We start from the raw sequence: 144,179 nt of genomic DNA on the forward strand, positions 1-144,179 counted from the left end.
TGTAGACATGGTTTGATTAGGATTTAACTATTATTTATGTAAGTATGGTAAGTATTACTTGTGTACGTATATAGCTATTGTGAGACTATTGTTCCATAGTAAGAAGTTCATCAAGCAAAGCAGGTGTGGAGGAATCATCTACAATTTTTACCTTTGAAAATTAGGAGCCTTCAAGTTTTTCTACTTAGTGAATACAAGCAAAATTTATTTAATAACCCAAAATTAATTATAGTAAGTATTACTTGTGTACATATAGCTATTGTGAGGCTATTGTTCAAAGCAAGAAGTTCATCAAGCAAAATAGGTGTGGAGGAATATTTTATAATTTTTACCTTTGAAAATTAGGAGCCTTCAAGCTTTTCTACTCAGTGAATAAAAACAAAAGTTATTTAATAACCCAAACCTCCCCCCACACCCCGTCCCCATCCCCGCATGTCCCCTTCCTCCCCTCTCTCTAAGAAAACAAAATGTTGACTCAAGATCAAGGCAAACCATACCAAAGAGAAATTTCTCTCACACAACCCAAACGCCCCCACCCCCACCCCTCGTCCGTGCGCTATCCCCTTCCACCCCTGTCTCTAAGAATCAAGATCAAGGTTAACCATACCAAAGAGAAATTTCTCCAACATAACCCTACGAAAGCCCTTTTCATGGGACTCTAAAAATCAAAGTTTTCCAACAAAAAAGGAATTAGAAGAAAATTTGTATGATTTTTGTTTCTTGAAAATAAAGGTAGTGCCAAATTTCAATGAGGGGGAAAAAATAAATTGGAAGAGAGGTTCATAATAATATTGTAATACCACACCTGATGGTGTTAGTGTTTGCAGGGTAGTGCTAAAAAAAACAGCATTCTAGTGTTTTTGTATCGGCCAGAATTAAGAAAAGCCAGATGAGGTTTTACATAGCCCTTATTTTAATAAGGAATGATTATATATATATATTAGTTATAAAATGAGATAGATTAAAGGAATTCTTTTCCTCAAGGCAAGGTCAAACTTTAGCGAGGATTTTTGAACTTCAGTCTGGTGTGAAAAATGCACAAAGGCTATGTAGGCTTTTTTAAAGGGGTGTCCTTTTGCCAAAGGAAAAGCATAAAAATTTGGAATTTGGAATGGAGGAAGACGAATTCACCTAAACCGAAAAGGAGAGGGGGAGGGAGGCCTCATGAATTTTTTTTAATAGGGGGTGCGGGCCTAGGCCGATGTGAGGCTTGGCATTATGTGATTCCTATGTTAAGGATTTTTATAAAGCCTATTTGAAGGTAAGGATAAGTCCTTCTTATAAGGTCTTTCCTTCCTCATACTTTTCCAATGGTTAAGATGTGTTTCCACATCTTAAATTTTGGTCTTGCTGAGGAGAGATTTCTTGGTTTAGGCAAAACTTTTGGGGGATTTCATGGGATCTAATAGGGAGGAAATCCTATGTATTTTTTATAATTTATGTTTAGGGAGGAAATTCAATGTATTGGCTTATATTTGTTTTTTTTAAGATGTAATGTAGACATGGTCTGATTAGCATTTAACTATTATTTGTGTAAGTATAGTAAGTATTACTTGTGTACGTATAGCTATTGTGAGGCTATTGCTCAGAGTAAGAACTTCATCAAGCAAAACAAGTGTGGAGGAATATTCTACAATTTTTACCTTTGAAAATTAGGAGCCTTCAAGCTTTTCTACTCAGTGAATACAAACAAAAGTTATTTAATAACCTAAAATTAAGTATAGTAAGTATTACTTGTGTACGTATAGCTTGTGTACGACATAGCTATTGTGAGGCTATTGTTCACAATAAGAAGTTCATCAAAAGCAAAATAGGTGTGGAGGAATATTCTACAACTTTTACCTTTGAAAATTAGGAGCCTTCAAGCTTTTCTACTTAGTGAATACAAACAAAAGTTATTTAATAACCCAACCCTCCCCACTCTCCGTCCCCATCCTTGCGCCGTCCCCTTCCCCTAGCGAAAATTGTCCTTGAGTGTAATTTTCACGGCTCAAATTGAGAAATTTCTCTCACACAACCCAAACCCCCCCACCGTCCCCTTCCACCCCTCTCTAAGAATACAAAATGTTGACTCAAGATCAAGGCAAACCATACCAAAGAGAAATTTCTCTAACATAACCCTACAAAAGCCCTTTCAATGGGACTCTAAAAATCAAAGTTTTCCAACAAAAAAGTAATTAGAAGAAAATGTGTATCATTTTTGTTTCTTGAAAATAATGGCAGTGCCGAATTTCAACGAGGGGGGGGGGATAAATTGGAAGAGGGGTTCATAATCCCACACTGATGGCGTCGGTGGGAGCCGAGGGGGGTGAGAGGCAGTGCTTGAAAAAAATAGCATTCTAGAGTATTTGTACCGGCTAGAATTAAGAAAAACCAAATGAGGTGGTAAGTAGCCCTTACTTTAAGGAATGGTTTTTTATATAGTTTAGTTATAAAACGGGATAGATTTAAGGAATGGTTTTTTTTTAGATTTAAGAGTTGTCTTTATTTTGATTGGTTGAAAAATATGTTTTTTTTGGAGCACCTCTATTATTGTAATCCCAAGGTGGTGGCAGTGATCCAATGATGTCATCTTGTTGACCCTAGCATCTTACAAACAAGCTTTAACGGTGAATAGTAGGTAAAGGTGTGTACATTTAAGTCATCCCTACCACCAACACAACAACACACAGAGAGTGTGTGTCTGTGTTCTTCCTTCACATTTGGAAGTGTTACACAACATTTTCTTCTAAGGTCCCAGCGTCTCATATTTAAGTCATCCCTACCACCAACACAACCACACACAGAGAGTGTGTGTGTGTGTGTGTGTCTGTGTTGTTCTTCCTTTGGAAGTGTTACACAACATTTTCTTCTAAGGTCCCAGCTTGTCATATATGGCCGCATCCTGGCCGCGCTCTCCTCCCAGTGCTCCAAAACCGCCCTCGCCGCCCGACCCCTCCCGCATCTCCCGCACCTCTCAGCTGTTCTGGCACACCCGCAACGACGACGACGGCGCTGTGGAACGGCTGCTGCAGGAGGACCCGCAGCTGATCTCCGCCCAGGACTACGACTGCCGCACGGCCCTCCACGTCGCCGCCTTCTTCAACCGCCCCAAAGTCGCTGAGCTCCTCCTCCGCCATCACGCCCCAGTCAACGCTCAGGACCGCTGGGGGAATTCGGTCAGCACACACACCTTCATTTCCTTTGGAAATTGCGTGCTCTTGGAATCTAATATCAGATCTCTGATTTTGAGTGCCGCCCCCCTCCTCCATCGCCTCTTCCCATCGTTTTGTTTTGTTGTTTGCATATTTTTTTTTTTGATTTTTTTTTTTTGGAGGGGGCTGTGAGCAATTTAGCATATAAAAGCTAAAATTGGAGATCTAATTTTAAAATCCCCAATCCCCAGATCTCACACGCATGCGTCTCTCTTAATTTGCCATCTATTTTATGGTGTTCAAAGATCAAATTTCCTAAATTCTTCAATTCCAGATCTACCAATTTCAGATCTGACATATATACATGACACAAAGACAACGCCCACCTTAATTTAAAAAAAAATTAAATTAGATTTTTAATTCAAACTTGCCTCTCTCTATTTTATTATTCCTGCAGAAAGTTGGTCCCTTTGAAGAGTAGCTAATATCAAATCTTCTGTTGTTTACGTTTTATATCCAGTATCAAGTGGCTTCTTCTGCAGTCTTATTCTTTTTTCTGTTCAAAGTTTTTTGCATTATTGGAAAATCCTATAATATCAAAGCAAAGCTCTCTCTCTCTCTCTCTCTCTCTCACCCACCCAACCACACACACACACACACACACACACACACACTCTGACAATTGTCCTATCCATGGGCTCACCCATATTTTCAGCAACCAGCCTACCTCACATGTCATAGCACCTTTGTACTCACTCTCTGTACTTGACAAAGAAATTGTCGGTTGCTTCTTGCTACTCTAGACAATAGCATCATTTCCAAAAGAGAATATAAATCCGGTAGTAGATCTCCTGTCTGAGACACTACCGACCCAATCTGCATTTGTGTATCCATGTACTTGCATGTGTATTGTAACCTCATAGAAAAGTCCATAATGTATTGTCGACGTTATGTACCCGAGTATCCTCTTGGCCGTATCTAACTGTAGCTTCCTCCGGGCCTACATAACTAAATTTGACTGCACGACTCAAATTTAGCTTGGTGATAGTCATGTAAATCAAACTACATACTATGTGCCGTATGTAGTAGGGTCCTCCAAGAGATCACCTGAATATGTAGACAACCTCGTGTTCTGCTTCAATGACACTGAGATTGGCTTACACCATGTCATCCCATACTTGGAACAGCATGTCCGAAGGATACTACCTCTGCAAAAGCCAAATCCATCACATGATCTAATCACCTCTATACCCAGGAAGTATCGTAGCTCACCCAAATCTTTCATTTTAAACTTCTTAAAAGTATCTTCACTCCATGAATGTCATCATCATTATCACATGTGAGAATCAAGTCATCAACATAAATGACTCCTAGCACAATCCACTTGTCAGTATTTCTCACATAAAGTGAGAAATCAACATTGGATATCTGAAATCCAATAGTGACAAGATACTCCTCTATCTTGTATGACCATGCTCTAGATGCCGGCTTCAAGCTATACAATGCCTTGCGCAACTTGCAAACAAAATCTGGGTGTGCATGATTCTCATATCGTGGTGTTGTATTTTGCGCGTAGTCACCCATGGTCTTCTTCATAGAGTCTCTCTCCACCGAATTCTCCGGACAATCCTCTCTTGCCTTCATTGGCTCGGCATTGGGGGACTACGGTTTGTTGAGTTCTTCCTCCATGCCTTGTGGGGAAGGAGCTCAATTATTGAATATTCTAAAGCTTCCCAAGTTCAACGGAAAGATGGATAGAGAAGTTGTTACCAATTGGACCCGTGAGATGGTTGCCACGTTTGCAGTATGAGGTGGTGCAGATATTTTTCAACTCCAATTGGTGCGAACGGCTTTGACAGGTGCTGCTCTCTTGTAGCGAGAACACCACTTTAGGCACCACTCCGTGACTTGTTGGGATGACTGTTGCAAGGCAATCTTGAAGCAATTTATTCTTGTAGATTACCAGCGTGATTTGTTGAAACAATGGGAGCATTTTATGCAAAAACATGGCGAATGAATAACCGACTATCTCACTCGTTTCTGGAAGCTTTTGCTCTTGCTCCCAAGTACGGTCGGCCGGTCAAAGTAGGTTGAGCGATTTATGGATGGTTTGAAACCGTCTTTGCACGCAGACATTCATGCACATCGGCCTTGTGATCTTTCAAATGCGGTTCGTCTTGCTACAACCCTCGAGATGCGGGAGAGTTCCAAGTGTGGGACTCAACAATAGGGGCAATAGAAAGGCAGAGACAAGGATAGCCAGTCCAAGGCCAAGGATATTGAGGACAAGGAAGTGGGGGAGCCTTGGTGACTCGTTGCACCCTTGAAGAGTGTCGCACCAAGATGACCGTGCTTTTCTTGTGAATCTGCCGAGCATATTGGAAGGGACTGTCCAAAGAACACAAGGAAGCAGAATGGTAAGGGCAAGGAGAAGGCCAGTTCATTTGCCGCATCTACGGACACCGGCACCATCTACTCCCCCCCCCTCCAACCAGTACCACAACTGCTCTCCACTTGACTTGATTTGGGAGGATCTCAACGGTCTCCTCGGCCGGCATGATAGAGTGATGTGCCGAGGGATGCTTCATAGACATGCGATGTCCATTCTCTTTGATGGTGGAGCCTCGAGGACATCATTAGAGACCGTGTGGTTGAGTGATTGAAATTGCCTATGACGGTGGACCCTAGTGGCATAGTCCTAGCCACCGCCATGAAGAAATCGTGCAAGTTTCGGTTTGCGGGAGACCTTGGAGGATGCCCAGTTGGCTTTTGGGGAGTTTTATGAACGTCGGACATTCAAGGTGGGATCTTTGGATCAGGTGGATATTATTCTAGGCCACCCATGATTGTGTTATAATGCAGTCGTGGTCTACCACAAGGAGCATAGGTTGACCTTTTAGAATACTTTCGGCCAGTCCTTAGAGGTGGCTCCTTAAAGGTGATTGGGGACTCCTTACCGTCTCACACGGGCCCTGTCGCATTGCAGTTATATGTGGAGTGTCGCGATTGTGACTTAACCTCTCTTCATTGCCCTTAATTATCCTTAATTACTCTTAATCATTGAAGGGACACCAGTGAAGGGTCACAACCTGTCACATGGGTCATCACCAAAGGACACATCTCTACGTCCAAAGGACATAACTATTCATTCAAGAGTCACACCCTTTCATCAGGGATGTATCTCTTCATTTGTACCTCTTCAGGCCCTATTTAACAAGGCCTTGTGTCTCAATGCAAAACACAACTTTCCGCTCTTTGCCTCATGTTTACTCAAGTATTTAAGTATTAAGGTATATTAATCATGTTTAATTAAGCTGAAAAGCTTAACATTGGTATCAAAGCAAACAAGCTCCAACCTATAGGATGCTCACATCCGAAAAACCCTAACCCTAACCCTAAAAATCAAAAACCCTAACTCAACAAATTAACCTTAGAATTAGGTATAGTAAGAGTTGTATGGAAGAGCCCTTTCAATTTTGCTTGATTTATTATTTCTCCCCAATATGCAGTAAGTCTCTTCTACAAAGAAGAAGAAGAAAAAACCATGGCAAGCTGTCTCACCACGAGTTCCTGGGCTTGACACATGCGTGATTTGTCTCCCTCTCCTAAGCCTTGAATGCTACTCACGTTGCTTGCGTGTCTCTTCAGGCTGAATCATCACCTTGCAAGAATCGCCATGAGTTGCTACCTTTCACTAGTAAAAAGCCATGACTTTTCACTTAAAAAAAAACGTGATGTGTAAAAAAAAAACATAAGGCTATTAGCCTTAGTCTTACAACCTAAGGCTCCTTTCCACGGGCTACGAGAGCAGCTTACCCACCCTCTACTGGCCGCCCACGCACTTGCACGGCAACGGGAAAAAAAAAAAGAGAAGTGGCGAATCGGCCAGCCCTCTGACAGCCACTTAAGACGAGCCATCGCCTGCACTTGCAAACGGCCAACGAAGGGCCAAAAAAAAGGGGCCTTAATAGCAAACCGCCCTTCCTTTGCAATGCAGCCAATCCATAGAGAAGTAACAAAGGAAAAAAAAAACGTTTTTGCTCCACAACTAGCTTGCACGAACTTCAAAAAAAAGTGTGCCCCCACATACACAGCACAAGTTTTCCCAAGTCTTCATTACTTGCAACTTTTGCTAAGTGCTTGACTCCTGCAGTACCTACATTCAGTCGGGCTTCTTCAAACACACACATCTCAGGTGTGATTAGCCATAAACCTTGTTGTCTTCATCATTTAAAAAAAAAAGCAAAATACAGCACAAACAACATCCAGGACAATGTGGCACTTTAATGTTCAAGAAAGCCACAATTCATCACCATACGAGTACTACGCACTTTAAGTGTGCAAATCAGGATTTATGGTTTACATAGAAATGAAAACCCTCTCTGCTCCCTCTCATCGGCAACAACCAATCCCAGTGCTCTTGGTTCCAATTGGACTTCCTCCTTATATGAGATGGTATATAACAGCCTCACCAGCTTGTAACCTACCTTCTCCAATTCACATAATGTATTTGCTCCCCCTACTTGCTGATGGTTCTCACTAGGGCCCAAAGGCGTCAACAACCACAACCCCCGGAGCCTCAATTTACAGAGTCTTCATCTCAGCCTACTACAGTCTACTATGGAGGACGAAACCCACTTGCCTAGCAATCTAGCTCTAGCGGATTGGAAGCAGGCTTTGCAGCAGTAGTTTCAATAACTTCTTCAAGAGTCCATGGCCACATTGGTTTCTCAGACCCAACAGTTGCAAATGGATCGCCATTCTCATACGAGTTTTGTACCAGCAATCGACATTTCAGCATCAGTACTAGACAATGAAGACAACATTCCCCTTGAGGTGGAAGGTGACGATCTTAAGACTCTTTATCGTCTTTTGCAAGCTAGTAAAACAAAGAAATTGGAAGTTAAACCCCTTGAGTCCTATAGAGGACAACACAATAAGCATACACTTGAACAATAGCTTTGCAAACTTCGCCTGTATTTTGACTCGATGGTCCTTATTACCGATGCCAAGAAGATTACATTTGCCGCATCCTTACTTAAGGATACTGCCGTACTTTGGTGGCAACGGCGACAACATGTTCGAAAAACGGTTACGACGTGGGAAAAATTTGAGCGGGTCATTCGTAAACAGTTCATTCCTGCCAATGCGGATTTTCAAGCCCGAACTCGTTTACACCACTTAGACCAAACTGGTTCTTTGGATTCTTATATCTCGCAGTTCACTAATTTGATGCTAGAGGTTAATTCTTTGTCTCCAGCAGACGAGCTTCATGCCTTCATTGAAGGTCTAAACTCCATACTTCGTACTGATGTGCAAAAGTGCAACCCTGTTGACCTTACTACTGCCATTCATTATGCCGAGCGTGTAGCGGATCTGAATCCGAATTCTCAAACATCAGCCTTTCAAGGTTATTATGGCAATGGTTCACGTATGGCTCGTGAAGGTTATCAACAATCCTCATTAGACAACTTTCAATTCCGACCCAACTCTCCTTGGCAACATTCACAACCACCTCGTTGACAAGAAAGGTCATCTTTTAATCATTCTCAGCATCAACAGTTCCTTCAACCACGTGCATCTGATTGTGGACGGGACTCTGGACGTGACCAGTCTCGCACTCCTTGTCCTGCAATAGCTTCACCTTCTTGTGAACAACAAAAGGCAGGATTGTGCACAATTTGTAATGGCAACCATAGATGGTTTGAATGTCCTAAACGACCCAATGCTTCTCAAAACCGTAATGTGGAATCTTCAACTTCAGAAGATTGCTCTGATAATTCAAAAGGAAAACATGCAGTAGCTTATGCACTTCATGTTAGTCCTAACCTTAACAGAGATATGGCAAACTTTATTGAGTTAGTTGATGACAACATCGAGGATTCTTCCTGCATGACTTCAGAAGAATAGCAAGATGATGTTGAAAAGACCTTGGATTCTTTATCTCAAGATGACGAGTCACTCACGATGGACTTCTTTGAAGATATAGAGATTATAACCCTTGTTTCAACCTTATCCACATGGGATGACACAATCGATATCCAGCAAGAGGATAAAGTTTTCAACACTGCAAAGAATTTCAAAATTCTTGTAACAACTTGGATTAGTACTTTACTACTATGAAGCGGAACACTTCAACAGATACTATTTAAGTATCATCGAGAGAATTCATGGTTGAACCTTCAGATTCTTCTACATCGCAATATAATCAAGTCAACTTCAAGCCCAACATTTGGAAGCAGACAAAGAAGAAGATATTAAAGAATGATGCTAAAACTTGGGATTTAGCATTTAAAGCACGATAGCAAGACAATAGAGGGAACGTCTTCAATATTTCTTAGTGCAAGCTTCACCACAAGCATAAATGGCCCAATGACGAAGATCTTCAGCAAAAGTCTCTTATTTAGCCGGAGTCTTATTTTAAGTGGGAGGGAATGTCACGATTGTGACTTAACCTCTCTTCATTACCCTTAATTATCCTTAATTACTCTTTATCATTGAAGGGACACTAGTGAAGGGTCACAACCTATCACATGGGTCATCACCAAAGGACACATCTCTTCAAAAGAACACATCTCTATGTCCAAAGGACGTAACTATTCATTCAAGAGTCACACCCTTTCATCACGGATGTGCCTCTTCATTTGTACTTCTTCAGGGCCTATTTAACAAGGCCTTGTGTCTCAATGCAAAACACAGCTTTCGGCCCTTTGCCTCATGTTTACTCAAGTATTTAAGATTAAGATATTTTAATCATGTTTAATTAAGCTAAAAGCTTAACATGGAGGATTTGGCGGAAAAGATAGACAACGCATTTTGGACGAGCATGGATATTTGTTCAATGCCGATTTGATTGAGGAGTTACCTTAGGTCACAAGGCTGTGATTCGACATCTTCATTCTCAGCCACATCTTGCACTTGAATTTCAGTTGTATTACTTCTTTCTTGTATAGAATACAAAGCAGTAGTTTAGGACTCGTGTGTTCGGTATGTGTGAAAACCCTAGCACATAGGCACAAGTGCTCTACATGTCAAAAGGCTAAAGACGCCGGGGGGGAGGGGAGGGGGGGGGGGGGTTGCTTTTCACTCATCAAGAGGGTGCCCAATGTGAAAGGGCTGGTTACTATATAAGTAACTTTTGATGCGTTTGGGGACTTTCTTCTTGTTACTCCCCTCAGGAGATTCACTTCATTTTGTACATGGAGTTGAGCTTAACGATGGGAATAAGCATTTTTCATTATCAAGATGATTATGATTACCCATATCTTTAGTTTTATGGATTTTGTCATCTTGATAATCAATGATTTGATTTGGGATTGAATTATTGGGTGGATTAGTATTTGCTTTGTGAGTTTTCAGCCGTGGTTAGTGTGTGTGTTTAGGCCTTTGATTAGAGTGTAATTAATGAAGTTGGATGAGGGAATTGTGCGGAAATATGATTCAAGAGCTTAATCCAGTTTGAGACCCAGATCAAGATCCCGATCCTGTCCCTCCAATTGTTGCAGTACCTAAAGTGTCCATCTATCGGATGGATATGCAACACACAAACACTCATGGTGAAGTGCCCTACACCTTCCGCTGTACATGAAGAGGTTACGAACAGAGTTCAAAAAGATTTGATAGGAGTCAGCAAATGCTTAGCGAGTTTGGCATCTTGGGGTTCAAAGAGGGGAATGAGCCACTACCTGCAAAGAAGGGGTAGGCATCTTCATCTGATCCCTTTCATCAGGAGGAGCAAAAGAGCAAGAAAAGATATATTGTAGGGCCGCCCAAGGCAAGGGCTTCATGTTGATGGAACGCTACTTGAGGGAGACCAGGTGCTTCATTTGTCATGAAATTTCCATTTTGAGAGGAATTGCTCTATGCTGTAGGATACCATTTAGGTTCCACAAGAGAAAGCAAGCTTTTCAAGCACATAAGGGGCTGTCAGCAACATTGTTTCCTTGTATTTTTCAATTCAGCAGGAGGGAGATCTCTAGACAGAAGGAGGTTTCTTTGTGAAAGAGAGTTTCAAATGCTTTGGTTAGGTGAAAGGGTTCAAAGGCCAAGATGTTGGTGCTTTTTAATCCATGTATTCTCCACATATAGTTGCAGCAGGACCTACTGATGTATGCAATCCATGATGGTCCAATGGCTGTCATCACTGTCACCAAAAACTGTAAAGGCATTCTTCTCCTAGTTCTTCAAGCCCTTCGAGTTCCTCCAGACCCAGATGCAGATCCAACTATTTTCCGAAGTCCAAGCTTGCGCATTGAGGACATTGAGGGAGTCCACAGACCATCCCCGTGACGAGCAAAGGTTAGGTCACGGGAGAGAGATCTCCTGTCCAATGCTTTTGGGCAGCCAAGATTCCCCGCTATTGGTGGAAACCCTCCAGTCTGTAAACAGCATATGCCTCCAAATTTCAGCAGAGTAATTAGTGGCAAAGGTGTCACCAATTGGGTCAGAGAGATAAGTGTTATATTGTGTAGTTCTATTACATTTCAGCTTGTTCTCTAGGGAAGTTCATTCTATACATGGGTCATGACTCATCGGCATTATGAACTCCCATTGCTATGCTTTCACATCCATGGTTTTCAGGTAGTGCCCTATCTGCAGCACAAACCTCTAGACCATAGTGCATTGTGCAACGTGCGTTTTTTTTTTCAGAGTCTAGTGTTTTGTTGTCTATTGTCTTGCTGGCTTTATTTGCATTATCTGTCTGAGGGGGATAACTTTGGGAGTTTCTGCACACTTGTTTGCTTTTTATTTCATGTTATATGCTTGACATTGTGCTCAGTTTGAAAACTGTGTGCTTTGACAGTGTGCTCAGTGTGGAAACTGTTCACTTGCAGCCTCTCGCAGATGCAGAGAATGAAAAGCACCATGATTTGGCTGAGCTTTTGAAAAAACACGGGGGTCATGTGTTGGTAAGAAACCTGCGGACACGCAAAATCTTAGGGTTTGATACAACTGCTAGACCAGATTTAGCTTCTTTGGCAAGGTCTTGATACATGGGAGTAATTTCTTGCAATCATTATGCATATTATTTATGGTGTTGTCTTCTGTGTATGTTCCCTAAGGGAAGCCATGGCTCGCGACTTGAGCCAAAGTCCGTTGCACCTCCTCTACCCCAAAGGTGTGACTGGGAAATCGATCCAAACGAAATTGACTTCCACAAGTGCGCACTTATTGGGAAGGTACTTCTTATTTACGTTTTCCATTGGGCCACATTGGATATCATGTGATTAGTTGACTGGTTTCCTTTGATTTCCTTAAAATGATCTCATTGATTATGGGTAAATCAAGAAGTAATTTTTTTATTCTAGAAGTAGGGTTCGTAGCATCTGATCTTTATTTGTAATCCAGGGCTCCTTTGGAGAGATCAGGAAAGCGTTCTGGCGCGGAACTCCAGTTGCAGTAAAGACTATTCTTCCCTCTCTTTCGGATGATAGATTGATCGTGTAGGTGCCTTTTTCTTTTCTGCTGCAATGCGCAGGAGCTTTTTTCGTACTGCTACATTTTGCTCTTACTTGGAAAATTAGGATAATGTTTTGATACTGAGCCTGCAAATTTGATGGCTTTAAAGTTGATGTTATCTGTATTGTACAAATTATGCTGAATTTTGGAAAAACGGCTCCGACATTTCTCACAGCCCTAAGGTGATATTTTGAATGGGCTCACAGCTTCTTGCTTAGCAGTGCTACATGCAAATTTTGCATGGAGAAGCTTGTCTTCCCAATAAGGCTGCTGTTATAAGGCCCTTTGGTTTGAGGGAGACCCTTATGGTCTGAGCCAGCAATACCAGTCCCTCACCCTCCCCTCTTCAAAAAAAAGGGATTATTTGAATTTGAAAAGGTTGAGGTGTTCTAATATGCCTAATCCTTACTCATTTGAATCAAATTTTTTTGGCTTTGAATGCTGGTAACAAAATTTTGACAATGGCTTGTAAAAGTAGCCGTCTTGTTTTGGTACACTTTCTGTCAGCCAATGCTATGTCCAAATGAATTTCTTGACAGTAGATGACTATTCTAGTGAAAGTGGTCTTTTTGTTCTACCAGAGATGATTTCAAGCACGAAGTAGAACTACTGGTTAAGTTGAGACATCCAAATATAGTCCAATTTCTTGGTGCAGTAACTGTCAAGAAGCCTCTTATGCTTGTCACTGAGTATCTGCAACTGGTTCGTATAAAACAAATTCCAACCCTGATGGCCTCTTTTTTATGAAAGAATTGTTGCACGATCAGATTTACGTTTTGTTGATTTGAACGATATTTGATCTCTTGCTTTACTATATAGGAAGTTTCAAAGTCTTTTTGTGCAACCCTTGCAAAGATTGTCTTGCTGTTGATACAGGGGGACTTGCATGTTTTCATGAAAGGTAAGGGGGCACTACAGGCGGCAGTGGCGGTGGACTTTGCGCTCGACATTGCGAGGTGGGTGCACGCACTTTGTCAGTTCTATTTGTGGTACTCAAAGAATTCTTGTATGAGTGACAAAAAGGCATCCTTAATCATAAATATTTGGTGGAACCAATTATGGAGAATTTGTATGGTTGGATTTGTTCCCCTAGATATTTGTGGGACGTGTGTCTCCCCATGTTTTTCTAAAAAATTGGAAGAGGCACTACAGAATATGTAAGATAGTTGGTGAACTCAAACAAAAGGGTTTTACAAACACATTTTGAAAGGTAGATTTACAGAAATACATCAATGTAAGGTGTTTTTTTTGGTGATTCTGAAACCGGTTGCTTGTAAAGGGATCATTCACAGGCCCAAGTTCTGTGGGTAAGGGGTTTTTAAAACACTCATCGAACACAGGTTTCCTTGGGCCGGGTGATTTTTTGAGAGTGGACTCTGATGGGGTTGTCTTGGGTGTCCATTGCAAGTGCCTCTGGTACTCTGACAGAAAGTGGGAAGGGAGGAATGGCTGGCTTTCTTTTAGCATGTCATACTATGAGTTTGCTTGAGGACATCTGGTAGCATGCAAGTAGAGTGCCACACGTCTATGGACTTGACTCATATATGTCCTCATTTTTCTTATATCCTTCCTTTTGTTCCAGTTATTGTAGTCTTTGTTTGTTTTTAGTTCATTCTTTGTTATTAGGCATTTTTCAAAATTCTCTCAATTTTTAAAGCTTGGATGTCCAACTGTATGAAGATATAAATAAATATATATAAATGTGTATGTGTGTGTGTGTGTGTGTGTGTGTGTGAGAGAGAGAGAGAGAGAGAGAGAGAGAATGAGATGCTGTCCATTATACGGTAAACTTCTCTTCAAAATTCGACCATTTGGCAATATGAAGGTCTATATATATCAATGAGATGCTCTGCCCATATTAAGAGTAACCTTCTTAAATAAAATTGACCATTTTGTGAGCTCAATTCACTTGAGAATTTTTGCAGGGGAATGACCTACCTTCACAATGGACCAAATGTCATCATCCACCGAGATTTGAAGCCTCGGTAAGAACATCCAACTCCATGTTCCTTATGTGCCTTGTTTGGAAGCTGGGAAAAAACTATGCTTTCTTGTGCAGAGATATGATTCACGAAGGTTTTAATTCCATGAATTGCAGCAATGTTTTGCTTGTAGACAACCACCATCTGAAAGTTGGTGACTTTGGATTAAGCAAACTTATCCATGTAAAACATTTGCATGAAGTGTACAAGCTGACTGGCGAAACTGGCAGCTGTAAGTTTTCTAGGTGATGCTTTGCAATTGAAATAGTGCCTCAGATTTGCTGAAGCAGTACATTTTAAGAAGGAAGTGTTAACAGCACTATCTGTGCTAATCAACATATTATTTGATCTCTTACTGTTTATTACTGTTTAGATCGGTACATGGCTCCAGAGGTCTTCAAACATAAAGCCTACGATACCAAGGTTGATGTGTTTTCATTTGGTATGATATTGTTTGAGGTAAGCTGGTACTTTGCTAAAGATCTGCACACATGCATGCATGCACGCTACACGTGCATGCTCATGGGCACTCACATGCCCATATGCACACACACCCAACACACAGGCACCTGCACCTTTGGATGTGCATGCTCATGGGCACTCACATGCCCATATGCACACACACTCGACACACAGGCACCTGCACCTTTGGATGTGCTCATGCACATCACACACATGCTTGTGCGTGTACACTGCACTCACGTGCATATTATATATGTACATGTGGAGGCAGGCACAAGCATGCAAGTTTCCACTGGTTAGAATTATACTGTTCTCTCATGTTTTTTTGCACTGCCAACCTGATCTCCTCAGATGTTTGAGGGAGTGCCGCCTTTTTCCAGCATGGAGCCTTATGAGGCGGCAAAGGCGGTTTCCAACAATCATCGTCCGGAGTTGAATGCAAGGTCATGCCCACCGAAGATGAGAAGGCATGCTTTTAAAAAACCTGCTCGAGTGTTCATTTGGAAGCTACACTTTCTTCAAAGCTGGTTCAGCTTTTGATGTCCTTCATGGTCATATTGTTGTGTGAAGGTTGATAAGAGAGTGCTGGCATCAAGATAAAGATTCGAGGCCGTCCTTCAGTGAGATCTTGAAGGTGTTGGAGACAATAAAGGGTGAGCTTCCTCAACATGAGTCTCATGTTCTATCATTTTTTCATCACAGTTCAAAAGTGACTGCCGAGGTATAGCTACAGATTGCTGTAATGTATCAGGCTAAAGGTCAATCCATAATGCCTCTAGCGAAATTTTATGTATTCTGAACACACTAAAATCATCCTAATGAGAAATACTATACTGTGGAGGACAAAACAAGGTTGGTTGAAGTTTTTGTATTCGAATTGCTCTCTACATTTGTGTACCCAACTCTACATTTCTGCTAAATTCTTTTGTAATTGGGTGCTTAACAATTTGCCCACATCTTCATTTATACTTGATAACGTTGCCAGTTGTCATAATTATAGTCAGAAGTGTGCTGTTTATTCCAGATGGTTCCCTTACATAGAGGCAAGGGATTAAAAGAAATAACATCATGTAAATTTTTAGAAGGAACTCTAGCTGTACCTCCGATGTTGTGTTGAATAAATATTTTGTTCATGGGAGGAAAAGGACAAAAAAGGTTTTTTGTTTTGTTTTGTTTGAGTGGGACAAAATTCCTAACATCACTAAAACTTTCCTTTTATATATATATATATATATATATATATATATATATCAATATATATGGTGTGTGTGTGTGTGTGATATAGTGTGCAACACACACCTTTTTTTTGGGTGGGGGGGGGGGGTGGGGTTGTAAAAACGAGTTTTCTATTGCCAAGAAACAACATACATGGAAAGGATGTACTTCAAAGAGAAGTCGTCCAAGAAAGAAATCTAAAACAGTAGAAAAAGACTTCAAATTGTGGGATGTCAATAGCCTCCAGTTGTTGACAATCACTAGTATTGCACCCGCGCGTTGCTGTAGCCGACCAAGGTTCCAGAAAAGAACTATTTCCTCTCTACAACCATCTCTCTCTCTCTCTCTCTCTCTCTCTCTCTCTCACACACACACACACACACACACACATGCCCTCTCCCTCTCTCTGTCACGTACACACACTCTCAAATGTTGAAAAACTCTCTCTCTCTCTCTCTCTCTCTCTCTCTCTCTCACATGCACACACATATACACACTTGCTCTCTCTCTCTCTCTCTCTCTCTCTCTCTCACACACACACACGCACACACACACACATGCACACACTCCCTCTCTCCTTACACTCCCACACATAGAAGCTCTCTCTCTCTCTCTCTCTCTCTCTCTCACGCACACATACACACATGTAAATATATAGTATATACAATATTATGTTTTAGATACGTAAATCTATACATAGACACATATACTTATGCATATATACATGTATTTAAAAATATAAATACAAACATCGACATAATTTAATTAATTTTGAGTAAATTTTAATGTGCGGAGATGGGTGATAAGTTGTGGTCACTTTTAAATATATAGATAGATATATCATACACACATCTAAACACACACACACACACATAAACATATATATATACATATATATATATATATACATATACATATATATATATATATATGTATGTATGTATATATAAATGTAAATAAAAACACACACATACATGTATACACACATATACATATATTTTTTCTATTTAATTTATATTTTATTAAAAGATACTTTTTATTCTCTCTCTCTCACTCTCTTTCTCTCTCTTTTCACCCTCCCTCATTACATCTCTCTCTCTCTCTCTCTCTCTCTCTCTCTCTCTCGCACATTCTACACATAGATGCAGATGTACGCACATGCATGCATATACTCTTCCTCTCTCTCTCTCTCTCTCTCTCTCTCACACACACACACACACGTGTACACCGCACATACACTAATCTAAACGCACACTCTCTCCTTCCACACAAACTATCTCTTACGTAGAAATTATCTGTCATCTCTCTCTCTCTCTCTCTCTCTCTCACACACACACACACACACACACACACACATGTACACACCCACTATCTCCTCTCACACAAACTATCTCCTACATAGAAATTCTCAACCTCTCTCTCTCTCTCTCTCTCTCTCATGCACACACACACACTCTCTCTCTCTGTGTCTTCACGCACACTCTCTCGCATAGAAACTCTCTCTCTCTCTCTCTCTCTCTCTCTCTCTCACACACACACACACACACACACACTTAAATAGATTTACACATATATATAATTTTAATTAACTAAATTTTAGATTAAATTTTAATGGTAGGGATGAGTGGTGAGGTGTGCTCACTCTCAAATAAATGCATCTTACATGTACTCTCTCTCTCTCTCTCACACACACACACACGCACATGCACATGCACACTATTTATATATAAAGATACTTTTTATTCTCTATCTCTTACTCTCTTTCTCTCTCTTTTCACCCTCCCTCATTACATCTCTCTCTCTCTCTCTCTCTCTCTCTCTCTCTCTCTCCAAGTCTGTCCCATCGCACTCTCTCTCTCTCTCTCTCGCACATTCTACACATAGATGCAGATGTACACACATGCATGCATATACTCTCTCTCTCTCTCTCTCTCTCTCTCTCTCTCTCTCACACACACACACACACACACACACACAAACATGTACACACTGCACATACACTAATCTAAACGCACACTCTCTCCTCCCACACAAACTATCTCCTGCGTAGAAATTATCTGTCGTCTCTCTCTCTCTCACACACACACACACACACACACACATGTACACACCGCACATACACTAATGAAAACACACACTATCTCCTCCCACACAAACTATCTCATGCACACACACACACACTCTCTCTCTCTGTCTTCACGCACACTCTCACATAGAAACTCTGTCTCTCTCTCTCTCTCACACAAACACACTATCTCCTCCCACACAAACTATCTCATGCACACACACACACACTCTCTCTCTTCACGCACACTCTCACATAGAAACTTTGTCTCTCTCTCTCTCTCTCTCACACACACACACACACTTAAATAGATTTACACACACATATATAATTTTAATTAATTAAATTTTAATGGTAGGGATGAGTGGTGAGGTGTGCTCACTCTCAAATAAATGTATCTTACATGTAATCTCTCTCTCTCTCTCACACACACACACACATACATGCACATGCACACTATTTATATATACATGCTTACATACCTATAGATACACATACATACATAATATATATAAGTGTGTGTATCTATAGGTATGTAAGCATGTATCTATAGGTATGTAAGCATGTATACAAACATTTCATTGAAAGATGTGAGATGAGATCTTCTTAGATTCAAATTCAAAATTGCATTGGAAGATGTGAGATTTGGCTCTTGCAGGAGGAGTGGTTATTTTGAAATAGTCCCACCTCCTTTGCCCACGTGGAGGGAGGTGGGGTTCTCCTTAATCCTGTATAGATGTAGGGATGGCGGGACTGGCGATAGTGTGCAAAAAAAACACACACACACACACACACACACACACATATATGCTTGTATACACACATATATATACATACATTTGGTATATACATGTATATGTGTGTGCACACACGTGCACACACATTTTGTATATGTGTGCACACACGTGTGTGTGTATACACTTTTTTTTAAATAGTGAAAACATGCTTCTATTAATGACGACTTATGTACAGCATAGGAGATGAACTTAGGCATGTGTGTACACACACGTATATATATATATATATTATATGTATACACACACGTGTATATATATATTATATGTATACACACACATAGTCATGCGTACATGTACGTGCGCGTGTACACCTATACACATGCGTGCACAGAGAACACGCACTGAGAGAGTACACATACATATGCATATATATATATGTACACACACACACACATTGTGTGTGTGTGTTTGTACATACATACATACATACATTATATATATATATATACATACATTATTTGTTGTACTAATTCTTTCTATTTGCTACTTCCCTTAGTGTTAGGCTTCATTATGGTTGAGTCTGCCCTGCATCTCCGGACGTTTGACAGAAACTCAGTACGGAGGGCTTTGTGTGAATATATGCTCTTATGTGTGTGTGGAGTGCATGTGTGAGAGCATATCTTGATACATAGTTCTACACCCACTATTGGGCATTGATGACGCTAGTGGGGATGTTGTAGTATCTAGTCCATACTATGCATAATGGAGTTGATAGTTATATAGTCTTGTGGGTTGACTACCATGAGTATATAACATGCACGTTCCTAAAAGGTGAATTTGGGCATGTTCTTGGATTCATCTAAGCAGCAGACATGCAGATTTCACATTGTGAAGTTCTCGTCCGAGTTGTGGCCAGTTGATATTGTGCTGATTCTTTCTATCTTTAGCGGTGCATTTGCCCTATCAACTACTTATTTGCTGTACTAATTCTTTCTATTTGCTACTTCCCTTAGTGATAGGCTTCATTATGGCTGAGATTGCCCTGCATCTCCGGAGGTTTGACAGCAGAAACTCAGTACGAAGGGCTTTGTGTGAATATATGCTCTTATGTGTGTGTGGAGTGCGTGTGTAGAGCATATCTTGATACAGAGTTCTACACCCACTATTGGGCACTGATGACGTTAGTGGGGATGTCATAGTATCTAGTCCATACTATGGAGTTGATAGTTATATAGTCTTGTGGGTTGACTACCATGAGTATATAACATGCACGTTCCTAAAAGATGAATTTGGGTATGTTCTTGGATTCATCTAGGTATATATATATATATATACATACATACATATGTATGTATATATACATATGTATATATATATATATATATACATACATACATATGTATGTATATATATATATATATATATATATATATATATATATATATATATATATACATACATACATACATATGTATGTATGTATATATATATATATATATATATACATACATACATATGTATGTATATATATATATATATATATATACATACATACATATGTATGTATATATATATATATATATATATATATATATATATATATATATACATACATACATATGTATATATATATACATATGTATATATATGTATATATATATACATATGTATATATATATACATATGTATATATATATATATATATATATACATACATATGTATGTATGTATGTATATATATATATATATATATATATATATATATATATATCTATATGTATATATATATATATATATATATATATACATATAGATATATATATATATACATACATACATACATATATATATATATATACATACATATGTGTGTGTGTGTACTCTCCCTTTGTATATGCCTCCTGTCCACAAGTCTATGTAAAGCCGACCCTTATCTTCTCTCTTGTCTAAAATAGTCATGTTAACAAAGGTGCAAACTTGTTCAATGACTAGGTCCCATTCAAAGGTAATCGAAATGCATCTTCAATACATTAGCTTCTTGTATTTAGGATGATGATGCTCTTTTAAAATATGATATATTGCCTCATCTTATATAATAAACAGATCATCAGTTTACTAGTTTATGTCTACATTTTTATTCCATAACCCTTGAGAACTCAAGCTTATAATTGTTGGCATGATAAATAATAGTGTGGGTTGCTATTTCAAAGCTAAAAATCTTCATACATCATGTAATTGTAATGTAGTTGTAGCCATCAAAGGCAAAGGGATTATGTGGTGCATTTTTATTTTTGAGAGTTTAATGTGGCAATGATCATTAGAAAGATCTTAACAGAGTTCTATACACTTAAATGATCCAAATTGCCTCCATCTTTCTTATGTTGTACCTTGATAATAGTATGTATTGGTCCATCTCTCCATCTTCATAAAACATTAAAGGTAATGTTATCTAGTATCCTTAACAATAATTTAGATCAATAAAAATAACTTTCTTTTAGCATCCTTCATAATCATGCAATTCATGTTCTTCCCAATAAATAGTGCCTAAAATGCTTTAGGGCGAAGACGGATGAGAGGCCTAGCTTTTCTTCATCCTTATACTTAGTTTTTGAAATCATCACTAACTTGGAGGTTAAAGAAATGGAAAACATTCTATTGTTCTCTCATTTTTGAAATAGGATTCTTGCAAGTGCATGGGGAGTGCAGCCTACATATTCAAGTAGAACCTTTCATGCTACTTTGGATTCCTTAAACTTGGTTCACTAGTGAATGCTTTTTTTAAAGCTTCAAATCTAGATTGGCACTCCTTTCTCTAATAGAATTCATTGTTTTTGTGAAGAAACAAGTGAGGTTTAGAGATCTATGAAAAAAACAAACATGTGGTAATATCTTGCTAATCCAAGAAAGCCTGTTACTAGCCACACATTGTGAGGTGGATGCCACTCGTCGATCTTTGCAATCTTCTCTGGATCAGTCTTTATACCACTTTTTGAGATGATATGACCAATCATTCTACGTTCCTCTATATCAATCCTGCATTTGCTTGGATTCGAGTATCCCCTTATATCATTCATCTTAGTAAAGGCAGATTTTCTCTCTTTCCAAGTGTTCCTTTTGGAAACTATAAATTACTAAGTCATCTATATAAACTTGCACAAAGATACCAAGTATGGTGCAAAGATATAGTCCATCAATCTTTGAAAGATAGCACATGCATTAGTAAGGCCAAAAGGCATAAGTTTAAAAGCAAAAGTACCCCAAGGAGTGGTGAATGTGGTTTTGTTTACATCTTCAGGAGCTACTTGCACTTGGTAGTATCCTGGATATTCATCACAAAAGGTGTACATTTCATTACTTGCTATTCTACTCAAGATTACATCTTGAAAAGGAATAGGGTAATGATTCTTTTTTGTTACCTTGTTTAGCTTCTTATAGTCTATGCTTGCAGACCCTCCATTTACTATTCACCTTTGGTAACACCACTTCAGGAAACTCATTGGGAACTTTCTATAGGAAAAATGAACCCTGCTCTCAAAAGTATTGTCACCTCCTCTGTAACACGGGTTCGAAGAGGCCCCAACCATCTTGGCTTCTAAACCACAACTTTGCAACCTTCTTCTGGTTTATCTTGCGTATACACCATGAATTTATCCCACTTCTTCATAACAAGTGGCAAATAGGGAATCATGCTAGCATATCCTTATACTCGCATGGTTCTTCCTTGGTTAAAGTTTTGTCGAGCATGAGGTTGCTTCCTGCAAGTGGGAGATGATTTATCTTTTCATGATGACTAATTGGGTCCTCCATACCAATTGTATATACCTCTGCATCTGCATCTCTAAGATCACTTCCTCCTTGTGTGACAAGTCATCGAAATCTTCCCCCTCACCCGAAGAAGTGATGGCTTCCTCCCTTGTTTCTCTAGCTCTTGGTTACACTAGGCTAGCACTAGCTAGTCCTCAAGCAGGACACCCACATTTATTTCCATTGTGAGATATTGTTTCATGTTCAATTCGACTTTGAACCATGCAAAGCACATACTGGCTATCGTCGTTGCTAAGTCCTAGATAACAATAGCATTATTATGCTCATTGTTGCTAGAACTATGAGAACAATATGCAACTCATTGTTGGTACCAAGGAATCCCGACACCATAACCAATGCTCGTGATTCTAAAGCAACGACTAGCCCTACCAAATGCTTCTCAACCGGCACATAATCGAGTGCCCATTTATCAGAACCCTATATCGAGAGGTATGTATCGACCACCACTAATGCTATACCCATCTCCGGTATTACCATCCTCACCAATTCCTCTTGGAACCACACCAGTAAAAAAAAATAGTACTCAGTGACTTTGCCAGCAGAATTTGAGAGTCTAGAACACGAGAGCTATGAGTCATATAAGCATTCCCTTTCATACGGATAGATTCATATGTACATCCACTAGAAGAGCCCCTAGCCATTGACTATGCCTCCTTGTTCAAAGCTATAGTACAACAAAGAGCTAGTTTCAATAACATGTCAAATTTACCACCTCTCTAGTATTTTCATTTGTAAGGGCTTGCACCGTGTTGCCGAGTGTCCTCATAGAGCTGTCACATCAAGTGAATCCAATGCCAAACCCTAATGTCATTCCATATGGAGGCACATTTTACAAGTGTGGATCCACATTTTACAAGTGTGGATTTGAACGTTCTTTTAAAGATTATTCCAACAGAGTTACAACAATGCCAATGGTAGGAGCATCAACTACTTTAGTGAGCCCTGACTTGTTAATAAGCGTACAAGGAGGACTTATCCATACAATCCCCCTTAATGCCATCATAAGGCCCCAGACCAAGATAAGGAAAGTTACCAAAGAAACATCGAAGGTAGTTAAGAAGAAGAAAGCTTAAGCTTCAACCTCGAAGCCAGTTGAACAAGCCCCAAACAATGCAGTAGCCTTGGAAAATGCTAAAGGAAAGGAGCTAGAGGTCCAAAAGAAGAAAACCTCGAAGGGCCTGTGGAAATGCAATGCATGATCAGTTGTTAGGGGCAATGAAGTCGTGACCATTTGAAAGTAGTTCGAACAATAGCTCCAACATGTCTTGTTGGCGGAGATAACATATAATCTCCCGCTCAAACTAGCTCTTCCCAAAGAGCAAAAACCTATTGATGACTGCATAAACCTTCCAAAGAAGCTAAAAGAGTATCTATGAATGAAACAAGCCCAAGGCACTTCTAAGGAAGGTGCAGGTTGAACTAGAGCAAGTACTTGATCAAGTGGTCAAGTAGAAACCACTGACCCTTCCTGAGACTATTATCTGAGATTCAATCATAGAACTAAAGGGAGCCTAAGAGCATGCCAAAAGCCATAGCCATAAAAATGACCAATTTTGGAGCCTCTAACTCTGGAACTAGTCCAACTCCCAATTGCTAGATGCAATGAAGGAGGAATCAATGGGAGGTGAAAGTTAGCCTTTCATGGGTTATCATAGTCACTATAATATTCTCCGATGTGATAGATGATGACTTCATTTTGACCCTATTAGAGGCACCACCTCTTAGGGAAGGATCAATACACATCCCCTACACATTGGTAGGTCCAAGCCCACCTCTGAGTGAGTATGAGCTAAGTGAGCACACAAATATCACACAAGGGACATAGCAGGCCTCAAAACCTTCTTATTTTCAAAAGTCCGAGTCGTGATAAGTTCTCTTTTACAAGAAAGTCTCAACTTTGGAGAGAGACTTATCAGACTAGATGACTTGGAACCTAAGAGTCCACACACCTGAACCTAAGTAGGAGGACGATGAGCCATGCCACACTTAGCGCTCTCCTTTCATACCCAAGACAAAAGATTAGCTAAAAGTGCCCATGAATAAGTTGGGACACTATTTCAAAAGCGATGAAATGAATGATGTGTTGCTGTTTATAAAAAGGAACAACGGTCTCTGTAATCTTGGTTGATCATTACAAGTGTTAGCATAATCACCCAAGGATTACTGGGAGACCTCAAGAAGTCCACCACTCATAGGCACAAGTCTTGTGGTCAAGCTTGTTGATGCAAACACAGCTTAACCTTTGGGCGTCCTTCAGGATGTAAAGATTAAGACCTTTGGGCTAAGATTCCACCACACATTTGTGCTTATGGATTTTCAAAGAAGAGGGTCATTCATCATGATCCTCAGAAGACCTTACATGAGAGATGTAAGGCTTGTCACATATACATATATGAGAGTAACTAGTCCCTTGAAAATAAGCTTGATGTAGAGCATAGCGAGAGTTCAAATCCTTGAGAGGACTAATAAAATCTCTCACTGACTCATCTTCTTCTCTCACAGCTTTATGTAACTTAAACCATGCTCCACAAAGCTCCCTCATGCAAAAACAAATTTAGGAATAACCAGACATTCTTTAACTCTCAGGGTTCAATCCAATCACAAGCCTTGCCATCTACTGTAAGGCTAAAGGTATTGTTCTTCATTCCTCTCACCTAAGGCCTCACAAACTTGATTGAAGACCTCGAGATGTCTTCTAAGATCACCCTCCCCATTGAGCTTCTAAGATCACCCTCCCCATTGAGCTTCTAGAACTTGGTTCCATTAGTAAAGGCACTTCTATAGTGGGCTCTTGTAAAGAGAGGACTCCTGCTTCTTGTGCTATGTTATATGCTTGTTGTTGGGTATATTATGGAACACTTATCCTTGGTGGTATAACAAAAGAGACATGTCCCTTTTGTTGTACTAACTGCAATTTTTATTGGTCGCGATCATAGCTCCGAATAAAGCTAGCTTGGGATCAATGCCAAATGTTTGAAACATTATGTCATTAGATATGTTTTGATGATGAACTGCTTCCTGTGGGTGCATATCTTAAGGCTCCATGTCTTTCTCATACTCCTTCATTATAGTTGTGCCCAAAGATAGGGTGTTTAAACACCTTCTTCATAAAATTTAAAGTGCGGTTTACAAAGCTAGTTGGTAAATCCAGAGTCGTGCCCAAGGATAGGGTGGTTAAACACTTATTCATAAAATTTAAAGTGCTGTTTATAGAGCTAGTTGGTGCATCGAGAGTTTGGAGGACCATGGGATGGCTCTTGTTTCCAAGTGTTCCACTATTCCTCCTCCATTCATGTTTGTGTTTCGTTGGCTCATTTCTTTCCAAAGCTCCTCACTTTTGTTGAGGTGGATTTGAAGGAGTCTAGTCTTCTTTTAAGAGAGGAGAAATCTACTGAGTGCTAGTCATTTGTTGCTTGTTGCTAGGATCAAAGGCTTGGTGGGTTTGAGGAGGTCTAGTTTGATGCATTATAGTTGATTGTATTGTCATTTTCAACAATTAGTCCAGATCAAGTTTGCATCAAGGTCCGTGGTGTTTTTAGATTAGGTCTTGAGAATAGTTTTAAATAAGTTTTTTTTTTGCTACTGCTAGGCTCACATGCCCAAGTTCATGCTTGTAGACTCTCATCTCTAGGCTTACATCTATAGGTTCACATGTATGGACCCACATATGTAGGTTTATGTGTCTAGGTTCACGCCTCTAGACTCACATATCTTGGCTCATGTATGTAGGTTCACGTGTCTGGGCTCACGTCTCTAAGCTCACATGTATGTTAGCTCATGCCTTTTTTATATAAACTTGGCTTAGTCCTTCCCTGGTTTGAAATAAGCCTATTTGGGGCACTAAATCTTGGATCAGGGCCTATGACAAAGCTGGGGGGTAATAAGTGTACTTAATTATAAAAGACAAGAATTTTCTTTAGAAATTATGATGGTATAGATTGTATAACAAGAATATCTTCCAAGGACATGGACAGGTGTGTATATACAGGTTTGTATGGTTTCTAATAATTGACTCCGTACTATATTAGGTATCCAGGCTCACATTTGCAATAGGTTCATGTGTCTAGGCTCATGCTCATGTGCATAGACTCATAGCTCACGTGTCTAGGCTCATAACTCATGTGTCCAGTCTCACAGCCCCCACGTGTCTAGGCTCACGGCTCATGTCTCTAGGCTTATGGCTCTATAGGCTCACATGTCCAAGATCATGTCTTTTTATATGGGATTGTGAGCTCACATCCTCTACTTGAGAGCTAGTTTAGCCTCGTTTTTGTGGTTTTTTAGACTTGATGAGGTGTGTTTAGTGTTCTTAATCCTAATTTAATGATTGTGATGCAACTTATTAAGTGTTTTTTTATTATTTTTTGATGGTTGTGTTGGAGAAGTTGTTGTTTAGATAAATGTACACACATGGGCACACCTTCCACCCATTACCCATGCATGTCACTTGCATATTTCACTATGGGCATCGTATTTTCTTTTTCACTTCTCACATCTCTCACGGCATGCATATACAAATGCACTTGCAACTTGTCTCAATGCCAACCTTTCACATACATTTCTAGATAGGGGAACCATGACGAGCATAATCTTGGTCGATTGATGTACGACTAAAGAACCCTTTTTCTTGCAAGCTCCTCCAACAAGCTTTCCTACTTATATTATCTATGTCACCTCCAATTCAACACTAACAACATCTCACCTCCAATTCACCACTAACAACATCTCACCTTTAATTCAACGCTAACATATTTGTGAAGCAATAACCCAATATCTAGGCATCACACTCTATGGTATCTAGGCATCATACCTTGTTGGCACCAAGCTATCTCGAACCTCCATACCCATGTCAATCATTCCATAGAGTCTTGGCACTCATTATGTCACTCACAAAGTGCGTACCAACAACTACCCCATGTGGTAGGATCCACATCACTTCCACAAATAATGGAGGCTTATCATGGCCTATCACTTTCCATGTCACCCCAATAAGCTACTTGTTGTTGTTGCTGCCATCAGCGCTACCCAAAGTTGCCCATCACTTTGCCTTGCATTTGGCTACAGTGGATCGGTCTAAACTAACCACTTAACCTCAGCTCTATTACCAAATCCATGGCATATCCAAGACCATTAACACCATCCACACCATCTTGATAGCAACTTTGCCATCGACGTGGGTAATGCAAGAATGCAATTACCATTAGGAAGTGGGTTATGTTAACCACTCCATTGGTTAACATGGTTTCATCCACTTGACATTCCGTAAGGCACTTTGCGTTCTTACTTGAGCGGGATTTTTGTAAGATAGTGCTGAAACATATAAGCAGCCTTACCCATGAACTTAATGTTAAATAGGGAAAGTAATAAGTGTATATACTTGCTTAGACTAGTAATAGATATTGAACCATTTTTGAGTTTAGGCGCCTAGTGGTGCAAAAACTAGTCATTCGTATATATAAGCCATTTTTTATAATAAGTAATACACAATTACTCCCTTGCAATAGTTTTCTTGTGAGCTCTCTTTTTTCCCTCTTCTTGATTATATGCTTTTGAATCTTGCTTAGCACGACGAATGAGGTTTGATTGTAGGCTTTCTTCTTGGAATAGCTTTCCCTGCCTTTGTAAGAGAGAACCATCAGAAAGGACCATCTCTTCTTACCTCCATCTAGGCATTGAGAGCTCTACCTTCACCCCTTTGGTAAGGAGGATTCCTATGTGACAATGGAGTGAGGATGCAACAGATGAGCTAGAGAACCCATATAATAGAAAGTTGTATTTGTGGCTCAAAGGCAAGACCTAATAACACATGCTTTGACAAGGCTAAGATAAAGCTCTTGACTTGAATAATACCATTGTGTTGGAGATTATAGGATTATTGTATGTGTAGAAGTTCTTTATAAACACTATTTGGTAAGTTGTTCGAGGTAATCATGTTTGGCAGTCTATCCCAAATTGTGAGTGAGAAGCTAGACAAGAACAACTTCAAAGTATGGAAGTTTAGAATGAGAAACTTCCTCATGGAAAAAGGATACTAGCAGTTTATTTCAAGTAATGAGAAAGATCCAGAGCTTCTAGAAGAAATCTCAGTCCACAATAGGTGCATGCCTTTTAAGTCATGACATGAGAGAGCCAACAAAAGTGATGTATTATCTGTTTATTTTGTGTTGCATGCTATGTTTGGTTGTATATAGGAGGCAGTGACACCTAAGTATGCATGGGATACCTTGGTTAAGCTGCATCTTTCTTACTTCCCACAAGGATGGGCTACCTTGGCAAAATTACTAGTTTTTGCACTTTATTTGTTTGGATTAACTTCTAGACTTTCCCCCAACATGCAATCGTCGGTATGGGAAATTCCTACCCTTACTCTATTTGGCATGGTGGAATAGCTTGTCTAGGAAATACCACCAACTAAGTGGTTTAGAACCACTGAAGTGTTGAGTCTTGACAGAACTGTGACACTTTTAGTGATCCTACTAGGAAAATGTGTTTGGCTTGACTCAAGGGATTAGCTAGTTGAGAGGATGACTGCTAAAATGTAAGGTTCCCCCCATCCAAAAATAGGGGAAACACTTTTTGGACCATAATCTAAAATTTTCAGAAAAATCTTGACACTTAAGCTAATGTCTTTTAAATCATTTTTAATTGATTCCTAATGCACCTTGGAAAAATTATTTTGATTTTTTGTTTCAAGGAAACATATTTTTGATATTAGGAGAATTTGTTTATCCAAAAATATCTCAATATTGAATTATCACTCTCTAGAATTTTTTATCTCACTAGGCAAAAACAAGGAAAAATAATATTTTCTTGTATTCAAAAATAGGAAATGATTATAGGGGATTGAAGTAAAGCTTATTCATTATTCAGGCTGAGGAGGAATCTTACAATGAGCTTTAATTTTATTGTAAAATAGAGCTCCACTAAGTCTTATCTTAGAGAAAATTTCCTACTCATCGACACCTTGACCATACAGAGATTCAAGGATATGATTCATAGGTAAGACCTAGTTCTATCCATGGTGAAGAAGAAACTATGGTGGACTCTCTGACATATTTGGAGCAAGACATGGATGACATGATACATGCCCTACATGACACAGGGGATATCGAGCGAGAAACAATGCAAGAGATGGGTGGTGTCCATGGAAGTATGGAGTAGGTTCATGAATCTAAGGATGGTGAAAAGTAATGCCGTTCAAGAGACCCTCTAGTAAGCTTGCAGCTAGAGTGCCTTGCACCATTACAATCAAGAAGTCAATGTGCGGAAACTTCTCCAACCCCACACAAGCAAGAGGAAGTGTTAGAATTCAGGCACAATTTGGACTGAGCGAGGTCTTCTAAAAATCAAATCACCCATAAGGTAATTGATCATAATTTGGGCAACTACTAGTCTTGATTCCTAGAGACAATGCTTTTTTCCTCATCCATGCAAGGCATAGCCGCTGGCCTAGTCTTCTAGAATAGGATTGCTCGAGAACCTATTTATCTAACGTAGGGATTTCACTTAATATGTTGGAAAGCTATCCGACTAATCGGGTCCACCCGTCCGTAGGTGCCGTCGGGGCATTCCATCCTCCCACTTTCCACCCTACTCATCACGCGTCAATTTGTTTTCTAATTAATCCTACCACACTGTTTGACATAAATAAACATGTTCCTTAATTAAGGCCCTTTTCACAAGGTTTATTAAAACAGCCTTTTTCCACAATACAATAATGCCAAGACAAGATTTAAAAGAAACACAAGAGTTGTAACAATCTAATCATCTCTGGGGGGAAGACCCACATCAAACAAGAGCTACTAATTAGCTCTCGGGGGAGACCCACGAGATCTACAACAATAAGAAGTAAGAAGTTGTGAAGGAGGCTGAGGTCCAAGTTCTAGGGGATGGGAACAAGGAATTCAAGAAATTCCAGAATCGCAAGAAAGATAAGGCAAAACAATGAAGAACAAGTGGAGCATCAAAATAGAGGGCACGAAGATCAAAGGGAATCCATGTAACTCTGGCCCTAATAGCAATGGCATTGAAATACCCGAAGTTTAAGAAAAAATACTAATGACGATCCGGATGCCCATGTGCTCTCATTTAAATCCACATTCCTAGTAGCTATGAGAACTTTAGTAGCCTAGAAAATAGAGATCTTTGTCAACAACACTGAGTGGCAAGGGTACCAATTGGTATGTACAGTATGGCTTGGAGCACTTCCGGTAGGCATTTGATGAAGTTAAAAGTGCCTTCATGAGAGATTCCAGAAGGACCAAATGAGCATAGAAGTATTGATGAAGTTGCAAGCGAAGACTCACTGAAAAGAAAGACCTATAGAAGACTATGGTGCTGAGTTCAGAGCACTCTTGATGAGACTAGATCGAGCTGACAAAACAGAGCTACCCTAAGTCAATGGTTTGTGGGTGTAGCAGTTGAGACAGTAGTGGCCTCATCTCATCTAGAAACTATGACATTTGAACACTTGTGGTAGCAAGATCCATGAGAGTAGAGAGCATCTTAAGGAAAAACAAGGAAGAACCTAAGAAGAAGAAAAAGAAAGCTGAGAGAGGTAAGGAGAAAGAGGAAGAATATAATAATCAGATGAAGACACTTCTCACACACAGACTATAGTTGAGAGTTGGATTTTGAAGAATAGCAAAAACTCTAAAAGAAGAAAGATAGGAAGAAAGTAGTGGAAGAACTGAAGGCCACCCTAGCCAAGCTTGTTGGAGGGCACACATAAAAAAATTGATCCAGCCCAAGGATGTAGGTCTAGTGTACAAAGTATAAAAATCAAAGGCACACTAAGGAGGAATGTCAGCTTCCCTCTGCTCAACTATGCACCATCTGCAATTGGACCGACCATACCAATAATACTAGGAATAAGAATCCCAAAGTGATAGAGAGGTAGCAACGTCACCGGATATGCACCATCAATAAGACCAACCACACCACTAATAACTACTACTATAATACTAGGAATAAGAATCCTACGGGTGACGAAGAGGTAGCAATGTCACTGGATATTGATTTGGTAGGTGTGGTATATCAAAATAAATGCCTATATGGAAGAGGTGGAAGATTTGACCAAAGGGAAATATGATTAACTTGCTACTACTCCAAAATGTCCGATCACATAGGCCGCATGTGCCTTGTTTGTTTGTTCTCTTTCTTCTTGTTGCAAGTGGGTAGCTCTGCTTTCTGCTTCCTTCAGACTTAAGGACAGCGTTTGGACTTGTATTTGTAGCTCCTCTTCTTTGGCTAGGGATGTATGTTGGAGCTCTTGTACTTGCTGTGGGGATGGATGGCTACTAGCTCGTGGTTATGGTGGGTAACTTCCTTCTGAAGTTGCTCTTTAGCCTGATCTAGCTGCGCTTCAGATCTATATTCTCTTTAATTCTTTGGACAACAGTTTGGCTGAGAATGAAATTATTGTTTTCCAGTGCTTGGTGCCTAGCCTCTTTCTCCTCGGTGGCCTTTACACTCTTCAGATCACATCTCTATGTGTGGCCTCTACCGGTATCAGGTGTTCTTACAGGGTCTAGACTTGGTTGTTGGACTCTTGAATTTGCTTCCTAAGTGTGGCATTATGATCATGAAGCATATGTGTCGTGAGGAGATGGCACCTCCATACTTATTGCTCCTGCTGCTCCCACAGTGATGCACTTTGGCTGTTGCCCCTTCCAGTCTTGCATGCGGTAGATTTAATAGCTCATCTAGCCCTTCCACTGTTTCCTGAAAGAATTTGTCATAGTCTAGATTCTGTAGAAATAGCGGCTCTAGGATCGTCTCTTCGTCCTCCAGATGCCTTCTTTTGCTTGGGCTGGGTGTATCTTCAACTCTTAGCCTTTTACCTCTATCCAATGGCACTGCTGGGACTTGCACTGGGAGCAATGTTGCTTCTTCGAGCTCTTGGGGTTTGTCTACTGGCACTGCTTCTGCTCCAGTCTTTGGGTGCATCCCCACAGGTGTGTCTAACATAGTAGAGTTTTTGAGTAGAGACAGGTTTTTGAATATTAGCTGAGCTGGGCTTTGAGGAGGAGTCATCTAATGTGTTTCTTCTTGTGTGGCCTCATTGACAGTGGCTTTCTGCTGTTCAAGAACTTCCTGCTAACGACTTGATCTCTTATGCGAGCTCAGCCTCAATCCTTTGTGTTTCCTCAGTCACATCTAGAGGGAACAACGCCTGTCATCTTCCTTTCTGTCTTCTTTTTTCTTCCTCTCTTGATCTCCTTCGTTATTGCCTTTGTTTCCATGAGGACATCTTGCCCTTCTTGCATCTCTGCAACAGTCTCAGCACTCGTTGCTTTGGTGGGAGTGCCAATTACATTTGCTCTGCTGGTTCTGGTTCTGGAAGGGTCCTTTGAGCCACATGGTTCAGCACCTGTGTTATCAGGTATGGGTTGCATATCTTTGATTGATGGGCTTTGAGGTAGTTTTCCATTTCCTTGTGTATATAATATGCCCAGTCCTCCTCCTTTTCTTCATGGACCTTTGCGATTCTACTCAGTGTGGTACCCTGTTGTATCGGTCCATTGGCTTCACTTACATGATTAAGGACATCGTCCTGCAAGCCTTCTCTGTGGCTTCATCCCTGATGTTCTCATATTCCGCTCCGTTAGTGGAGAATACTATGAGGAAGCTACGAGATTACACGAGAATTCTGTCCTACAGAATAACACGCCAGTACCTATGTTTCAAACCACGGTACAGTGGAAGGGTAAGGATATAAACTCAAACATGAGAAGAGGACCGCTACAATGTTTTGGTTGTGGTGGGCCACATCGAATTGCTGAGTGTCCAAACAAGAATGTGGTTCATACGCACCAACCCCAACAATTGACTGCTCTAATGACATGCCAATATTTACTTGTACTAAATGTGGCATTAATCATTCGATCAACGATTGTTCATACCGCGCAATTGGCTCGACTTCTACTTCTAACCAGGCCACCGTCCGGACTATTAGTGTGCAGCCTGGAAATATCACGCCACTCAACGTCCTAACCAGGCCCAATTGGGGGACAAGGGGAAGAACCGAGCAAATGCGACCACTTCTAGAACTGGCCATAGAAGAAGAGTGAAAAAAGTGGGTAAGGGTGACACCAGGGTCACAATCCAAGATGGATCCGAAGAAGATATGATCAACACCGGATCCACCCAATCAAGAGAAGAAGGGGATCAAGTGATCAACCAAAAAGAGTCTGACCTAGAGGTGCAAGGGGAAAGACAATCAACCCCTAAAGGAGTCGAGGAATACCCAAATGCCGAAGAGGAGATAAGGAAGCTCGAAGACGCCAGGGCCCTAGTAGAAGAATGGCAACGGCTTCATGAAGCTAAGCTAAGGGCTAACTGGGTCAGGGATACAATGTATCCAAGAAATGAGCCAACAAGGGAAAGAGAATTGGATGTACCTACTCCAATTCTAGAAGAGACGAAAGAGGGATCTCAAGGGAACACAATGTCAAGAATGTTTGAGGAAGATGCACAGGGTGAGTCCATCCATTCATTCCCTAGGGATGGATATGAGAAACACATATGGAAGGAACCCTCAATTGCTAGAGAACCCAGAGACATAGGAAGCCTTGCGCGGCTGTATTGTCCACTTCTCTGCAAATTCCATTGTGATAACTATTACGCAATTCACTAACATTATGGGCAGACATAAAGGAATGGGTAGAAGGTGGACTAAGGCTAGCCGACACTAAAAAGGATGTTATGTCACCCATGGCAGAAAGAACCCTAAAACACACAAGGGAAAGAACAACTAGAGTCATCAAGATACCAGTTAATCAATTGGGACGTTATTACGAAAGTGATGACACTAATGCTACAATCCCAATTCATCATAACGGGTACCAGGCACTAGCTATCCTGGATGGTGGGGCAGGGGTTAGCATTATCACAAAACGTTGTTGGGAAAACTAGGGGAAACCCGATCTAAAAAGAGCATATCTAATGATTAAAATGGCAGATGTAACATCTTCAAGCCCATTGGGCTTTTGGAGAATGTGAAACTCAAACTCTTTACATTTCACTACCATTATACATTTGTAGTAATGGACTTTCTATGCCAACCAGACTTATATGACATAATATTGGGGAGACTCTTCATGAGGGAATCCAAATTGGTGCATGATTTGGCATTAGATCATGTGTATGTGCGTAGGGATTTGTAAATTTTAAAGATAGATCTAAGAACGTGGAGAGCACACCCCATGGAAGGGCAACTGTTTGGTAATGATTCGGTCAACTAAGCGGACCACATAAGATTGTATACAACAAAGGAAAGGACAATGTGGTTTGTAGATTTGTTATCTACTAGGATATGTGAATATGTGTTCATTGTGGTGGCAAGACATTAATAAGGATTGGATTATGGATATCTAGGAGGAGTATTTGCTTGTTGAGCCTCGAGGGGGTAGGCCATGTGGCTCAAAAAATTTAGCAAGGGGATTACTTTACTACAAGGATAGTGTATCCTCTCCCTACTTTAGCATTCAATCAAAAAGTATTGGAAGAGATGCATTGTTCTCCAAAGTCATAGCTAGCATTTGGGTCTTTTCAGCCCTTTGGTATATCGAGGAAAAGGAAACACTAAAAACGAATGCGGGAAGATGTACCTAGGTATCTAAATGCACGACATTTCAACTCAACAAAGATCCCACACATAAGCCTGATGGGTTTCTTTAACCCATACCAAATTTGAAAGGAAGATAGACTCACATTACTATGGGCCTTCCTCGTACAATGGGCCTTCCTCGTACAATGAGGGGATGGGAAAGCATTGATGTGAGAAGGGGATGGGATATCGTTTATGTGTTGATGGATAGGTTGCCGCAAAGATATCCCAATTAATGCCTTCAAACATGAAGTATACAACATCAATAATGGCATTTGAATTGATGGAAATTGTGTTCAAGCTGTGCATGGGATGCCACAAAACTTGTGATGAGTGATATAGATGTTAAAATTTTTAAGTGTATTTTGGAGATCACTTTTTGAAAGTATGGGCCCCAAGTTTAAAGGTGACTCATATGAAATCAATGATGCGTGATGATAGGGCACTCAAATACTTTCTCTCATAGCCCAATTTTCCTCCCAAAGCAAAGAAGATGGTTACTTACTTTATCGAATTGTGGTTTTGAGAATGCATACAACAAAGGAAAGGACAATGTGGTTTGTAGATTTGTTATCTACTAGGATATGTGAATATGTGTTCATTGTGGCAAGAGATTAATTTCCTTTTCCTCGCTATACCAAAGGGCTAAAAAGACCCAAATGCCAGCTATGCCTTTGGAGAACAATGCATCTCTTCCAATACTTTTCGATCTAATGCTAAAGTAGGTAGAGGATACACTTTATCCTTGTAGTAATGTAGCCCCTTTGCTATAATTTCTGAGCCACATGGACTGCCCGCTCGAGGCTCAACAAGCAAAAACTCCCATGGGCTTCATGAGGTGAAAATGCAAGCTTGTATTTTGTGCAATTAAGGCCTTACAACAATACCTTGTAACTCCTATTCTTGATATCCATTTGATGCATTTCCCAACCATTTACCACATCCATGGCAACAATTAACCTCACAGTTCCCATCTTTGCCACTGGACTAAACGTCTCATCATAATCCAAGCCTTGGGTATTTGCATAACCCTTAGAGCAACCAGTCATGCTTTATGACGCTCAATCAAACCATCTTACTTGCATTTCACCTTTTATAGCCAATGACACTTGCCTTGTGGGTAAGGAAACCAAATCTCAAGTATCATTATGAACCAATGCATCCATCTGTACAAATATGCCAGGCCACGGTGGAAAATTCCAAAGAGGAAGAGGAAACAGAAATGTATGCATCACTTCCTCCTCTGGATTTCAGTGAAAACTAGATGCATGTGCTAGCTACCATAGATGTGATGCAACCCAGAGGGACTCAATATGTGGAATTTCGAACTATTCCTACTCCCTCTATCTATATGATCAATTGGCAAACCATCGATGAAGAATAAGAATAGGAGACCTCTAGCATAGAAGGGACTGGATCACAAGGCCGTATCAGTGCCCAACGCCTCAGAAGATGGTGAAATGCCCTATTACAAAGAAAACCCACGGTGTGGTGGCCGAGATACCTTGAAGCCATTAAGGTACACGATAAGTTTCTAAGGATTGGGATGAGGAATTGAGTAAGATATCACTTGAAGGGAAACATAAGGAGAAAGTCATCCTTCAAGAACCAGAAACACCTAAGCTTACGAAAGCTGGGCGTCGAAAATGAAACAAAGCTTTGGCAGAAGCTGAGCGAGAGGCCAGGAAAGTCATGGCTAAAACAAAAAGTGAGAATGAGGATAAACCAGACTTGCTTTTAGTACCAAACCACTTCAAAACCTACACTTTTGAACGAACGGCCGCCGACTGATGGCAAAAAGGGTTAAGGAAGATAGGTTGTCCACATCATATGATGGCTTTGCTGAAGTCAAGGAAGTTGATATTGCGGGACCAGGGGAGGAAGCCAAACCTGTTTATATTGCTAAGGACTTGACTTCGGCAGATGAAAATGAGCTCCTTACCCTCCTTAAGGAATTTAAGGATTGTTTTGCCTGGAACTACAAGGAGATGGCCAACCAAGCAGAAACCATACTAGATTAATCCTAAATATGCGACAAATGTAAAGGAGAAAATCAATAAACTCATGTTACGGATTTCATATATGAGATAGAACATACGATTGGTTATCACCAATCGTAATAGTGCCAAAAAAGAATGGGAAACTTAGGGTATGTGTTGATCTTAAAAAGATCAATACAGCTACTAGGAAAGACCATTATCCAATGTCCTATACAGAACATGTTTTGGAGAGAGTGGCTGGTGAAGAAGCTTACAACGTCTTGGACGGATTTTCAGGCTACAATCAGGTGTCTATAGCACCAGAAGACCAACATAAGACAAATTTCAATACAATGTGGGGGATGTTTGCATACAAAGTCATGCCTTTCGGTCTCACCAATGCCCCATCAATATTCCAACGATTGATGTGCACAGCCTTCAAAGACTACTTACAGAGGTGATTGGAGGTATTCATTGATGATCTGTGTGCACACTCTCGATGGTCAGACCCCCTAAACCCTTTAAAGTGCTAATTTTGGGTCAAACACGGTGTGATATTGGAAAAATTTGTCTCAAAGAACAGTATATCCATGGATGATAGCAAGGTCAAGTTGATCTTGGAACTGCCACCACCCAACCACTAATTACAAAGGTGTGCAAAGATTTATGGGCCATGTTGGGTACTACCGCCGCTTTATAATCTTCTATGATGCTAAAATCGCCAGGCCACCATTGTACAAGCTACTCATTGTCTTTGAATGGACTAAGGAATGCCAGGAAGTATATGATTGATTGAAGCATGCATTGGGTAACGTGCCAATTATAAGACCCCCTAATTGGGATCTCATATTTCATGTACATATCGATGCATCAAACTTTGCTATTGGATGCATAGTAGCACAGCATGGTGAGTTCAAATTGGACTATCCAGTCTGCTTTGCTATTCGTCAATTGAATGATGCAGAGGTGAATTACACTACCACAGAGCGAGAAGGGTTGGCCATGGTTTATGTAGTCAAGAAGTATCGACATTACCTATTGACCAACAAATTCGTATTCTTCGTGGACCATCAGGCCTTATTATATTTGGTGAACAAGCCTTGCACCATGGGAAGAATCACACACTAGTTGCTATTATTATTGGAATTCGACTTTACAGTTACGGTAAGAAAGGGGACACAGTATGTGTTGGCCGATCATATGTCCAGAATTCCAAATGGGGAACCAGCTGGTGTTGATGATAATCTCCTTGATGCTTGTTTGTTAAAACTGGACATGGTGCCTGAATGGAGCGACGAGGAGATATCAGATTATCTAGCTTATGGTTTTTTGCCAAGAAACACCCTTGAACAAAGATAAAATGCGATGGCTTATCAAGCTTGCTATACACCTTATCAATTAATTGTGGGAGAACTATACAAGCTAGGTAAGGACAATGTCCTAAGAAGATGTGTGATCCTCAGGTTTGAGGGTTCAAAACCACTGATGCGCCTTCCCTTCTTCTAGGGTCAGTGAGAAAGCATTAATCATTGTTACATCATTGACTGGCCTGCAGGTTTCGCATGTGGATTCAAAAATCTCTACATGTTGAATAGAATCCCCATCCCCAGAGAATTTTTGAACGAGCTTGGAAATGATGTGTGGCTTCATTTGGGATGGTCGGGATTCTAGAGCAGTGCCTAGTTCTCTGGCCATTCCTCGGCCCATTTCCACAGCCATGTTCAACAAATCCGTCCTACCCTCATTTTAGAGGAAACCCGTATGGAGGGTTCCAAGGCTTCAAATCCTTCAACACAAGCTCCCGTAGAGCATGCCTATTTAGCCACAATCAAGGACAAAGAGAAGAATACCAAGGCTCCTCGGTCTTGCTACTCTTGCAAAAAGAAGGGACACATCATAAAAGATTGCTTCAAAAGGAAGAAGGATGAAGAGGAGAAAGAGAAGGGCAAGACAAAGCAGCTAGAGAAGGAGGTGGCCAGAGAAGGGCAAGACAAAGTAGCCAGAGAAGGAGGTGGCTAACTTTTTAACACTTTATTCTAGCAGTTGCTATGTCTAATATTTTGTAGGCGATGGGAAATTTTTATCTTAGTGATAGGCTTGATTCAAGCACACCTTGCATGGTACGTATGCTTGATCAAGGGATCGTGTTCGAAAATATGTGATCTAGCATCCATCCTTAGTGCAAATCTTTGTGGGAATCCTTAGTGGTACCGTAGAATAGGTGATCTAACGTTCTAAGGCTCTTGTTTTACTTGATTACTATGTGTGGAGTAGGTGACTCCTTGATTCTAGCCATCACCTTTCAGGTGAGTCAGGTGAGAGATCTTAGGGGAGGTGGAGTGATTCTAGGCCTCTAAGTGCCTCCTCCTCCTCCTCATGAATCTATATAAAAAGGCTCTTCTACTCATTCATAGTTATGTGGAGAGAGTAGAGTGCATATTTAAGTTTTGCTTAGTGCTTAATATAATAAGTGTCCTTTGTAGAAATACTCTCTTCATTAGCACTTTATCAGCATTTGTTTATGATTATGTTTAGTGGGCTGATTTCTTGAGCACATTCCATTGCTCTTGAGTCTTATCTATTTATGCTTGTATAGCTTGTTCATGTGTTGAGATAATGATGATAGCTTGTGTTAACGTATTCAAGCATAGTTGTTTTGCACTTCATCTCCTTGTGATCAAGCTCTCATTATTTCTTTTAAGAGCTTGTAGTAGCCTACATATCCCATAAAACTTTAGACTCCCTTATAGTTGATTGGTGGGGGTAATTCCAAGATAATTTTGATTTTACTCTCATTTGTGGAAATCCCATTTTCGGACACTATATGTCCTAAGATGACTCTGTGTTTAACCTAAAATTAGCATTTGAACGGGTTTAAAGATATGCGATAAAGTCTACATCATTCAAATACCTTTTGTAATAAGCAGGATAAATTCTCCTTCTATGAGACGAATGAATGCGTAAAGCATCTAAGAAAGTTGCAAGAAACGTCTATAGGTAGTGTTCATAAGCCATTGGAATGTGGCTCGTGCGTTTGTCAAGCCAAATGGCATAACTCTATACACGTAAACTCTATATTCTATAACAAAAGCACTTTTAGCTTGATCCTTTGGAGTAATGGAAATTTGGTTATATCATGAATACCCATCTAAGAATCTATATGCTTCCTTGCCAGCTACTCATTAGAGTACGTGTTATGAATATGGCAAGGGGTAATGATCTCGTCTTGTTATTGCATTGATCTTCTTAAGATCGACACATACTCGTAATTTTTCATTCTTTTTAGGCACAATCACAACTGGTGACACACCCAGTCCAAATGTTTAATCTCATAGATAAATCCACATTTGATCATCTTATTTATCCCTTCTTTAACAATTTTAGCATACTTTGGATTCATTGGATAAGATCGTTAAGATGGGATAGGTTTAGCATTTGGTACCATGGGAATTGTGTGCTACACAACCTCCATGTAGTTGTACCCCCTCTATATCATAGTAAGTCCAATAAATCCTTGTATTCCTTGAGGAGGTCAATAAGTTCAACTTCCTTACTATGAGTGAGATGTTTTGTTATAAAGACCGTGACTTAGGGCCTTCCCTCAAGTCCACTTTCTTTACGTTAGTCAAACCATCATAAACTCCTTTTACCTCACTTATTGATTTTCTTGTGGCATTGTTGAACACTAACTTGCATCCCCAATCATAAAAGATTTATACTGCATGTTGGCTCCTAATTTTCTTCAACTACCTTAACTGCAGCTTCAACTTCCTTCTATTTTTGGGCCAACTCTTTGTTCTTCTTCCACCTAGTAGAATGATAAAGCTTTGGTTCATCGGTGACATTGATTTTGGCTATCAACTCAGTGGGAGGAGAGTTACAATACAAAGCTTTTTGTTATTCTTATCCCTAGTCATCAATAAACTTAATGCACCAAAATACTATAGCCATTGGATAGTAGTTGTCCTCTCTTACAACTTATAATGATTGGTTGTATGGTGTTTATGTTTCCACCATTTTTTAAGATACTACTTGGTGTTTTGAGAAACTTCATCTCTTTCTTCAAATTGGGACTCAATATCAAATTTAGAGCTACTTCTTATGGTTTCAGTTCTACTTCCCACGGTTTCTCTTGATATTGTTAGCTCATTTTTGCTCGTGGTATTTGAGGAGTTGGTGTTGCTTCTGTCTCTGTTTTAGCCTCCTCACTACCATTGGTGCTTGTGTCAAAGTCATCCCATGTGGACTTAAGTTCATTATAATCAATCCCTTTGACATCGAAAAATGCAGAGTACGAATCATTCATAATGGCACAACCTTGGGGAGTTCTTCACCATCAGAAACCCATGTAGATCCTCTGGTTCCCTAACTATCGATTGTAGACATCATATATATCCAGGTTATATCATCTTCAGGCTCAAAAGCTTGTTTTTCAGCATCCTTGTAGGTTGGGTTCTTCCCTACACTAGTCTCTTCTCTGCAAGTATAGCAGTACTGCAATGGAGGCTGAATGAGTGGTGGTGTCCGAACAATTTTCAAAAAGTCCTCCACTACCCGTAGGATGTATGCGGCCAATCACAAGATCAATCCTGATGATGGAATCATCAATTGGAGGTAGAAGTGGTTCTTAGACCAATCATGCACCATCTTTGCCTCTCTTATGAAGGGGCATTCTAAGATCATCTCATATGATTTGGGTTGTTTGGAAAATTCCATAGCAATGAACGTATGTTTAACTTGATGTTTGAGAACCTTAATATTTAAATCTCACAACATCCCAATAGATTTGGTGATAGTCTCGTCAATCATCTTGACAATTATATCTGAGACTTCTAAATGCAGCTTGGCCATCTTCTCCCATCATTTCTTGGTAATTATGCTCACTCGTGCACCACCATCTAGGACTCCCATTATTGTGATATCCTTGGTGGCGCGATGACTAGTAGCAATGCACTAGACTCATCACATTCAAAATATTATCCCAATTTATAAAGTGAAATTTTAACCATAGATTTGGCATTTTCTTCTTCCACTGGGATTATTGATTCGGGCACGACTCAAGGTGTCTCCATTATATAGTGGGGACATGCCTTATGCATGTCGACAAATTACATTAAGTTCTCCATTAAGGAATCTCTCATTGCTTCAAATAATTCAAGATCTCCACTTAATCGGGTGGTTATCATTGTACTTGTTTTTAAAGCCATAAAATCCAACAATTTGGGAACTTTTAATGGTGAACTCATGGCCTACTTTCCATAGAAAGGTCTCGATGAGACTAGAAAATCCATCTACAAGATGGGCATAGGGTTTCCATATGATAATTTTCCCTTGAACTAATTAGGGATCAAACTACGAAAGGTCAAGGCCTCAGTCTCTTCCATGATGACATTGGGCACATCCAAGGGCTTGTGAGTCTCATTAGTAGGGGTGTAAGGTATCTAAGACTCTCACTTGCTTGGGCTTTCATTCCATCTCCTTTTGTATTTAACTAAATCACTGAGTTCTTGGGCTTTCTCAATCTCCTTCTGAGGGTCGGGAAAAGAGCTAGGTTTCGCCATGTGTGATTTAATTTCAGGAATTACAGGTTTCCTTAGGGTCTTCTTTCTTGTGTTCTTGGTTTTGGGTGGTATTTCCCCATTAAGTTCCTTGTGTCCAAGGAGTCATAGTCCTCATCCAGATCCCTAAATGAAGACGATCTTGAGATGTTCCCAGATTTATCTTTTTGGTCTCTTTTATTTTCCCATTCTTAATTGACTTTTTCTTCTATGGCCCTTCTTCTTTTTCTTAGACTACTACTACTGAGGCCACATATTGTTACTCGAGAACATGTTGGTTTTGAGCTTGTAGTAGTTGGGTGATAGGATTCAAAGGTGTGGGATCTAGATTTTTCAAGATTTGCCTTTGTGTTTGATTACTTATCTCAATCATGTTTAGGGATGTGATGATGGGTCCTATTTGTGGACTTGTCACCACATAGTTATTTGGACATTCTTTAATCCAATGATCTATGCCACAATAGTTACAAGTAGCCGGTGGCATGTTTGAGAGCATATCTTGGTTGAGTTGAGGAAACTTATAGGGCATTCTGAAACTCCATGGGGAACTTGACTGTGGTAACATTGAAGAGGCATTCTCATTGATGTCTCAGCCCCTTCCCATAACGGGCAAGTTGGTAAATTGGCTTGACTTCCCCTCCCCATCCACTACATGATAGTCTAGATGAAGTTTCGTGGGGTCCTCAAAGAAGTGTGGAATGGGTTCGACATCCATCCACTACATGATAGTCTAGATGAAGTTTCGTGGGGTCCTCAAAGAAGTGTGGAATGGGTTCGACATCCATCCACTACATGATAGTCTAGATGAAGTTTCGTGGGGTCCTCAAAGAAGTGTGGAATGGGTTCGACATCCACCTCATATTCTTGGTAATCAGTAGGCTTCTTGAAGCTTACTTGATTAAGAGGGTTCACCCTTGGTGGAGGTGGTTGCAGTCCTAAGACTGGTGGACGTAATGCCACATTGGGGGCATTGAGAATGCCCTTTGATAGGAGCTTTTGTGTGGGATTCTTAACCATTGTTTGATTTGTTACAAGACTAAGGGCTAGTATTTGTGGCAGTGTTGGCAAGGCTAGATGTGGTCTTAATGTGTTGGCAATAGGCCTATAGGCATGCTCACGAGCAATCTCAGGCTTCGTGACCATAGCGCCCACAAAAGTCACAGTTACCACTGTAACGAGCCCTTAAGATTAGACATTCACTAGTGGTATGTCCTTGACGATAAATGGAACACCAATGAAGTTGTCTCCTTGGGTACATGTGTACATTGTCCGAAGCTTTGTTGGTCTTCATTTCCTCTTGGAGAGCTTTTGAGAAGTGAGTCCAAGTCATTTCCACTAATGTATTACATTTAGCTCTACAGGTTTTAGAGTGGTGGTGCTACGATCACTAGCTCTGACACAACAGACTTAGAATCTGAAGCTCTAACTCCCCTTATCCATTAGGTTATCCGACAAGTTGGATGGTATTAGCTGCGACATCCTCCCAAGTGGTGATATCTCTAATGACCAAACCATTATAGATATCTTCTTGTTTAAGCTCATGGATCAAAACCAGTAGTTCTCAAATCGGTTCTCCAATTCTTCTCATAAAAAAGAACAATGGGACATATCGAATATGTATTAATTATCGTGCTTTAAACAAGATAACTATAAAGGACCAATATTAGAAGTGGATGATCTAGACAAGCTCAAGAGCACAAATCTTTATAAAAAATGACCTAAATCTGGTTATCATCAAATCCATATTCGATAAAGTGGATGATCTACTAGACAAGCTCAAGAGAGCATAATCAAAATTGACCTAAAATCGGGTTTTATGATCAAATTAGTGTGAATGACAGAGACATTTTCAAGACTACCTTTAGAACCCAAACTGACCAATATGAGATTTTTTACTTATGCCATTTAGTTTGACTAATGCTCTGTATACTTTTAATAGAATGATTATTGGGAGTGCAAGCAATACCCATCACTACTAGGAGGAGTCATTTGGCCAAATGTGTATTACCCCAAATAACTTTAAGAGTCATTCAAGCTTTGTAAAAGGAAGTAAGCGAGTAAAAGCCATAAATTCTACCTAGGAATCTCTATATAAAATCAAGTGGGAGTAAGAGAAAATGAGCCCACCATGAATCTAGTTGAAGGCCTACATTCTAGGGAGAGAAAAGTGGGTCAAAAGGAGAGAATAGTGGAGGATTTTGGGGGAATCAAGCTTGGCTCCATAAAAGAGGATTCATTTTAAGAATAAAGTAATCTTGTTTTTACCATAGTCCAAATCGTCTGACACTAGTAGTTTATTAACTCTAGTCCAACTCGAACTCGTGTGTCACTAGTCCAACTCGCGTGCCACTAGTGGTTATTAGCTCTAGTCTAACTCGTGTGTCCCTAGTGGTTTATTAACTCTAGTCCAACTCGTGTGCCACTAGTGGTTTATTAACTCGTGTGTCACTAGTGGTTTATCAACTCTAGTCCAACTTGTGTGTCACTAGTGGTGTATTAACTCTAGTCCAACTTGTGTGTCATTGGTGGTTTATTAACTCTAGTCTAGCTCATGTATCACTAGTGGTTTATTAACTTTAATCATCATCATTAGTCTTTAATCATGTTGCCAATCAAGATCTCCTCATGTTATGATCCACCATTGCTACTCAATGTGCAATGCCATGCTCCAGAATTTGTATCAGAGCCACTTTTTTCATCCTATATGAGACAAACACCTCAATTAAGCACTTTGATTAGCATTTAATTACCTAATCCTAATATGTTTTGTCCCTCTTTACTCTCGGGCCTTAATCAACTCAAATCCAAAGATTAAAGCAAATAAAAAAAATACCTCAATTAAGCACTTTGATTAACATTTAATTACCTAAGCCTTATCTATCTTTTTTTTCCCCAACTTTAGCCTTGAGCCTTAATCAGCTCAAATCCAAAGATTGAAGCCTTTCTACTGGATTTAGAGAAAAGGAGGAGCTTTACAACATGTGGAGGATCATTCCATGCTTTACAAAGCTCGTCATCATTAATAATCGAAATCTCTAATAAATCATTCTACAGGCAGTAGCATAGCGGTGCAACTCTACACAGAAGGGTATTTCAATTCACACACTCATTTGCGAAGCTTCTTCTAGGCAACATATTTTTTTTCTAGAAAAGATGCTTCCTTTAAGTAATATAAAATCATACAAAGGGAGATCTCAAACCAAAAGGTAAGGAGATCTTAATCACACATATACAATACATTCTTGTGAGTCATGGGCCTCCATAAAAGTGATAACATGTTCAGACATTAGCCATTCATAACAACAAATTACATAAGGAAAGCTCCATTATGCAAATATCTTCTTTTGGGTAAGCAAACCATTTCGTGTAATAGTCCTCTCATCTAGTCATTGTAATGTCCTTGTATGTGAGTAGATTAGCATGCATATGAATGCAAACAATGAAAATCACAACCAAAAAAAGTGAAAGGTAGGAAAGCTCACCATTTTTTTCTTAGAATCTTGCCAAAAAAATTTCCCATCATCAATTGGTCCCTCCACCCGATGATGTACATGTAGGCTACATTTAGCTTTCTTTAAATTTTATCATGTATTGTTCTTCCCATCATAATTAGTCCCTCCACTTGATGATGTACATGTAGGCTACATGTAGGCTACATTTAGCTTTCTTTTAATTTCATAAGCATATCATGGATTTGTCTTTTCTATGACAACTCATTGTACCATATTGGTTCTCTTTCCCATCATACTAATCCATCCTATGGATTGAAAATATGGCATTCTATTTTATGGACCTTTGTGATAGATTTTAGACCGTGTGAAAGCTAATGCAATACATTGTTATTGTGTTGTCTTACTAAATGTGCTATAAGGAAAATTACCAATTGGTTAGCAAGGAGGAGATCAAACATAATATACAAGAGGAATCAAATTGCTATGATACTACAAACCCCCACCATTTGTGTAAATATATGTATGTGTATATGTACGTGTAAATGAGTGATTTATGGGTTCAACATGTTAGTTAACTACATATTCTTATTTGAAAAGGTAAACCTCCTCTCAAAGATTTTTGGTGCCATGAGAGAGTACCAAAAATTCTAAAGAGGTTTTAGCTTTACACTTTACAATGATGCATGTTGAAGATGACTTCTTCTTGTATTTACCACTTAACTCTTTCCTTCTTCAAGATGATTCCTCCTCCTTTCTTTGACCACGTTTACATTGACTCCTACTTAAATCGACCACACCTAGCTCTTCCTTTAAGAATGAGGACCCACCACTTGACTCATTCCTTTATGTTTGGTAGCAATGACTTTCAACCTTATTTTCATTGGCAAAGAGTCTGTATGCCTCACCTTTCTCTCTCCAGCGTTCCTCCCCTCCCCCCTTCTCTCTCTCTCTCTCTCACACACACACATTCTCACTTAAACTTTTTTCCTTGTCCCTAGGTCTCCCTCCCAATTAAGATAGGCTTCCTGAGGACTTGCCAATGGTCAAAGGTTTTCTTAAGCTCTAAGTTTACCACCTTTTTCATGATGCTTTTCACGTTGAGTCTCTTGAATCATTTTCCATGATGCTGTGTTGAGCCACTCATACCTTAGTTTTGATGCCCAAGCGACATTCAATACTCTTGTGCAGATGCTACAATTCGCATGGGATGGTGGATCGAAATGCTGGTTGCTGTGCAACAGAGAAATCAAGGAGAGTGGGAAACACAGAAATGGCTTGTTTTGTTAATGTTTGATTTAATTTTGAGCCTTCCCTAATTAATGGAATTTCTTTTTTCACTCATTGTGTGCCCCTATTGGACAAGTTTGATGTAAACGATAGCCGGTCTCGTCGATCGTCGTTGTGTTGGTGTGTAAGGGTTCTGAAAATATGGCCAGCATGCTTATTGGCCGTGCTAATGGGAAAAGGGACGTGGGAGGAAGCTTGGTCAACAAGTAAATAGATGCGATTTTGAAAATTAAGGTTCCGATTGAAATATATGCGCTTTGGGACTATAAATAATTCGGACCGTAGTGAATATGCTACCTTGTTTGATGCCAAATAAATAATAAATAATTGCCACTTTTTTCCTTATTTTATCAGCTTTTTTTTTCTGTAATGTGAGATTTTTATTTCCTCCTATTTCACATGTGTTGGAGAGTTAAACTCCCAAATAATGAGATATTTTTCTCTCCTCTCTCCAGTTTCAACTAGATCCAAAAAGTGAGCTAAACGCTGGTTTCTAAGCTTATTAGAGAGACTATTTCCTTGTAATTTGCTGTGTGCAGGCTGTAGAGGAAGTTAATTACACGATTGTGCTCTGATTTGGGCAAGCCTGATGATAACAGGCTTCGGTGTTGATATGAAGCTGTGTAAGGCTCTATCAAGTGAGAAGACTTCAGCACCTCACAAATGCATTAAACGGAGCCTTAACTAAATCTATTAATTAGTTCTTAATTCTCATTAAGCATTGGTGTTTCAGTGAGTTGATTGCTGTTCTCAAGCTCGCATACAGGGTGAGCATAATGCATGAAATGAGCACCTGCATATGAACAGTCCTTTAATTTGTGTGTGTGTGTGTGTGAGAGTGAGAATTGTTTCAAGGGTTATCATACCTAATCCAGGTGAGATTCTAGGCGGAATTCCCAATTCTAGCCAATGCAGACCTTAGTAGCACAGCTTGTTGATTTTTGGAGCTTGAACTTCTGAATGTTAGCCTTTCCTTCACGAAGGCATATCTCTGCATACTGCCCTCATCTTTAATTCTGTTCCCTTTTGCTTAAGCTGTCCTCCTGTGAGTTCTTGTTCCATCCATAGCTTTGCACCTTTCAAAACCCCCAGATTGTGCAAGGATTGCAATCCTATCATCTTTACTCTTGAATGTGATCATTGCATAGTTATTGTCTTCTCATTGTGTAGAGGATATGGAGCTGGGCATCTAGGACAAGAGGGATCCACACCAAAAATAGATCTCCATTGCTTGGTGGGCAACCCATCGTGTAGAAATATCCAGGAGAAGTAGGATATTTGGCTCCTCCTGTATGAGTGCCAGAGTCTATTGAGGGGTGTAATTTCGTGTGCTTCCCAGTTAGGCCTAAGAGTGGGAAGTCTTAGGCTTTGGTGTTGATGTGAAGCTGTGTAAGGCTTTATCAAGTGAGAAATCTTCAGCACCTCACAATGCTTTAAACAAAACCTTAACTAAATATATTAGTTAATTCGTAATTGTCATTAAGCATTCTTGTTTTAGTGAGTTGATTGTTGTTCTCAAACTTGCATGCAGGGTCAGCATAATGCATGAAATCAGCACCTGTATATGAACCGTCCTTTACTTTGTGTGTATGTGTGTGTGTGTCTCTCTCTCTTGTTGAAGAAGGAGAATTGTTTCAAGGGTTATCATACCTAATCCATGCCTTCATAAGGGCTCTAGCCGCCCTAACCACTTCTTCCTGAACATTAATTAAGGACTGAGAGTCCAGACCTAATCCATGCCTTTATAAGGGCTCTCGCAATCACCACTTCTGCCCGAACATTAATTAAGGACTGAGAGTCCAGACCTAATCCATGCCTTTATAAGGGCTCTCGCACTACCACTTCTCCCGAACATTAATTAAGGACAGAGTCCAGAAGCCAACTCGAAGTATGAGCAACCTGGCGTTATGCACAGTGCAGCTGAAGAAAGGTATACTCCTCATGGGGTTAGTCACATCGGTCCATTCCTACTCACCAGCAGGGTCCCAATGTAGATATCTGAAAGGGTATCCACCATATAGCCATAGGCACCACGAGGCATGAGTGACCATCGTTGGGGAAGGGTCCATATACCGAATACTTTCCGAGTGACCTACTGCTTTCACTGGACGGATCGGAGAGCCAGTTGTGATCATTTGTACATCACATCTCTCCATCTGCCATCCAGACTGAATAGAATAGAAGGCAACACCCCCTTCCTCCTGTGGCTTTGGGAATCCCAACACCTGCAGGGGCATGCTTGACCACATTAAAAAACCCCAACCACAAGTGATGATACTTATCTTAAAATGTACCAGTGATACAGTGATACAGTGGTTAGGTATAGCTGCATCAATCTGTGCAATCGGGTGACTCCCTCTGAGATGCTGGGTAGCTGCTTCTCTCTCATCACCTGGAAGACATTTGACAATTGATTTTTGAAGGTGCACTGGTTGCAATCTCTAAGGTTGAGACAGCTGTCAAACTCATGTAGTCTAGGAGTGAATGGGTAATTTCCCAGGTGAGAGCAGGGCTTGTAAGAAAGAAAGTTTTTGTTTTCCCTTCTCTATTCTGTGTGTGAGAAAGAAAGAAAGATGTTATTAATGTCTACGAAGACCCGAAGGGTCTATGAGACCATAAAGCTGTTACATGTGATCCATGAGTAAACTGGATGTCAAGACAACAGGAAAAAAGTAAGAGACTAGCTGCCGAAAGGATAGACAGGGCCGATGTACTACATAGACCGTGTGTGTACATACTACAATAAAGTAGGCAGCATAACCTCATGTGTCTGGGCTCATAATGTGTCGTCCTCCTCATGGAACGTGTATCTGGCCTCAATATCCATCACCCGTGGGGCTGCCTCTCTATATCATCTGAAGCAAGTCTTGGATCTCAAGCTGGCGAGTGGAGGCTGTGGATTGTTGGGAGCAGGGGCGTCTGGGTCTCTGGAGGGTCTGTGCTCTCTCACTCGGACTCCCCTGGTGAGAGAGAAAGAAAGAAAGATATATTAACATCTCCTAAAGGCCGAAATGGCCCATGAGACCAAAACAAGGTACAACTGATAATGATGATGTTTCATCATAACAAATCTGAAAGAAAGAATGAAAATAGTAACATCCTAAGAGAGCTAAGAGCTGAAAGTTGAACCGTTGAATCGTCGCGGTAAACTCCTCCGGTGGCGGGCAATGATGGCTCGAATCTGCCGATGGTGAGGGAGTCGTGGACGCGATCCTCGTGGTCGTGGGTGTCTCGCTCTACAGATGGCAATGGCTTTGTCCAGGGTGACTCCTTTGGAGGGTGGTCTGCCAGGTAGGCCTGTAGAGCTGGTGGGGTTACAGTGCTGGCTCTGAAAAAATCTGTGAGGGCTCTCTGTCTAGGCGGCTCTGGTCCCACTGCCCTCCTGTCCCTCAATAGGCTCTCTCTATGGCGTCTAAGCTCAAGTATGAAGAGCCCTAAGCACCTTTGGTCCTCAAAGTCCATGATCTGACGCAAAGGTCCAAAGCCTTCACGGAACGGGTAGTGGTACCTCCCTTGGATCTCATAGTAGACAGTACAACGACATATATAGTGTTCCTCTCCGACTCCACCTCCCGATGGCAAAGCTGGCATATGCGGTCCTCTAGTGATATATCCTCATATCGACCTGTCTCTATCCTCAGCCGGTGTGAAGAGGTGCGAATCTGTCCAATAGCACTCCGAATACCACGTGAGAGGTGTGTGTCTATGTAAGCATGGCGTATAATAAACCCGTCCGAAGAGAGGTGTAGAAAATGACTATGGTAGTGTGCCATTTTCGTGCCCAACGGCTGCGGGGGCCTGACCCATGTCCTCTCTGTATCTATTCTCACAATGTCCATCTTGATCACACCTGATTCAGCTCTGAACGGCTGAGATCTAAGAACGGGCAGTCCATGCTGTAAGCAAAAGGCGGGAGTGCATCAATACTCATGCCATGCAAGGCCAGCCATGTGCGCATCTGGGCATACCAACACTGGGTGTCTCCCTCATCTGCAAGCTGTTTGGAGGAAGTGAGTGCTAGGCGAGGGTATTTCTGCTGAGGGAGCTCCCATATTCTATGGAGAAAAGTAACTCCACGGAACAAAGCCTCAGTAACCACTGGGGCAGCCCCCATCTCTGCCCTGATGATCTCATGTGGTACAGATGACTTGCTCCGAAACATGCGTGCAATCATCATCACTAATGGCCTCTCCATATGCTGCCATCCATCATAATAGTCTCTCTCTGGTCCGTCCTGTCCTGCCAATGGCTCCCTCCTCTTATGGAAAAGACTAGGCCCTCATATCTCTGCTCCATAGAGAAGTGTCGATGTAACCAGAGTGTCAAATAGCCATAGTTTCGTGCGTGGCTCCTGAAACTGTATGTCTGCGCACTGTCTCTCGAGTGCCCCCAAAGCTGCAAATCCTCGTGCTAGTCTAGCCTCTGCTGCCTCCCTCGTAGAAAACCGTGGCCCTCTGAAGGTCACCCCCAGGTACACAGGATCTGACATACTTAACTGGCTCTCCTCTAAACGTACACTGCGTCTGTGTTCTAGTCACCTATGCTTGTGTGGTATTAAATGTCATAACCTTGGTTTTACTAAGGTTCATTGTGAGATCTTTGTCCACACAAAAAGACTGCAATGCATCCAAGTGTCTTTGTAGTCCCTCAGGAGAGTCTGAGATAAGCACAATGTCATCTGCATATAGTAGGATGGGTATCAACACCCCAGCTAGGCTCGTCACCCAATCTATCCACATAGTCTGAGACCTCATCAATGTATAGCCCAAAGAGCGTGGGTGAAAGCGGGCAGCCCTGCTTCACCCCAATAGTACTGTTCACTGCATCCGACAAGCCCCTTGGTTTTGGAATTGTTGCACCATCCTGTGTAGAGAGAGAGAGAGAGAGAGAGAGGCCCTCTGGTTTTGGAATTGTTGCACCATCCTGTGGATGCTTATAGGAGAATGTTGGGAAAGCTACCGTTGCATTTTAATCAATCCTTTTTGGATTTTTCATGTGTTTATGTTGTAGGCGGTGCAACACTTTGCGGACAGGGTCAGGGAAGATGGAACGGGGGCTTGGCAGGTGTTTTGTGGTAATTTGCAAAAGCTTGCACGTCAATATGGAATTGCCAATGCTTCAGCGCAGCGTGCTTATTTGCAGGAGGTGCAAGCTCTCTTGCATGCCTTGCAATCCCTGGCTCTGTTTGGCCCCACAGAAGTGACGAGCTTGATGGTGCGATCTCTTGGTTGGGTCACGAGGTGCAAGCTATTCAAGACATGCAGTATGTGAAATTCAAGCTCTTGGCAAGGCTTGATACTTTGCTGGATAATAATTGCCAAACCCATAAGTTTTATCCATGCTTGCATTAGAAATATGCAAGGGAGAATATTGTGCGTTTACAAGATCAGCAAGGGGTTATTATTACTGACCCGGCTGGGGTTGTCGACATTTGTATGGACTACTACAGGGACCTTTTGGGACCCCCATAGGTGGATTCGGCTGAGGTTATGGCAGCCCGGGACTTGTTGTTTCAGCAAGTTAGGAATCAGGTCTCTCCCGATTTGGCAGTTGATTTGGATGCACTGATTAAGGAGGGGGAGGTGGAAGCTGTGTTGCTTCATTTGCCTCGGGGGAAAAGCCCGGGTTGGAATGGCCTCACGAATGAACTTTTCAAAAAGTTTGCTGAGGATTAGAAAGTACCTTTGACGGCTATTTGTCAGGAGGTATGGAGCTCAGGTTTCATGCCTTTGGATTGGAAGATTCGGTTGCTCCATCTCTTGTCCAAGGTACCTTCTCTTGTTCATTTGAGGCATTGGAGGCCGATCAGTCTTATGGGAGCCATGTAAAAGATATTCACAAAGGTGCTGGCTAATCGTTTACAGAGGGTTCTTCCGTCTCTTGTTCAGCCATGCCAATATGGCTTTATCAAAGGCCAGGATATCCTGCACAATATTCTTCATGTGCAAATAGGCATTGATTGTGCAAAAGCCACGAAGAAGCAGGAGGTGCAGCTCGACTTGGAAAAAGCTTTTGATTATGTTAGTTGGTCTTTCTTATCACAGCTTATGACAATTTTGGGTTTTGCCTAAGAGATTAGGGGGAGGAGCTCGGTTGGATGTGCGCATTTATCTTCTAGCTCGCCATTGGTCCTTGTTTCAAGACCTGTGTCTTCAAACGTAGCCTTGGGTATATATGGCCCGCAAACTTATTGCAGAAGTGGGTATTCATTAGGGTAAGACAAGATTTTCTACATCATGGTGGGAGGTTTTGAATGGGGCACAGACGGTCAGGGTGCCTGCTTCTGAGTTGCTTTCACATTTGCTAATCTCTTGGCAAGAAGTCTTATCACATACTCGTTGGAATCCACCATAGAATAGGCTTCATGCGAACTCCTTGCAGAGAGAGCCTTTTGTTACCACATGGGTTGTGAGCTGAACTGTATGGCTAGGTTGCACTTGGTGCGGGTGGCTGATGCATTGATACCAAGGCAGGGCCGGGTTTTCTCTTCCATCAGATTCGTTAGCATTTCAGGGTTCCCGGGTCTTATAGTTTACTGTGGAGTGTGATTAAGGAGAAATTAGATTCGTTTGGGAATATTCCAGCCCTCGAGGCTGCTACACCATGGGCTGATTGGATGCTTAAAAATCCTGGGGATCTTATGCTAGTGTCTACCATTCGTTGGTTGAGGATAAGAGGTGGGTTATTAAAAAAGCCAACAAAGTCTAGCGGGTAGCTCGAAGATGCTCGTGGTGGAAGCATACATTGATGGGTGTTTGGTGTTCCAAGATCCCTTTTCAAGGGAAAGTCTTTGTTTGGCGGGTGTTGGTGGGAGGTTTGCCTAAAGGGGATCAATTGTGCAAGAGGAAGCTTGCAGAGCAGGCCTTCATGTTTTCTGCACCACTTGCCCAAAGAATAGCCGCTATTTATTTATGCATTGCCTGGTTGCTAAACATGTTTGGGATTTTGTTTCCCGAGTTTGGTGGTCCATTGCACACACACAGGTTTCGGTCAAGGATTGGGTTTTCGGCAATCTTCTGGGTGCAATAGTGGAGGCTGCACTTGTGGATTTGTTTCATTTCTTTAGGTGGATCGGCTTGTGGCACAGCCGCACATATGGCTCACCCGAAATGCATTCATCGTCAATGGCCAGTTGGGTATACAGGGCCATATTGGACGAATTCGTTTCTTGCTGTTGTGGCAGCTTTCGGCCATGGCTTCTGCGCATGTGATAGGCCGGGAGTTGGCCGCTTCTTGGATTCGGATCATCCGCACAGTTCCATTGCGTGCATAGTTGATAGAGGGTTTTGTCCCGGCGGCATCGTCACTACTCGGGAAAATGTATCAGTTTTCTGGACTGTCTACTATTTCTGTCCCCCCTCCCCCCTTTTCTTGAGTTTGTTTGTGCTCTAGCCCAGCTGTTGGCCATGGCCTGTGCACATCACCTTTGCATAATATTATGTTCTTACCTTTATGAGAGAGAGAGAGAGAGAGAGAGAGAGAGAGAGGGGTGCAAATGCTAACTTGTCAGCATTTTGCAGTGCCACAGCCTTGGGCGGCTTATTGCCATCTCACAAACTGTTCAGATTTCTCACAGTGCCGGCAGAACCTGTCCCACAAGTTCACAAATGGGGCTAAGTATCTTAGACCATGGCAGCATGCATATATGGTTGATCCATGTTTAATGTATGTGGTGGTTTCCATAGTTCATCTCATCTTTCTGCTCTCATTCAACATACTCAGTTGTTGGAAGAAATTCAAGAATCACAGGGGATCTACATCAGAATGGGTAGCTGCTGTTGCTGATAATGATCAGTCCATTGCAGTCGGACACGTGTACAAGGCGACGCTTGCCACATGCATTTTTCTTTGCCTGTCTCACTTAGCTGTTGTGATATGGGGTGCTGTTTCCGCAGTGGAGAAAGGATGGCAGGGCTTTGTTTTGGTAGAGCTAGCTGGTTTTGTTCAATTGAGTGCATGGTTTACGATGACTGCTGCTACCGCAGGTGCAAAAATGGAAAGAAAAGCCAGTTATTCTTGCCTGTTACGTACATGGTGGATTGTATCTTTCTTCACAGCTGCTCTGACTTTCTCCTCAAAATTTATGCTTTTGAGAAGACGTGAGGTATTGCAGTTAGATGTATGGGTAGATCTGTTGGCTCTACCTGGATGCACATTTCTCTGCATTGTTGCCGTTTATGGAAGAAAGGATCTTGGAAAGCCTGCACTGGAAGGTGTACATGAGCCTCTTCTAGATGTTTGCTCTGAAAAGCCAGCTTCAGGAAAGAAGGTGACGGATTATGCAACAGCAGGTCTTTGTAGCCTTGCCACATTCTCTTGGCTGGACCCTTTGCTTGCAATCGGCCACGAGAAGCCCCTCGAACTTGATGACATACCTCAGCTTGCAGAGAAGGATTGTGCGGCCTCTGCATCTGACCTTTTTAGAACCAATTGGAGCAAGGTGGAAGCAAAGAGCTTGGTTAAGTGCCTTGTACTGTCCTTATGGAAAGTAACATTAGTAAATGCCTGTTTTGCTGGGTTGTACACATGTGCCTCATATGTGGGTCCCTACATGGTCGATGATTTCGTGGAGTATCTAGGTGGGAGAAGACGATTTGCTCATGAAGGGTATGTTTTGGTATGTGTGTTCTTCTTGGCAAAGCTGGTTGAGACCTTGGCCCAAAGACAGTGGTATTTTGGTATTGAGCAGTCGGGGTTGCAGGTAACAGCAGCACTCAGTGCAGTAATCTACAGGAAGGGGTTGTCTCTATCAAATCAATCACGGCGGAGTCATACAAGTGGTGAAATAGTCAATTATGTGAGTGTTGATGTGCAGAGAGTGAGTGACTTTTCATGGTACCTACATGAGTTTTGGCGGCTGCCTGTACAAATTTTGTTAGCCCTTTTTATCCTTTACAAGAATCTGGGTATTGCTGCCTTGGCTGCACTGGGAGCCACTGTATTGACAATGCTTGTAAACCTTCCACTCACTAGCATACTTGGGAAATTTCAGAAGGGTATCATGGAAGCAAAGGATGCGCGGATGCGGGCAACTTCTGAAGTGTTAAGGAGCATGAGGATTCTCAAACTACAGGCATGGGAGGTGAGGTATTTCAAGAAGCTAGAAGACTTGAGAAAAGTGGAATGTGGGTGGCTTCGTAGGTTTTTATATGCACAAGCAGGAGCAGTGGTGCTTTTCTATTGTGCACCAGCGACAATTGCAGTGGCTACCTTCACTACTTGTGTGTTGATTGGGATGCCTCTAACAGCAGGGAGGATTCTCTCAGCATTGGCCACTTTCAGAACCCTCCAGGGCCCAATATATGGGATCCCGGATCTTGTCGGAAAGTTGGCAGAGGCCAGAGTCTCAGTGCAGAGGATCCAAAAGTTTCTCCAGGAGCCAGAGATAGATTCAGAGGCGGTGGAGCATTCACAAGTGCTGAGTGAGGAAGATATGATGCCCATTGAGATCCAGGGTGCATGCTTTAGCTGGGACTCTTGTCATGAGAAACTCACTCTAACAGTGCAGGAGCTGCAAATAATCAAAGGTTCAAGAGTGGCAGTATGTGGACAGGTTGGGTCCGGAAAGTCCAGTTTAATATCGTGTATTCTTGGGGAGATCCCGAAGCTCTCAGGTAGAGTTAAAGTAAATGGAAGTAGAGCATATGTTGCTCAGTCAGCATGGATTCAAAGTGGCAAGCTTCAAGATAACATATTATTTGGAAAGCCAATGGACAGGCAGAAGTATGACCATGTGTTAAGTGTCTGCGCACTAACAAAAGATCTCGAGCTTTTTGCACATGGAGACCAAACGGAAATCGGTGAGCGAGGTATTAATTTGAGTGGTGGACAAAAACAAAGAATTCAGCTGGCTCGTGCCCTCTATCAAGATGCAGACATTTATCTCCTTGATGATCCTTTCAGTGCCGTGGATGCTCACACTGGGTCCCATCTTTTTCAGGTAGTGTGGTAGGAGGCACGCGTGGCCTTGGTTTATAGCATTGGAAAAAGCAATCCAATTATCCTATATTACATATTGTTCTCATAGCAATGGCTAATCTTTCAAAGTGTGCCTTGCAGAAATGCATATTGGAGATGCTTGAGGGAAAGACTGTGGTGTACGTAACACATCAAGTGGAATTCTTGCCTGCAGCCGACAATATATTGGTAATGCCACGATACATATCCTACTGTTATTGCTACATGTGTAGGGAAAGTCTGATGATTAGAAATTCTACCGATTAAGGTGTGCTTAACTTTATGTTTTGGTGCAATTAACTTTAATTCAAGAGATGAGAGATTGAGATAGGTACACCCAATTGGGTCCAACTAACTTAAGAGTCCCTATCTTGTGGTGTATTTTACTTGTACTGCTGGATATGATGGATCAGGATCCCTGTGAAGTAAGTACCGACCTCTGTGAACTGTGCGTGAACTGAGTTCCAGGCTGAACTTGAAGCATGACTGCTCAACAAGGTCGTTTCTGTGCACAGGCAGGCTGCCTTCTGGGCTTGGCAGATCTTGGTCGTTTTGTTCAGGTCAGGGACTTTTGCTGGTGATCTCTGCTGCTTCAAATTGTTGGATATGCTTGTGCTTGAATATTTGAGAGATGAGCAATGAGGGAGGGCATGGGGCACTTTTATAGGGACAGTTGGGGCCCGTTCAATGGGTTGGCCTGTTCAACCAGCCCCACAACCTGCTAATTGGCTGGAATCCTCACCACCCGACCTGCTCTTGCCCAGCCTGAGTCTGACCTGTACCTGGCCCCTATATGGTCTGCCTGTTTGGCCTGTCCAGCTGCTGTCGGCATTGCCTGGTCTGCTTGAATCAGCCTGCCTCTCCCCAGAATGGCAGCCGGTATATTCGTATGGGTTGTAAACTGTCCTGTGGGTTCAAGTACGCGTGCACACACACATTGGTATCTGGCAGCTGTTTCTTGGCCCAATATGTTGCCTAGACACTAGTACAACTTACAATCCAAGTGGGTTACATTTGAGTGCGGAACAAAGCACACAAAATGCCTTGTTAGCTCACACACAATGGAGAGCTGGACTCACACACACAATGCTCAAAGACAAGAACACAAGGGTGTAGAGCGTGAGAGAAATCGACAAGCTCAAAGGAGAGAGATGAAGCTCTCTACAAGTACAAAGAGAAAGCACAAATGAGCAAGCAACTCTAAAGTGAGGATGAGGTTGCTTATATAATAGCTAACCCTAAGGTGCCCGTTCACACTTGGATGGCCATGGGGAAAAACCGAGTGGGTTAAAAGTCCCCATGGCATGAGTGCAAGACCTCCAAGTGTAATACTACCAAATATCTAACAAACCCCCCAAGTACAAATGTGAGGTTTACAGAGATTGCAGATCAGTCTTTTAAAGGGAAGAGGCTCAAAGCTTTGCAGAAGGCCTCAAACTTCTCACGTGATACGGCTTTTAGTGAAAAGACTTGACACATTGTTTTGTGTACTGCAATAGATCAGATTGATCTCTCGTGCATGGAGCTTCTCTTTGACATAGTGGTAATGCACTTCAATGAGCTTGGTTTTGGCATGAAAGACAGGATTCTTTGCAACTCTCCTGCTTAGCTTGTTGATGGTCTTGGCACGGTTTTCAGAAAATCCATCAACAATGCCAAAGATGCCTCGAAAAACTTCCCTTAAGGATGTTCTGCTTCGTGATCAAAACTTCCGCCTTATGGAGGAACTCTGACTAGACCTCCTTTAGATCAACTGTAGGCAATGTTCCCACAGACTTTGGCATCCAACAGACTTTGTGTCTGGTTCAATCTGGTGGAAGCTAGATCTGCTTAGAAACATAAGAAAACTGGATGTTCCTAATTGTACTCGGTGATCTGTTTAGGACTTGTTTTTGGTGGTTTGGCCCTTGTGTGTCGTAGAGACCTGAAAATTTCCCAAGAAAACTCATTCATGTGATTAACTACAGGCAAATGAGAACTAGTAGAAGATACTACACTTTAAGAATTTATAGCCTGGGTTGATTATTTAGCACCATGAATATTGCTCTTTAAACTTCCCTTGCCACTTGCACATCAAAGAGAACATGCGGAATCCTTCAATAGTGCAGAATGCATGATTGTGCCAGTCAATTTTATGCTTAAACTTGTGTAAGCACTTCATGCCCAAAATCACATTTGCACGTGTAAAAAGTGTGATGACAAAATCATGCATGAATGCCACCTTGTGAATAACTAACTTGGCACTACAGACTTTGGACTTGATCCTAAGACTCATATTTGTGCCAAAACTTGCTGCATTCTTCTCTACGGGCGTCAACCCTAAGCGGGCATGCTGAGCAGCTCGTTCATAGAGTACATTCTTTGTGCCTAGATGATTGTGACACTTATTAACTCCATGGAGTCATCCTCCCTAGTGGAGCCCCCCTCTTGCAGACTTTGGACTTGGCACTACAGACTTTGGACTTGATCCTAAGACTCATATTTGTGCCAAAACTTGCTGCATTCTTCTCTACGGGCGTCAACCCTAAGCGGGCGTGCTGAGCAGCTCGTTCATAGAGTACATTCTTTGTGCCTAGATGATTGTGACACTTATTAACTCCATGGAGTCATCCTCCCTAGTGGAGCCCCCCTCTTGCTTATCTTTCTGCTCCCTACTAATAATAGCCCCAACAAATGGAGCTATTGGTGAAGGTAGTTGAGCGACAACTGTGGTTATTAAGGTGTCGTTTGGCATAGGATCTTTTGTTGTGTTTGATCGTGTGGAAAAAATAAAACATTTGATTTTCCTCACGGCACTTCTACTGTTCGGCTCCAGACAAGGTGCCCTTTGTTATGCCTTTTTCAACCCGTACTCACATTTGCCAACAAGGTCACTCAACTGACCTTGTAGTTGCAACAAGAAAACAGATTCTTTCCTTAATGGATTGGAGCAGAGTCTCCTATGGTATGTACGCAACTTCAGTCTCCACTCATGTGTAGATGCGGTTGAGCACGCCTAGAATATGGAGGCCATGCACAATGGGAAGCTGCAGATTGCCCAACTATCTAATGTGTCTAGGCCGCCCCAATTTGTGGCAACTCTGTGTAGTTCCGAGGGTCTTCTCAGTCCAACCACAAATACACAGAGTGCAGAACGCCTATGTGCAGAAGAGAGAAAAATGCAGCAGAATCACATATACAGCACACATACGAGTCCCAAAAACTATGACCTGTTTTATGTACAAGAAATAGTGTTACAGCTGAAATCAAGTACAACGGGAGGGATATGAGAGGAAGACACCATTGCTGTGCTGAGTACACCTCTGGCTGGATTCGCCCTCTAGAGAGATGCTCTGGAGAAATCCAATGCTTTGTATTTTGCAATGATTTTGATGAATTTCCACGCACATATATATATATATATATATATATATATATTTGGTCCTTTTCTGCTGGTCGGACACCTTTATTAAAGTCGGCTTGTTATAAATACCCATGACCAGCAATAATAGTTTTATGTTTTCACACGTTGTTAGGAGAAATCAGCAAACCCCAAAATCATGTACAGTAGAGGTCAAGGCATGTGCATCTGGCCTTGGTCCACTCGATTGATCTTGCTAGGTGTGATTGTTGGAGTAGTAGTAAGTTCCCTTACTTGCAGGTGACAAAGTGGTACGAATCATGTACAAGTGTGTGTGCATGATGTGATGGAATGTTGCATAATCTCATCATATGTACAAAATATAGCATGTTGCTTGTTGCATGATGTGTGTGTGTTTGTAACAAGGGCCCAAGAGATGATGACCATTCATGTGTCAATTCTCCCATGACATTGTACTCTTGGTCTTAGTGGGTGATGGCATTCGAAGACCTTTTCTTACACTCGGGCATTGGATATGGTGGAGTCATGGCTACTCATATCCAGGAGGACTCATCTCGGGAAGCATAGCTACTGGCATAAGAGACGATGTTGGCATTGACAAGAGCATTGAGGTTGGACAATGGGGAAAGGTGGTAGTCTTGTCTTCAAAACCATGGCATCGGAGTGGCAGTTGCACTTGGTAATGGATAGTCTTGTAAAAGGGTGGTGTTACATGTGAACAAGGACTTCAAACTCAAAAGATTTTAAACCTTTGGGAATGAGGATAATGGGCAAGCCAATGGTGTGATAACGTGGCAGTATGAACCTTCAGAAAGGAAAGAAGGTGACTGATAGCGTGGAGACAGAGCAGCTGGTCGACGGCCACGACAAACGGCATACATGATGACGTCTGGATTACTGCCTGCTCCAGAACATGAACTTGAACCAGAGAGCCAACAGGTAGATCTTTTTAAATCATGAGAGGAGGATGAGGTTAGCCTATCAATTTCCATGGAGCTTCGAGACAGTTACTTTGAGTCTGATAAGGAGGAGGATGATGCTACTTACCTTGTAGAAGATCTAATAAGCGAGCTAGAGAGCTTGGAGATCGAGCCGGTAGATATGGAGCAGAACCTGCAGATGTACCAGAATAGAAGTGGAGCAAAAGTGCATGATTTTCCAGAGTGCTCCAAGTTTAGTAGGAGGGAATGTCACGTGCATCACCCATGTGAGTGCCACATGGACATGCTTCCTACTTGCAACCGCCTTCTACTCAAAGTACAGGGCAGAGTATGGCCCGATTCGGGCAGTTTTGGCAGCCCAATATACGTCCGAAGTTGCTCAAGACCCAAGACATGGGCTAACAATTGGGACACAAGTCGGGCATAATATGAACACAAGAAAATACCTTTTTGATAACTTTTCAGTGTCATAAAAGCTCTAGTGGACTTGAACCCAACTTGCTATCACTTCCCTATATAAAGGCAGGTCAAGGGTCATGCTTGAGCATTCAGATACAGTGGTTCCCAAGCCAAGACAAAGGGCTAGAGAACCAAGACCAAGGGTAACAGAAACCAAGGGGTCTCGATCATCAGAGAAGCTATGAATCAACAACAGAGCAGCCCTCCTGTCCGTTAGAGTATGCACAAGTGGATGAGACAGATTTTCAAGGTATAGAGTTTTTTTGGAAGTTTGGACTGGTGATTTAATAAGAGGAGGGAAAGAATCAGAGTTGAAACAATGGAGATCTATCCACCCCTCGGTGAAGGTGATGTGCACATGGTAATGGATCTTTTCTTGGGTGAAAAAAAACAACAGAGATCTAAGCAAATTATAGTCCAAAGTTCACTATACTGGTGGTGGGTGGTTTCAAATACCCAATACTTTGGTGCAATTAGCTTTAATTGAAGAGATGAGAGAGGAGGGAGAGAGACAAGTACACCCGTTTGGGACCTGGGTGCCAATTAACCTACTTAAGGGTCCCCCACCTTGCATTGTGTTTGCTTGTATTACTGAATATGTAAACAAAGTACAATGACAGATCAAGATGATAGTGACCTTCTATGGGCTAAGTGTGGGTTGAGTTCTAGGCTGAATGTTGAGATATCAAGCTCAACCAGTATTGCGGGCGCTTCCGCATTTATGCCACTGGCACGGTTGGTGAGATTATGGTTGATATGCCGCCAGTGGTGGATGACATGCTGTTTGACAACCACATTTGGATTACTAGAGTATGGCATAGTTATAGCGCTAGCTCATATAGTCGGTTTCACACTATGGACCGACCATTGTAAGTTATAGTAGGAGAGTACTTTCCCTTATAGTATATACTCTTCTCTCAATAGTTCATGGTTGTAGAGAAGAGAAGAAGATGAAGAAAATTCAGCTATCCATCTCTCTTCTGTCTTGCTCTCTCTTGTGTGTATGTGTGTGTGTGTGCGCACGGGCGCGCTTGTGAGGAACTCAAGCTGTCCTTCTCCCCCACATTCTCTTTACTGAACTGGAGCTATGACTATGCTCACTTGGGCTGGTTCTATGCTCGAGCAAGCTGGATGCTGGGATCTGGAAGATCTTGGGCACTTTGCTCCTTACAGGTTAGGGAGTTCTGCCAGTGATATCTGCTGCTTCTTCTTGTGCTTGAATATCTAAGAGAGGAGGGAGGGCATGGGACTCTTTTATGGACACAAATTGGCCCCTTTAATGGATCAACCTTCTCAATCAGCTCCACAACATTCTAATTGGCTGCCCGACCTGCATTCTGACCTGCCTGAGCTTCTGGTACTGCCCAGTTTGACTTGTCGGTCGACCTGTATATACAGCCTGCTAGCCTGGTTGGCCCCTAGACGGCTTGCCTAGCTGCCTGTTTGGCCTGTCGGGTCTGCTGGCCCCCCTGGCTGGTGTACTTGAAATCAGCCTGCCTCTACCTGGAATGTTGTCCACGCTGCCTGGTATTTGGATATGGGCTGTAAACTGTCCAATGTGTTCAGATATCCACAACTTACTCCCGCCTCTTGGCCTAATAAGCTGCTTGGACACTTGTATGACCCACAATCCAAGTGTGTTACATTTGTGTGCAGAACAGTGATGGTGACTAGCAATTAGTCCTGGACTAGGGCTTACAAAATGCTGTGTGTTGAGCACTAACTCTACAAAAGGTTATGTATCTGTACAATCGCTACGAGTATGGGCATATGGAACCCTAATTTATGTTTTCTTATGCCCTCAGGTGCTTGAAGATGGAAATATCATCCAAGCAGGAAGGTTTGATGATCTCTTGCAATCTGGTGCGAACTTCTGCAGACTAATTGGGGCTCACACAAAAGCTCTTGAAAGCCTTGAAAATGCGGAAAAAAGGGCAGTAGAGGAAAATATTGAAAGAGTAGACAGTGTTCGTGAAGAAGACAAAGCCAAAATGCAAGGTAACGGCGGCATGAAGCAGGAAAGTCCTGAAAATTCTACAGATCCAAAGGCCATGAAACAGCTTGTACAAGAGGAAGAGAGAGAGACTGGTAAAGTCAGTATGGCAGTATACTGGTCTCTGGTAACAGCAGTATACAAAGGTGCAGCTGTTCCATTCTTCTTATTGGCACATGTTTTGTTCCTTTCTCTACAGATTGCCAGTAACTACTGGATGGCATGGGCGACGCCCGTAAACATTCATGAGCAACCAAAAATTGGTAGCAGAGTTCTCCTTGTAGTCTTTGTTGGGTTGGCAGCTGCAAGTGCACTTTGCATTCTGGCTAGAGCTCTTCTGGTCTCAATGATTGCCCTCAAAACAGCACAGAAGTTCTTCATGAACATGCTGCACTCTGTATTCCATGCACCTATGTCCTTCTTTGATGCCACACCAGCTGGCCGTATTCTCAGCAGAGTAAGATGCAACCCCTCTTATGGCATTATATGACCTCTTCTGAGTCTGACATTGTTGCATGCATCGAGAAAGGTTTAGATTGTGAAGGGTAAGGTAATGTGAACAATAGGAGCATTTTGAAGTCCTTTGAAATCTGCTTTTTTGTCAGGCATCAACAGATCAGAGCGCCCTTGATTTGGTTGTTTATTATAGACTTGGAGGCCTAGTATTCAACATTATCCAACTCATGGGAATCATTGCTGTTATGTCTCAAGTTGCATGGCCAGTTTTTGCTTTGTTTATTCCAGTGATGGCTCTTTCTATATGGCTTCAGGTAAGTGGAAATTTGTCACTTTTCTTTGAAATTTGTTCCTCCAAGGAGAAGAAAGAAAGAAAGAAAGCTGTATTAACGCCTACTAGAGGCCGAACTCGACCTATGAGACAAATCAATGTACAACTGTCAATGTCTTCTGGATGTCCAAAAAAAAAAAGGACAAAATGAACATGAAATAAACTATGAAAGTATTTGAGCTAGTGGGGGGGTGTGATGGATGGAGCACTACTGCTAGAGGCTCAGTATGCAACCTATATGCATGAGAGAGAGAGAGAGAGAGAGAGAGAGAGAGAAAGAGAGAAAGCTAGAAAGATATATTAAGCGTTTACTAAAGACCCAATGGGCCTATGAGACCAAAGTGGTACAATAATGTCCATGGCATATCTCATCATGGAATGGAAAATAAAACAGAATGAAAACATAAATATAGCTATCTCACTGGGGTGATACAAAACTGTCCATGGAAACTCGTCATGGAATACTAAGAACATAAAAACATGGGAGCAACATCAGCTCCGAGTAGATGGTATACCACTCTCTCCAAAATGTCAATTGACAAGTATGGCCGAGAGGTCTTCCTCAGCTATGTCACGTGGAAAGGTAGCTCGATGGCGGTGGAGCATGTCCTGGACCTGGAGAGTTGATGAGGTGATCGTGGCCGACGGGGGGGTCGAGGGCATTGGGCACGCTGGAGTGCAGAGGCTCGGTCCGAGGTAACTCCTCTCGGGCGAGAGAGAGAGAAATGAAATGATATATTAACGTCTCTAAGAGGCCATAGTGGCCTATGAGACCAAAACTGAGAGTACATCTGAAGTTGGTGTCTCATCAAAGAGAACAACTAAATGAGACTAAAAAGTACAATAAACTGATTGTCCTACAGTTATAAGAACAGAACTGTAAGACTCCGAGATGCTACTTAGTAGAAAATACTAGAAAATACTGAAAAATGTATATCAGGGAGATCCATGTATGCTGATCAGTTGAAGTGTTGCCCTCTCCTTAGATCAAGTATCTCCGCCATGGGGCTGTCTAGAATGGAGAGGTCGTAGAAGCGAGGTAGGCGCCTCCGATGCCAAGCAATAATGGCTCTGATCTGGCGATGGTGAGGATGCCGTGGTCGGGATCCTGGTGGGCGTGGCCGACGAGCACGACATAAGATAACTGCTCTATCAGTGATGACTCCATGGGAGCGTGGTCGGTGCCTTGATGGCCCAATGGAGGAGGTATCAGAAGATGTGTGGGCTGGGTTGTTGGTGCTGGTGCTGAAGAAATCTGTCAGGGTTCTTCTGTCTAGGTACATCATGGCTCGGCCTCCTGTCTGCCAAGAGGGTCTCTCTGTGTCTCCTGAGCTCAAGTAGAAACAATCCCAGGCATCTCTGATCCTCAAACTCCATGACCCTGCGTAACGGCCCAAAACCCTCTCGGAAGAGGCAGTGATATCTCCCTCGGATCTCATAATAGACTGTACATCGGCAAATGTAGTGTTCCTCTGTCTCTACCTCCTGGTAGCATAGCTGACAAATGCGGTCATCCAAGATCTGATGCACATATGGCCCTGTCTCAATCCGCAGCTGGTGTGATGAGGTCCGGATCTGTCCAATGGCACAACGTATCCCATGTGATAGGTGTACATCCATGTATGCCGGGCGGGTGATAAAATCATCCGGTGAGAGGTGTAGAAAATGGCTCTTGTAATGAGCCATTTTCGTGCCCAAGGGCTCAAGGGGGCTAGTCCATGTCCTCTTTGTGTCCACTCTAATAATATCCATCCTGATCACGCGGTTTTGCTCTGAGCGGGTGAGATCCAAAAATGGACAATCCAGACTGTACTGAAAGGGTGGTAGTGCCTCTATCCGCAAACCATGTAGGTCAAACCATGATCTCATCTAAGCGTACCAACAATGAGTATCTCCATCCTCTGCCAACTGTACGGATGAGGTCAATGCCAATCGGGAGTACCTCTGTTGAGGGAGCTCCTATAGCCGCTGTAAAAAGGTAACTGCCTGGAATAGGGCCTCGGTTACTACTGGTGGGGCACCCAGCTCAGCCCGAACAATCTCATGTGGTACTGATGATTTGCTCCGAATCATGAGGGCAATCATCATAATCAGTGGTCTCTCCATTTGCCTCCATCCCTCATCTGTCCCTCTCTGAGATCTGTGATGTATACTAGGCCCCCAAATTGGAGCTCTGTACAGGAGGATCGGTGTGACAAGCGTATCAAATAGCCACAATTTGGTGCGTGGCTCCTGAAACTGTATGTGTGCACACTGCCTCTCAAGTGCCCCCAAGGCTGCATTATGTATAACTAATGGTGTTTGAACTTTCTATGGTTGTGCAGCAATATTACATAACATCTGCCAGAGAGCTTGCAAGGCTGGTGGGAATCCGCAGGTCACCTATAATTCACCATTTCAGCGAGTCTATATCTGGAGTGGCCACAATCAGAGGATTTAGCCAGGAGTCTCGATTCAGTGAGACAAACTTGCAGCTGATTGATTGTTACTGCAGGCCTCTCTTTCATAATTTTGCGGCTATGGAGTGGCTGGGTTTCAGATTGAATGTGCTGTCAAACATTGTGTTCGTTTTCTCATTGCTGCTGATTGTGAGCTTACCTGTGGGCACCTTTGATGCAAGTAGGGCTTAAGTTACCTTCTCAAACAACCATTTATTTGATAAAGTAATTAAGTACCTGTTATTCAGAAGACATACATTTGACCCGTTTTTTTTTTATGGGTTCCAGGTTTTGCTGGGCTTGCAGTGACTTATGGCTTGAATCTGGGTTTTCAACAATACATGATCATATGGAATCTATGTGAAGTGGAGAACAAAATCATTTCAGTAGAGCGTATACAACAATACACCCACATCCCAACGGAAGCTCCTCTGGTTGTGGAGAGTTCCCGCCCCCCGACCAGTTGGCCTCGGGTGGGAACAATTGCTCTTGAAAATCTGCAGGTAAGTTCTTCACATTTTCCATGGCCTACTTCCACAGCTTTTGTACTATAGATGCTCGTTCTAGATTTCCTGCATGGATGATTCCTAAGGATGGACATGTTCACAGGTACGATATGCTCCACATATGCCCATGGTTCTTTGTGGAATCACGTGCACCTTCTTGGGTGGACAGAAGATAGGTGTCGTAGGCCGGACTGGCAGTGGGAAATCAACTCTTATCCAAGCATTGTTCCGAATAGTAGAACCAGTGATGGGAAAGGTGCTGATAGATGATCTTGATGTTTCCCAAATTGGGCTACACGACCTGCGTTCCAAACTGAGCATAATCCCACAGGATCCCACACTGTTTGAAGGGACCATTCGCAACAATCTCGATCCATTGGAAGAGCATACAGATGCAGAGATTTGGAAGGTAGTCTAAAAATCTTCGCACCAATGGATTGTGTGCCGCATCTGTGCTAAAATTCCATGTATTTCTGATAATGGCCCGATCTGATGCCAAAAATAGGCCCTTGACAAGAGTCAACTTGGGGACGTTGTTCGAGCCACAGATGAGAAGCTTGATGCTTTAGGTTACTCTTCCTCCGGTCTCGTTATGTTTAACAGCATGATTTTGTGATACCCTTCTTGTTGACAACGCTACTGGTTTGACATGCTTTGCAGTAAGTGAAAATGGAGAGAATTGGAGTGTTGGGCAGCGTCAGCTTGTGTGTCTCGGGCGGGCTCTTCTAAAGCGCACACGGATCCTAGTGCTTGATGAAGCAACTGCCTCAGTGGACACAGCAACCGATAGTGTCATTCAGGATACCATACGGTCTGAATTCACAGACTGTACGGTCATCACGATCGCCCACCGTATTCCAACCGTCATAGACAGTGACCGTGTTTTGTTTTTGAGTGATGGTATGAGCTTCCCTATCATGTGTTGAATCTGCTTTTTTTGCTTTTTCCCCATGAGTAGATCCTTATGGAGTCGCAAGGTTTGGTAACGTGCCTGTTGACCCTCGCTGCTGAGACTAACGTGCCTGTTGGCTTGAATCTCTTATAAAGCTTTTCACCAAGGGCATGCGGTTCTTAGATGTGAATTACGATTTGCAGGAAGAGTTGCAGAATACGAGTCCCCTGGGCGGCTTTTGGAAAATAGATCATCTTTATTTGCAAGGCTTGTCTCAGAGTACACCCAAAGGTCAAGCAATACTGCCATGCTTTGACTAACTAGCTCTGTGCAAAGATCATCAGCCCTAAATAATCAATAATTAAAGGGTGCAAAGCATGGGTGGGTTGAAACTCCAGAGAAAAATGAATGGCGAAGCAGGGTAGACTTAAGAAAATTCAAGGTTAAACCTTGTAAGTTGGGATGGGCACTCTTTTTGGACACAAGTTCAAACAGTAAAGGGAAACATGGAAGTTTGTAGGGAATCGCTCCCACAAGTTTTTTTAAAACAATCATGCTTACCAGTACTTATCGTGCCAATATTTGCTCCCCTGTGTCATGATAAAACTTTGTTCTTCTCTTTGCAAATATTCAAAATTTTCAAATTGTGCATTATCATGTATGCTAAATGTAAAATATCTAGAGGAGGTTTATTGTTTGTACACCTATAAACAAGCTTGTTTCTTAATTTTGTATATAAATCATATGCCTTCTGGTTTTCTTAAAGTCCCTTTTCTTTCAAAGGATGGAAAGGAGGCAAGGTTTGGGGAAAGTAAGCAGGTTAAATTAGAGATTACAAGCCTCTTGAAGAGAAACATAAAGAGTTCTAGAAAAGTGTATCCACCATCAGAGGGGCTGCTGTGAACTCTTCTTGGATGACAGGGTGTGGTATTAACAATTTGCTCCGAGTCATTTGCTGGGGACATCATGACTTGGAGTCTCTCGATCCTCCTCTCGATCCTCCTCACCAAGGTACACCCAAAGTTTCAAAGAGCCATCTTTTCATGCTAGGTTCTTGGAATTTTGTCTGAAAGAACCATTTTTTGAGGGCTAAGACTGCATATCCTCTCGTCAACAATCTAGCCTAGGTTGCCGAGTGGATTGTGAAGATCAGGCTAGAGAAGGTGACTCTAGATATATATAAGATGTGGCAGTGTCCATCTCCCATCTTGCGAGTAAATTGATGCCTTGATACCACTGAGTGGGAGGTATTAAAGATCATGACCTTGGTTTTCCCAAGGTTAACCAAGAGGTATCGTCGCTCACAAAAGGTATGTAATGTCTCCAAATGCCTCTGTAATCCTCAATCATACTATATCGTCTTAGATATAGAAGGAGAGGGATCAAGGTGCATGTGAGAGGAGTTCTTATGCCACCTAGTCAATCAATGAAGTTTGAGATCAATGTAAAGCCCAAATAGAGTCAAAGAGAGGGGGGCATCCTTTTATTTCACCTTGATTGTGCTAGGGATCTCCTTTTGACATGACCCCTTGGGCTCTAAACCTACCAGTAATAAGTGACTTGTAAAGTGATGTCCTACTAGTAAGTGACTCGTACAATGATGTACTACCCCATATCATCTTTGAGGCTACACCCAAATACTCTCAGCACACCTGAGGAGGCGTGCTTGGGAACAGGTTCAAAAGCTTTCTAGAAGTCCACAAAGCACAATAAACCCGATGTCTCTGGGACCTAGCCTCCTCTACAGATGTGGTCTAATGTGGAGTAGGTCCATTGAAAGCTTTCTTGTCTTATGGCTTTGTAACCATGTATCCACCAAAGGAGATAAGCTCTAACTCCAGCACAAATCCATAATCTTAGCCAACATGTGGCCAATCATGATAGTGCTATAGTTTCTTGGATTTGAGGGGTCCATAGGCTTTGAGGAGATGGAAGTGATGGTGTTGGTGAAGCAAGAGGGTGGGAAATTATGACATAATGCTCTATTAAATATGTGTGCCAAGAGAGGGGCTATGGTGTCAACTGTGTGCGCAACGTGCTTCACAAATATGGTCTTGGGCACATGTGTGCCAAGAGGAGCTATGGTGTCACGTGTGTGCAATGTGCTCCGCCAATATGGTCTTGGGCACATTCGTTTTGGGGAGAGAAGCATGCTCACACATGGACACAAACACATGCTCATACACATAGAGAGAACCCCCTCCCACATCCCTCTCTTTCTCTATGTATCCATCTATAGAGTGTGTGCGTGCGTGCATGTGTGTGTGTGCGTGCGTGCGTGCGTGCGTGCGTGTGTGTGTGTGTGTGTGTGCGTGTGTGTGTGTGTGTGTGTGTGTGTGAGAGAGAGAGAGAGAGAGAGAGAGTTAACTTCATTAACATTTGGTGGAGAATCAATGAGAGGGCCAATTACAAGATTACTGTAATTTGCAGTCTAAAGATTTGATGGCTACGAGAAACAAATTATGAGTTGAAAAATGCAATTGAGGCATCTATAACAAGCAAGTTTCTTGGATGATAACAGTTCAAAAAAGTAAATTTTTTTATTAAGACATGTATGTATGTTTACTACCAATAAAACATGCATGTCTTATTAAAAGGAGTAAATTTTTAATTAAGACATGTATGCATGTTTACATCCAATAAAACTCCTCCTAACTCAAAATAAGCTAAATGTTTTATGGTACACATTTTAGCAAAGAGGTTTTGAAAACACTGTTAATCCCATTTTGATTAACACCATGATCCTTAAGTGAGGACATTAATAGGTGTCATGTAAAGGCACTATAAAGGTTGTATATTATGAGACATTGGCCACCCGAGGCCTAGTTAGTAAGTTTTGGGCGCCCAAGTGTGAATAAGGACCAATTGTATATAAGGTATTTTCTCATAATGAAAGGACACAATCCCCTTTGTGCTATTGAGAGCTCTTTCCTTGTACTTGTGAGAGTGAGGAGTGAGAGCATTCTAGTATTGTGCCTCTTTCATGCTTGCGTATTTATGCTTATATGAGAGAGTGAGAGAGAGTGTGATTGGCCTATGTGATGGTGTAAGTAACTCCATGGTGACAATGTGGAGGTGGAGCTTGGAGTTTGGAGCATACATGCGAGCTTGGAGGCTTCATGAGACACGAGCTCGAAGCATTGGTAAGTACCCCACGACGGTTGTGTTTCATTGCTCATCCATTAGGTGAATGTATAGAGTTCTCTCTTGGAGGTGTGGTCAAGCATAACATTTTTGGCATCGCTGTCGGGGCAACACCTTTGTTTCTTCCATACTCTTTGAGTTTCAGCTCCCATTGCATAGTATTCATTGTTGCCTTTGCATTTTGGTAATGCATTGTATGGAAAATGGATGAATAAGGTATGTGTGGTTGAGAAAAAAAAATATAGTTTTGATGCTGTGAATGTTGTGGAAAGTAGTTTAGGAAAGGATTCATTGGTTACTCTTGATAAGTTTGATGTTAGCACCACAAAAAACACCAACGTGAATAAGCAGGTTGTGTGGTGTTTTCTTCTTTTTTCAAAAAATCAAAAAAATCAAAAACATAAGGGACCATTGATTGAGCTAGGAACTTGCATTTCATCCCCTAGCATTGGCACAATCTAATTTTCATCAATTGGATAAGTATTATGCACCCAAGACTACAACTTGCCAATGCGAAAAATTTCACGACGTGAAAGTGCAGGAAGTTGTTCACGACGTGAACCATTTTCCTGTAATTTCGCGTCGAGAGTCGCTCATGAAATCAGCACCAAAATTTAAGCCAAAAATCACGGGATTACATTTCAAAAATAGAAACCCTTATCTTGACACCTCTGACACGATTCAGTCCGTCAAAAATTAGATCACATGAAAGTGCAGTAAACTTTCACGACGTGAACCATTTTCAAAGTAGTTCACGACATGAAACACTTTCGAAGTAGTTCACGGCGTGAAACACTTTTTGTTTCACGACGTGAACTCAATCCTACTGTTTCACGAGAAGACCAAAACCAACAAATTGACAAAACTAAGGCTGTCAAGGTCGGCTAAAGAAGGAATTTAATCTTAAGGAGAAAAATTGGATCACATGAAAGTGCAATAGACTTTCACGACGTGAACCATTTTCAAAATAGTTCACGCTTTTTGTTGTAGTTCACGGCGTGAAACACTTTTTGTTTCACGACGTGAACCATTTGTTCTCCAGTTTCACGACGTGAACCATTTTTTCACGACGTGAACTAAGTCCTGCTATTTCACGACGTGAAATATTCTGTGCTAATTCACGCCTCCTGAATAGAGTGATAAAACCAGGAATTGAATCAGTTTGGTTTGGATACTATCTTATCAAATCATACATACATGCACTTAAGATCTGAAAATCTCATCGGAGACGATCTTACGCCTGACAAGTGCATCAAATCATCCAGGAACTTCCTATCAAAGAAGTGTGGGATCGGGACAATCTGCAAGCACACACTTGAGTGTCTTGAGAAACCTGACCACCAAAGAAACCAGTAGTGAGGAATCCAAGGAAGAAGGGCTGAGATGATACACTGGGTTAGGGGAAGGTGACAAACCACACTCTCCAACCAAGTCCAGTGGGATCATTGATATAGCCCGGGGATTTTTTGGTCTCCAAACCAGTCATGATGAAGAAGCGCAATCTGCAGGCATGGGTTCGCTAACTAGCACTGGACTCGGTCCAAGACAAGAAGGGCCATTCCAGACGTTTAATTCTAGGCTGTCAAATACTGGCACCCCTCGAATTAGACGAGATATGGAAAGTGTAGTTAGGACAGGTCAAATATTCTTTCCCACCACCGAGGCAATGGAATTGGACTTCTAACAAAGTGAGGTGAAACGACAACTCCGAGAATTGAGCTTAAGGAAACAAGAGCTTGATACTCGTAGGACAAGAGCTGAGAGAAAGGAGACAGATAATGTTAACCATCTCCAATCACGAGGAAAGGAATCTGAAATTGCTACAGGTAGAGGCAATGGGGATATTTCGAACCTGGAACCCATCAACGAGGAATCCAGAATGGAGGAAGGGGTTACAACCAGAGAAGAAGAGGGTAACATAGCCAACTTGGCTGTGGAAGTTGAGGACCGGCTCTATACCAAGAAGGACATAGAGCTAATGATCAATCACCCTACGTTCTTACAAGATATGGAGCTCTTAATTATACAAAGACGCACAGAGGCTACTATTGGGGAATCCCACCAGGATACCACAATCGGACAAGTCCACGAACCTGAGATACCAAGAAGAGCCAATATGGGTAGGGGACGAGGTCTAGGAAGGGGGGGAGAAACCCAGAGACCTAGAAACGATCCAACCATGGACCTTAATGGAGCCACAAGGACGGACTTGTTGAATATTGCAGCTGAGATGGGTAGGGGGATGGTCAGGGAGTTGGGTTCTACTCTAGAACCTCGACCTTCCCAGATGAAACCCCATATCATCTCAAAACTTGTCCAAAAATTCTCTGGGGATGGAGATCCTATCCAACATGTAGAGATTTTTGAATCTACATGTGAAACCTACGGACCAGTCAGTGATGTGACCATGATACATGCTTTTTCTTTAACCTTAGAAGGAAAAGCTCATCAGTGGTTCAGAACCCTTAAGCCTGAGGACAAGGTTAACTACACCAGGTTAAAAAATATTTTTGTGCCAGCTTTGCACGTAGTGGTGAGACAGGTGGAGCCCTGTGGCCCAACTACATAACATCAAACAGAAGGAAGATGAGTCTACGAGAGACTATGTTTCTTGCCTGAAACACTTGAATTCAAGATGCAAAATTCGGGAAAGATTGACAGATGATCAATTGTTACCTTGTTTCAGGAGAGGAGTTACAGACCATAAAATGCATGATTACTTGGTACTAGCCCGGCCAGCAACCCTTGATGCATGCTGCAAATTGGCAATCGAATATGAAGATAACACGTTAGAATTGCCACAAACCTGAGGATGTTAGAACATCGGCAGCAACCACGACTTCGCGTGTCTCGAGTCATCAAGAAATTGAAGCTCGAAGCAAACAAGTCGGACATTGTGGATGAGCTCAGCAATGCCATATTGGAGAAATTAAAGGTAAGGGAAGGAAGAGAGATGTCAGGCCATTGGCCATGGGCATAGTCACCTTTACCCCCGCAGGGAACTGGTGTGGTGCTCCATGTGCAGACTAAACCATACCACCACTGAATGTCCGCAATTAAGGGCAAGACCATTACTGTACTCTGCACATTGTGTAAAATTGGGCAATCATGACACTTCATCGTGTAGATTTTCAAGGTTTCAAAATATAGTACAACTGCAAACAAATACAGCCCCACTGGCTTTGCCGGCACCACCTATGCAAACCAATGCTGCTGCTGTACAATCCAACCCTTCTTACTTACCTAGGGGGATGTTCCGGGTACAAGACGCTTCGCCCCCTTGCCACCACCAATTCTACCGCCGCCACAACCACCACAGGCTAAGATCAATCAAGTAGTGATTGAAGAGCCATCAGAAGATATTGAACTTGCACGAGAACTAAAATATAGTGGGGAATACTATGAGGATATGGGTGATGTCATGCTAGAGTATTATGTCCTATAGAATAACAAGCCAGTACCTGTGTTTCAAACGACGGTATAGTGGAAGGGCAAGGAAATCAACTCAAATCTGAGAAGAGGACCTTTACAATGCTATGGCTATGGTGGGCCACATCGAGTAGCCGAATGCCCAAATAAGAATATGACTCATACACACCAGCCACAACAAGTGGTGACCACACCCACCAATGCCATGCCAGTGCTCACTTGCACTAAGTGGTGACCACACCCACCAATGCCATGCCAGTGCTCACTTGCACTAAGTGTGGAATTGATCATCTAATCAAAGATTGTCCCTACCGAGGTTCAGCTTCTATTGCCAATCAGGCCACCATTCGTACCATTAGTGTACAATCTAGGAAGATCACACCGCTCAATGTCCTAACACGAGCTCAAGCTCAGTTAGGTGACAAAGGAAGGAACTGGGCAGATGCTATTATTTCCAAATCTGGTCGTAGGAGAAGAGTGAAGAAATTAGGAAAGGTGGACACACGGGTTACAATCCAAGACGGATCCACACAATCCAAGACGGATCCGAAGAAGATACAATTGATATCGGATCCACACAATCGAAGGGAGAGGGAGCTCAAGGGATCAATCTGGAAGGGTTAGACGTGGGAAAACAAGGAGAACAACCAGCAACCCTAAAGGGGGTTGGTGAATATCCTAATGCTGATGAAGAAATAAGGAAGTTAGAAGATGCCAAGGCCCTAGTTGAAAAGTACCAACAAATTCATGAAACTAAGCCTAGGGCTAAGCCTAGGGCCAGCTGAGTAAGGGATACCATCTATCCACTAGATGTACCACCCCGCAATAGGGCTTTGAACCTACCCACCCCGATTCCAGAAGAAACTGAAGCACACTCCCAAACAAACACAATGACTAGATTGTTCGAGCAAAATGAGTTGGGGGGGTCCATTCATTCTTTCCCCATGGGGAAGAATACGAGACACCTCGTTGGGAAGAACACTCTATATCTAAGGAATCCATGGATATAGGAAGCCTAGCAGCTGTGTTTTATCCACGCCTGTCCAGATGCCCTTGGGTCAATTGTTATGCAATTCACCCACCCTATGGACATATGTAAAAGAATGGGTCGAAGGAGGTCTAAGGCCGACGGAGAATATGGATGAGGCTCTGCCACCCTTGGTAGAAAGACCCTTGAGGCATACAAAGGAAACGCGAGTGGTTAAGATACCAGTTAACCAACTGGGACACTACTATGAGAGTGATGACATTAACGCTACCGTTTTTGATTCATCATAATTGATACCAGGCGTTGGCCATCCTGGATGGTGGGGCAAGTGTCAGCATCATTACCAAACATTGATGGGAAAATTGGGAGAAGCCGGATCTAAAAAGAGCAGATCTAATCGTTAAGATGGCTGATATGGAACATCTTCGAGACCCATTGGACTCTTGGAAAATGTGAAGTTCAGACTCTTTACGTTTCAATATCATCGTACATTTGTGGTCATGGACTTCCTATGCCAACCTGACACATATGACATAATATTGGGACGACCTTTCATGAGGGAATCCAAATTGGTGCATGATTGGGCTTTGGATCATGTATATGTATGCAGGGACTCACAAACATTAAAGATTAATCTAAGAGCATGGAAGGCACACCCCATGGAAGGGAAATTGTTCGGTAACGACTTGTTCACAAAACGGAGCGAACCACATCCCTACAAATATGCCAGCCCACAAAGGGGGAAACCAAGGATGAGGAGGATATGGAGATGCATAAATCACTACCTCCCCCGGATTTCTCTGAGAATTGGATGCATGTGTTGGCCACAATTGATGTGATGCAACCTAAGGGAACCCAATATTTGGAATCTGGAAACATCCCTACAACTTCTATCTAGCACTGGACTCGGTCCAAGACAAGAAGGGCCATTCCAGACGTTTAATTCTAGGCTGTCAAATACTGGCACCCCTCGAATTAGACGAGATATGGAAAGTGTAGTTAGGACAGGTCAAATATTCTTTCCCACCACCGAGGCAATGGAATTGGACTTCTAACAAAGTGAGGTGAAACGACAACTCCGAGAATTGAGCTTAAGGAAACAAGAGCTTGATACTCGTAGGACAAGAGCTGAGAGAAAGGAGACAGATAATGTTAACCATCTCCAATCACGAGGAAAGGAATCTGAAATTGCTACAGGTAGAGGCGATGGGGATATTTCGAACATGGAACCCATCAATGAGGAATCCAGAATGGAGGAAGGGGTTACAACCAGAGAAGAAGAGGGTAACATAGCCAACTTGGCTGTGGAAGTTGAGGACCGGCTCTATACCAAGAAGGACATAGAGCTAATGATCAATCACCCTATGTTCTTACAAGATATGGAGCTCTTAATTATACAAAGACGCACAGAGGCTACTATTGGGGAATCCCACCAGGATACCACAATCGGACAAGTCCATGAACCTGAGATACCAAGAAGAGCCAATATGGGTGGGGGACGAGGTCTAGGAAGGGGGGGAGAAACCCAGAGACCTAGAAACGATCCAACCATGGACCTTAATGGAGCCACAAGGACGGACTTGTTGAATATTGCAGCTGAGATGGGTAGGGGAATGGTCAGGGAGTTGGGTTCTACTCTAGAACCTCGACCTTCCCAGATGAAACCCCATATCATCTCAAAACTTGTCCAAAAATTCTCTGGGGATGGAGATCCTATCCAACATGTAGAGATTTTTGAATCTACATGTGAAACCTATAGACCAGTCAGTGATGTGTCCATGATACATGCTTTTTCTTTAACCTTAGAAGGAAAAGCTCATCAGTGGTTTAGAACCCTTAAGCCTGAGGACAAGGTTAACTACACCAGGTTAAAAAATATTTTTGTGCCTAGCTTTGCACGTAGTGGTGAGACAGGTGGAGCCCTGTGGCCCAACTACATAACATCAAACAGAAGGAAGATGAGTCTACAAGAGACTATGTTTCTTGCCTGAAACACTTGAATTCAAGATGCAAAATTCGGGAAAGATTGACAGATGATCAATTGTTACCTTGTTTCAGGAGAGGGGTTAGAGACCATAAAATGCATGATTACTTGGTACTAGCCCGGCCAGCAACCCTTGATGCATGCTGCAAATTGGCAATCGAATATGAAGATAAAATGTTAGAATTGCCACAAACCTGAGGATGTTAGAACATCGGCAACAACCACGACTTTGTGTGTCTTGAGTCATCAAGAAATTGGAGCTCGAAGCAAACAAGTCGGACATATGACTGTGGATGAGCTCAGCAATGCCATATTGGAGAAATTAAAGGTAAGGGAAGGAAGAGAGATGTCAGGCCATGGGCCATGGGCATAGTCACCTTTACCCCTGCAGGGAACTGGTGTGGTGCTCCATGTGCAGACTAAACCATACCACCACTGAATGTCCGCAATTAAGGGCAAGACCATTACTGTATTGTGCACATTGTGTAAAATTGGGCAATCATGACACTTCATGATTTTCAAGGTTTCAAAATATAGCACAACTGCAAACAAATACAGCCCCACTGGCTTTGCCGGCACCACCTATGCAAACCAATGCTGCTGCTGTACAATCCAACCCTTCTTACTTACCTAGGGGGATGTTCCGGGTACAAGATGCTTCGCCCCCTTGCCACCACCAGTTCTACCGCCACAACCACCACAGGCTAAGATCAATCAAGTAGCGATTGAAGAGCCATCAGAAGATATTGAACTGGCACGAGAACTATAATATAGTGGGGAATACTATGAGGATATGGGTGATGTCATGCCAGAGTATTATGTCCTACAGAATAACAAGCCAGTACCTGTGTTTCAAACCACGGAAGGGCAAGGAACTCAAATCAAATCTGAGAAGAGGACCTTTACAATGCTATGGCTATGGTGGGCCACATCGAGTAGCCGAATGCCCAAATAAGAATATGACTCATACACACCAGCCACAACAAGTGATGACCACACCCAATGCCATGCCAGTGCTCACTTGCACTAAGTGTGGAATTGATCATCTAATCAAAGATTGTCCCTACCGAGCAAGTGGTTCAGCTTCTATTGCCAATCAGGCCACCATTCGTACCGTTAGTGTACAATCTGGGAAGATCACACCGCTCAATGTCCTAACACGAGCTCAAGCTCAGTTAGGTGATAAAGGAAGGAACTGGGCAGATGCTATTATTTCAAAATCTGGTCGTAGGAGAAGAGTGAAGAAATTAGGAAAGGTGGACACACAGGTTACAATCCAAGACGGATCCGAAGAAGATACAATTGATATCAGATCCACACAATCGAAGGAAGAGGGAGGTCAAGGGATCAATCTGGAAGGGTTAGAAGTGGGAAAACAAGAAGAACAACCAGCAACCCCAAAGGGGGTTGGTGAATATTCTAATGCTGACGAAGAAATAAGGAAGTTAGAAGATGCCAAGGCCCTAGTTGAAAAGTACCAACAAATTCATGAAACTAAGCCTAGGGCCAGCTGAGTAAGGGATACCATCTATCCACTAGATGTACCACCCCGCAATAGGGCTTTGAACCTACCCACCCCGATTCCAGAAGAAACTGAAGCACACTCCCAAACAAACACAATGACTAGATTGTTCGAGGAAAATGAGTTGGGGGGGTCCATTCATTCTTTCCCCATGGGGAAGAATATGAGACACCTCGATGGGAAGAACACTCTATATCTAAGGAACCCATGGATATAGGAAGCCTAGCAGCTGTGTTTTATCCACGCGTGTCCAGATGCCCTTGGGTCAGTTGTTACGCAATTCACCCACCCTATGGACATATGTAAAAGAATGGGTCGAAGGAGGTCTAAGGCCGACGGAGAATATGGATGAGGCTCTGCCACCCTTGGTAGAAAGACCCTTGAGCCATACAAAGGAAACACGAGTAGTTAAGATACTACTATGAGAGTGATGACACGAACGCGACCATTTCTGATTCATCATAATTGATACCAGGCGTTGGCCATCCTGGATGGTGGGGCAAGTGTCAGCATCATTACCAAACATTGATGGAAAAATTGGGGGAAGCCGGATCTAAAAAGAGCAGATCTAATCGTTAAGATGGCTGATATGGAACATCTTCGAGACCCATTGGACTCTTGGAAAATGTGAAGTTCAGACTCTTTACGTTTCAATATCATCATACATTTGTGGTCATGGACTTCCTACGCCAACCTGACACATATGACATAATATTGGGACGACCTTTCATGAGGGAATCCAAATTGGTGCATGACTGGGCTTTGGATCATGTATATGTATGCAGGGACTCACAAACATCAAAGATTAATCTAAGAGCATGGAAGGGAAATTGTTCGGTAACGACTTGTTCACAACGGAGTGAACCACATCCCTACAGATATGCCAGCCTACAAAGGGGGAAACCAAGGATGAGGAGGATATGGAGATGTATGCATCACTACCTCCCCCAGATTTCTCAGAGAATTGGATGCATGTGTTGGCCACAATTGATGTGATGCAACCTAAGGGAACCCAATATTTGGAATCTGGAAACATCCCTACGACTTTTATCTGCTGACTTTATCTATGAGATCGAACATACGGATTGGTCATCACCCATTATGATAGTGCCTAAAAAGAATGGAAAATTGAGAGTATGTGTCGATCTTAAGAAAGTAAATGCAGCCACTCGAAGGGATCATTACCCATTATCGTATACCAAACATGTCCTAGAAAGAGTGGCTGGAAGGGAAGTGTACAGCTTCTTGGATGGGTTTTCAGGGTACAATCAGGTGTCCATAGCACTAGAAGACCAACATAAGACTGCCTTCAATACCATGTGGGGAACATTCGCTTACAAGGTCATGCCATTCGGTCTTACAAATGCCCCGGCAACCTTTCAAAGATTGATGTGCACAGCTTTTAAGGACTACTTGTTACAAAAGTGGTTGGAAGTGTTTATTGATGATCTATGTGCACATTCTCGATGGTGGGAAGATCATTTGAACTGTTTGAGGAAGGTGTTTGAACGTTGCCGATTATATCGAATATCACTAAACCCTTTGAAGTGCCAGTTCTGGGTTAAGCATGGTGTGATACTAGGACACATAGTCTCAAAAAATGGCATATCTACTAATGATAGCAAGGTCAAGTTGATCTTGGAACTACCACCGCGCCCACCAACTATCAATTGAATGAGGCAGAGGTGAACTACACCACTACCGAAAGAGAAGGATTGGCCATGGTCTACGCAGTCAAGAAATACCGACATTATCTCTTGGCTAACAAATTCATATTTTTTGTGGACCATCAAGCTTTGCTATATCTAGTGAATAAACCTTGCACCACAGGAAGAATCACACGTTGGCTACTATTGTTGTTGGAATTTGACTTTACTGTCATGGTAAGGAAGGGAACACAACATGTGTTGACTGACCACCTACCCAGAGTTCCAAATGGAGAACCATCACAACTGGTGTCGACGATGACCTCCCTGATGCTTGTCTATTCAAATTGGATATGGTACCGGAGTCAGAGAGCAAAGAGATTTCAGAGTATTTGGCTTATGGCTTCCCTCAGAACGTACCCTTAAATAAGGATAAGATGTGAAGGCTTATCAAGCTTGCAGCACCATATCAATTGATTGCCGAAGAGTTGTATAGACTGGGCAAAGACAATGTGCTCAGATGATGGGTATGGGAGGATGAATTCGTGTGACCATACTGGAAGAGTCTCATTTCGGGATAGCAGGTGGGCATTTTGCCGGAGAAATTACAATCCTCCGGAAGGTGCTCCAAGTTGGACTCTGGTGGCCCACGTTATTCGGGGATGCAAAAAGATTTCATCAAACAATGCCTAGAAGTACCAAAGAAAACCTTTGGTTTCCATGATAAAATTAAAAGAAAAGGAAAATCAATGCATCATCATGTGCATGCGGGTGTGTTTGAGCATAAAATTTTGATTTTATAAACTTCACGTGAAACAATAGAAAAATACTTCATGCGGTGAAGTACCCAAAATGTTTCACGACGTGAACTATTTTTGGTGTTTCACGTCGTGAGAAGAACCCCAAACTTTTTCACGATGTGAACCTTTTTTAGTGTTTCACGCCATGAAAAAGTACAAAGAAGTTCACGTCGTGAAACAGTAAAAACTACAGAACCAATCACAAAATGACACATGGATTGATCATTTAATGTAGCCACCCTGTCCCGACGGCTATGCTATACAATCGATTTGCTTTCTTGATTTCGTCACTTTCATTGGTGATTTCATGTTCTCTTTATCGATTCCTTGCACGCTTTCGACTCCTTGCTCCTGACATCGCCTTCCCGAGCTCTCAAGGTGGAAGCTATACCTTTCCTTTCTTTCTTTTTGTTCCTTGTTTTTTGTTGTTGTTTATTTTTAATGTATATATTTTTTGGGACGGGTGTTGAAATTGTATCTCTTTTTATTATTATTACAATTCATAAACTGATCAACAAATGAAAACGTAAAAATGCAAATGTAAAAACGTAAGATATCAAGCTTCCAAGAAAAATTTGCATGATAACATAAGGTGTCACACAAAATTTGTAAAGTCTACAACTTCACGGGAGACCTTCACGTCCCCAAGTCTGCAACTTCACGGGAGAAATTCACGGAAGAGCTTCACAGGGAGAACTTCACGTCCCCAAATTTCACGAGAGAACTTCACGGGAGAACTTCACGTCCCTGAACTTCATGGGAGAATTTCACGGGATACTCGTGAAGATACAAAATGGGTGCCTGAGAAATATTTTCGTGCCTTCGCTGAGACCCTCCATTATTTTCAACAAACCAGCAATTGCAAACTCAAGCAAGAGGGAACGTTATGGGAATATATTTTAAGTCCTCTTAAAAATATTATTCTACCCTCTTAGATAATTCGGGGATGCTTGGATTATCTTTGTGTCATGCCAAATTATGTTAATATCATGGGTGATTCCATTATAAATATTAATACGTTTGGTGGTATTGATGTATGCTTGGGGTCTCCAATGTTTGTTTCAGTTCGTTTGTATGTAGGGGTGATTCCCGGTTTACTTACGCCTGGCGAACATGTGTGTGATAATGGTTTTGTATGCTTATGGAATATTTATTTCACCAATTTATTGTTGGTTATTTTATAGGTGAAGAGGATTCCGAGGATTGAGAAGAAGTCGCACCAATTTAATATTTTGGCACATCATTTTTGTAAACAAGCTTGTAAATACATGTGCTAGCTTGTGCACATTTTGGTTTATTTTGTATAGTTTATCAAGCATAGACTTGATCCTTAATATTTAGAAAAGCGTGATATGCTTTAAACCCAAGCCTCATATTATGGGCACTCTATTTTTTATGATAAGAGAGTGTCCTAATTTGGAATAAAATTCGTAAATACTCATGTTGTGTGGGGGATTTAGGGGATACACACATGAGGGGGGATGATTGTACCCAGTATTGAAGTCACATCTTGTGAGCTAAGTATTTTCAATTGTTTTTGAATATTTTTAATCATGGTTATGTGATGTTTGATGAATTCTTGAATTTAAATTATTCTCTTGCAAATTATTTGATTTCTATTCTCCCTAGATATTAGTAGGTCCCGTGTCTGCTAGGTGATGACTTGGAGGTTAATGAATGCTTGTATGCTACAATGGGTTTGTTTGTTGATCATATCTATGTATAGAACTTGCGTGATCAATAGATCTTGTGTGGTGGTGAATTGTTTCTTTTCTAAAGGACATATCCCATGAAGGCTAGTATTGGCAATTATGGCATCAAGCTAGTGCACAGTGGGAACTTACGGGATGTAGTGAATGATGTAGCTAAAACCTTTCAATATATTATGCAATGTAGTTGTTGCATGTTGGCCATGATAGTGCGATGTTATGAAGAATGTGTGTATAGATTTGATGGGAGCACATGTATAAGCTAAGCTATTGGTTGGACTTTCTGCAATAGATCTTGGAATTGACATGTGGGTTACAGAGATGTTGGCAAAAGCACAGATTATGCAGATTGCCAAAAAATCTCACAATAGAAAGCTCGCAGAAAAATCACACCCAACCCAATTCATGTTTCCCAATTTACATGCCTGCCTGCAGGCCTTATATGCACCAATTTTCATAAAGTTATGGAAGACTTGCGCCTAACCCCGCTTTTGACAAAATTATGGAAGTAGGCCTAACCCCAATTCATGTTTCCCAAATGCAATCACGTAATTTGAGCATGCATAACCTTGGGAATGGCGGCATGTATAATCTACAACCACGCTATTCATTAGAGCCATGCCAAAATATCAATTTGCAAATTGATTTTGTGTCAGAAAATACCTTGAGGCAATCTAAAAAAATATGATGCAGATCAATTTAAAGGTTCACAAATTGATGTCAATCATTGATCACAATAGTAGGTGCAAAGGAGATATGCTTGAGGTTGTTGGTAGAAATTCAAAAGTTTTTTGTTTTTGTTTTTTGAGTTGGGGTCAGAGACGAGCATGCTCGTCTCTGAGACTCGAGTAGAGAAACGCTTTTGTCATTAGCTTTGTCACCTCGATCGTGAGAATGGTTTCGCTACTTCCTTAAGGCACGACCTTAGAAGACCCAATAACTGGGCACGACAGCGACCAAGAACTCCTGAAGGAGCCTAGGTACTGTGGGACTTGCCGTAGGCTCACCCACTAGAAACTCTGCAAATCCGGCGAGTTTTCGAAGACCTTAAGGCATGACCTTGGAAGACCTAATAACTCACGACAACGACCAAGAACTCCCGAAGGAGCCCAAGTACTGTGGGACTTGCCATTAGGCTCACCCACTAAAAACTCTGCAAACCTGGAGGGTTTTCGGAAACTTAAGGCATGACCTCGGAAGACCCAATAACTGGGCATGACAACGACCAAGAACTCCTGAAGGAGCCCAGGTACTGTGGGACTTGGTTAGGCTCACCCACTAAAAACTCTACAAACCCGGCGGGTTTCCGGAGAAATTCAAAAGCTCTAGAGGGAATCCTCCAGGTTGAGGCTCTAAGCAAGTCCGGATCATTGGCAAAATAAGCCTCACAAACTACATTTTGTGCTTTGTAGAAAACTCAAGTGGAACATCTTGACATGGCAAGTGGGTGTCAGATCGACGATTTGAAATGCAACAATCTCAAAGTTGGCATTTTGAAAATGAGGCAATCGGATCATCGATGTGGCAAGTGGGTCAAATCAGTGATTCAAATTGTAGAGCGATCCGAAAGTTTGACATTTTGAAAATGAGGCAATCTAAAAATGCGACGATTTGAAATTGGGGATCGATGATCCAAAAGTGTTAGCAATCTAAAACTTGGGATCGACTGCAATGTACAATGTTCAATCATCATGTACATAGTTTGTTGACTCCTTCTTTTCAACACTTGGTGCCGATACATCAACCCCCACCATAGCCATGCCTGACTCTTTTTTCTTCTCCTTCTCCAATGTTTTTCTGCATTCATTGATATAGTGGCTTGCCTTCTGACAATAGTTGCATTTGCCTTTCTTCTTAGGTTTATCACTCCCCTTCTTGGCATCCTTGCTAAAGACTAGGCTGATTCTACCCTTGGTTTATACCCACCCTAAGAAAAGGATTATTCTTTATCTTTTTAGTCAGTAGAGCAAATGCCTCTAATCTCCCACACGCATACTAGTTTGGTTTTTCTAGGATTGCTCTTGTAATAAAAAGAGCGCTGTAACTAACTCATCAAACGTAAGGGCATTCTGGTTACCCTTAATCATGAGCTCAAGTGTGAATGCGAAACTTTGGTATGAATCTGGTAGAGCTATGAGAACATTAAATTATCTAGATAGGCCTCATCAATGCAAGCAAGCTACTCTTTAAGAACTTTGATCCTTACAAGAAACTCATTCATTAAGTCTCCCTCGTTCATATGCTCGAAATCATCAATACATGCAAGCTGCTCTCTGAGAACTTTGATCCCTGTGAGAAACTCATTCATTAAGTATCACTCATTCATATGCTCGAACTCTAGCATAAGTAGGCCACTTGTGCATCGTCATGCACCTGGTAAAGTGCATCAAGCAAATCCCAAGCCTACTTGGCAGTATTACATGAGTGAATATGAGGAATAATGCTCCTTTTCATGGAAAGTGCAACCAATGCAAGTGCCTATACATCCCTGCTATCCCACATGGCTTGTTCTATTGTGGGACGTAGGTGTGGAGGCAGATGCCCAATTACATCTAAACTAGTATCACCATCCCTGCTATCCCACATGGCTTGTTCTATTGTGGGATGTAGGTGTGGAGGCGGATGCCCAGTTACATCTAAACTAGTATCACCATCCAAAGTACCTATACTATGATGCACTGGCAAGACAAGGCATCCCTCAATGCCAATAACAACATTCCAAAGCTTATCCTCAAACGGGTAGTTGGTCCCATCAATCAAAGCATCCCAAATACATCACTACCTATGATTTCATCCTACAAATAACAAATCTTTGACATAAAATGCAAATATCATGCTCCCTAAATGTAACCGAGATGGCTACCAATAGATCACTAATGTGACAAAGAAACTTATAAAGTGTATAAAAAATGGCAGTGTAGAAATGTTACTAAGTGTAAAATTTGATGACAATGATGACGATGTTGTTGAAGCTATTAATGATGGGCTTGAAGATGCAATGTTGATGAGCTCCAAGATGCGATGTTGATGATGAGCTCAAAGATGCGATGACGAGCTTGAAGTTGCAATGTTGATGATGACCCTGCCCCCCCTACACCAAATGTATGTTACTGTAGTGCATAAAACCTAAAATCAAACAAAGACAGGTCAAAATTGACACTCCCTTGGGATGTCTGTTTAGCGAAGACCTTAGAGCATGCAAATGAGCCTCAAAACGTGCAAAATTTCTCTTAACATAGTTAACGATACACTACATGGTATACCTTCTTCACCTAAGAGGATAACTCAATATGAGACAATCAGAAGAGAAGCTCGAGGAGGTGACGAGGGGGTGAGGGCCAAGAGAATTTGCTTTGATACCAATTGTTGGAATGGAGACAAAGGTAGAAACACATATAGAGAGGCAGCAAGAAAGTAGAGATAGAGAGAAGCACAACACTTAAAGTAGATTGATGAGAAATGAGTGAAGTACAAGTGAAGTGATATGGTAAGGTCACTTACCATATGTACACAAGCTCGGGGGAAAAAATCTCCTAAGGAGGGGAAAAGTGGCTCACTACCTACAAGATTTCGTAGTTTCTCTTATGAAGCTTGCATACCCAAAAAATTGTCTTGGTTCAAACCCTAGCTATTCGCTGAATGGATTTGAGGTGCGGATGTGTGCATGGAACGGCCTTCTCCAAGCGGGCTTTTTTCCTCAACCCATCCCTCCTTGTTCTCTCTCTACAACTTCAGCCCCCTCAACCTCCCCTCCCATCCCTCCTTGTTCTCTCTCTACAACTTCAGCCCCCTCAACCTCCCCTCCCCAACCCTCTGCCTAGCCCCACCTAGCCCAGCCCAGCCTTTCTCTCTCCCCCCCCCATCCAACACACAACTCACACCCTCTCTCCCTCTCCCTCTCTTCCTCCCTGCTACCATACATCCTCCGTCTGTCTTCTCTCTCTCTCTCTCTCTCTCCTTGCCACCGTACATCCTCCTCCATCTCCCTCTCCCTCTCTTCCTCCCTGCCACCATACATCCTTCATCTCTCTTTTCTCCCTACCATACATCCTTCATCTCTCTCTCTCTCTCTCTCTCTCTCTCTCTCTCCCTACCACCATTCATCCTCAGTCTATCCCTCTCCCTCTCTATCGTTCTCTATCTCTCTTTCTCAATCTCTCAATCTCCCTCTCTCTCTCTCTCACATTTTTGCTACCACTCAACATTTCTTTCCACACCTCCTCTCTCTCTCTCTCTCTCTCTCTCTCTCTCTCTCTCTCTCTCTCTCTCTCTCTCTCTCTCTCCATGTCTCTCTCCCTCTCTCTCTCTCTTCTCATCCTCTCTCCCCCTCTATCTATCCTTGTCCCTTTCTCTCCCCCCTTCCACCGTACATCCTCGATCTATCTCTCTCTCTCTTTCTATCATTATCTATCCCTCTCTCTCCCTCTCTCTCCCTCTCCCATGTTGTCTCACCAGTTATCATTCCTTTCTACCTCTACGTACTTTATATGTCTCTATATCTCTTGTTACATAGATATTACATTCTTGTTCCTTGCATCACAACCTTTCACAAACCTACATCGTGCTAAAAATACATACAATTGAATGGCTCACTCTCTCTCCCTCTCTCATAAACACTCATTTACTATAAAATAGTTCATGTAACATACCCATCTTCACTAATAAAGAAATGTCCATGTAATAGATAAATTTATGAGTTTTTATGGTATAAAAATCAATGATTTTATTAAATGAGTCATTTCTACTTAGAATCTTCAAATTCTGAGCCAAATTTAGAATCTACGCATGATTTTACCATAATATAGGATTTTACAGCATCCAAAACGGACACCGGATCAAGCTTATACGCAAATTTCAGTCATTTTTTGTTAAAAAGCGACGACCTTTAAACCTTAATAAATGCACGATCGGGCATCCGATTGACGAACGGTCTGCACCCCAATGACCAGGAGAACATCCCGGACACAAAAAAAAAACCCTGAGGCGGTCTGGCACGCAAATCGAGGTCGGCGTCCCAACTTTGGGGACTTCGCCCCAAAATTTGGACCGTACACACTTACCAGGGTGCCCATACGATGGCCGCACAAGAACCAAAGGATGGCCGTCCACTGTGTGGTCCACACGTACCGCTACGTGGACACCTATGCTGCCTCTAACCAGATAAGGTACATGCGTACCACTCCTTTCCCTATTAACACCGACACTGTACCTTCCCCTCCTAAGCCATGCAGGCCACTGATCTACAGCCTTTGCTGGTACACCATCCTTTCGTCCTTGCTTTGCGCAGCGCCCATACCCATACCCACAGTTATATAAACCCTCGAGGTGCTCCATAGGCAACATGCATTTTTGCGTAGCTTATGCTCTGCTGTGCCGCTATCCATACCGTCATCTATCCCAGTGCAGTGTACTTGTTGTAGTACATCCGTCCCTTACAGCCACCCCTCTCCACACCCCCTCATTTTCCACTTTTCAGATAAGGCAATTTTCCTCTATCCCCCTCTTGCTAGAAGGCAGTGTCCTTAACTCTCCTCCCCCCCCCCTCTTGCTAGGAGGCAGTGTCCTTAACTCTCCTCCCCACCCCCCCCCCGTGTGAAGAGACTTACAGCAGCAGCCCCCCCTATTTGCGTGGACTTTAGTAAGAGGTTTTAGCCTTAATTAAGAGAGGGTTCATGCGCTATGGTCTTTTGCTCATACGGTGAGCAAACGATCTCAGAATTGAAATCTGACTGGAGCGTTTTGATCGCGACAGCGAGCCCTACAAGACGACGTCCAAGATGGTCCCTTCCCGGACACATCAGAATATTGCCTCCTCGGGAGGAGCGCGCAACAACGAGATTAGAGAAGATGCTCTCGATGCAGCTCCAACCCTCCCTTTACAAGCTCCTCAAGGAAATGGTGGCCAGGTTAGCTTGGTCATCTTTTAAAGAAGGGTTTTTTTTTTTAAATATTAGTGTTAATAAATGTGTATCTTTTCCTTTTAAAATAACGACATAAAATTGTATGAAGTTACGAATTGAGTGATGATGTATTCAATGAATTGCATTGAAATTGTTATCTTTAAAGAGTGCAAGTTTTTCCTGGCTTCGACACTAACTCCATTCTGTGCTTGTGTAGCCGGGTGGCCGGGTGGCGTCGTTAGCAAAGCCCGGGAATGGCCCAAGGTATCCCTCATACCATTGGGAGAATAAGGTTCGCCGATTGAGGCAAGAGATTATGATGCTATCTAGTTCTGAGGGCCTAGGCTAGTGCGGTGAATAAGCCCACCCTAGTGTGCAGACATCCCTCTGAGGGGCGGGAGGATCGAGCGATGGAGCCTAAGAGGGCGATAGGCCGCTGGCTTGAGTCCTCGCCAGTGGCGGCTGACAATGAGGTGTATGGTCCCATAGGGTTTTGCCCAGCATGTAGAGGCTAGAAGGCCGAATTCTAGATCATCGTCGATAGTATAAAGGAAAAGAATAAGAGAGCCGGTTTGGCTTGTATGGAATTGATTCATGTATAAACTTTTTTTATATATCTTGTCTTTGGCATTATTGTATTGTGGAAAAAGACTGTTTTAACAAACCTTGTGAAAAGGGCCTTAATTAAGGAACATGTTTATTTATGTCAAACAGTGTGGTAGGATTAATTAGAAAACAAATTGACGCATGAGTAGGGTGGAAAGTGGGAGGATGGAATGTCCCGAGACGACACCATCCTATGGACGGGTGGACCCGATTAGTCGGGTAGCTTTCCAACAAATTAAGTGAAAGCCCTACGCTAGATAAATAGGTTCTTGGGCAACTCTATTCTAGAAGACTAGGCCAGCAGCTGTGCCTTGCATGGATGAGGAAAAAAGCGTTGCCTCTAGAAATCAAGTCTAGTAGTTGCCCAATTTATGATCAATTACCCTATGGGTGATTTGATTTTTAGAAGATCATGCTCCCCCTACGGGATAGGAGTAGGTCTTACCTATGAATCGTATCCTTGAATCTCTACATGTTCAAGGTGTCGATGAATAGGAAATTTTCTCCAAGTTAAGACTTAGTGGACTATCTTAAGTGTTTCCCCTATTTTAGAAGGGGGGAACCTTACAATTGGTATCAGAGCCGATCTCAGCTCCTAGGAATTGCCATTTAAGGACTATTTTGCAATGAATGTTTTATCTAACATAATGCTAATTAAATAAAAACATCCTACTAAAAAAAATAAGTTGAATTGATGTTTGAATGATTGTAGGAAGAGGAAGATGCCTACTTGAAGTTTCTAGTTTTCCAATGCATCTTCGAGACTGCTATAGTCACTCCTCAAATTTTGAGTTCCGTGACATCATGATGCAGATACTAGAGAAGATGTCCCTCCCTCATTTCTCTTGTATTGAAAGAGGATGGGGTAGAGATTTCTAGAGTCGTGGGTCGAGATATTTCTTCATCCGAGCAGATCGAATTGGGAACCTTACCACCGACCTTAAACGGATTCGTTGGATTGAAAAGTTGAAGATGATCCGTTTATTTTGGTTCGTCAGTCTATGCTTGCACGGTTTCGCCTCATCAGAGATGCTAAACTCTGGTGGAAACAATGGTGCCGTGACAAGGGAGTCACTGAGCATTCTCAAACATGGGAAGACATCAAGCAGGCCGTGAAGAAAATATATCTTCCCCCATCCCATGAATCCATAAAAATGAATGAGTTTTTTTGTCTTAGGCAGTGCAGCTTAACTCTTGAGGACTACTATTCCAAATTTATCACTCTTTGGAAGTATGCCCCAGCTATGACTACCCAGCAAGTGGCTCGTTTCTGCCAAGGGTTAAATGAACCCTTAGATTCCCGCCTTGAAGCAACGAGGCCAAGCACATTACAGGATGCTCTCATACGAGCAAAGCCCCTTGTGAAAGAAATGAGGACTGACAAACCTAAGCCTCAAAAGAGATCTTACCCTGAGGCAAATCCTAAAGATCAACCCCTACAAGAAACCCCAATAGAATTCCCCCTACTACAACAGAGGGCAACAACGCAACTCTTTTGTCCCCCGCTCGTATGCTGCTTCTTCTAGAGAAGGCCCTCTATGTTTTGAGTGCAATGAGCCGGGACACTTTAGGGCCAACTATCCCAAGATGCCAACATCATTTCCCCAAGGTGGCAGAGGAAATCAAGGCTGTGGAACCCCTATCCACCAAGGTGCAAGAGGCAGTGGGCATGGCAGAGGCCGTGGAGGAGCAGTTGCTAGGACCACCTGTATTATAAGTGAAGAACCGACCTTGGAAATGGCTGAAGAAGAGCGGGCCACCGTCCATGAGGTAGTAGAACACCAAGGTTCGAATAAACAATTTGGTGTAATCCAAACCCTAGCCACTCATCACGGTAAGCCATTCCAGCTTTTGATTGATTGTGGCAGTACCCATTCATTTCTTTCTCCTAGGTGTTTGCAAAAATTAAACTTGGGTCAAAAAACAGCTAGAAGAATGACTGTAGAGTTAGCCAGTGGGAAAGAAGTAGTATCTCGCCACTCTATAGGAAACCTTGATTTTGAGCTGGGTAATGAGCGAACTCATGGCCACTTTAGAGTCTTGCCATTAGGAATTTATGATGGAATCCTTGGGATGGATTGGTTAATTGCAAACAAAGCTAGCATTCATTGTAACCAGGAGAATATCACTTTTGAAAATGAGCATGGCCAAGTAATATCTGTTCAGGGGATAACAGGAAAACCTAAATCTAGGGTAGTCAAGGCAAAACATGAAGTGGTTAACTGATGCCAGTAGTCTAGCACTTGGTGGTGTCTTAGGCCAAGAAGGAAGACCAGTCACTTATACTTCCCGCAAGCTAAAGCAATATGAAGCAAATTATGCCACCCATGATTTGGAGCTCTTAGCAGTTGTTCATTGCCTCAAATTATGGAGACATTATCTCTTGGGGGGAAAATTCCAGCTTGTAACTGACCACAAAAGTTTGAAGTGGATCTTCACCCAGCCTAACCTCAACTTGCGGCAAAGGAGATGGATTGAAATTCTACAAGAATATGACTTCGACATCAAATTCTGCCCTGGGAAAGATAATGTGGTAGCAGATGCACTTAGCCGCCGCAAATCTTTTTTATGTAATTAGGTGCTCTCAAAACACTCAAAAACACTAATTTCGACCTCTTACATGATCAAATTTGACCCCGAATAACACATTTTCTAGTTTTTTTTGCCTCTTGAATTAGATTAATCACCCTTAATGACAAAAACCAGTCAATTAAAGAAGATTAGTCAATTTCAACAATTTTTAAGAGTTTTTATGAAATTTTTCAAATGATTAAGCTACTCTTAATACTTGCTAACATCTAATGTATACAAATCAAATAAAAAACACACAAATCAAACAAAAGTTAATGATTTTAGCTCTATGTTTAACTCTAAAGAGAGCTAAAAATCACTAAAAATTACATTCTATTGCATTTTTTGATGCAATGAAAGCAAACAAAGCCTAATACACTCTGTGTAAGCCCTAGGAACATTAAAGACCATATTAACAACAACAAAAACAACTATTTAAGCTAAAAATTGAGCAAAAAAAGCATTCTTTACAAAACAAAAAAGAGAGCTATTCTTTACCAAATCACACATAAATCTCCATCAAAACCACATATTTTTCATGGAAAACCACTAATAAAGACAATAGGCAATGGTTAATGTGTAGATTAGAGAAAAACGATGGAAAAAGCCAAGGGATGATTTTCTCCGACAGCGACGCCAAAAATGTTATGGCTCACCCAAACCCCCTTCAAAACACATCCAACAAGAAGATTACCTGGTGAACCACCACAACTATCGTGAGGATCTTTCTATTGGCCAAGCTCGTAACCCTTGAGGTCTCCAAGCTCTACAACTCCTTGAGAAGCAATTCCACTGTGCTTCCCGAGCGTTGTTACACTGTCGCATTGCACTACGTGTACTCATTCCTTCTCTCATCTCACTTCACTCACACACACTCACTAGCATGGATTAGAGAGAGATTAGTAAGAGGATTAGTAAGAGTAAGACTTTATTGCACAATGGGAGAGCCCTTTGTATTATGAGAGATATTCACTTATATACATGGCCATAAGTGTTCACACTCACTTAAACTATGGCCGACCGGGTACTCTAGGCTCATAAGAGGCCTAATGCTATTACAATGATTGCTCTCATAATATATCCATGAAGTGCATCACTTGGAAATTCATCCTAACTTACTACCACATGCTCTTGAAGCGGAGATCGTCCATAAGTATTCCGTCAGACCATTATTTACGAGTGCCCATCCAAGTTGTAGATTTGGACACCATTACTTCATATCTTGAATGTATGACCTTTTGGTGTATCTACCTTGACCAAGCTCCATTCTCCTCATTTCCTTACCATTGCCCAAGAATTTTATTGAGGAGAATAACCACTCTAGGACGCAACCCTACATCTAAGGAGGTCTCTGATTTTGCATAAATTGTGCCCTTTTTCACTCTATAGGCTGTTGGACATAAAAGAACCATTCTCCGTGTATGCTACAAATTGGGTCAAGCCCTTTCAATTAAAGTAAGGCCATAACCTAAGCAAGAGATTCACCAAAGGGTTTCTCATTTGGTGCAACATAGTGGCCGGGGCAAGCACATAAACAGTCACAACTATTTATGCCAATTTTTTACAAAGTTCAGTTGAATTTTTTACTGAAGCCTCTTCATCTCAATAAGAGTAATCGCTCTATGTAAGAATCTCCATAAAAGTTCTCACCGTTGAGCTCAACTGAAGCCTCCAATATTCAGCCATGTTAATCATTATGATTAGCACTGAATCATTATCATTAACAATCGACTAGCAAAAATTAAGCTTAATTAAAGTTAAAATTAGAAAATTAGAGTGCTATTCCATTGTTGAAAATTATGATTAACACTGAATCATTATCATTAACAATCGACTAGCAAAAATTAAGCTTAATTAAAGTCAAAATTAGAAAATTAGAGTGCTATTCCATTGTGGAAAATTTTCTCTTGCATCAAAATCCATCTCATCCATTGCATTGCTCAATTTAAGTGAGTTTTCACTGCACTTAGTTCATTTTTAGCACATAGTTTGCATCTTAGTCACCTGCATGAGCTTGAAATCATCATTGCATGAAAAACAAAATCACTTCACCAATCTTTTACGAGATTAGACACTGCTAGTGAAGCAAAACACAAGCTCATTGTGGTAAGACCTTCGTAAATGGCAAACATTTTGCAATTTTAAGCATCATTTGGGGAAGGGTGAAATCCTTTGGAAATTAGACATGGGAAAATACATGTGCATAAGCATCAAAAGCAAAGAAAAGACACATTAAACACTATCCAAAGTATGCATAGAGCACAAGTGCATGAGATGACAACAACAGACAGCATGTCATCCACACTAAAAGCATCAAAGGAAGCATCAAAGCACCAAGCACAAAGTGGTAGCAAGAAGAACTAGGTCCGCATCAAAGAGCCAAGAGTCAAGCCAAAGAGCAAAGACCAAGAGCCATGAAGCATTCAACAATGTGAAGAAGGACATGTCATTGACAAGAAGAATGAAGGAAGCAACAAGGGATCTTCATCAACAAGCAAAAGCAAAGAGATCTCAAGCGAGCACTAGCACTGAGCAACAAAGGTGCTACTAACCACTACCCTAATCTAAATCATATGTTGTAAAAGCCACCAAATGAGTAGGTAAATTGATATGTTTTGAGTATACTTGACCACCTAAGAGTAGCCAAATAGCACCTAGGGGAAGCGATGGAAATGTAAACACTCGACTACCAAGAAAGTAGCCAAAGCAGCACCTGAGGGGAGTTAAAATCAACCTAACCATCTTTAAATCAACCTCTGAGCTAAAGAGTAACCAAGCCAAAGAGCCTTTGAGTTACCCAACCAAGTTAAAAACGAGGGGGTGAAAATATGTTGTAAAACTCACATCTTGCCACCTTACAGTAGCCTAAGAAAATGGCACCAAGGAGAGGTGTTGAGAAATGTGGTGCCATTGGGCATAAGGAAGAGGTAGAGAGTGAGAATAAGTAGACAAGCAAGAGCAAATTTTAGCATGAAGCCACATGAGCAAGGGTGTACCTCCTCATATAAAGGGGAACCATTTCAAGCAATGAAATATAAACCATTTCAAGCAATGAAATATAAAGCAAGCTCTGAAACCTCTATATGAGTACAAGTCTCAATCTTGTAACCTAATTATGCTTAAGTCTCCTACTTAATTAGTTCAATAGTTAATCATCATGTTTATGCTTAGGCATCATCCACCTTAGATTAGCTTAATTATAAGATTAATATAGGATTAGTACTAATATCACCATAGCCATACATATGGTACCCATGATTTTAACAATGCCCTCCAACACTTCAAGTTCATTTTGGATCGTGTTTTTCATTTTCACCCTTTGCTTCGACAAGACTGGTGATGGCCTCTTTGATGTTTGGCATAGTGTTTCTTGAGCTAGACATGTTGGAAGGATGAGAGGGTGAGAGATACAGGGTATGGGATTGATATGAGAGAGAGACAGAGAGGAAGAGAGAAACAACTTGGTGAGGGACTATGCATTCAAAGAGAGAAATTATGGTAGATCTAATGAGGTCCAAGGCATACCTTTATATAGTTTTAAGTTGGTCTACTTACAGCCCCACCATGTCACTTTCAATAGGGGCCTCACCTTTTTTTTGTTCACTTTCAATAGAGACCTCTCCTTTTTTGTCACTTTCAATAGGGGCCTCACCTTTTTTTGTCACTTTCAATAGGGGCCTCACCTTTTTTTGTCACTTTTAATAGGGACCTCTCCTTTTTTTGTCACTTTCAATAGGGACCTCACCTTTTTTTTTGGTCGCTTTGAATAGGGACCTCTCCTTTTTTTTTGCATGCAAAAAGTAGTGATTAAAGGAACACCTCTCTTTTTTTCCGTGCATGTAAAAAAAAGAGTTTTCAAAGAAACACCTCTCCTTCTTTGGTGCTTTCAAACTCGGAGAGAGTGTGCATGATCTCGCCCTTTTTATGAGGTAAACACTCATTGTTTTTGAAAAATAAAAAGTGAATAGAAACCTAAATACAACAAAACTATTTGATGGATTTTGATCGTGGCACTGCAAGGCCTCCCATCATGCCACTCTATGACATTTTCTAAAAGAGATAAACACAACACTTCTGTGGGCACACCATGCTTACATTGGCATAGACCTTTTTGTACTTAAAATCCTGGCCAAGTCTTCCTTTTTGAGATGTGGCTAGTGTATAAACATCTTATTGTTTACATCGGTCCTAAGTACATGCAGATTGACAAAATAGATGTGCTTACATGCAACAAACCACCATTCGCTCTCATCTATGTATAGCATGATAGCTTTGCAGTTGTGACATCATACCTCTCACCTTGCATCCTCAAAGAATTAGCCTCTACTACAAACACCTCATGCTCTATTTTCTTCATGAATATTTTTGCAATGATCGAAGTTGACAAAGTGAGAGCATTATCTATTCTCTTGGCTGCTTTATCTGCGACACTTTTGTCATGTACCTTGGGGTCTTGTTGTGTTCCCTTCTTGTAAACTCTCCTTTTGTAGAACAAATCCAGCCCCTTCAAAATCCTACACCTCATTGCTTGTAAGGTTTGTACCCTTCTAAACTAGCCAAACACTTACAAGTCACACAGGTGCATTTGAGATTGTTGAGCATATGAACCATATGTGTGGTCCACACTTGTATTGCTCAACCACATGAACTATATACACTGTCGACTAGTCCACTCACGCATTCCAAGTGACTTTGCTGTTTATTTTCGTGTGTCGAATTTCCCACATTGTATCATGAATTTCTACTTCCCACACTCTTCACATTCCTTCCTTCCTCCTCTATTTACAGCTCTGTTTGTTTGCTATTTTGTTGTTTCTGTAGCATATTTTGGCCTATGGGATCTATTTACATCATTATTTATTATGGTTTGTGGACACCGTGGTGAACTATCTTATTATCACCCATCGCATTGGGAACATAGAACATAGGAGTTCCTTTAACTATTTCTCCCACCAACCTACTTGCTGCAGTTAGGCTCGGTGATAATCCACTTCTATTAGCACACCTCTTTAATAACTTTGTGAGGCTTAGACCAGATCCTAAGTGCGGTGGCTAGGTATGTTCATCATTGATGCGATGTAAAGAGAGATGGTCTCCTGAACCCCTTCGCCCAACGACCCAACTTGCATGCTTGGACTCCATCAAGTTTGTCTGTGGAATGTGCTCGGTTGTTGTGTCATCCACAACCTGTGAAACAAGACAAACACAAAATACATAACTACTAAAAACCAACATTGATTCTACCACCCTAAGAAGTTTTTTCTCCAATGAGGGTATCGTACATTCCACCAGCTCCATCCCTAACAATCTATAGCAAGAATATTTCCATCTACCACTTTTCCATTACCCCACCATGTTCTTATATATATGTATTTAGCTAAGGCATCCTCTTCACTTTCCGCACAACTCCATTGCCTACACAAAAGCTTATGCTCGTCCTGATAATTCTTGACCATGTACTGTTGTGTATGTATGTGAAGACTTTGTTCCCAAATGAAACAAGCATGATCTTTCTCTACTCTACATTCTCTTCTCTGGCATGCCATTGTAAATAGGCCTCACAACCCTCCGATTCGCTTGAGCCTTATCTACTCTATGATGCCGATAAAGTTTGGTTTTGGTAGCCGCATTTGCTCCACTACCTCATTAAGCATCTGCAAAAACATTTCTTGTGCATCTATGTCTTCATCTTTCATTTCGCAAGTGGCAATGGTCATAAGCTCCTGCACGTTGAAGTATGTACTTTAATGTATGAGTACATGTGAAATCTTTTTATAGCATGGACATTGTATAAGTTCTATTACAATGTATACCTGGAGTCATAAACATGTGCCACCATCGTGGTCCACCCTACAACCCTATGTACATGGTCAAATCATACCCACGCCTACCTCAAATCTCCATTCCCATAGCGATGCATCCTACGCACAAGGTCAACACCAAATGATGGTCAAGTAGTAGTTGACATCTTAAATATATAGCAACGCTCGTGGTCTTTTGTCCCTTGTCCTGGGAATCTACTCCCATGAAAGAAATCATATGCACATTGCTTTTTTAGCTCCAGTATGCTTGACTCTGCACCACTTGAACGACCACCATGCTTTGAAACCCTAACCATTCTCTTAAACCTAAGTTGGAGGAAAGAACATTAAATGGAAAAAAGTTCACGCAAAAAAGTTTGAAGTATATAGATTCTGGAAGCCTTTACCACTGTGTTTGGATGAGAGGTTGCATTTCTTCTAAAAGACTTCCAAGCTCTACTGGTCCGATTTGATTTTCCATTGTATTCTAACCACTACGTCCCCATGAAAAGGCGATTTGCAATATTTGTTTGAATTTTACGTGGTCAAGAGGATGATAAATTAGATACTAGCTCCTTAGTCCTATTGATGGCAGCTCTTGAAGTTCCTTTTTGGACTGCATGTTGATGCACACCTTGATGTATCATTAGCCTCATTAAATGTGCATTGGCATGCATGTAGTCATATACTGAAGCTCCACATGTTGCAATGTAAATAGGTGTGCTTTTATAGAAAAAAAATTGTGTTACATCCACCATAGCCACCGCCATAGCACAAGAGGGCAAGGAGTTCTAGGTCGCCACACCCAGCCATAGAGGAATGTGGATAAGTGTCTACACTATCGGGCTTACATAGTCGCCTACCTGCCCACAGTAGCCTGGTTGCTCTCGCAGTACTCTGACCCGAGCGCCTCACCAATCCTCACCTAAAGCCTTTTCTTCTATGATCAGCATAGATATCAAGTCCCAAAAGTTGGGAATATTCTCCCTAACTGCAATGGAGGTCTTTAATGGCTTGTACTCTTTGCCAAGCCCATTCAAACAGACACTCACCAAATCATCATCCTCCATTGATACATTGATAGATCCAAGGGATTCAACAATGCCCTTGATCTTTAAGGCATATTCATTGATGGACATGCTTTTCTTTTCCATAGTATGCAACTCTTGCTTTAACTGCAACTTCCTTGCCTTTGTGTTAACCTGGAACATCTGAACCAGATTCTTCCATGCAATTGCTGCTGGAGTGTTTGCATCTTGTATGTGTCCTATCATAGTGTCTGTGACACTAATTGAAAGCAAGTACGTGACTTTTCTTGCACCCTGATTCCAATCCTTGAATGCCTTTATGTCTGCAGGAGTAGCATTCTCCTCAGATAACTCTGAAGGCTCCTCATTGTCTCCTTCTACATAATCCCAAAATCCTTTACCATTAGGAAGTTGGTCATTCTGAACTTCTAGGCATGGAAGTTATTCTTATCCAGCTTCTTACTAACAATCTGATTAATTCCATCAAACATGTTTTCTTGTAGCAATCAAATAACCTGACAGACAACTTTTGTATGCAACCTATAATACAACAGTATATCTTGTAACTGCTGCAGCAGCGGTGCTTCAGCACAACCTGTGTGTCACCAAATGTGGCCAGAGTACATGTACACACACCTAGTATCAACAATACATGTGCAAACCTTGTTTGCACTTCCAAAATGCACTACTGCACTGCAATAACCTGATTTCGAGCAGAAATAGTTCTCTACCAGAACTTCCAGAAAACTATCAAAAATACCTTACAGTGACGAAACGGGGCCTGTAATGCGCCCGAAACGTAAATCTGGCCGAAAAAAGTTGTCCAATAAAAAAGTATACCTGCCCTGTAGCTCCGCCCCCATGAAGACAACTCCTCAATCGGAGATGTGTAGCTCCCAGAGCTACTGAGGGGGTGTTGTACCTAAACCAAGAAGGGGAAAGAGATGTTGATGCTCTTACCCGTGTAGTACCTCTTCCTTCCTTGCTTATTCTTGCCTCTTGCTTGCCTCCTTAGCTCTCACACGAACTAAGCTCTGATACCATAAAGAGAATGTTGGGGAGAGGGAGAGCTTCAAACCCTAGCAAGCAGACACACACACACACACACGAGAGAGCAAGACACAAGAGAGAGATGGATGGCTGAATTTTCTTCTATCTTCTTCTTCTCTACTCAACCAACATAACATAAAGATAAGAGTACACACTATATGGGTTAGTACTCAACTACTACAACATACAAGGGTTGGTCCATAATGTGAACCCAACTAAATGAGCTGGTGCTATAACTATGCCAGTCTCCAGTAATCCAAAATGCCTGTCACATAGCCTGTCATCCCACTGGCTGCATATTACCCATAATCTCACCAACCATGCCAGTGGTATAGATGCGGAAGCTATCACCTAGGTGGGTCATTAATGTCTGCCGTAGCACTAGTTGAGCTCAATATCTCAACAAAAGAAATGTCAAAAATCTTATTTTGTGAAAGTGTGGCGAAATAGTTCATGACGTGAAACACATTCTTTTTCTCGACGCGTGAACCACAGTCTACTAGTTCACGGAGACCTGCTATTTCACGATAAGAAAAGTCTTGTTCCTCTCACAGATTAAAAGATTATCAGACCAGCGGTAAGAGAGGTTCATAAGTGCACCATAGGAGTCACCCTGACGCGAATTACTATAATTCTAAGCTAAGATTTTGAAGCATGAAACACGAGTGGTTCACTGCGTGAAGCACAATTCAGACGTGAGACACAGTCTGCTACTTCATGACGTGAACTATAGTCTGCTCGTTCACAAAGATCTCTTGTTTCAAGAAAAGTCAACTCGACCGAAAACCAATCGTAGTAGTTGGAGTAGTGATTAAGCCTATTGAAGCACATTCTCATGCACTTAAGTTTAGGAAAACTCATTGTAGACAACCTTATGCTTGACGACAATGCATCAAATCACCCACGCTCTTCCTACCAAAGAAGTGTTGGTTCAAGTCGCTCGGTGAGCACTCAATTAAGTGTTACAGCTTGGAGAAATCTAACCACCATAGAAACAAGTAGCAAATAATCCATGAAAGAAGGGCTAAGATTCTCTGGCTTTGGAGAGGAAGAAAAACCCTCTTCTCCTTGCAAAGTCCAATGGAATATTTAATAAGGCTAGGGGATTTTTTAGTCTCCAGCATGACACAGAAGATGAAGCGTAATCTGCTAGTTCACGAAGATCTCTTGTTTCACGAGGACAAGAAAAGTCAACTCGATCGAAAACCAATTGTAGCAGTTGGAGTAGTGATTAAGTCTGTTGAAGCACATTCTCATGCACTTAAGGTTAGGGAAACTCATTTGGAGACGACCTTACCCCCACCACTGAGACGACAGTGCATCAAATCACACAGGCTCTTCCTACCAAAGAAGTGTTGGTTCAGGTTGCTCGATGAGCACTCAATTGAGTGTTGTAGCTTGGAGAAATCTAACCACCATAGAAACAAGTAGCAAAGAATCCATGAAAGAAGGGCTAAGATTCTCTGGCTTTGGAGATGAAGAAAAACCCTCTTCTCTTGCGAAGTCCAGTGGAATCTTTGATATGGCTAGGGGATTTTTTGGTCTCCACACGACACAGAAGATGAAGCATAATCTGTGCAAGGGTGGGCGCGGGCATGGGCACAAGCACAGGCGCATCCAACAAGTACAAGACACAGTCTAAGACCAGACTTACCAACCCAAAAAGCCCTAAGTGTTGGCCTCAAGAATGCTAACACAATGAGCTTATGTAAAAGTTCTTAGGAGATGAGAACCCGATCCAACACATAGAGGCTTTTGAGTCAACCTGTGAAACGTGTGGGCTAGTGAGCAATGTAACCATGATACATACTTTTTCTCTGACCCTAGAAGGGAAAGCCCACCAATGGTATCAAACCCTAAAGCCTAAGGATAAAGTCAATTTCACTCGGCTTAAGAATGTGTTAATATCGAGCTTTGTTTGAAGTGGCGACAGATGTGGCACAGCTCCACAACATCAAATAAAAATACAATAAGTCCATGTGAGATTATGTTTCTCGGCTCAAACACTTGAACTCAAGATGCAAATTGAGGGGGAAAAGGCTAACTGATGATGATCAGTTAGTGCCCTGATTCCGGAGAGCAGTCCAAGATCATAAGATGCATGATTATCTGGTGTTCCGACCGACCACTCTAGATATGTGCTGTAAGTTGGTGATTGAATATGAGGATAACATGCTTGAGTTGCCATTGCAACCGGAAGACTCCAAGAAGGCGGTTTCAGTAGTAGTAGTAGCGACATCACGATCGAGTCTCTAGTCATCAAGACACGAGACCCAAGAACAAGTTGGAAACATGACAGTGAAAGAACTTAGTAATACCATCTTGGAGAAGTTAAAAGTCAGGGATGGGAGAGAAGCATCAGGGAATGCCTATCTCTACCCCTGGAGAGAGTTGATTTGGTTCTCTATTTGTAGAAAAAATCATATGAGCACCGAATGCCCTCACCTAAGACCAAGGCAATTACTCTATTGTGCTCACTATCATAGACTAGGGAACCACGACACTGCCATGTGTAGATACCCAAGGATCTAGCCTTTAGCCCAACTACCATATTTATTTGACAAGCACACAAAAAACATTAGAATACATAACAATATAAGTTCCATAATTTATGAAAAAACCTACAAACATCCTTGAGTCTTTTTCTAGATTCAAATAGCATAGCCTTTAGTATATACTTACCTTGACAGTTTGCATGACATATAAAAGAGTAGAAATTTGAAATATTTTTTCGACAGGACAATTTTAGAGGCAAACATAATATAGCCTATGGGGGTAAATTTTGACCCATGTAGGCAGCTGTTTTCATGAAGGAAATTCGTGTTATGCAATATGGATAAGGCTGGCGGGAAGAAATTATAGCCTATATTATGTACATATGTGGTGGTTGTGAGATCCCTGTTTCCACCGTGCAACGGATTCGGGTGCTAGCAGCGGAAGTAGCCTTTCTTGCGCGGGCCAGGGTCCCACACTCGGGGCCTCGTCCACGGATATCCGGACAAAAGACTAATCCGTCGGTTTTTCCAAAACCGAACCCGGAAAAACTTCCTTTATCCGGAAAGCACGGGCGATTCCACCAGGATAACTTTTTACTCTAACGTAGTCAAGACCATTACTGATCAAACTGATCCGACTGCACCTTTAAAGGTACTTGGTCAATCAAGGACGAAACTTGCACTTGGATCATTGGGATCAATGCTTTTTTCCCCATCAAGAGGCACAGCCGTTGATTCCTATCCATAGAACAATTACTATCCAGGATTTACTTCATCTATCGTAATAACAGAAATTGAGTCTTGATTTACGGATCCATCAGTCCAGCCTCAGTCCCATGGGTTAGCCAACCTCCCAACCACTGTAGTGATGGGATCCAATTAGGGCCTATCACTTCCCATACGCATCTTATCACATCTTATCACATCTCATACACCTCTTCTCACATCCTATCACTTCCCATACGCATCTTATCACATATTATCACATCTCATTTAAAAATCAATCTTTTATGCATCTTCCTATGCATAAATTCATTTTAAATGAAAATGACACTTTTGAATTAAAATTCCATCTCTTATGCATCTTCCTATGCATAAACTCAATTTAGATGAGAATTGACACTTTTGAATTAAAAATCCATCTTTTATGCATCTTCCTATGCATAAATTCAATTTGGATGAGAATGACACTTTTGAATTGAAATTCCATTCTTTTATGCATCTTCCTATGCATAAATTCAATTTAGATGAGAATGACACTTTGAAATTAAAAATCAATCTTTTATGCATCTTCTTATGCATAAATTCAATTTGGTAAGAATTACACTTTTAGAGTAAAAGAATTTCTCTTATGCATCTAAGTTATGCATAAAATCCATTTATGATGAAAATCACACTTTTAGTATAAAAAGAATATCTTTTATGCATACCTCTATACATGAAATCCAATATGATAAAAGTAACACTTTTACAATAAAATAATCAACTTTTATGCATACCTCTATAAATGAAATCCAAATATGATAAAAGTCACACTTTTATAATAAAATAATCAACTTTTACGCATACCTCTATGCATGAAATCCAAATATGATAAAAGTCACACTTTTATAATAAAATAATCAACTTTTACGCATACCTCTATGCATGAAATCCAAATATGATAAAAGTCACACTTTTATAATAAAATAATCAACTTTTATGCATACCTCTATGCATGAAATCCAAATATGATAAAAGTCACACTTTTATAATAAAATAATCAACTTTTATGCATACCTCTATGAATGAAATCCAAATATGATAAAAGTCACACTTTTATAATAAAAATAATCAATTTTTATGCATACCTCTATGCATGAAATCCAAATATGATAAAAGTAACACTTTTATAATAAAATAATCAATTTTTATGCATACCTCTATGCATGAAATTCAAATATGATAAAAGTCACACTTTTATATTAAAATAATAATTCTTTTATGCATACCTCTATGCATGAAATCCAAATATGATAAAAGTAACACTTTTATAATAAAATAATCATCAATTATGCATAACATAAAAATCAATTTCTCCATGATTACAATAAAACTCTTTCAATTAATCTAGGATGATAATTCCTAGAATATGGTAGGAAGTTCTCTTTTCATGCTTTGAATAAAATTATTTTATGTGTAATTTTTATAAAAATTTTGCCATAGCTCCGCTACTATGACTGATAAATCTCAATTTATTTTGAAGGATAAAGCTTATCATTAAGAAAATGATTAGAATGATCCCTAATTGGATCATTAACCCAATAATGGGTTGAATCATCAATATTCATGAAATACATAAACTAAAAGCATAGAAAAAAGCCATTAATTTGACCTCAAGCATAGATTAATCTTGGATTAAGGAAAAGCTTTATAAAAAGCTTCATTTGGATTGAGAATGGGTCATGAGTATGACCATTTCTTGAGTGAGAGAGAGAAATTACATAAAAACCATTAGAATTAAGCATAAATGAAAATTTATGTAATTCTTAACTATCATTAATCAATTAACTTCAATAGCATTCATCAAATTATGTAACTCTTCACTACCATTCATCAATTAACTTCAATAGCATTCAAAAACCATTCCAATTAAGCTTCTCAAGCTTGAGAGGAGTTGAGAAGAGTGAAACATTGAGAAATTATAGAAAATGATCAAAATTCACTAATTACCTTACAAATTGCTTGATTCTTTGTTCACGGTAGAGGCCCCCAACCAATCAATTGGTTAAGTATGTTGATGGAGCCACCAATGGGGATTGAAGAAAGAGGGAAGCTCTAATTTCTTCAATTTGGAGAGAATTTTAGAGAATAGTAGAAATTAGCATTATTTCAGCATAACTCTAGTATAGTAAAATTCTTCTATTTTTTTCAAAGGACTCATGTTCTATTTATAGGAGAGGGAAGCTCTAACCAAAGCTAACTGAATTCTAGAATTTTCTAAATTCAATTTGGTTGAATTTGGACTAGATTTGGATCTAGTTTGGTTCCTTTTTTATTCGGTTTGGTTCCATTTTGATTTGGTTTGATTCAAGAGAGAGGAGAGATAAAAATATCACATTAATTTTGAGTTTAAAACTCATTCAAGCATGTGAAATATGCACCTCCTTTAATGGACTCCCCTTCCTTACATATGTGTCAAAATGGAATTATTATACACAAAATATCTCATATTTTTAATATTGCTCATAGTTTTCTACTAATAAACCTTGTACATTTTCAACTCTTCATCTTATGTGAGCATTTACTCATTTTTGGATACCCAAAATATCTCATATTTTTGATATTACTCATAGTTTCTTACTAATAAACCTTGTACATAGTCAACTCTTCATCTTATGTGAGCATTTACTCATTTTTGGGTATCTTCTTTTACAAATTGGATTTATCTCCTCCCTACACATGGATTGATGCTATTGGCCCAAAGGAACCTTAATTGGACCATAATCTAAAATTTCTGAAAATCTAGACCCTTAGGCTAAGGTCCTTTATACCCCTTTCCAATTAATTCCAATTGCACATTGAAAAATTCTTTCTAAATTTCTGTTTCAGGGGAATTTATTTTAATAAGATGAGATATTTTTCTATCCAAAAATATTCAAAATCTGAATATTCTCTCTCTACAATATTTTCTCTCTCTATGCCAAAACAGGCAGAGACAAGATCTCTTATATTTCTGAAGAGGGAATTGATTACAGGGGAATATGCTGGACATTTTGAGAGGCTGGGGAGGAATCTTACATTCTCTCCCACTTGAAAAACGCGAGATGTCCTCATCTCGCAAACTTGGGATAATTTCGCAAGATGCACGAATATGAGACTTAGAGAAAAATTTAATTAAGATTAACCACCAAAAAAAAGTCTCAAAGAGAGCAAGATTCAAGACAAGAACAAGATTTCAACTTTATTCATTCTTGGAACATATACAGTAAAGATAGAAGAACTCTTTACACTTCCATAAGCCCGTCCATCATATGGTCACAAAAGCAGCACTCACAAGCTGCGCACGTATAAGGTAACTCATCTATGGGAATAATTCTGCTGGTTATTGCCGCACCTATCTCAGTGGTATGAGGTGATCTAACAAAAGGACCTCTAAGAGGCAAGCCAAAAACGGGGTAAAGGCATATCTTCTGATGAGGAAGAAAACACGCCAGTAAGAAGACCCACTCAGAAAACCCAATATGCCTTGATCTCATGACGCAGTAGTATCGGGGACCCTAACCCAAAGCTTCAATAACCATGGCCAAGCGGACATTGTTACGAAAGTGCTGCTGACCCCATGGTGTTACCCTAGTTATGTCTTGATAGGTCCGCCATTTGGTTTGAGCTACAGAAGTTCCTAGGTGAGGAAAAAGTGAGCGCTCATACAATTCTATAAAATCCTTCTTCACAAACTCGCTTGCGTCTTGAAGGTGAGAAATCATCATGGATAAAACTAATTCCTGTTGCCAAGCCATGAAGGAGATTAAGAAAGAAAGGAGATCGATGGAAGTAAGATTACTGTGAGCGACAAGTAAAAGTTCGACTTATATAAAGGAAGGAGCTAGCGTAACCTAGAAGCCAATGGTATCTTGCCACTGAAGTTTTACCATCTTTCCATGATTTAGGTTTGGCACATATTTCTATAGAAGGCATTAAGAACTTTGAGATGAGGAGATAAAAGAAGTTCGTAGGCTAAGTCACTTACTTTCTTTGGTCCACAATATCTGGGGGATAACTACTTATACTCCCCAAGAGATGAAGAACTTCTTTTGGTCTGTACTCAATGAAGACCATATCTGCTTCTTTGAATTCTCTGACTATCCTCTTCTTATCTGTATATTGTTTCTGTCGATCCTGGGCAGCATTTATATCTTTATGAATTGCCTGCATTTGTTGCTCTATGTCGCCAAGCATTTGACTGGTCATCTCGACCCTAATCAATGGTTTAGACTTGGTTAATGGAGTTAAGCAATCTTGTCCGAGAGACGGACCCTGATTAGATTGGTATGAAGGAATTGGTCTCTGAATTTACCCCACTTAAAAAGTGCAAGATGTCCTCATCTCGCAAGTAGAGGACAACTCTTTTGCTTAAGATCCAATTTATTCTGGGGTTCCTTATATTCCGGTAAACCCAACAGAATATGGGGATAAATATCCCTTATATAGAACTCATCATTAAATAACAATTCATTCAGATCATATCATTCATATCCCTGTTTCCACCGTGAAACAGATTCGGGTGCTAGCAGCGGAAGTAGCCTTTCTTGCGCGGGCCAGGGTCCCACACTCGGGGCCTCGTCCACGGATATCCGGACAAAAGACTAATCCGTCGGTTTTTCCAAAACCGAACCCGGAAAAACTTCCTTTATCCAGAAAGCACAGGCGATTCCACCAGTATAACTTTTTACTCTAACGTAGTCAAGACCATTACTGATCAAACTGATCCGACTGCACCTTAAAAGTTACTTGGTCAATCAAGGACGAAACTTGCACTTGGATAATTGGGATCAACGCTTTTTTGCCCATCAAGAGGCACAGCCGTTGATTCCTATCCATAGAATAATTACTATCCGGGATTTACTTCATCTATCGTAATAACAGAAATTAAGTCTTGATTTACGGATCCATCAGTCCAGCCTAACCCCATCCAGTCCCATGGGTTAGCCAACCTCCCAACCACTGTAGTGATGGGATCCAATTAGGAATTTGGTTAGGTTTTGTCTCGGGTACCAGGGAAAAGAGTTCCTAGGCCCCCTAGCCGGAAGTTCATACAAACATAAAACTAGTCACACCACTTATACACCCAATATGAAATTGCCTTTTTCTCAACATCAATTAACTTTCAAACAATCCTTTAATAAAACCATTATGTCACTGATGACAATCCTCAAAGTCTATGGTTGAATCCTTATTTCCCGTCATTCATTCATCGGTGTACTTATGGCATCATTGGCAACCAGAACGCTCACCACCTGTTCACTCAGGGGCCTTTTCCATAGTTCCTAGCTCATAGTAACCGGCAATATATTCATATAATAGAATGGAATCTCCGTGGAAGATCAGCAAGATTAACCCACAGATCCATATAAAAGAGCCATGGACTCATCCATTGAGGACCAGCAAGGTCAATCAACCAAATCCATGCCCGGTTTCAGAAAACAACTCTTACTCCTTGTTCCAATATCTTCCACGACGCACGTGTGGGTATCTTCGGCGACCCAGAGCCCGAGCACCGTATGGTCAGCACCCTCTAGGATCCTTCGCAGGTGACCTAGCGCTTCACTCATAGGCCGCTTCCTTGGTCCCTCATCCACCGTACCGGAAGCTCACCATTTAAATCAAATCGAGGCTGGTCAAGACCTCGATCGACCTTGCTACGCGAGACGTCCTCCATTGACTCTCCGTCAGCAGAGTAGTTGCAACTTTATCAGTTCGGTCTTCATGACCTTAATCCTCAAGACGGTCAAAATGCTTCCCCAGCATTCTTGACATAAAACAGTCATTTACAAACAGTCACAAAATATAGTTTCTATAACGAACTCTCGTCTTTCCACATTATCCACTCTCGGACCACATTACTTATTCCCTATTCCATTCAATGTGTACTCATTCTCATCCATTCACTCATATAGACTACACATTATTTCACATACACATTCACATTCATTATTCTACATACATATCCATCTTCGTACGTCCACATCATACATCCAATTTCACATTCATACATACGCATCTACATGCATACATCTATTGTCACATCCTCATTCATACATCCACATTATACATACATCCAATTTCACATTCATACATACGCATCTACATGCATACATCTATTTTCACATCCTCATTCATACATCCACATTCACATACATACATCTACATCCGAATCTACATCCATACATCCACATCCACATCTTCATTCACATTCACATCCATACATCCATATCTACATACATACATCCATTTTCACATCCTCATTCATACATCCACATCCACATACATACATACATTCGTATCTACATCCATACATCCATACTACATCCATTCTCGCCCTAACACATCCCATATATATCTTATCCCATCAGATACACTCTCTACCTCGTCCCATACACATCTTAACACATCCTAACTCATCTTAACACATTCTATCACATCTCATACACCTCTTATCATATCCTATCACATCTCATACACATCTTATCACATCTTTTCACATCTCATACACCTCTTATCACATCCTATCACTTCCCATACGCATCTTATCACATCTCATGCACCTCTTCTCACATCCTATCACTTCCCATACGCATCTTATCACATATTATCACATCTCATTTAAAAATCAATCTTTTATGCATCTTCCTATGCATAAATTCATTTTAAATGAAAATGACACTTTTGAATTAAAATTCCATCTCTTATGCATCTTCCTATGCATAAACTCAATTTAGATGAGAATTGACACTTTTGAATTAAAAATCCATCTTTTATACATCTTCCTATGCATAAATTCAATTTGGATGAGAATAACACTTTTGAATTGAAATTCCATTCTTTTATGCATAAATTCAATTTAGATGAGAATTAAGAATCAATCTTTTATGCATCTTCTTATGCATAAATTCAATTTGGTAGGAATTACATTTTTAGAATAAAAGAATTTCTCTTATGCATCTAAGTTATGCATAAAATCCATTTATGATGAAAATCACACTTTTAGTATAAAAAGAATATCTTTTATGCATACCTCTATACATGAAATCCAATATGATAAAAGTAACACTTTTACAATAAAATAATCAACTTTTATGCATACCTCTATGCATGAAATCCAAATATGATAAAAGTCACACTTTTATAATAAAATAATCAACTTTTATGCATACCTCTATGCATGAAATCCAAATATGATAAAAGTCACACTTTTATAATAAAATAATCAACTTTTATGCATACCTCTATGCATGAAATCCAAATATGATAAAAGTCACACTTTTATAATAAAATAATCAACTTTTATGCATACCTCTATGAATGAAATCCAAATATGATAAAAGTCACACTTTTATAATAAAATAATCAACTTTTATGCATACCTCTATGCATGAAATCCAAATATGATAAAAGTAACACTTTTATAATAAAATAATCAATTTTTATGCATACCTCTATTCATGAAATTTAAATATGATAAAAGTCACACTTTTATATTAAAATAATAATTCTTTTATGCATACCTCTATGCATGAAATCCAAATATGATAAAAGTAACACTTTTATAATAAAATAATCATCAATTATGCATAACATAAAAATCAATTTCTCCATGATTACAATAAAACTCTTTCAATTAATCTAGGATGATAATTCCTAGAATATGGTAGGAAGTTCTCTTTTCATGCTTTGAATAAAATTATTTTATGTGTAATTTTTATAAAAATTTTACCATAGCTCCGCTACTATGACTGATAAATCTCAATTTATTTTGAAGGATAAAGCTTATCATTAAGAAAATAATTAGAATGATCCCTAATTAGATCATTAACCCAATAATGGGTTGAATCATCAATATTCATGAAATACATAAACTAAAAGCATAGAAAAAAGCCATTAATTTGACCTCAAGCATAGATTAATCTTGTATTAAGGAAAAGCTTTATGAAAAGCTTCATTTGGATTGAGAATGGGTCATGAGTATGACCATTTCTTGAGTGAGAGAGAGAAATTACATAAAAACCATTAGAATTAAGCATAAATAAAAATTTATGTAATTCTTAACTATCATTAATCAATTAACTTCAATAGCATTCATCAAATTATGTAACTCTTCACTACCATTCATCAATTAACTTCAATAGCATTCAAAAACCATTCCAATTAAGCTTCTCAAGCTTGAGAGGGGTTGAGAAGAGAGAAACATTGAGAAATTATAGAAAATGATCAAAATTCACTAATTACCTTACAAATTGCTTGATTCTTTGTTCACAGTAGAGGCCCCCAACCAATCAATTGGTTAAGTATGTTGATGGAGCCACCAATGGGGATTGAAGAAAGAGGGAAGCTCCAATTTCTTCAATTTGGAGAGAATTTTAGAGAATAGTAGAAATTAGCATTATTTCAGCATAACTCTAGTATAGTAAAATTCTTCTATTTTTTTCAAAGGACTCATGTTCTATTTATAGGAGAGGGAAGCTCTAACCAAAGCTAACTGAATTCTAGAATTTTCCAAATTCAGTTTGGTTGAATTTGGACTAGATTTGGATCTAGTTTGGTTCTTTTTTGATTCGGTTTGGTTCCATTTTGATTTGGTTTGATTCAAGAGAGAGGAGAGATAAAAATATCACATTAATTTTGAGTTTAAAACTCATTCAAGCATGTGAAATATGCACCTCCTTTAATGGACTCCCCTTCCTTACATATGTGTCAAAATGGAATTATTATACACAAAATATCTCATATTTTTAATATTGCTCATAGTTTTCTACTAATAAACCTTGTACATTTTCAACTCTTCATCTTATGTGAGCATTTACTCATTTTTGGATACCCAAAATATCTCATATTTTTTATATTACTCATAGTTTCTTACTAATAAACCTTGTACATAGTCAACTCTTCATCTTATGTGACCATTTACTCATTTTTGGGTATCTTCTTTTACAAATTGGATTTATCTCCTCCCTACACATGGATTGATGCTATTGGCCCAAAGGAACCTTAATTGGACCATAATCTAAAATTTCTGAAAATCTAGACCCTTAGGCTAAGGTCCTTTATACCCATTTCCAATTAATTCCAATTGCACATTGGAAAATTCTTTCTGAATTTCTGTTTCAGGGGAATTCATTTTAATAAGATGAGATATTTTTCTATCCAAAAATATTCAAAATCTGAATATTCTCTCTCTAGAATATTTTCTCTCTCTATGCCAAAACAGGCAGAGACAAGATCTCTTATATTTCTGAAGAGGGAATTGATTACAGGGGAATATGCTGGACATTTTGAGAGGCTGGGGAGGAATCTTACAGTGGTGGTAAAAATTCCTAGTATGCATATGTTGATGTTTGATCCAGATAGCCATTATCATGAACATAGGTGTCACGTAGGCTGTAACGCCTGTGTGACCGACGGCGGCAGACCGGATGGCCATGTCCGGGGTTCAGTGGGAGAGGACGCCCATGCGGAGTCATGGACGGCCATGCTAGTGTGGACAGCAGGCCACACACTATATAGCCTAGGGAATGAGGGGCAATCCTCATTCTTCCTCTATGGCTGGGTGGTAAGCCGTCCCCTCCTGTGGTAACGCCCGTAGTAGCGACGTTACGGATATCTAACACTGGTATCAGAGCGTGGTTCGATGGGGTCGTCAGGGTCTGCGCGTGACACCGGGGGACCACCGCGGGGAGCCCACTCAATGGTTTTCGACCATTCATCTCCTCATCCTTATCTCCACAATGGAACGTGTGGAGGGAGGCGGCCAAGACATTGGGAAGGGAAGAACTCTCTCTCTCTCTCTCTCTCTCACACACACACACACACATGCACACACACACACACACACACACACACAAAGCAAAAACGCAGGTAAGCTATTTCGTTTTTTTTCCTTTCGAAATTGAAATTGTTTGTGCAAAGATAATCTCGATAAGGTCGCCACTGTGTGGAAGGGAGGCGCAGCCAACCCCACGACTGCTGGAGCAAGCAACGTTTGAGTGGGTGGGGGGTGAAGACCAGCCCCACGTTTGAAGGGGGGGCGAAAACCAGCCCCACGTTTAAAGGGGGGGTGAAGACCAGCCCCCAGGCGACCAGCCCAAATGGCCAACCCAAGCGGCGGCCAGGTAGGCGGCCAAGCAAGCGGCCAGCCCAGGCGGCGACGGCCAGAATCGGGCCCGTTGTGGACACTCCCCACGGGCGGGCGGCCATGCCCGAAGCGGCGAGGGCCGGCCCGGCCCGTTATTTTTTTTTTAAAAAAAACACAAAACAACAATACACCCCACGAAACAAACCCAACACGACCGTCGCGCCGTGTGGCCGTAGTGCCCGTTTTTCACGAAAGAGACCCACCGCACACGGTCGTAGCGCCGCGTGCTAAGAGAGAGACAAATCCCACGGTTGTATTGCCGAGTCCTTCGAGAGAGAGAGCCGTTCTATGGCCATTGTGCCTAGTGAACACTTCTATGGCCGTAGCGCCTCGAGGGTAGCACATGTGGTGATCACACATTTGGTTCAAAGAGACTAAATTTAAGCTGAGCATAGACTTAGTATTAACCATCAAAGTCACGTAGTTTGGCTATAGTGTAAATCTAAAACTGCGGTGTGTTTTACTTGGGCTAAGAGGACCGGCAGTGGCGTTAGTTGTGCCCAAATTAGACGAAGTGCTTATCATGAGAAATCAAGGTAAGCCTAATTGAGCCGTAGTGCTCATAACCCTTCACAATCTTTTAACAGTTGCTAGAAGATTGTGATAAACTTTGGCAAATGAGAACCATGTACAAGCGTAGTCTTGATGTGGTTATGCCTTGTGTCCAAACAAGTTGCTTACTGTTTGTAGCAACAAGAGAGCCTTGACCCGTAGAGGCAAGCTGGCCCTTGTTGGTAGTAACAAAATAGTGTCACTACTTGGGCCTAGAGAGTAGTGACTAGTTTGATTTAGTCACGTAGATTGCCTTGTAAAAGTAATCCCTAAGGTGTGTATTACTTGGGATAAAGGGGCTAGCAGTGCTGCTAGCAGTACTCAATTGAATGGTTTATCTAGGAGTACTAATCTGAGGGATTAGCATACGCCTAGATAATAATAGCAGATTTAGGATTGATTTGTAGAAATCAAAGGTAAATCTGAAGGGGTATAGTCTTGAGATGTAATGCTCAATGCCCTTATAGAAGTTGATCGAAGAGAACTGTTCTTAAACTTACTAGCATGGTTTTCTCTTCTTTTTATTGCCATGCGTCGACATCCCACTACTCGAGAGTTTGTGGTGATCTTTCGAGGGGGGAAAGAGCCTTTTTATATGTCACATCAATTGGTTTGGTGGTAATTTGATGGTATGGGACATCAAATTCTCACGGAATCGATTGTAGTCTTGGTGGAATGGGACGCCAAGGCTTGTGCATGTAACTTGACTCTTTGGCAGGTCTGTATGTACACTTGTCTGTAGTGATAAAGTGTGCAAGATAAAATTTGAACTTTGAAAATTACCAAATATAGCCATAAGTTGGGATAAAACCCAGTGCTAACAGAGTGATTTAGTTCCGGAGTGATCTAAATCTAGAGGTTAGCAGTAAGACTAGTTTGGTTGGACAGTTTCATGCATGGGGGATGCCCTATAGCATTTTGCAAGCGTAGTCTTGCCTATGTTCAACATAAGTGTGCGATTGTGAGCACATTTTAGTTGCTCCCATATGAATTTGGGAAATATATTACTTTCCTACATAAGCAATTGTAATATTGCATGAAAGCTATTTTGCTTACAAAGTTCATGTGCGTGTAAACCCTATAAGTCGTATGACCCCTGGGGAATGAGTGGAGCATTTCTAGGATTTAATAAGGTTTTACATGGTAATAGTGAGTAGTATCTCACTCCAGACGAGCCTGGTTATTGTTAGTATCGGATCCGACATATGTAGTGTATATAAACTCGGGCTGAGTTAGGATAGGAGGCTAAGCCGGAGAGCTTAGTGGTAAATCCTACTGTATCTGGTGAGTTTTGACTTAACCGGAGTGTTACGAAGTAAACTCAAAGTCTGGGGCTGAACTGGAGTGTTCGGAGGCAGACATATCTTTTGTTAAATCGGAGAATTGAGCAACAGACGAGCTTGGGGTGAGTACCCAGGAAAAAAGCTCTTCACACTAAAATAGTGCACAATAATTTTAGGGTGATAAAAATCCATCGCAGGAATGTTTTACAACTTTCCATAGATGATAGATGAAGACCATGTACTTTACGGAGTTAAAGTACATAGGTGGTGACTTCGGCGCCACATTTTTTGTAGGAAGTCACCAGTGGTGTGGTTAGGTTAGCCGAGACTCCACAAGACCTATGCACTAGTTTTTAAGTTGACCTCTATGATAAGGACGTCCAAAAATTCGTGTTGTAATACTAGAGATTGTATTGCAATGTGCAATGGGTGGAGGGGTCAATTTGTGTAGTCACTTCTTAGCAGCAAGTGACTTAAGCATCTTGTTATAGATGGTTGTATATGGTACTCCCACTCGGGGGAGGTACGCCATTGGGTACGGAGTTACTCACAGACTAATATACTAGTGTGATGATAGTGCGTACGTAGTTACTCACTACTAATACATAGCTGCTAATAAAATTAAGATCCTCGAGTGAAAGATACTCTAGATCAACATTTTAAATTACCGAACCACAATCCATGAGTATCGAGGTACTCATAAATATGTTGACGTTGCTCAAATCGAGGGACCGATTTGTTCGATGGTATGGAATAAGCAAGGAGAGTGGAGTAACTTAAAAGTTACACATCACTAGTCCTAGTGAGTTGTCAAGGTCATCCGTAGTTTGATGATCCCCTCTACCTATCAGACAACATTCAATTTTGCAAGCCCTGGCATTTAATCCGTAGTAAACATTTGCGATTAGTGTTCCAGTTATTGCGACAACACAAGCTATTTGCGAAGGAGAGAAAATGTAAATTTTTTGAAAGAGAAATTCACTATTTGGACCACATTATATCTGCCCATGGTACGTGGATAGAACCTGAGAAAGTGGAAGCTATTCTCAAGTGGCTAACCCCGAAAAATCTCGAAGAACTGCAGATTTTTCTTGGCATGTCGGGGTTTTACCGACAGTATGTAAAGGACTACGCGAAGATCGCAGTCCCGTTTAACGGATCAGTTGCGCACAAAAACAAAGAATATATGTTGGGAGGGACACCAACAAAGAAGCTTTGAAAAACTTAAGGTAGTCATAACAGCTGCACTTGTTTTGACTATAGTTGATCCTATTGAGCTGTTTGTCTTGGAAACAGGCGTTAGTGGTGAGGCCATTGGAGCCGTGCTTTTGCAAAGGGGACGCCCTGTTGCATTTGAGAGCAAAAATTAGATAGGGCTCAGTGTAACTACTCGGCTTACGAGCAGGAGTTACTGGCCATCGTACATGCACTTAAAAAGTGGAGACACTATTTATATGGTGCCACTTTTGAAGTACATACGGATCACGAAAGCCTAACATAGCTTTCGAGTCAAAACAAGTTGAAAGGTCGGAAAGCTCGGTGGGCGGAGCTCCTACAGGAGTTTGACCTTCAGATTCGCTACCAAAGGGGTAAATATAATGTTGTGGCGGATGCGCTTAGCCGCATGCCACAAATTAATGAGTTAAGCTTTACGGTTTTCAAGAATGAGTTCTTGGAATCACTCCGTGGCTTGTGTGAGCATGATCCTGTCTTTACAGAGGTCTGGCGTGCTGTACGCGTACGCATTTTGTCATAGCCGCGCCCACCTTCCTCGCCGACACGTAATGCTAGTCCGGAGAGACTGGCCGTAGGTGCGGTGGGTAGCGAGGCGAGAGTTAGTCTGGAGAGGCTAGCCGAGTCTTCGGGGTATAGTTTTGAGCCGGAGAGCTCAGACGTAGGCCCTTCATCACCTTTGTTTTCCGACACGGTTTCAAAGGATGATGCTAAACTTCGTCGGGGGGAGAAGTATGCTAACTACTCCATTGACGATGGGTACTTACTCTACAAGGGTAGGGTGTGTGTACCAACTATTGGTGACTTTCGAGTATGCATTCTTAGAGAAAGTCACGATAGTCCAAGTGCTGGTCATCCCGGGATACAAAAGACCTATGCACTACTCAAATGACAATTTTATTGGCCTAGTTTGTTCAAGGACGTCCAGACTTATGTGCTGTAATGCAATAAGTGTCAGGTCAATAAGCATGAAAGGCTAAAGGTTGGGGGCTTGCTCCATCCTTTAAGCATTCTTCAAGAAAAATGGAAAAGCATTTCCATGGATTTCATCACCGGTTTACCCACGACAAGTCGAGGGAATGACTCGGTCTAGGTGGTGGTGGATAGGTTAACCAAGATGGCAAAATTTATTGCCACCAAGAAATTGGTAAAAATGCCAGAGTTGGCAAAACTCTTTATTGAACATCTCTACAAGCTATATAGCTTGCTCGCAGATATAGTGTCAGATAGAGATAGAAAGTTCAACAGCCACTTTTGGAGGGAAGTCTTCAAAAAGCTGGATACTACTCTGAGTATGAGTACGGCGGACCATCCGGAGTCTGATGGTCAAACAGAAAGGGTTAACCAAATACTCGAGGATATGTTGCGTTCTTATGTAAGTCAGAAACAATCAAATTGGGAAGAATATTTGCCCATATTGGAGTTTGCTTATAACAGCTCCAAGTATTCGATTGGATTTACACCATTCATGTTAATGTATGGATTCCAGCCGAGATCTCCGATGGCTATAGGCCTACAAAAGGATAAGATTCAATCTGTCAAGGATTTCCTTGAAGATATGAATAATATGCTAAGAGCCGCAGGTGAGAGCATTCGTAGTGCTCAGGATCGCGCTAAAACTTATGCGGATAAAGGACGTAGAAAGGTGACCTTTGCAGAAGGTGACTTTGTATTCCTCAAGGTTCCTGCGTAGTCAGAAACCATGAAAACAAGAAAGTGTGATAAACTTTCTCCGAGATATTGTGGTCCTTTTAAAATCCTTAAGAAGATTGGGGATGTAAACTTGAGTTACCGGAGAGTTCTCAAGTCCATCCTGTCTTCCATGTCAGTAAACTGAAGAAATCAGTTCACGGGTTAGAGAACGCAGTTTCTCCAGAGATTTTGGTGGACTTGATAGAGCCACCAAAGATACCACATGAACCTGAAAGATTCTACAGTATCGTGATAAACAAACCCGACATAAAATGTACCAGGAGGTACTTGTTAAATGGACAGATAGGGATGAGGAGGTAGCTACCTGGGAACGCCGTAGTGCAATTTCCAAAAGGTTTCCCCAGTTTGTTTTCGAGGACGAAAACTCTTCTTAAGGGGGGGGTAATGTCACGTAGGCTGTAACGCCTGTGAACTGACGACAGACCGCGGATGGCCATGTTCGGGGTTCAGTGAATGAGGACGCCCATGCAGAGTCATGGGCGACCAGGCTAGTGTGGACGGCAGGCCACACACTATATAGCCTGGGGAATGAGGGGCAATCCTCATTCTTCCTCTATGGTTGGGTGGTGAGCCAGAGGCCGTCCCCTCCTGTGGTAATGCCCGTAATAGCGGCGTTACGGATATCTAACAATAGGTGATGGTATATTTAAGAGTAGTGTAGGAATGAGCTCTAGTTATAATTATTTAGAGTACATGTGAAGGATGTTGAGAGATGGTATGCCTAAGGGTAGTGCAGAATGAGCTCTGGTTAAAATTATTTGGAGGACATACGAGGGATGCTCAGAGATGCAATCTTCGCCCGTGACATTCTCTTTGTGTACAAAGAGAAAAGAGACAAGCTTAGGGCTTCTTGAATGGTGGTAGAGAGGAGCTTAAAGCTTTCACGAGGACAGTAGATTCAAGGTCCCCTATGTTGGAGAGCATACTACTGCACATAGGCATGGCAGAGTCTAGGCTCACATGCACCCCCTCCTCGACATAGATGGTCCCACCATGTGTATTTCCTTATAGTTCTTCAGCTTTAAAATTGAATTATAGAATAAAAATAAGGATTGGTAAATCAATCGACTCATGGTTTTCCAAACAAATGGAGCCTTGCACATCTGGATCAAAACCACAGGTCATCATGGATTATCTCATCTAGCTCTTCTGCTATCACATGAATTTTTGGCATCTACTATGTGGTGATATTATTTATGATACAAATGTTACATGGATACATAGACAAACATTTTTTTAATGACCTCCTCTCAAATTTGTAGTCAAAGGTTACGACCATGTGTGTTTTTCAGGTCCTTAGCCCTAAACCTGTGTTCTACCTATATCACCTTATCCTAGGTATACTTTCCCTTTAATTCTATGATTTATAAGATTTTTTTAAAATTTTTGAGATTTATTGGCTACTATCTACTTTTTGGAGTGAGTTTTTATAGATTTATTGGTGATAAAAAAAGAAACAATTCTCATAAAAATGCAAAAAATATTTCAAAGTTGAGAAAAATAGCCCCCTAAAAGTTAATGTTTTGCATCAAAGTTGATGCAAAACAACAACTTTTTCACACAACTTGATGTTTTTCATCAAAGTTGATGCAAAACATCAACTCTACCACAAAACTTGATGTTTTGCATCAAGTTTCAGATACTTCGGAGAAGAAAGTTAGAGGATCAGAGGTTTATTTTCACAAACGACATGTTTCCACAATCTGTTCACTCGTGCATGCTCAGACAACCTATTCCACAAATTTTGAGTACCAACACAACTATGTTTCAATGCAATATGCAGACGTCACATAGTGATTTGCTGATGCAGCTAATCGCTATGTGACGTCTGCATATTGCATCGAAACATAGTCATGTTGGTACTCAAAATTTGTGGAATAGTTCATTTGAGCACCCGAGTGTGGGTGGAATCGTTGAAACAGGCTTTTGTTAAAATCGACCTTTGATCCTCCAACTTTCTTCTTCGAAGCAAAACATCAAGTTTTGTCATAGAGCTAATGTTTTGCATCAACTTTGATACAAACATCAAGTTGTGTGTGAAAAATGGATGTTTTGCAATCAACTCGATATGCAAAAAATCAACTTTTAGCCTTAAAAGTGATGTTTTACATTGAGTTGATGCATCAACTTTTCCATAAAACTTGATGTTTTGCATCAAAGTTGAAGCAAAACATTAAGTTTTATGAAAAAGTTGACGTTTTACATCGATTTCATGCAAAACATCAACTTTTCCACAAACTTGATGTTTTGCATCAAAGTGTTGATGCAAAACATCAAGTTTGTGGGAAAGTTGATGTTTTGCATAACGTTGATGCAAAACATCAAGTTTTGTAAAAAAAGTTGATCTTTTGCATAGAAAGTTGATGTTTTGCAAAGAAAAAGAAACTGAAATACAGAGGGTTAGAACCTTTTAGAGTGTCCGAAATCATCCCTCAAGGGTCAGTTTAAATTGAAATGATAGAGGGGACAGAAATGGAAGGATATGTCAATGGAAGCAAACTCAAGAAATATTATGGGTCCCTGACCCTGGAAATGATCACATAAGAGCATCTCCTAAAACAAAAGAAAGAGCTGGTCAAGGAAAAGATCAAACAAGCTCAAGAGGAATCCAAGGCGAGAGAAGCCAAAGCAAAATAGAGACTCCTAGGGAAAATGCTACATGTGAACATGGCTTCACTCACCTTGCTTGACAAGGATGACCTAGATATTGAACCTGCACTACTCAGTGTAAAAGTCTCTACAAGGGGTAGTCACACGATGATAAGCATCGCATTAATTGATATCGGGTCAAGTCATAACTTGATTTCCTTGAGACATGGGTAGCCTTAAACAAACCCCCCTAGAGGCAACTAATGCATAGGTTCACAATGTGCATCCATCTATTACACAAACAATAGGACTTTTGAATATAAATACCTCAATCATAAATAATTCCTTAGTCAGGAAGGTATTTGTTATGCCTGCACAAACCATGGAAGAGGAGATGCTTCTTGGATGATCCTCAATTTGTACCAACAAATTCAACTATCACATCCAATGGGCAAAACGGAAAGCACAACTCAATGATGGTAAAGACACCATCACCGTGCCATTATGGAGTCCATCGAATAAGGGAATACATGCATGCAGTGGCATGCAACATGGAGTCTCCAATGCCAAGAAAATCAGAGGGCTTAACAGAACAAGAATCCACATCGAAAAATCATCCCTCTTCAAGAGAACCAAAGCAAAGGCAGCAAAGGTATCTAGTCACAAAACAGCGGGTTCCAAAAGCCCAGCTTCAAGCCCAAGGATACTATGATACAAACAAAATCTCATGTGGGTGTCAAAGCAAGGAAGCCATGCTATGGGCAAGAAACATGGGAATCAAACCCAAGAGAGAAAGCAGTATTCCAAGCAAGCCCGCACACAACTCAGCATTCAACAATGGTGGGTCCAAAAAGACTGCATAGGGCTACTATCAAGGAAATGAACGGGTATGGGTACCAAAAACCAATCCAAGACCCAATTTCGCATGTACCTCCAAAAGAACAGAAGAGAGCCATAAGCACAGACAAGACCAAGTCCTAGCTAAATCAAGTGCTAAGGAAGTACCAAAATTGGTCTGGAGAAAGAAACCAATTTAACTAAGTAAACAAGGGAGTGCGACACTGCCAATGTCATCCACCATGAATGAAGTTGTGGACGACGGTAAAGAAGACATGCATGCACATGCACAGGAAACAAAATAGGTTCACCAAGATTCGGTGGATGTACTCCACTAGATGGAAGGAAAAATCAAAAGTTCTCACTTAGAACTTAAGCGGTTGCAACAACACATATCCACACGCTCCAAAGTACAACATTGGTTCCCGTGGCAATAAAAGGAAGGAGGATGACGTACCCAAGCAATTGGGTACAAAGTAAAAGGGTATGCTTTTCATGCCCTAAAACATGTTCATTTGTTTCACGTGTACACTTCTACTTCTCTGAATGCATAACATGTGGCCTTGGAGTGTTTGAGCATATAGGCATCTATAGGGTATCAATATTTGCATGCATAAGGGAACAAGTTGTTTCATACCAGTACCACCCAACCAATGTGGTTGCAAGACAACCGAATACCTCCTACTTACCAAGAGGAATGTTCAGAATGCAAGACCTGTCACCATTGCCACTGCATGTTCTATCACCACAGCCACCATAGGCCAAGATCAACCAGGTGTTGATTGAGGAGAGCTTGGAAAGAAGGAAAAGTCATGCGCAAGGTAGAAGTCAATAACGACTGCTATGAGGAACAGTGCTAATGCAAATTACACCATTTGAGCCTACACGAAGAATCATGTCGGGATGCCTACTCTATCATTTGAGCCTACACAAAGAATCATGTCGGGATGCCTACTCTACCATGGAGTCACGAAAGCAACCATATGTACCATACCCTCTCTGAGCCCCAATGTTTAAATTAGAAGAGCTGCTACCTATGGGAGGAGAAGGGACCTTGTGGGAAAATGTGGCACAACACACCAAACTAGCCAACCCACACTTGGTCGATCTGCTGGAAATCTGCATTGTAACATTCACGATATTGTTTCTGTAGATGGTGCAAATAGCATCTAATACATACAAGAGGAGGATATACATCAATCAACACAAATGATACTAACCCCTGACTCGAGGATTTTAGCATACAGAGCTTGGTTGGCGCAAGGAGTACCTCATAGTGCCAGAGTGTAGTTTTTAGTACCAATGCTCCCCGCCCACCAACACAGAGAGTAGATCCACTCTACATGCTAATCAAAAGAAGGCTCACTCCACTCCAGTTCCACGAAGCAAAGCAAAGGGATTCTCATGTCTGTTACAACTTCCCTCAATTTTTTCCATCCACATTCCAGGATATCACAAGTCAAAGGCAGCAAATGCTTACATGGATATAAGCATGGCAAAGGATTCCAGACCCAGACATAGTCACTGCCGCCGTCAGATTCATGAAGTTGATCGCAGTGCTTATCGATCAACCAAAGGAAAGGTATGATGGATTTGATGCCAACCGAGCAGCTTTTCTTCAACATGAACAAAGGACCAAATGAACGAGGCAGGATGCTTTATTTAGCATCGCCTCAGGTGTCTACCAAGTTACTATGCATGTCACATTCGAGGACATGATAGACACCGGGTTCTAGACATCACACTCAACATTTAGAAGAACCCTTAAGAAGCTTCAATCCCGCCAAAACTTCTATAGATATGAGTTCGGTGACCAGGTCTTTCAACCTAGGTAAGAGGTTCTGTTGAGGAAAGAACCTACATCATGTAGGGGGGATGTTAATTCCACTTTGGATTTACAAAGATGCTCCTCCATTTGAGGACATTAATGAGATGAGATATTGGCCACCTAGAGCTTTAGATTAGTAAGTTTTGGGCTCCCAAGTGTGAATAAGGGCAAGATGTATAAAAGGCAATTTCTCATAATGAAAGAACACAATCTCCCTTTGTGCTATGGGAGCTCTTGCTTTGTCTTGTGTGTGTGAGAGAGAGTGTGTGTACTCTAGTGCATGTTCCTCTTCTATGCATGTGTATTGGAGAGTGAGAGGAAGATTGCCTTGCATTGTGGTGTGAGCGACTCCACGGTGATAGCATGGAGGAGGAGATTAGAGGAGTGGAGCTTCCAAAAGTGAGCTTGGAGAGCCTCAAGGGACGTGAGCTCAAGGCATTGGTAAGTACCCACAACGATAGTTGTTGTCTATTGCTTCTTCCAACTGTGAATGTGTGGAGTTCCCTCTTAGGAGGTGTGGTAGCCCATAACAAACGGTAAAGTGGAATCAATGGAGTAGGCGTGCTTTTTTAATCTGAAAAGAAGATAATATTAAATAATCTCTGGACTAGAGGCTTTCCAAATCATATATTCATAGGAAGAGAGCATATCATACCATCAGTCTATCCAAGAACTCTTATAGCATGTCGACATACAGTTCACTACCATAGTTGATAACGAAAGCATCTCATTGCTTATCTTCGTCCTGATCATCCTCACTCACCACTATTTGAGTGCCACCCTTGATGGCTTTTGGTTTGCCTTTCATCTCCGCTTGTGCTTCTTTCCCTTTTCCTCTGCCTTTTGGCTTCTTACGGACCATCTTTTTGTAATCACTACTATCACTATCAACTTCATTCCTTTTCCTACCTCGCTTTCTAGATGACACTGGCACTTTCACTGTGTAATCATCATCACTATCTTGCTTTTCTTTCTTCTCTCTCTCTCTCTCTCTCTCTCTCTCTCTCTCTCTCTCTCTCTCTCTCTCTCTCTCTCTCTCTCTCTCTCTCTCTCTCTCTCTCTCTCTCTTACTGGTTGTCTTGATTTGCAGGAGCCTTTGTGATTTTTTGCGTAAGGACTTCCAAATGTGTGTGAGCGTTAACCCAAGATGCATGTGTTGTTGTACTTGCATCTCCTTTAACATGTTTGCTTTCAGTTAGTAGTTAAAACAAGCTACACAAATCACGAGACACTAACAAAGTATAATTACCAAGTTAACCTTTTCCCATACCACAAATGAGTTCACGACGTCATTCAATATATATATGTCACCCTACTCAATTGGATACAGCAAGGGAATGTTTTGTTGACTTCCAATGAGCTCAAATTTAATGGAAAGTCACAAACCTTAGGTGCTTAATATTCTAGATAAAGCCTTGACCTTATCAATTTGGTATGGCCAAATTGCCAAGTGTGTTCAGTGTGTCATTGGGTAGGTGTAGAGGTGTTTTACTCATGCATGGCAAATAGCTATGAGGTGGATCCACAAAGTATATGGGAAAGTATTGAAGGACTTGGTTACTTACATGCATACCGAAGTTGAATCTAAGGCTACTATCACGGCCTAGGAGGACTTGTAGCTAGATATTGAACCATAGAGTTCAGAGATTGGCATAGATGTTGATTAAATGTCATTGGATCAATAACAATTAGGTGCTAGAATGCCCCTGAATTTGTGTCGTAGTGCCAAAGGTTTTACTTCAACTGAGGTGAGCACTTTGTAAGTGGCTCAACCATCTTGTAAGAGATGGATCTTTGGATATTTTGACCCAGGAGAGTACATCTATGAGTACAAAGTTACTGATAGAAATGTACGGAGTTACTCGATCAAATTGCGAGAGATTTGGTGTTTTGATAGATAAGGTAAAGTGGATGTTGTTTTCGTTATTAGGAAAAAGAAAAATTATTCACATTTGTGTTTTGTAATATGTTTATGAAGTGCGTACAAGGCCCCATTATTTTTTGTTGATCAATTATAGTTGGGTAATATATTGCCACCTACTACAAGTAGGTGGCAATATATTATTTTTTGTTGATCGGTTATAGTTGGGTAATATATTGCCACCTACTACAAGTAGGTAGTGTATTTCCATTGTCATGATTTGTTGGTATTGAACACAAATTGGATGTTGTGTTATTCATGTCAAAGCAGTCTCAAAGTACAAAGATTGATTTTGTTTGTCTATCAATGTAAGGTGTGTTGGAGGCATACCTAATCAACATATCGTCGCATTTGTATATACAGATTGGGTAAGCAATAAATAATTCTTATTTATATTATTACTTTATAAAAAATCATTTCTATAATTGAAATGGTTTACCAAAAATTTCTCTTTTACCATTTAATTACTTGGATCTCAAATATTATGGGAATTTCTCTTTTTGCATTAAAAAAAATTTACCAAAAAATACTCTTTTCTCATAATCAATTAATTATGCATAATTAGAAAAGAATTTTTTCTCATGAATATGATGAAAATCATTCTTTTTGCATAGGATGTCCAATCCTAGAATATGGTAGGAATTCCTCTTTTAGCATTATGCATAAAAATAAGATATGTATTATTTTTTTAAAAATTTTGCCATAGCTTCGCTGCTATTATTGATAATTCTCAAATTTTTTAATAAAAGAATAAAATCTTGTAATGAAAATATGATAGTAGTTTCTCTTTTATGATTAAAATCAAACTATGAATTTAAATCATAATTTGAACCATAAAATTAAACATAACTATGATTATCCCACTTATTTCAACTAGTAGAGTTGTCCAATGAGATCACACTTGTAGAGTTATCCAGTGAGATCACACTTGTAGAGTTATCCAGTGAGACCACACTTGTAGAGGTGTGTCTAGATGGTGCTATTAGCTTGTGGATGTGACCATAGATAGCCCATAAATATGTCCGTAGAGACATAGATATGTATTTCCAAGTAACCAAAGTGGTTACTTATAGGAGTACAAATGTGGATAGGCATGTGTCTACTTATGGGCTGGGAGTGGTACTCTCATTGGTGCATGTTACTCTTGACTTTCTAGTAGCACATAGACACTATACATCACATAGATGCTGTCTAGGAAATCATCTTTCTTGCAAGATGTGTAAACTATTCTTGGAAGACATAATAACTTTTGGAGAGAGGAAAGAGTAGCTTTCCTTAGACTATATGTAAGGTCAAAAAGTGAGGTGTTTGTTCACTTTCAGAGATTTAAAGCCTTGGTCGAGAAGGAAAAAGGCATGCAAATAAAATGCCTAAGATCAGATGGTGGGGGAGAATATTTCTCCAATGAGTTCAGTGATTCTTGAGAAACCAGGGAATCAAGAGGCAGTTTACGTGCAGGTACACTCCGCAACAGAATGGTGTTACAGAAAGGAAAAATAGGCACATTGTAGTGGCACATACCTCATGGCTGAAAAGAATATGCCACATTGCTTTTGGGCAAAAGTAGTAGCAACTACTGTGTACATTATGAACAGGACACTCACTACAGTTGTTCATGTTATGACTCCTGAACAGAAGTTTACAGGCATAAAATCGGATGTGTCTAGCTTGAAAGTGTTTGGGTGTATTGCATATGTATATGTTGTGAGAACAAAGTTTGATCCAAAGGAAGAGAAATACATCTTCATTGGTTATGCTATAGAGCAAAAAGGTTATAGATGTTATAACCCTACCACTCGTGAGATGCGAGTAAGCAGAGATGTCTTCGATGAGATGAGTAGCTGGTATACACCAGTAGTGAAGGTAATAGAAGATGTAGATGTAAGAAGTGCTGATGTTGCACCACATGTAGAGCAGTAATCTTAGGTGCTGAGTGGACATGGGGAGATAAGTGGATCCAATGTTAGCCCATGGTCAGGCAAGTTGAGAAATGATGCAGGTACAAATGTATCATGGAAAGGGAAGAAAAAGATAGATCAACCTTTTGTGCTTGATCTGTCAGGCAGGTCACTCATATGTGGATGGTGACTCTAGTGGCTTTGATGAAGAGCTTGGCATTCCGTCTGTGGTTACTCCTAGTGTAAGGAGAACCAGGGCTGTTTTGAGGACACCTGGCAGTGATGCAGGTGTACGTAGGTCTATGAGGGTTAGATACCCTGTTTTGACAGGTTGAGATATGATGGATATACAGACCATCATTATGCTTACATGGTAAAAGCAATACACGATGTTGAGCCCACTTGCTTTGAGCAAGCAATTGGAAATAAGAAATGGGGAAATGCAATGGATGAGGAGATAGCAACATTGGAAGCAAATGCAACATGGGAGTTAGTGCCTTTTGCCTAAGGAAAAGAAGGCAATTGGATGTAAGTGGGTGTATACGGCAAGCACAATGTTGATGGTTCTGTGAGCAAGTACAAGGCAAGTACAAGGCAAGATTGGTTGCCAAGGGCTATGCCAGACTTATGGCATAGACTATGAGGAGACAATCAGCCCGGTTGTAAGAATGACAACCACCATGAGAGCTATCATTGGTATGGCTGCACAGCGAAGGGTTGGTCTTTACATCAAATGGATGTAAAGAATGCTTTCTTGCATGGTGATTTGCAAGAAGAAGTGTACATGATGCAGCCACCAGGTTATTAGAGTGATGCACATCCAAATTTTGTGTGCAGGTTATGCAAAGCCTTGTATGGCTTGAAGCAGGCACCCAGAGCATGGTCAAATAAGATTGGGGAGTATCTTGTTACCATTGGATTTCAGATATCCAATGCAAATTTTTCACTATATGTGAAAAAGTCAGATAGAGGGATCATGCTATTAGTCATCTATGTGGATGACTTGATTATCACTGGCAATAGTGATGCAGACATACAGGATGTCAGGACGCTTTTGAAGCAGAAATTTGAGATGAAGGATTTGGGTGAGATGCGGTATTTCTTGGGCATAGAGGTGGTGAGATCACCTCATGGCATTTTGCTATTGCAAAGGAAGTATGGCTTGGACATGTTGTCCAAGTATGGTATGATAGGCTATAAGCCTATTTCAGTGCCATTGGAGCAGAACATAAAGCTACAGGTGAGCTTTTGGAGGACCCCACTACATACAAGCGCATAGTGGGTAGTTTGATCTACATGACCATTAGAGGCTAGACTTGAGCTATGCTGTTGGAATTGTGAGTCAGTTTATGCAGGCCCCTAGGAAGCCACACTTGGATGCGGCTAGACGGATTCTCAAGTACATAAAGTCCACAATTGATTATGGACTTTTCTATGAGGCTGGTACAGAGATACAACTGTATGGGTACACAGATACTGATTGGGCTGGTAGTATTATAGACAGGAGATCTACTAGTGGTTTTATGTTCTCATTTGGGAGTGCTGCTATGAGTTGGAGTAGTAAGAAGCAGCCCCAACAGTTGCCTTGTCGAGTATAAAGGCAGAGTACAGGGGTGCTGCTATGGCAGCTTTTGAGGTAGCTTAGTTTCAGAAGCTACTTGGTGACATGGGAGAGCCCGTGGATAGGGCAATTATCATATATTGTGACAACATAAGCAGCATACAGTTGGCCAATAACCCAGTATATCATGCTAGATGAACGAAGCACATTGAGGTACAAAATTTTTCCGGCTAGATTCGTGTTCACGGGCCCCGTTTGGTCACTACAAGGTATTTTTGACAATTTTCTGGAAGTTCTGGTAGAGAACTATTTCTGCTCGAAATCTGGTTATTGCAGTGCAGTAGTGCATTTTGGAAGTGTAGAGAGGGTTTGCACATGTATTGTTGATACTAGGTGTATGTACATGTACTCTGGTCACATTTGGTGACACACAGGTTGTGCTGAAGCAGCGCTGCTGCTGCAACAGTTACAAGAGATACTGTATTACAGGTTGCATACAGAAGTTGTCTGTTTGCAGGTTATTTGATTGCTGCAGGAAAACATGTCTAATGGAATAAATCAGATTGTTAGTGTGAGAAGCTAGAACTTCCATGCCTTGAAGTTTAGAATGACCAACTTCCTAATGGGTAAAGGATTTTGGGATTATGTAGAAGGAGACAATGAGGAGCCTCGAGAGTTATTTGAGGAGAATGCCACTCCTGCAGATATAAAGGCATTCAAGGATTAGAATCACGGTACAAGAAAAGTCATGTACTAGCTCAATTAGTGTCACAAACACTATTATAGGACATATATAGGATGCAAACACTCTAGCAGTTGCATGGCACAATGTGGTTCATATGTTCCAGACTAACACAAAGGCAAGGAAGTTGCAGTTAAAGCAAGAGACTGTGGCAAACTAGGACACATGGCAAAGGACTGCTACAAAAAGCAGAATGACATTAAAAGTGGGAAGTTGCAGCAGCAAGGCAACTATGCATCATCTAGCAAACATGGAGGTGATGAATAGAAGTGAGCAAGTGTTTGTGATGCAGCACATTCTTAGTTCCATAACAGGGGATGTGTCAAGATCTTAAGATATATGGTATATGGATTCTGGTGCCTCTAACCACATGACCAGTCATGATGAGTGGTTTAGAGATATATAGAAAATGAAAAAACTAGGTTATGTAGAAACAGGTGATGATACTGCGCATCCCATTGCACACGTTGGTAAAGTGCCATTGTCTATGCAAGATGGCGAAATGAAGTACTTGGTTGATGTACTTCATGATCCAAATATTACAAAGAAACTGGTTTCTGTTGGACAGATGGTTGAGCAGGGTTTGCAAGTGAGGTTTAATCCTCAAGGATGTTTTGTGGAAGACATCAAAAATAAGTGTCTCTTGGTTGCAAAGGGTAACAGAAATGGCAGGATGTTTACTTTAGATGTGAGCATGCCTGAGATAAAGGTAACCATGTTTGCACATGGAATAGGTGTCATTGCAGATATTGACATATGGCACAAGTGCATTGGTCATGTGAATGTACAGTGAGACTGAAGCCTATGCAGGCCCAAAATATTGTTTTCAAGTTTGCCAAAGTTTAAGGTTGACGATATGCATAAGGTATGTGAAGCATGCTAACTTGGTAAGCAGGCCAAACATGCTTTTCCACATGAAAAGTATGTGAGTGCAAGCCCATTGGATGTCATACATTTAGATGTAAGGGGACCGACCAAGACTATAACAATTGCAGGTTGCAGGTACTATGTTACATTCATTGATGTGACCACACTAGGAAAGTGGGTTTATTTCATGATGGAGAAAAGTGAGGTGTTTGCTCACTTTCAGAGATTTAAAGCATTGGTTAGAAGGAAAAAGGGATTCAAATAAAATGCCTAAGATCAGATAGTGGGGGAGAATATTTTTCCAATGAGTTCAGCGATTTCTTGAGAAACAAGGGAATCAAGAGGTAGTTTAGGTCCAAGCACACTCCGCAAAACAGAATGGTGTTGCAGAAAGAAAAAACAAGCACATTGCAGAAGCGGCACATGCCTTGATGGCTAAAAAGAATATACCACATTACTTTTGGGCAGAAGCAGTAGCAACTGCTATGTACATTATGAACAGGACACGCACTGCAGATGTTCATGGTATGACTCCTGTGTGAACAGAAGTTTACAGGCATAAGACCGGATGTGTCTCACTTGAAAGTATTTGGGTGTATTGTATATGTACATGTTCATGATGAAGTGAGAACGAAGTTGGATCCAAAGGCAGAGAAATGCATCTTCATTGGTTATGATATGGAGCAAAAAGTTTATAGATGCTATAACCCTACCACTCGTGAGATACGAGTAAGAAGAGATGTTGTCTTCGATGAGATGAGTAGCTGGTATACACCAGTAGTGAAGGCAATACAAGATGCAGATGTAAGAAGTGTTGATGTTGCACCACATGTAGAGTAGCAATCACAGATGCTGAGTGGACCTGGGGAGTCCTCGAGCAGTGAATCCAATGCTAGCCCATGGTCAGGCAGGTCGAGGAATGATGTAGGTACACATGTATCACGGAGGGAAGGAAAAGGTAGATCAACCTTTTGTGCCTGATCTGTCAGCAGGTCACTCATATGTGGATGGTGACTCTAGTGGCTCTAAGTAGAGCCTTGATGAGAGGAGCTTGGCATTTTGTTTGTGGTTATTACTCGCATAAGAAGAACCAGGGCTATTTTGAGGACTCCTGGCAGTGATCTACGCATGCCTATGAGGGTTAGATACCTTGTTGTTTGATAGGTTGAGATATGATGGATATACAGCCCATCATTATGCTTACATGGTAAAAGAAACACAAGATGTTGAGCCCACTTGTTTTGAGCAGGCAATTGGAAATAAGAAATGGAAAGATGCCATGGATGAGGAGATGGCAGCATTGGATGCAAATGTAACATGGGAGTTAGTGCCTTTGCCTAAGGAAAAGAAGGCAATTGGATGTAAGTGGGTGTATAAAGGCAAGCACAATGCTGATGGTTTAGTAAGCAGGTACAAGGCAAGATTGGTTGCCAAGGGCTATGCGCAGACTTACGGCATAGACTATGAGGAGACATTTAGCCCGGTTGCAAGAATGGCAATCGTGAGAGCTGTCATATTGATATGGCTGCCAATGAAGGGTTGGTCTTTATATCAAATGGATGTAAAGAATGCTTTCTTGCATGGTGATTTGTAAGAAGAAGTGTACATGATGCAGCCACCAGGTTATGAGAGCGATGCACATCCAGATTTTGTGTGCAGGTTACGCAAAGCCTTGTATGGCTTGAAGCAGACACCCAGAGCATGGTCAAACAAGATTGGAGAGTATCTTGGTACCATTGGATTTTAGATATCCAATGCAGATTTTTCACTATGTGAAAAAGACAGATAGAGGGATCATGCTATTAGTCATCCATGTGGATGACTTGATTATCACTGGTGATAGTGATGCAGACATACATGATGTTAGGATGCTTTTGAAGCAGAAGTTTGAGAGATGAAGGATTTAGGTGAGCTGCGGTATTTCCTCGGCATAGAGGTGGTGAGATCACCTCATTGCATTTTGCTATTGTAGAGGTAGTATGGCTTGGACATGTTTTCCAAGTATGGTATGACAAGCTGTAAGCCTATTTCAGTGCCATTGGAGCAGAACACAAAGCTTTCCGCAGATACATGTGAGCTTTTGGAGGACCCCACTACATACAGGTGCATAGTGGGTAGTTTGATCTACAACATGACCATTACGAGACCAGACTTGAGCTATGCTGTTGGACTTGTGAGTTAGTTTATGCAGGCCCCTAGGAAGCCACACTTAGATGCAGCTATACGAATTCTCAAGTACATAAAGTCCACAATTGATTATGGACTTTTCTATGAGGCTGGTACAAAGATACAACTACATGGGTACACAGATGCTAATAGGGCTAGTAGTATTGTAGACATGAGATGCAGACATGAGATCTACTAGTGGTTTTATGTTCCCATTTGGGAGTGCTGCTGTGAGTTGGAGCAGTAAGAAGCAACCAACAGTTGCTTCTTACTGCTCCAGATGCTGATAGGGCTAGTAGTATTACAGACATGAGATGTACTAGTAGTGGTTTTATGTTCCCATTTGGGAGACTTTATCTTTATGTCAGGTGTGTTAGGATAAGGTGCCCTAACTTTAGTAAGGCAATCCCAAAATTTCTAGCACTGATTGCGAAGAGTGTTTCACATCGTGAAGTAGCAGACCATGGTTCACACCGTGAAAACTACTTTTTGCACATCCACGTGTTAACAGCTATGTAAACAGAATGATGTTTAGAGTGTGATTTCCCTATCTAAAAGATCTAGAAAGGTTGTGCCAAGCAATTGGAATGCAATGCAAGTCACCAACACAACCAATGGCTCCTTGTTTTTGTAATTCTCGTGATTTTTTAGAAAAAATAGAAAAAAGTATGTCACCAACTGCTAGCTCATGATTTAGAAATTGTGGTGACGAAAACAACAAAATTATAAGTAAAACCGAGTATAGCTTTCCTCTAGGCAATACTAAGTACTCACCCACACTTCCAAATACACAATTTTCCACAACTACTCTAATTTCTTCTCTTCCACACAAACCTTATCTACATAGTTTTTTCACAATGCACCTTCAAAATACAAAGGCAATAGTGAATCTTGCATAATGGGAGTTGGAGCTCTAAGAGGATGGAAGAAAAAATGGTGTTTCCTTGGCTGGTACCAAAAATGTTATGGGTTACCACACCTCCCAAGAGGGAACTCCACACATCCACAGTTGGAAGAGGCAATAGACAACAGTTATCATTGGGTACTTACCAATGCCTCAAGCTCATGTCCCTTGAGGCTCTCCAAGCTCACTTTTGGAAGCTTCACTCCTCCAATCTCCATCTCCATGCTGTGACCGCAAAGTCGCTCACACCACAATGTATAGAAATCTTCCTCTCACTCTCCAATACACGTGCATAGAAGAGGAACATGCACTAGAGTACACTCTCACTTTCTCTCACACAAGACAAAGTAAGAGCTCTCACAACACAAAAGGGGATTGCGTTCTTTCATTATGAGAAACTGCCTTTAATACATATGGCCCTTATTCACACTTGGGTGCCCAAAACTTACTAATCTAAAGCCTTGGGTGGCCAGTATCGCATAATGTACGATGTTTATAGTGCCATTACATAACACTTATTAATGTCCTCAAATGGAAGAGCATCTTTGTTAATCCAAAGTGGGATTAACACTCTTTGGTGGCGAATCCAAAGTGGGATTAACACCGTTTGGTGGCGAATCCATCCATCCACCATCGGGTCAATGCATTGGTACATGAAGATATGTGTCGAGTTTTTCAACCATGGCTACATGTGCACAAAAGGAACATTCATATGTTCTATCGCCACTCCTTTGCTTCTAACATGTGAAATAATGGAAAGCGACAAAGGTTTGTGGGATGAGATATGGGAGAGAAAGAACCAAGAGTTTGAGGATCAAATCAAAGGGATAGAGGGGAAGTTCTTATCTTGAAAAGTGTTTTATGTCTGGGATGACAAAACCACCAATTAGGGACTTGGATGGAAGAAATCAAAAGAGGTATAGTGTTGTTATAAGTTTTTGGTACTGTGCGTAGAGTATAGCTTTATGTATTGAAACAGTTTCAATGAAGCATTCACACACACGATAGTTCTAGACATCCATTTATTGAGGCTACCCTATTGTATGTTTCCACACATGATGAAGGAGAGATGTCGATTATTGCCTGACTTAACAAGTGAGTTTTCTAAGCTATAACTCGATAGTCTACTAAAATGTATGTAACTTTATTACTAAAACATAACATTCAAACTTGCAGCATTAATGAGAATGGATATGTGTGTTCCATAGTGAGACGGATAAGACATGCATGATCCGTGCACTAGGATGTGCTAACAAAGACACATTGTTTCACCCAACAGGCTTCACGAGAGGATAGGAAATGGATGGAGAAACATATGGAGAAGGAGTCTCATGGTGGTTGGCGACCTTGGTACAACAATCCCTTACTGGTTCTCTCAAAAATTATTTTCCAAGTGAGTGAGGTCTTCTAGTATTGACGAGTTTTGAACCATTTATAACCGAATTATAAATCTAATGCCATGAAATATCATACTTGTAGGATGGCATTAGATTTATAACCGAATTATAAATCTAATGCCATGAAATATCATACTTGTAGGATGGCTACCAGGCTGTCGAGCTACGTGAAACTCTCAAGGTAGAATGATTTTTTGGATCTTGACACCTTTTAAAGTAAGTGGAGAGAGGCGTTTTATGAAGTCGATGCAAAGTGTCAAAAAATAACTGGGAGACTTGCCAAGATGGCAAATCTAATTAATGGTGAAGATTTCTTTAGGTATGTATCTTCTGCTTGTATATTTACCATAAAGTAGCATTTAACATGTATTGTTTGTGTAGTTTGCTAGTGTAAGTGAATTGGGGTGACAAGCCAAAAGGTTTGATAGAATACAGGGTGTACTCTATTACATGCTCAAAATTAGGGCTGGAACATAAGTGTCATATATTGTACCTATTGTTGAAGGATGTAGACAAGGACACAAGGGTCGTGCATCATGTGCCTCGGTGGTAAGTGCAATCGTCAAAGTAGTGATGATGATCTTGGCAATCATGCCAACAACGGAGTGGTACTGACTTTTTCCATTTTTAACGACGTTCAAAGACATGCAAGACTTCAGGAGGTTCTTGAAAAGAGAGGTCTTGTGGAGCTAGATTTTAGAACAAAGCACCTCTACAATCCAGAATATAGAGACAACCTACAAAATGAAATTTCTTGACACAATCTCTCTCACCATATTCAAAATGAAAAGGAAGGACTTCAATACCGCGTTTGACGAGCTAATAAAGAGAGTGAAGTATTCCTTCATAATTAACAAGTAGCCTAGATTGAAGAAGCAAGCATCTAAGAGATGTGTATTCTAGTTCTTTCTAGTTGACTAAGCTTCTGACTTCTAGTATGGGAAAGCATGCACTATACAACCTACAATTATAAACTCTTTGTGTTGTCATAGGTAAATAAGAGCATGCACTTTAGCTCGAGAAATCCAGGTGATGCCCCCAATCGTTATGTCTTGGATGGATAGGTCCTCCAACGACACAATGTACACAAATTTGCAGTCCATTGAATTTTGGGAAGAGGATGTATTTCTTACTTGTCCTTGGTGGTTGGACTTCCCTCATAGAAAGTATCCTATAGAAGAGCAAGTAGAATTTATACTATAAGAAAAGAAAAGGATAGTCAACCAAGCTACCAAAGGAAGTAAGTGTGTTTAAAAAAAAGATGAATGATGTTGGACCCAATTAATGTAAAAATACACAACCATTTGTTTTATTACATAGGGAAGAAGAATGAGAAGCTCTCAAGAAAAGCAAATTGGTATACGCAACAATGAGGATTCACCGCTTCGTTTTAATGAATCAGCAGGTCCTCCTTCTTCTTAATACAGAGTTGACACACCTAACCCTGGTTTGGTGAGTGTTCACTATGCACATTGTAATTACAAGAAAACCTCCAATCTATGTGTAGATAAGTATAAGTAATAGAGTGTTGTGTGTGGTTCGAAGATTGCAAGTGCACGCATGGATGAAGAATGACAACATACAGTATTAAACAAAAAACCTAAGGTATGCTTTGTTGATGATGTTTGATTCACAATTCTAGAACAACGTGATCTATGATGAGCATAGTGCACCTAATTTGGCAAGGGTATGCAGACATGTTGGGAGAAATGTTGTTTGTGTTGAGCCCAATATTAAAGTGGTTGCACATGCCTTGTTGCCACTTGCTTAGTTGTAAAAATCTTCTCTGATGGAAAAATATACAACATTTGTGAGCTGTAAGGTTCCCTCCTTCTAAAATAGGGGAAACACTTAAGATAGTCCACTAAGTCTCAACTTGGAGAAAATTTCCTATTCATCAAGACCTTGACCATGTAGAGATTCAAGGATACGATTCATAGGTAAGACCTAGTCCTATCCCGCAGGGGGAGCATGATCTTCTAAAAATCAAATCACCCATAGGGTAATTGATCATAAATTCGGCAACTACTAGACTTGATTTCTACTAGAGGCAACGCTTTTTTCCTCATCCATGCAAGGCACAGCCGCTGGCCCAGTCTTCTAGAATAGAGTTGCCCAAGGACCTATTTATCTAGCGTAGGGCTTTCACTTAATTTGTTGGAAAGCTAGCCGACTAATCGGGTCCACCCGTCCGTAAGATGGTGCCGTCGGGGCATTCCATCCTCCCACTTTCCACCCTACTCACGCGTCAATTTGTTTTCTAATGAATCCTACCACACTATTTGACATAAATAAACATGTTCCTTAATTAAGGCCCTTTTCACAAGGTTTGTTAAAACAATCTTTTTTCCACAATACAATAATGCCAAAGACAAGATATATAAAAAAAGTTTATACATGAATCAATTCCATACAAGCCAAACCGGCTCTCTTATTCTTTTCCTTTATACTACTGATGATCTAGAATTCGGCCTTCTAGCCTCTACATGCTGGGCAAAACCCTACGGGACCATACACCTCATCGTCGACCATTTCCTTGAGGAGCTTGTAAAGGGAGGATTGGAGCCGCATCGGGAGCATCTTCTCTAATCTCGTTGTTGCGCGCTCCTCCCGAGGCAATATTCTGACGTTTCTGGGAAGGAACCATCTTGGACGTCGTCTTGTAGGGCTCGCTGTCATGATCAAAACGCTCCAGTCAGATCTCAATTTTGAGATCGTTTGCTCACTGTATGAGCAAAAGACCACAGCGCATGAACCCTCTCTTAATTAAGGCTAAAATCTCTTACTAAAGTCCACGCAAATGGGGGGGAGAAGAGTTAAGGACACTGCCTCCTAGCAAGAGGGGGATAGAGGAAAATTGCCTTATCTAAAAAGTGGCAAATGAGGGGGTGTGGAGAGGGGTGGCTGTACTACAGCAAGTACACTGCACTAGGACAGACGGTGGTATGGACGGCGGCACAGCAGAGCATAAGCTACATAGAAATGTGTGTTGCCCATGGAGCACCCCGGGGGTTTATATAAGTGTGGGGTATGAGTATAGGCGCTGTGCAAAGCAAGGACGAAAGGACGGTATACCAGCAAAGGCTGTAGATCAGTGGCCTGCATGGCTCAGAAGGGGGAAGGTACGGTGTCGGTTAACAGGGAAAGGAGTGGTACGCATGTACCTTATCTAGTCAGGGGTAGCATGGGTGTCCACATAGCGGTACGTGTGGTCCGCACAGTGGACGGTCGTCCTTTGGTTCTTGTGCGGCCATCGTACAGGCACCCTGGTAAGTGTGTACGGTCCAAAATTTGGGACAGGGTCTCCAAATTTGGGGCACTGGCCTTGATTTGCGTGCCGGACCGCCCCGAGGGCCGATTTTTTTTAAATTCGAGATGTTCTCTTGGTCGTTGGGGTGCAGACCGTTCATCAATCGGACGCCCGATCATGGATTTATTAAGGTTTAAAGGTCGTCGCTTTTTAACTAAAAAATGACTGAAATTTGCGTATAAGCTTGATCCGGTGTCCGTTTTGGATATTGTAAAATCTTATATTAGGGTAAAATTGCACGCAGATTCCAAATTTAGGCTCAAAATTTGAAGATTCCAAGTAGAAATGACTCATTTAATAAAATCATTAATTTTTATACCATAAAAAACTCATAAATTTATCTATTACATGGGCATTTCTTTATTAGTGAAGATGGGTATGTTACATCCTTCCCCTCTTAAAGAAATCGAGATGTCGTCATCTCGTCATGAATTGGGGATAATCCTTTAAGAGTGTAGCTTTATCTTCCCAAGTTGCATCCTCTTCAGGGTAATCTTTCCACTGTACTAGATATTCTACAAGAGTTCTATTTCGGAGTTGCCTTTCCCTAGAATCTATGATGCTACTGGGCTGTATTTCAAGGACTCCTTGAGTATGGATTACAACTTGTTCATCATCAAGAATATGATCAAGACTGGGTACATAAGGTTTTAACAAACTTACATCACATACATTGTGGACCTCGGGCTGGGAGTTGGAGTTTATAGGCACTTTTACCTAGACACTTGATAAATGTATAGGGACCACAATACCTAGGGCTAAGCTTCTTATATTTCCCAAGTGATAGAGAACTTCGTTTGGGTTGCACTCGTAGAGAACTTTGTCTCCTTCCTTGAAGATCCTTTCAGACCTCTTGGTGTCAACATAATGCTTTTGTCGATCTTGGGCAGCTTTAATATCCATTTGGATTTCCTTGGTTTGTTCCTCCATCTCTTCGAGCATTTTCCTGGATGCCTCAACTCTTATGGTCGGATCAGAGAAATTTAGAGGAGACGCATTCTTGCCCACCATAGAGTGCTTTGAATGGTGACATTCCTATGCTCTCATGATAAGGTGCATTGTAGGCAAATTCTACCAGAGGAAGGTATTGAATCCACCTTCTTGGTTCCCGTCCACAATATGCTCCGAGAATGTCTTCAATTACTTGATTGACTCTCTCAGTCTGGCCATCGGTCTCTGGATGATAAGCTGTGCTAAAGCAAAGTTAAGTTCCCAGGGCTTAAAATAAGGACTGCCACAACTTTGAAGTGAAGTCAGAATCCCGATCACTTACTATCCTTTTTGGAGACCATGAAGTTTGAGGACTTCCTTGATGAATATTCGAGCAACATCAGAAGCTTTGAAGGTCTTCTTTGCTGGTATAAGGTGAGCTACTTTGGTAAGTAAGTCCACTACTACCAAAATGGAGTCATATCCTCCTTGAACAGTGGTGGGGAGACATGACAAAATCCATGCTAATGCACTCCCACTTCATTTGGGGAATATCCAAGGTTTGAATTTTGCCAGGCATCTTGACCCTTTCAGCTTTGATCCTTTGGCATGAGAGACATTGCTTCAAGTACCGAAGGACATCATTTTTTAAGCTTGCCCAATAAAAGCTCCTTCTTATGGCATTTAATGTTTTTGCATAGCCTGGTGTCCTACAACAGCAGCAGTAAGACTATCATGAGCTTCATGGAGGATTAGTTTCTTTAAAGCAGGATCCTTAGGGATATATAGCCTGTGATTGAAGTAGAGGCTTCCTTCATGAGTGGAGTATCCCTTGATTAGATTCTTCTCTTTCTCTGAATTTTTTCCTTCTTCTACTAACTTCATCATCCTCTGATAATCTGGATCATGAGATGAGACTTCTTCCACCTTGACCAGTATGGGATTATTTGGCATTGAAATTGCACTCAATTGGAAGAATTTTTATCTCTTTTGCTTAATTTTGCATAAAGAGAAGAGACTAAAACTAAGAGTTTAATTAATCTCTAATTATGGATTAATTTACACATTAGTTGATGTACATAGCATAGCAATTCTATGCCCTATCCAATGATGTGCTCAATGGTGTGAATTAATTAGTGATTAGTGATTAATTAGAGTTCTTAATTGGTTCAAAAGCGAGAAAGTTTACTGGTAGGATTAATCTTTGATTAATTCTTAAGCACTTTTTTCCATAACTCATTAAGGCTAATAAGCATTAAATGAAAAGATGCCAATGAGTTGTCAATTTATCTATTTTGGGAATTATTTATAAAGGGTGTAAGGGGGTGGGAATAAGAAAAATGTTGACTTTTCTTATTCCCACTTACCTTTTTGGAAAATGCCCATATATCCCCAATTTAAAATTCAAAAAATATTCCCTCCACACAAGGAAACTCGAATTTCCCACTAAACTAAAAATAAATAAAATGTGAACTACCTAGTTCACGTTGCAAAACAGGTCTAGTTGACATTGTAAAATAGGCCCCGCATGAAAAAAAAAAGCGTTAACTACCTAGTTCACGTCGTAAAACAAGTCTAGTTCACGTCGTGAAACAGGTCTAGTTCACGTTGTGAACCACGTCCCCGCATGGATAAAATAAAATAAAATCTGTGAACTACCTAGTTCACATCGTGAAACAGGTCCCTATGCAAAAAATAAAAAATAAAAAAATAATTAATTAAGTCCGTGAGATCCATTTTACGTTCGTGAACCCCTCTAGTTCACGTCATGAAACATGTCCGTAAATTACCTAGTTCATGTCGTGAACCAAGCCCTCGCGAACCACCTAGTTCATGTCGTGAACCAAGCCCCCGTAAACTAACTAGTTCACATCGCGAAACAGGGCCCCGTGCGGAAAAATATATATATCTGTGAACTACCTAGTTCAACCCCACGAAAAAGAATCATGAACTACCTAGTTCACGTCATGAAACAGGTCTCGTTCACGTTGTGAACCAGGCTCCCCTCCCACCACGCACAAAAAATAAATAAATTTAATTGAGTCCATGAGATCCATTTCACGTTCATGAACCTCTCTAGTTCACGTCGTGAAACAAGTTCGTGGGCAGAAAAAAAGATAAAAATAAAAATAATTAAGTCTGTGAGATCCATTTCACGTTTGTGAACCCCTTTGGTTCACGTCGTGAAACAAATCCGCGGGCATAAATAAAATTCATTAAGTCCGTGACATCCATTTCACCTTCGTGGTAAACCCCTTTGGTTCACATCATGAAACAGGTCCGTGGGGAAAAAAACAACCATGTTTGGACGCCCATATCTCCTAGACCGTGAGTCCGATGGAACGCATTCTAGTGCTCATTGGAAAGCCGACAATTGGTCCATCGTTTTGGTCTCCAACTAGCAGCCTCAAAATTTGACCTGAAAATCAAGGGAAAGAAACAAGCCTTAAAGCACTAAAAATCGCGCAAAAAAAAAGACCGTGAACCATATTCAAGCTACCTTTTAAGTGCCTAAAAACGAAAAAATCACGAAAAATTCAAAGATATAAAGTTGTAGAACTTCAAAAATACTATAACTCTCGTGTACAGAGATTTTCCAAATTTCTTTTGGAACACATTAAAAAACGAGCTGCAAAACAAGAAAAATCTTTCTGGATAAAAATTTCATCTTGAGACAGTGATGGAATATAGGTTTTGAGATCTCCTCTTCCTTCTGGGATGCTACTGATATGTACTTTTTTCAGAAAAGTTCATCCTAAGGGCATTCACATGCGCTTTTGAGAGCTTGGCTTCCAGTGGCAACACTTTTTTTGTAAAAATATCTCTAAGAGGTCGTTCACGTGCGTTTAACCTATAGAAGGGTACGCCATGCCTCCTAAGGCTGTAACGAGCTGGAAAAAAACCTAAAGAGAAAAAAAAAAGAATAAGGAAGAACCACGTGTGCTCGTCATAGTGGCATTGTGTATTGAGTGAAGAAGATGAACTTTTGAATTATAGACACATTAGATCATGGTGGATGAACGGTAAAGTCATTGATGCAAACTTACCAGCCATGGATTGTTGGCTTAGTTGGTGGCATACTAGACATCCCTATTGGAGGAAGCACTTTCTAGAGGCAAGTATTACTTTCTTGGTTTTGAAAACACATAGCTTGCATTTGGATTCTTACATGGAATGTGGTTGGAGCTTACAAACTTGGATTCTCCTTAGTTAACTTAATCTCATGTTTTAAGATGTGAACAACGCCACTTTGTCGCACATCATGCCAACACCAATCTAGCAAAAACTAAACATGCAAGGTTGCTAGCAGGAGAGGGTTTCAAGGGAACCATCTGTTTATATGATGTTGTTGTTTCAGATCTCACTGATTCCCTCTTGTAATCCACAAAAAAGCATACATTCATGCAAGGTAAATATCACAGAGCAGGCCCTACAATAACAAAGTTGATGGAGAAGGCTAGAACATCAAAAGCTCCAAGTCTGTCACAATTAGCAGATTGGTAGGAGAAGCAGTGAGTGGCCCACCAATGCATGTGCAACCAAACTATATTGGTGATAACATTACAGTTAGTCGGCGTTGAAAACCCACAATTATAAACCTTGAGTAAGAAAACTCATCACATCGTCCAAACTATGTCAGAAAACGTGCCATGCAAGAAACAAGGTAGAAGATTAAACTTTCCACCCACTATTCCTTCAACTTAGAAGGTGGTTAGCACAATGTAAAGGGATTAGCAACTGAAGCATAGGCGCAGGAAATTATGGAGGATGACATACATGACTCAATG

The 144,179-nt window shown here is 41.1% G+C and overlaps 2 protein-coding genes across 5 annotated transcripts; both read left to right on the top strand.

Annotated features, from left to right (window-relative positions):
• Positions 1 to 2,622: 2,622 nt before the first annotated feature.
• Positions 2,623 to 16,031, top strand: LOC147613320 (serine/threonine-protein kinase VIK-like). 2 transcript variants are annotated; one of them, XM_086782609.1, is made up of 12 exons: positions 2,623 to 2,733; positions 2,857 to 3,158; positions 11,969 to 12,043; positions 12,197 to 12,313; positions 12,483 to 12,577; positions 13,175 to 13,295; positions 13,470 to 13,549; positions 14,519 to 14,578; positions 14,692 to 14,807; positions 14,949 to 15,034; positions 15,389 to 15,504; positions 15,608 to 16,031. In XM_086782609.1, the coding sequence occupies exons 2-12, from the start codon at positions 2,874 to 2,876 to the stop codon at positions 15,762 to 15,764; spliced, it is 1,308 nt and encodes a 435-aa protein (XP_086638735.1). In that variant the 5' UTR covers positions 2,623 to 2,733; positions 2,857 to 2,873; the 3' UTR covers positions 15,765 to 16,031. The 2 variants fall into 2 exon arrangements, with proteins under 2 accessions (XP_086638735.1, XP_086638736.1); XM_086782610.1 differs by lacking the exon at positions 15,608 to 16,031 and having other exon boundaries at positions 2,633 to 3,158; positions 15,418 to 15,491.
• A 32,068-nt stretch (positions 16,032 to 48,099) lies between these two features.
• On the top strand, positions 48,100 to 69,743 carry LOC147613321 (putative ABC transporter C family member 15). 3 transcript variants are annotated; one of them, XM_086782611.1, is made up of 12 exons: positions 48,191 to 48,403; positions 52,776 to 53,533; positions 55,286 to 57,705; positions 57,825 to 57,911; positions 64,289 to 64,933; positions 65,082 to 65,246; positions 67,588 to 67,882; positions 67,990 to 68,204; positions 68,311 to 68,616; positions 68,713 to 68,776; positions 68,868 to 69,107; positions 69,303 to 69,743. In XM_086782611.1, exons 2-12 carry the CDS (start codon positions 53,473 to 53,475, stop codon positions 69,413 to 69,415), a joined length of 4,611 nt encoding a protein of 1,536 aa, XP_086638737.1. In that variant the 5' UTR covers positions 48,191 to 48,403; positions 52,776 to 53,472; the 3' UTR covers positions 69,416 to 69,743. The 3 variants fall into 3 exon arrangements, with proteins under 3 accessions (XP_086638738.1, XP_086638739.1, XP_086638737.1); XM_086782612.1 differs by lacking the exon at positions 52,776 to 53,533 and having other exon boundaries at positions 48,100 to 48,403; XM_086782613.1 differs by lacking the exon at positions 52,776 to 53,533 and having other exon boundaries at positions 48,111 to 48,388.
• The last annotated feature ends 74,436 nt before the right edge of the window (positions 69,744 to 144,179 follow it).

Source organism: Cibotium barometz, chromosome 44, assembly GCF_041138505.1.
Source record: "Cibotium barometz isolate CiBa-2024 chromosome 44, ASM4113850v1, whole genome shotgun sequence".
Taxonomy (NCBI): Eukaryota; Viridiplantae; Streptophyta; class Polypodiopsida; order Cyatheales; family Cibotiaceae; genus Cibotium; species Cibotium barometz.

Excerpts from the sequence above, each read along its gene's own strand:
- LOC147613320 (XM_086782609.1), top strand. The coding sequence starts at position 2,874 with ATGGCCGCATCCTGGCCGCGCTCTCCTCCCAGTGCTCCAAAACCGCCC. Across the intron at positions 12,578-13,174 it reads TCGGATGATAGATTGATCGT|AGATGATTTCAAGCACGAAG; the intron begins GTAGGTGCCTTT and ends TTGTTCTACCAG. Across the intron at positions 13,550-14,518 it reads TTTGCGCTCGACATTGCGAG|GGGAATGACCTACCTTCACA; the intron begins GTGGGTGCACGC and ends GAATTTTTGCAG.
- LOC147613321 (XM_086782611.1), top strand. The coding sequence starts at position 53,473 with ATGGAGCTCAGGTTTCATGCCTTTGGATTGGAAGATTCGGTTGCTCCA. Across the intron at positions 57,706-57,824 it reads CTGGGTCCCATCTTTTTCAG|AAATGCATATTGGAGATGCT; the intron begins GTAGTGTGGTAG and ends TGTGCCTTGCAG. Across the intron at positions 68,777-68,867 it reads TGAGAAGCTTGATGCTTTAG|TAAGTGAAAATGGAGAGAAT; the intron begins GTTACTCTTCCT and ends CATGCTTTGCAG.